General features: G+C 39.5%; 1 protein-coding gene across 2 annotated transcripts; it reads right to left on the reverse strand.

Annotated features, from left to right (window-relative positions):
• Nucleotides 1-18,971: 18,971 nt before the first annotated feature.
• On the reverse strand, nucleotides 18,972-89,943 carry npy2rl (neuropeptide Y receptor Y2, like). Of its 2 annotated transcripts, none has more exons than XM_039605253.1 (6): nucleotides 89,279-89,943; nucleotides 51,342-51,584; nucleotides 50,302-50,434; nucleotides 29,090-29,255; nucleotides 24,146-24,299; nucleotides 18,972-23,394 (listed from the first exon to the last, which is right to left on the reverse strand). In XM_039605253.1, the coding sequence occupies exons 2-6, from the start codon at nucleotides 51,519-51,521 to the stop codon at nucleotides 22,810-22,812; spliced, it is 1,218 nt and encodes a 405-aa protein (XP_039461187.1). In that variant the 5' UTR covers nucleotides 51,522-51,584; nucleotides 89,279-89,943; the 3' UTR covers nucleotides 18,972-22,809. The 2 variants fall into 2 exon arrangements, with proteins under 2 accessions (XP_039461187.1, XP_039461189.1); XM_039605255.1 differs by lacking the exon at nucleotides 89,279-89,943 and adding an exon at nucleotides 75,030-75,086.
• Nucleotides 89,944-144,179: the final 54,236 nt, after the last annotated feature.

Raw genomic sequence — 144,179 nt, forward strand, 5'->3', positions numbered from 1 at the left:
TCTATAACAAAAAAACTAAACTTTGTGTATCTGCAGTTTGCTCATACAGGTGAAGCCTCTCAAACACACATGAGATACAGCTGAGGACAAATCAGGTGATACCCTGTATAAGTGATTTATTTCTCTGGGCAGTAGGTTTTGAATGTTTTATGACTTGTTATTCTTTGTGCAGCATTTTGTGATTCTCTGTCTAGAAAGGTACTATATAAAAAAAAATACTTTACTTATGTAACCTATCTCGAGAAACAAGATAAAATAAGATAAGCTTTATAAGGTATTTGTCTAGTTTCTGAATCATTCTTTTATTTGTTTATTTTATTGTCACAAGAAGTGATAATGTGAAAAAATTTGTTTTATTTCCACACTTCCTGCTGTGCCTAGCATGAGCTTTTATCTTGAAGGTTCACCGGAAGTTGCGCGTTAACATGGCGAATTGTTACCAGCCGTTCGAGGAAAAAAGAAAACTATGACGCTGTCTTGATTAGGTGCAGAAACTGCCTCGCTTTTGTAAAAGTTATCGGCTAACATCTCAGTATTGAGGTGAATGTTAGGCAGAAGTGTATTGTAACTATGTTGGTTAGACAGAAGTTCTAACACGAGTTACAATTTAATCTGCTAACTGAAGAGTACCATATTTTTTCAGAGTGTAAGTAATTGTAAATAGCAGTTATTGTTGTTGAATTTATGATTAATTTGAATGCTGAAAGAAGTGATAGATGAGAGACTATAAACCTGTTTCTAAATACAGGTCAGGTCTTTTCGTGAGCTATGAGCTCCATGAGGAAGGACCAGTGATTCCAGTTGATGGCGAGCCTCCCAGTGTGATTTCCAGGATCCAGATCTGCACAACCAGTCAGACAGCCAATGGTTTATTAGATTTCTGGTAGGATTCCACCAGTCAGCCCGAATGGCAACAGTGAACAGACAAAAAGAGTGCACTCCAGACTATAGATACACCAAGCGTGAAACTTCACTAGACTTGTTGCTGACTGACAGATCATTACAGATCATTCCCTCATCTGATCTGTGCTTAGACTTGACTGACCCTCTACTCTATAAACTCTGAGGAACAAACTGAACTATAAGTTTGCAACCTAACAAATACTCTCAAAGGGACAATTTCAACAATTAAGCACAATGCGTTTTATTTTCATTTTATTTTGTAAAGGGCCCAGGTTGTTATTTTTGTTGTGAAACTGTCACCTTTTTTTTAAACTAAAGTCACAGTTAACTGAAATTTCTGTCTGTTATGATTATTTGCACTCATGTCCAGCTCCTCCCCCAACCTAGAGTGAGGTGTACACTTACTTCATCTGAAGTTTCAATCAATACATCTAATAGCTGTTGATGTATTTAAATGTTAATATTTTGTTCTCTACCATGCTTGGTTCTCTACCTCTGACAGATAGATAGATGTGAGTGAGTCACTCACAGAGTTACTAGTTTAAATGTGTGGATTTAAACACATGACACAATTTTGTTGCCTAAACCTCTGATTTTAATCAGTGTGTGAAAGTGAAAGAAAACACTGACAAATAAAAACAAACAAACATGGTGATATTTTTTCCAGTGTCATTTTGGTGGAAGTAAAATAAGGCTGCAGAGATGTGAAGGTCACAGCGTAAAATCACACATTTGTCTGCGGCAGAATCGATGCGTGTGTAGCTGTGGGAGACAGGCGTCACGTGTTCCAGTGTGCTGATGGATAGCAGGAAACAGACAGATGACAGCTGATGGCAAAAATAATGCAAAAGTCCTGAATTGCTGTAGGGGACAGGTTATTGTGGATTTTTACTGGATCTGTGCCATGGTGGAAGGACAGCTAAAAGTCAGGAGCAGTGAATGACTGACCTACATGTTAATGCGTCATTAACAAAGTCAATTTCTCTTTAGCCAGTATGAATTATGTGTATTTAATATATTTATAACTCATTCCAGCAGAGGACGTTAACAGAGGACTACTAAAGGCTCCAAACAGAAAATGCTTGATTTTTCAAACAAGCTATGAATACTGGGTCACATGGAAAGCTTGTTGGCAAAACGAGGGATATTTACACATGAAACATAACTAGTGACATTATGATTTCTTTTCGAGTCCACTTTCTGGCCTAATGAGGTACACTGCATTCATAAAATCCATAAAAAAAGAGATTGCAATGGAGATATCAGTAGAAATAACATGTATTCAGTAAATGTTCACTTCACAATTTTCCAGTATTTAAACACAATCCAGGCTTTCATTTTGAAAAATTTTCAGTCAAAGAGGCATTTGAGACCTATGTGTTCTATAAGAAAAGGTGACATTCATTATTTAAGCACAGCTGTTTTTTAGTGTCATTAACCTTCATTTTGTCCACAACATTTTTGAGTAATTACCCTGATATTAACAAATTGATGCGCATAAAACTTAATAAAAACAAATGGATAATTACCAAATAAGTTAGGCAGTTTAGTTGGCAATTAAATTGACTTCATTACCAATTTTAGGACTATTCATGTAACAATGTCTCATAAATTAGAAAAAAAATATTTAGAGTTAAATTAGAGCACAGACTGCAAGCCAGTCCTTCTCGTCCGGTCCAAGCTCACAGATGAGCTTCTGGAAGAACGGTCAAAAATTCCCATAAATACACTGCTAAACCTTGTGAAAAGCTTTCCCAGAAGAGCTGAAGCTATTATAGCTGCAAAGGCTGGGACAACATTGTATTTAACTCTATGGATTAAAAATGGGATGCCATGTGAAGGCAGATGAGAGGACAGTTTTGGGAGTGTGGTACATATGCCTTTTGAGCGTATAAACTCAACACAACAATCTGGTCTTGTACAACCATGTTTTACAGCAATCAATAAACAGAGTGGCTATAAAATTACATTTAAATGTCACAACTACAATGTTACAATGCTCAATACAATAAAAAAAAAATACACATGTTACAGTAAGTGCAAGACTAAACCAGTGAGAAGAGGCTTTCCTCACAGTTTAACAGAGCAATTAGAGGTTTCCCACTGAGAGAAGAGATGCAAAGATTGCATCAGCAATCAGACGTCCCACTGGGTGAGCTGGGGCGAGCAGATAAACAGACGCAGTGACATGTTTTCTGTTTGCAATGGCAGCAAGCTGAGCATCTTAACCAGGTGTATCATTCACAGGGAATGAGCTTCACCTCCTTATTTCCATTCATCGTCTTATTGATTTTAGCCTTTCCAGCTGTTTTGTTGCCACTCTTTCTGTTTACTTTACTGCCTCTGCGTTTGTACTCGGCTATGTGTCAGTCAGCCAACGGATGTCGTTTTTCTGTTTGCTCTCAGCTAACACCGTGTCATCGTTCAGTCATGCAAACTGCTCAGCTAAAGTGTGACCAGTTATTTGGGGTTTTATGTGTATTCCTCTATCTCGGTAAGGAGCTTTCTGATATTTTTGAGTTGGAAAGAAAATTAGACAGCTTTAGAAAGTAGGGACGACTCTGACTCTGAATCTGGACCATTTTAGGGGAAAATGAACAGATTTGGGAAGAATAATATTGTAAAAAAATGAAAGCTTTAGTTGTAAAATTGTAACATTTTGGGTAGAGGTTTGGCAATTTAAAAGAAAACAGGGAAAATGTGGAAAGTAAAATTCCTTTGGAAAGTTAGATGTGGACTGTGGACCTTCAGAAATTCCTTCAGAAATTGTGGCATTGTGGGAAATTTGAGTAATTTAGTTCATGCTGCAAACTGTTAATGTAATTGAGCATTTGTATCACATTCTGCTCACAGAAACACACATTTTTTCACAAATTTGGCATTATTGTGTGTATCAGTGACAGCAGGCATGATTCCAGATCCCATCACTGTAATTACAGATGGGCCAACACATTGCTTTTTTGGCAGACTTAATTTTCTTTCTCTGTCTCTAGAAGACAAACTTGAGTTGATGAGTGGCAGCTGCACACAGAGACACTGAAGTCGATCTGTCAAAGAGACCTCATTGATGCTAGCGATGAGTGAAATTTGCTGGAAATGTTCAGAATTAATTACCTTTGCAAAGCTGTTGGAACATTTTACACCTGACTTGAGGAAAAATGAAAATATTCAGTCTTTATAATCAGGGTAAGGGTTTAAGTGTCCTTAAATAATGTATTTCCACTTCAACTGTGCTGTAGCTGAGGTCAGCATATAAGTGCAAGGATTTTTAACAAGCTACATTCACGGAGTAAAGAATAAGAAATTCAATACCACAAAAAATGCACATGATTTCCTGAGACTGTCCTCTCAAGGAGAATCAGTTGTTCCAAAACATTTGTGTACATTTTCAGCACCATATTTATTAGTTCTGGACTCTGAGAAAGTTTTACATGACTAGCAGTTCAAAAGTATGACACATCGACAGCTCTTAAGAGGCTCCACAGGGAGGATGACGGGGTGGGTGGTGGGTGGGTATACCATGAAGCAGGTGACAAAACCTAGAATTCTAATCAGAGATAAGCGACATCACAATGGTATTAAACTTTATCTATTAAACCTTGGCTTCCGCTTCTGGTTCTGAGTGTGCTCACATAAAAGGGGATATCTGACAAGTCATTTGAGCCAAGTAAGTGCTACTTTGAGAAGTTCATATGGGTTCTTCATAGTTCTTCACAGCATGTAGGAAAGTAAAGCTGCTAATATGACAGCTGCCCTCAAGAGGTCTGAATACTTAAACTAGAATCATTTAAAAACCAGAGGTGTACTTATGGTTGACACACATGGCAATATAAAGGTCATAAAGACCTAGACTTGAGAGGATTAAATGGAGGAAACTTAAATTATCTGGGCTGGCACAGACAGCTGATCTGCCAGGAACTCTGCTTCATGGCCTGGCTGAACAAGCCCCATCCACAATGTTTCTGGAACACACAAAGAGCATGCCCAAGCCATCAGTCACCTAAAAACGTTGTTGTTATCTTAACTTCTATTGTGCTGTAAAAACTTGAAGTCCATTTTTAAAAATGTTGTTCACATTTCAGAAAGCTGGATTAACCAGTTTATGCTCAGTTAACAAGTGGTTTTTCAGTCAAGCCCACCATGACTGCCAGTTAAGCTCATTTCCACCACTTGTATTCGTGATCTTGTTCTTTTGGTCACTACCCAAAGCTCGTGACCACAGGTGAGGGTAGGGACGTAGATCGACCTGTAAATTGAAATCTTTGCTTTTACAATAAGCTCTGTCTTCACCACGACAGACCAGTGCAGTAACAATCCGTCTATCGATCTCCCACTCCCCTGAACACGACAGCATGATTCTTAAACTCTACTTGGGGCACTGCACCCTTTTTCGGTTGAAGACCATGACCTCAGATTTGGAGGTGCTGATTCTCATTTCCACTGCTTCACGTTCAGCTGCGAACCACTCCAGTGCGAGCTGGAAGCCATCACCTGATGAAGCGAAATTCTGTCCATAAAAATCATGAACAGAATCTGCAACAAAGGGCAGCCCTGGCGTAGTCCAACACCCACCAGGAATGAATCCAACTTATTGGCAGCTATGCAGGCCAAGGTCTTGCGACGGTTGTGTAAGGATTGAATGGCTCGTAGCAATAAGCCAGACACCCCATACTCCCGAAGCACCTCCCACAGAGTACTCCGAGGGACACGGTCGAATGCCTTCTCCAAGTATATAAAACACATGTAGAATGATTGGGCAAACTCCCATGCACCCTCAAATATCTTTGAGAGGGTAAAGAGCTTGAAACCTCTGTATGCACTACCAGTCAAAAGTCTGAACACACCTTCTCGTTTAATGTTTTTTTTTTGTTTGTTTGTTTTTTACTGCCTTTTACAGTTCAAGCAGTATTCAAAGCAAAGAGTGGCTATTTTTAATAATCTAAAATATAAAATGTGTTTTGAGTTATTTCAAACTTTTTTGTTTACTACATAATTCCATATGTTTATTCATAGTTTTCAGTGAGAATCTACAATGTAAATACTCATAAAAATAAAGAAAAAACATTAAATGACAAGGTGTGTCCAAACTTATTTTTTAATATATATATATATGAGAGAGAGAGAGAGACACTGAAATAAACAGAGACAATGTGTTGGAGTCATATTTTAATCTATTTAATCATATTTAATCTATTTCCTAAAGAAAATATTATCAGACAAGATAAATGTCTGAATACAGAGGGGTATTTATATTGGAGCTTTCTACTGAACATTCGAAACACAGTTCACCAAAAACTATGCGATCTACGTCATGAGCCGCCTCATGCATTATGATCATCACAGTCAGGGATAAAACAAGTAAAAGTTCATCCTGTTTTTTTTTGGTTTAAGTAGGTTGGTTGGATCATTGGTTATAAAGCTGCAATCTGTTTGTTAAACCTGACATCATTTTTCATTTCCTGATCCAAATACCCCTTCAGGCCCCAAAAGCAAACACTGAGGTTCCGCTGAGAGTTAAAAATACTCCCAACTCTTTCAGTGCCAAGAATATGATTAGTATGGTTGTTCTCCCAAGGGTTACCAAGATCCCATTTCACTTTCTATCTGAAGGTTATGTATCGTGTTCTGACGAAAATCTCTGAAAACTAAATGAAAATGGAGTGCTAAATACCAACCCTCTCTGGAGGGGCAGTGAAGTTGGGTTAGTTGATAGATAAAGATCTTGTGGCAAGCTACAGAGCTAGGGCCAAACTCAACAAATCAGTACTGGGAAAACTCAGTATGAGGGTCAAATTGTTCTCAGTCAGAGTTCATTTTGAGGCTCTCTGATGTGCAGAGACAAATGCCATCCCATGGCAGGAAGAAATTCCAAAAATGGTTTAAACTTACCTAAGAAAACAAGTGAGATGATCCATAAGCAACAGCAGATTAATTATTAACATGTTGCCTTGTAATTTGGATCACTGACTCGGATGAAGTCCTGATCCCTAAGCTTTATGTCCTCACCGAATTCTTGGAGAGTGATTCTTTTCTGAAGTGTTCAAATATTATGTGTCTTGGACTTATACCCAGATTTGTAATGTTTTGATTTTTACTTTTGGTGGATGATTTTGGATATCTGCAAATGTACACATTGTCACGGGAGCCCGGAGGCCAATACAAGGACTCTAAAGCAGATTCAAGCATGGGAGACAGCGATAAGATTTTCACTCTCTTTATTTGCTTAAAAACAGGAGTTAACAGTGATAAAAAAAAAAGAGGGAGAGTGGACAGAGGGAGAGTGTGGTTTGGGATGATGCAGGGGAAGCTAGACTGAGTGTTACTGGAGTGGAGTCTTACTTGGCAGGTGGAGCATATAAGGCTCTGAGGGAGGGCAATGTCCAGGTGAGCTTCTAGAGTGGTGAGCGAGTGAGAAGATTCCAACCTTGTTTTTCCAGAGATCCACAAGAGACGGTGATAGGAGGACAGGCAGGTGGAAGTGGTGAATGGTATGAACCTGGGAGGTGAAGCGTCCAGCAACAAAACAAGAGCCTTGCCAGCGAGGATTTTGAGCTGCAGGTGAATGGAACAGGAACAGGTGAACTGAGCAGGTGCCAAGACAATTGCTCCGCCCCAGGGTGGACACCAGGGAACCCAAGGAGGGCAGAGGAAAAACAATGGAGCTTACCATGACATACATTTTGAAAAGAGGTTGTTTAACGATTTGGAAAAACAGTTTCTATTTTCTCAGGTGTAATCTTGCACTGTAACCTCAAAAGAAGTTAGCAGAGCTTTAAAAAATTAAAGTACTGTGCTCTGATACAGTGATACAGTTGCTCTCTAAGCTGGGGAACAGTTTATAATGAATGAATGACAGAGAGCGATCATAAATTAATCAACTAATCACAAGATGATTTTATGACAAATAATCTCTCCAATTCATCATCATAATCATCATCATCAGAAAGGTGGTTTACACTAGTTGACCCGGAGGACCCTTGTGTCTTTAAGTGTCACCCTGTGTGCAGGAGTTATATTTGAAAGCTATGTATTATTGTAGTTACAACTCTGTATTTTTGTAGTTGTTTTGAGAAGAAGCTACATATAGATAAGTAAAAACAGGTGATCTGTGTTCTAGACAGTAATCAGTTTTGAGGCCACCGAACCCAAGGAGAAATAGAGGCAAGGCTGAGATGGTTTGAATATGTATAAGTATAAGTTTTTGATTTAGTGAACAAAGATAAAGATTGAGCTGAAAGGCAGGAGAAGAGAAAAAGGAAAAGAAAAAATTAAAATAAAGTGGGCAACTGCTAGAATTCAAAATTACATTTTGAGGTTCATGAAAATTTCGTCCATTGTGAATTTGTTTGTTTCTCATCAAAGTGAGTGAAGTGGGTAGCACACTTGATTTCAAGTGGTACTAGACGTTCTTGCAAGAGAATCAAACAAGAATTCTCACTTTCAAAAGGCTGATCTGCAGCAACATATTTCTCTGAACCAAAACACAAAATTAAAATAAAATACTTCATAATAAAACTATGTCTACAGTTTAAAAACTTACTAGTCTGTCTCTGCTACTACAGTAAGCTAACTAAATTTTCGAATCGGTTGCATCGAATTATTAGCTGTTAGTCTATTAATTGTTATCTAACAGTGCAACTGAATGAGATTTGCTTTGCTGACATTTCACTAAAATGGCTATATGTTTGGGAATCAAAACCTTCCAAAGATGACTGCCATATAATTTTAATAAATAAGTAAAATTAGATGAATTAGCTGAAGTTGATCAAAATAATAAGTTGAACTAATTCAAATAGAAGAAAATGTTAGTATGACTGTTTTCAAAAATTACATTTACATTACTTAATTTATTTACTCACTTTAAGTGTTTGGGTTTACAGTGGGAACATTATTGGTGCTACCAAACAAAATGTTCATAAAACTTCTGCTTCTAAATAAGGTCTAATATTGACTGCTGAACTGGTAAATTGACTGCTTTAATGCTAAATCTACATTCTTAAGGCTTAGAAATCCACTAGGATGAAAACATTAAATTAAAGTAAGTATAATGCAGTTAAACTTACTTCTTTTTCTTAATGAGAAGTTTTGAGATTATTTTTTCTTTTTTTCATTTATTTATTTATGTATTTATTTTAAAGCCTATCTTACTTTCCTTAACCTGAAAGTTTGGTTAATAATATGGTTATCATTCAACAATATCTTTGTACATCTTTATACAATATAAACATTGTTAAACCTGAACCCAGCTGACATTTAGACACAGAAACAGTATGGTTAGGTTATCACTTAGTGAGTCCAACTGATAGATAGGTCGTGGATGTAGCCACTGTGACATTTGAAACCAGAGCGCTGGATGGATCATACCTTATTATGTTGTGCTTCTTAACTTTACTTTGAACTATAATGCGCAAAACAAACATCATGTTGTATTAAATACCAACTGACACCAGTAACTGAGATTGTAAGTAAGTGTTTACTGAAGTCATAGATCAACTGAGAATGAAGTTCCTTTTTTACGACCTCCATGCATGAGAGTAAGTTAACCCCTGCTATCCAATGGAAAGAATACAGATTTAAGGCACTTTTGGACTAGCTTCTCTTTCAGACCCATGGTTTAGCTACAACTAATGAATTCGGGTTTAAACTGTGCTGTGAAACATGGAACATAGAAATGTTCGGGTTAGCTCTATATTGGCCCCTGAAGGCATGACGCTTCACTGATTTTGTTTTCCTCATTAGTTCAATTTAACAGGACACATGGCTGATTTTTGTGATTTTCAATGGACTCAACATTTATGAGATGAATTTCCTTATTTGTAATTTGAGATGAAGACAGATTCATGGTGAGATGCTCTTTTGTTTCTTGTCAGCAGCTGCCATCAGACCAGACATGCTCTGTGAACAGATAAAGGATTTAATGAGATTTTTGTTCTCCACACTCTAATGACCATTTCTCTGAATCGCCACATCGTTCTTTATCATCCTTCACTGTACGGTTAGAGAAGCACTTATGGAAAATCATTCGCATTATCATAATGTCGACCTTAATACGCCCAATCAATCCACGTCTGCAGCCTATAATTCTCTTCCATCCAGCCGCTAGCCTCAGTCATTAAGGGTCAACGCCACTGACTCTTTCCCCAGTGCCGACAATTATCCCATCATCTCAAGACAATAGGGGACATATGGGCTGAAATAAGCTATTACTCTCCGTCTCCCCTGTGCAGAGACACCGATCTCTCTCCATCCACTCTCCAATATTTTCTTGTCAGTCATTCTCCGTCTCCTCCTTCTCTCTGCTCCCCACAGTTTTCAATCAATACCTCTTCCTCTGCCTGTATTTTTCGCTCACTTTACTTTCCTTGCCTGTTCTGCTCACTTCTCTCTGTCAATAACCACAAAGAGCAAGCTTGTAGGAAAATTACACTCCTTTAGGATTTCCTAATTGTTGGACATTGTAACACAAAGCTCAAAGCGGAAGAGCAAACATATCCAGGTTGTTCTGCCAAATAATCAAGAAAAAGACTCGATTCTGACATGCATGAGAGTAAACACCATAGAAGACAAAGGTTAAAGCGCTTTTATAGTCTTAATCCACTGAAAACACATTACAGAAGAAACTACATTTCTCTCTTCACACATACATTTAGAAGAAGTCAGTAATATAGAGACGTGTAAAGATGTTTCTGTTCTGTGGTGTCCAAGCTACATGAAGGTATCTGTAGCTTAAGTGATGTTTATATCTGCCCAGAAACTGCAAATGGAAATGAGCTATTATCTAAATGTGGTACAAAGCAACTGTTCTTTGATGAAAGGAGGACATTACAACTGCTGGTGTGCTGTTTTTAAGCACAGTGCCTGCCCATGGGTCTCTGGTGCCTCAGAATCTGCGATACATGCTTCAACCTCAGGGATACACCAGGCACGGTTGACTACACCCTTTTTTGCTGTATTAGAGAAATGTTAAGTTCTGGTGTTTACTGTTAGTGTGTCTTAGTTAGGGTTTAGTTTAGTTATCATCCATGTTTCCCTGTTTATGTGTCATTCCCTGTTTCCTGTGTATGACTGTCTCTGTGCGTGTCTCTTAAGTTATTCAATTTCAATTCAATTCAATTTTATTTATATAGCACCAAATCACAACAACAGTCGCCTCAAGGCGCTTTATATTGTACAGTAGATCGTACAATAATAGTTATTCCCGTGTCTCCCTCTGTCTCGCCTCGTCTCCTTTGTGATTTACATATTCCCCTTGTGTTATTATCCGATGTCACCCCTGTCTGTATTGTGCTTCATGTACATTCTCCCCAGTCATGTCTGTCTCCTCCGAGTCTATCTAGTTTCACCGAGCGTTCTTTCCTCCCGTTCCCTGTGTCATGCTGTGTGAATTCGTTTGCATCTTAGTGTTTCCTGTTTTACTGAGTTCAGTGTGTGTAGTTTTGATGGGTCTATTTTCTTATGAAAGTCAAGTGAAGTAACAGAGGAAGTCAGGCATGCAGAACCTGTTTACATTTAAAAGTAAAAGATCCTGGGTAGACTAAATGGTGTACTGATTTGAAGTGATGAAATGGAAAACATCACAGACACAAACATGGTTTGTTTGTGGGGTAATCTGACTGAGCCAGGGTTTGAGTATGCAAGCTGGTTAATCACATGCCAACGCAGGAGTACTGACTTTGCAAAAACCTCTTCGGTTGCATCATTCACTGTTTTGACTTCTTCTTCTATTGCAGTGCCAAAGCAGTGGACTTTTCAGAGTTGCAATAACCATTATTAGAAAGAAGACGGGTTGTATCTGTGGTTTTATTGTTTCGGTCACTACCCACAGTTCGTGGCCTTAGTGACCCGTTTGCTTTCATGCTTGGCTCACACCAAACTTATGTGTCATTCCCGCTCCTATCTCAGCAGTGTCTGTCTGGTACTAAATACTTAAGCAACTAAACAGTTGCTCCCTGAAGCTAATCTTGGGGGGCTTTTAGCTTAAATTTCTTCTAATTAGCATCTATCACTGTGTTTGAACTCCCTACTTCTTCCTTTTGAAACTGCTGTTTTTCTTTCTGTATAAATATCCTATGAGACACAGTCAGATCAAATAAATGTGACTGAACATCAGTGTCACTGATATTTATGATGATCAGCTGGAGCTGCCAAATAGGATTCAGAGTTTTGTTGAATATTAAGTTTGATGTCAGCAGCTGGTGTTGAATTGAAAGTGATTATTGAAGACAGAGAAGGGAAAAAATACTCTAAAGTGTAAACAAGGGCAACAGGGTTTAAGGAGGAATTTAAGGATGAGTTAGATTTTTGATGCACTGCAGAAGAAATGTTTAATCCATCTGTAAAAAACATCAGGCAGTTAAAGTTTGGTCATATCTTATTCCATAATAAAGTAAGTTTTAGTTTTGATGATACAGTTTTGTCTCATACAATGTACTAACCCCTTAACACCTTCTTTCACTATATGATGCATCAGATTAAGATTATAATGGAAAAACATTTCCTTCATGTTTGGTGTCTTGCAAAACAAGCGGCTTCATCTGTATTCATCTCATGTTCAAGCTGGAAGACAAATGAAAGTTCTTCACACTTAGAACACCATGGAGACCCAAAATAAAACTGCTACAGTGCAAATAAACTCAGAAAAAACCTCTTTGTCACACACAACTGTGAACTCGCCATAACCACAAAGCCTAAAATATTGTAATTTACCTTTCAGGCATTGTCTTGCCAACATTTTTTTAAACTGAAATTTTAAAAAAGCAAACAAAAATATAAACAAACAAAACCAAAAAGTTTAAAAAGATTGAAGGTCATATTTTAGATAAAGTCACTGCGTTTAAAAACGTGTGTAAGAACTGTAGGATCTGTAGGAATCCTGCTGGAATGGGTAAATAATGTTTTAACAGTTGTCATTTTGCTATATGGGTAAAAAGATGGTACATGAGATAAGTTTGGAAAAACTTTTTGATACATGGTGAAAAGTGTATCTGAACGGAAGCCACATTTTTTTTCTTTTTGTCAACAACTAATTAAAAATAAATCCGCTACGTCTTTAATTTTGATTTCACGCAGCACACAAACTCCAGCTTCACTGGTTAAAGTCCTGTGTTTCATCTTTATCCACAGTTACTCGACTATAGGAAGAGCTGCACTTCAGTACCCCCACAAACTTGCAAAGCTATGGCATGGCGGTCTTAGATTAAAATTAAAGAGCGTATATGATACTTTGCCAGCACAAGGACATCAACTATGCCACATTGTTGAGCATATGGTGTAATCACTAATTGCGCCCACATCCAGTCTATGGAGAGTATGTTCATTTTATAGTAATCCAACTTTCCTTAAATTGGCCACAATTAATTTGGTGAGAAGATCTTAAAATGGAATTGTATCTACTGCCTCTCCCCCTTTCATTGAAAACATATCAAAACTTTTACCCAGTGGACTTGCATTTGTACACTTTGCCTCCAACGGGACCCATTAGCTCTGGACACCCTCCAAAGCACCTCTCTATAAACTTTGCAGTAGAAACGAATACTTTCTCAACATCAGCAACCACCAAACAGCAAGACTGAATATTTTTACATTAAATATTGGATAAGTTGCGTGTGAGCCCCCTGCCACAGAAAAAATAGCATCATGTGCTCTGTGAGAGTGCTTTTATTGTACAGTCATGTCAAGATGAAGTGAGTGAGCGTGAGTGCAACAGAGATTGAGAGACTCCATTTCACCTCGTGTTAATGGAGAGGGATCGAAGAGAAAAAGTGAAGGCCACTCAGATCTGGAAATTTAAGCTCAGTGTGCTGACGATGGGAGACGTGGTTGCGACGCACAGTTGGTCATAGTACAAAGCAACCTTACTGTGAGGACCCTCAGTACAATTTCCTGTAAGGTCTCCAGCAGAGAAAAAATGAGGCGAAGTGGCTGGCGGGTTCTTACTTTGGTTTTAGAGTGCTACTACAAATGTACAAGCCATTAACAACATCTTCTGCTGCTGTCAAATGGTGATGATGTGGTGAGAGATGCTGAGCTTTTCTCTTTTTTTTTTTGTTTGATACGTAGAATGCATACAGACCTGAAAAGTGGAAGTGCCTTAAACCAGCATTATTTTTGATATCCAGCAGAGCGCAGCCTATGTGGTTGCAGAAATAAGTTAAATCGTTTAAGGGTCCATGGTAAAACAACCTTGCTGCTCACTTGATCTATGACTTCAGTAAACATTTTGATGAAGAGTTAATTATTTCAAGTGGTAGCTTCCAGTCTCAGTGAATACAACATGATTGATTAATTTTGTAAATTATGGTCTCATTAATCAAAAAGTACAATAAAGGTGTCGAGAGTGTATGTTTTAGGGAAGGTTACTTGTAGATGTAGCTATACTGAATGATATCAATATCAGGAAGAAGGAACATGAGAAACTGAAGAAATACCAAGGGCTGAGAAAAGAACTCCAGAAGATGTGGAGGGTGAAGGTAACAGTGGTCCCAGTGGTAATTGGGAGCTGGGCGAGTGGCTCCAATAGATCCCAAGCCCCTGGTAGAGGACCTGAGCTTGAAGGATAGACCGCCCGCAGGGGCAAGAAGGGAATTTTTTTTAATGTGCTTTTTTTTTCTTTTGTATTGCTACAACATGTCAAATGTGACATGGCTTTTTTTATTAAAAGTAAAAATTCCAGCTTTTTGTCAGTTTCAATAACCGCAGTTAAATATCAGTCACTTGTCAAGATAATGTATATAAAATGACTGACAACCTTGTATTTGTGCATCTAAAGTGAAATTAACAAAATATTGTCTCATATTTTATTACTGAAGCTGCAATATTAATGCACTCTCAGAGAATATCCATAAAGTTGTTTTAGGAATAAAAAAACCTTTATTTGAACCACTAAACCCTATTTGGATGGAATTTATTTCTTTCAATAATACAGTTATTCTAATCCAGTCCAAAGCATTTGTCATTATGGTTTCACCCCCACTGTTAAGTATTACAGACAAAATTCAGCTTTTGTATGGAAATGAAGGAAAAGCTTTCTGCCAGTCTGATGGGCAAATGCCATTACTTGGAATTCATCATTTGGGAAGCTCGAGGGCCCAATTTCAATCCGCTCCTTCTACCCTTCCAATCTGTGATGAGTGTATTTCTATGAGGAATTACACTTGAGGTTGCTGAAGGGTCTAAGAGGCTAAAAAACCCTGAAAGCTTTGGGAAACCATCAGCGTCCTGTGACAGTAAAAGGAAATTATAATCAGCATCCCTGGCATTGATACTACCATCAGATGTATTCATGGATGTATCAGGATCACATCCATCATTTATTGGCAAATGTGCCTACTCCAGTCCTTTTCAGTCCTTTTATAACATTTCTGACCTTGGTTTTTAACACTGGCATATAGTAATAAAATCTTTAGAACAAAGAAATAGATGCACACAATTTTAAATAGTAATGCAGAATGTTTGTAAGTACTGCAGTTTCCTCCATATTGACTCACAAAAATGGTGCTGAACCTTGAATAATTATGATTAGTAGTAGTAACAGTAACAATTTTGGAGGGCTTTTATTGGGTACCCCTTGCTAGCACCAGGTTGGATCCCCTTTCTCTGTGGCACAGATTTCCTCCTCACACCCCCTGACCAGTCATGGCAGATGGCTGTCCCCTGAGCCTGGTTCTGCCGCTATATTAATGGAACAGAATTAAATTGAATTGAACAGATGTTTTGGAAACATTCCTGATTTTTTTTCACAATAGCATCACGCTGTACCTGCACATCAATGATGGGAATCTCCTGTTCCACCACATTCCTAAAGGTGCTATACTAAATTGAGAACTGGCGACTGTTGAGGCCATTTGAGTACCAGCAAAGTCACTATCATGTTCAAGTTCACACACCATTACACTACCACCTGTGTGAACTGTTGATACAAATCAGGATGGATCCATGCTTTCATATTGTTGGTGCCAAATTTTGACGCTGCCATGACTGTTGCAGCTGAAATTAAAACTCATTACTCCAGACATGGACTAATGAGTTGGTGAGCCTTTATAAACTGTAAAGAAGGAAAGCCTTGGATTATTCTCAGAAAATAAATGTTGTTTATGCACAAGTTTTGGTTCTCATTTGGAGGTTGCAATATAACCTTGGAAATATATAAAATTCTACTTTTGATGTATATAAGTTCCAGTTTTTAGTTATAAAAGGACACAGACACACAGAAGGAGTCCAGAGGCACGTTTGTGCTTGAGAATAGTACATCTGTTGTTGGACACTGGTAAAGGCCAACAGTTTGTGCTTGGTTACAGTCGTTCACACAGTCAATATTTACACAGAGTTATAGAATATACAACATTACAGCCATGTTACAAAACAGTTTACATTCATATTTGATAAAGGTCGAGCAGCATCTGTGGCCTTCTGTCACAAACTGGCACAATATAACCTATAAGGAGCTAAATATCTGTTCAACTCTTTTCTTATAAGACAAGCAAACAAACAAACAGAAAAGACAGCCCATTTAATCACTAGAAACATTTAAAGCAGAGGTTTGTGAAAGTATTTCATTTCAATTTGTTTAAAGTTGGCCTTTGAAACTCAGTGAAAGGGAAAAAGTCAAATAATAATTTAAAAAAAACTGTACAAAAGAAAAAAATACAGTTAACGGAACAATATTGTTTGCAAAAGAACAAAAACACACTGAAAAAATAAACCAGGATCCCCGTGGTGAATTTTGACTGAAGACATTATGTTCTAACAGAAAGCTCCCAGTTGGAAGGTTAAATCTATTTCTATCTTATTTTTGGATTAATTTGAAAGGGATTTTTAAGCTATGGTACCGTGGTATTTGCCACATCTACACTTTTTTCCACTGACGGTTTTATTGTATTTTTTCATAGAAACAGTTGTGGAGACTTTGGACCATTTGAGAAACTAATAGACAGTGTTTACAACTCATATGAGTCAAAAGACATACACCACATGAACTGAGAAATCTGGAGAAAATGGAAAGAATTGGAGACAACTGGCAAATCTCCTTTTGTATCTTGCTAGCAACTTTGATAACATGTAGGCTTACCTTTATTAAGGTACTCCGTTTAGTCTCAGTTGGTCATTTGAGGAAGATAAATCAGGGGTCCAATGCTCTAGCGGTAAACGTTTGTTAACTGAACTTTGAAGAAGAGTTTTTAGTGGACATGTAACTTTATGTGGTCTAGTCACTGTTGTGGAATAACTAAGAGTTTTAAGAAATTTCATGAAGTTGTTGCAACAGTTGTATCCTGCTACATTACCACGCTCAAGTTCTCTGAACCCTTCAGAACAACTCTTTCTTTGACAAATGTTTTTAAAGGCAGACTGCGTGGCTAGGTGCTTGCTTTATACACCTGTGAGCAATGGGATTGAATGAAATACCTAATGGTTTGACTAGCATGGGTAATGAAGTAGGGGGAAGATTTATTATTCTTCAGTTCATCTTTTAATGTTGTTTACTGGGAAATAAAGACAGATACCCCTGTTTTACTAAGGTATTGGGATAGGCTTAAGCTAGACCATGACACTGAACTGGAAATGTGTGTTTAGGTTCTCGATCATCCAGGTCATGGTAGTCTTATGAGCTTGAATAAAGAAGGCAACTTAAAGAAGTCCAACTGCCTTCATTATTCAAGACCTGAACTGGATAACCAAAAGATGAATAGACGGCTAGATGGATGAGATATAGCTACATTTTTGGACAATAAAAAATGTCTAGCCATAATTGGAAGATTTATATTGGGAGGTTGCATAAGTCCATGTAAAATCTTCACAAAGTGATGCTTATTTCATAATGGAATATACTGGTTAGCCATTTGGGGAAAAATCTTCAACATGCTGAGTAATATATTGGAATCAGAGGGAGTCCTTCAATCTCAGAACGGGCAAAAGTTAGCACTTTAAGATATTTAACATTGTGAGGGTTTATTTTAAACCAAACCTCTTAAAATGCCTCCAAAGGAGGGGTAAAGGATCCTTGAAATTTTTAATAAGAAGGATAATGTGTTAACTTCACAGTTACTGATTATATTCATTTTAAAATTTGGTAATTGTGAGTTGTAAAAAAGTGACTTATAGCTGCTTTCCTTCTTTTTTCCTTTCCTCTGGGGTTGACTGCCTTATATGTCAATGCAACTCTATAATAACAAATATGAATTCTTAATTCAGGACCCTGCTTACTCAGTGCAGTTTCATAGTGGATTGCTGTAGGGATCATTTTTTTGTGGGGAAAACTGGAATTGAGCATCACTTTGGATCTTATGATGAAATGTAGTTGCATTTAGTCATTTGTTAGCACATTTTTAGGGCATGGCAATGAAATGTTCTTACATACGTTGTTGAAAAAAAAAACTAAGGGGACATAACTGAAGATCATTTCAGGCATCTAACCAAATACCTCCTTAAAAAACCCCAGTGACACTGAGATGAGGGAGCAGTTCATCAAAACTAAGATATTTCTGGATTTTAGGAGTTATTCCTGTGGACAAAAGTGGATGGGGATGTTTACACATAGCTCATTTTGGGATTTGGGGAGTCTGAGCAAAGCATGTATCTTCAGCCTCCCCATCTGAACCTCTTTACATGTCCATGTAAGTATAATAGCAATGAAAAATTCATCCCAACGACTTTAAGTTAGAAGTATGTTGTTTAAATAAAGCACATAATGGTTACAAATGTTTAATTTTTGCAAAAATATTTCAGGTCATTTTTTAATTGAATCTGTCATTTCTAAGCTGTTCGTTTTGACACATAATTTTGCAGGCAAAATCTTTCTGTTTTTGCATCTAAGCACTCAGACTTGATGAAATGAAACTGACATTTCTCATATTCTTTTTGTCCATTTCTAGCTGCGTAATACATGCATTCATAGGAGGAGAAGAGACAGACGAGGAGCTGAAACGAGGACAGAGAGAAGCAGGTTCAGTGGGAGGGAACAGAGGGATTGTGGGATTGCTGGTCTGGTGAAGCAGTGATGCAGCTCAGAGAGAAAGGATCTGCTAATGGAAGGATTTAAAGAGGAATAGATGTCAAGAACACCAAAGCCCCCAGCTTTTTAAAAGATGGCATTTGTCTACTTTTGATTAGTTTTCTTACACGCCTGTATCTCTGATGTGTATTCACCTTCTGCAGGTCATTTTTCAATCAGCCAATCAGTATGTTGATAAAGCTTCTGCCAGGGGAAAACTGAGAGTTGGAATTTCAATTAGGCAATTAAATTTTAGACTCTTACAGAAACAACCTTTGGTAATAACATTTGGAACAATGGAACTAATTAGTTCATAATTAACACAAAATTAAGAGCAAACATTATGTGTGGAAACACTTAGGAATATTTCCCACAAGTAACATCAATATTTCCTACCTTTCCAAAACAGTAAGTTTAGCCTTTTATTTATGTTAACTTAACACAGAAACCCACCATATTAACCAGAGAGAGGCAGACCACCCAATTTGAATGTTGTCAATATGATCGGTGGCCATTATAAGTTGTCAAATATATTGCCAGTAGTTGGTTTCCAATTGAGAATACAAAGCATGAGTGACTATGGGATGTTTTTTTATTAAATCAAACTTGTAAAGTACACCTGGTAGTTGGTTCAGATTGAGGTCAGATCACATTCACAATGAACCACTAAGGAGTTCATTTGGAACCATACTAAGTTAAATTTTTTAACTCCGCAAGTTAACCACGAAGATGTTTTTGACTAAACCTTACCTAGTAGTTTAAAGTTTTTAACTTGTTTCAAAAGGTGCAACCTTTATGGTAAAGGTGCATGGTCTACGTTTCCATAGAAACTAAGTTTCAAGCCCAGGCATGACTAGGCAAGTACTTGCTGAGTGTACACAGACAAGCTGGCATCTAATGTGCAAACCACAGAAAACCACTGTAATTTGCTGGGAACCAGTGCCAAATGAGGTTTTTGATGCAACATCAGTTTCATGTAGCAATAGCCAGCATCCACTCACCAACCCATCAGGGACCATACGTTTTTTCTGGTGTTCCCAGGGGGGTCAGGGGGCTGATCTAAAGACCTGCCTGACTGAGGCCTAAAGATATCTCTAACTACCTGCTCTTCCCAATTGTTTCAACTTACTGGAGGAACCTTCTTTCTATTCCTGTGCCATAGGCTTACCAAGGAAGGTACGCAATCAGTCGACTGAATGAAGAAAAAATACGAGCTGCAGTAAACAACGATTTTGTGGAATACGCTTTGAAATCATGATGACAATGTTTTTTTCCATGATATTTCATGTGTTTGTTTGAACAGATGTTTAGGAAAAACAATCTATTGTGGCTAGGTTCACTTAAGTTAAATTAAATTTATTTCCAAGAGTGTATAACCATAGTCTTCTAAAGATGCTAATTTTAAGCATGAAATGTTAAAGACCACCTCCAGCAGAACCAAGCAGTAGGTCTCCATTTTCCCACAGTTTCCAGGTGGCTGAATTTAGTGTTTACTTTCAAACCAATGCTTGAAATGTTCCATTTAAAAAGATGTGGATTAGGTATTCCTAGCATTTAGGAGTTCCTGGGTTTAACCCTATTTAGGGAGGCCTGAACAAAGGTTAGTGTTGTTGGAGCCTTTAGAATTACAGTGAACTCAGTCTGCTGACGGCTCTAGATGTTTTGGTTCTATGATGGGTCACAAGGAAAGCTCAGGTGCTTGTTGATAGTGTAGAGACATATCTACAGAGTTGATGCAGGATTGGGTAGGCCCTACTCTGCCTCTTGTAATGATGTTGCCCTATCCCCAGTGGTGCGGTAACATCAAACTCAAGGTGAATTTTCGCCTCACAAACAAGAGTTAGAGTGTAACAGAGCACTAGAAAGAAGTTACTGCAACATCAGTAAGTAAGATATCAAGAGGTCCTATGACTTTGCTCACTTAAAGCCCATTTTATGTTTTGTTTGCATATAAGAGAAGTTGAATCGTTTAGCTTTGGTTTGTCCTTCATCAGAGTCTATGAGGCAATCTCAGCTCTAAGGCTTTCAAATTTTTCAACTAAATTGAAAACTTTTTTAAATGTATAGATGTGGTACCTCTTGGTGTGGTTTCATGTAAACACAGGGTGAACACAGCATTACATTTAGCCTAGGCCACCATTTGGTTGAAGTTTGGAAGTTTTGTTCCAGTGTAGTTGAAATCTAAAAATACAACAATATAAGTAGATACAGGGTAAATTTGTAACGCTGGAATAAACAGGGATTATTCTTCCATCAGGCTAGAGCACAGACAGTATAAAAACATGGGCATAGCCACCATCATGTCCAACCGACCTGGATTGAGCAACTAAAAAAATCATCAGAACAGTGGTAACAGTGTTCTGATGATTTGACTGTGTTTGGAAGGGTTGATAAGATTTGTCCCAAAACATTCAGAGATTCAGTGGTGCTATAAACTCAAAAATCCTAATTATAATCAAGTATAAAAAACAAGTTAAGCTTTTTGTTTTTAAATTCTGCAGGGCAAACATCATGCCCTAAATCCATGTAAAAGTCTATGAATAAAGTATTCACTTGTGGAAGTTATTTGGAATTCAAAGCATCCATTAAAGTTATTGAAAAAGTGGCATATCTACGTAATGAGCTTTGCTTTAATGTGGCCGATCATACTTTCATGATATTTCCTCCATTCGTAATTGAGTTTCAATAAAAAGTCTTGGTAGACTGAGCACAGATGAATCAAATCAGATTAATATTAGAAGCATAAAATGATGACCTGGTCTTTGTGTCTGTATAACTGGAAAAATTGAAGTCGCGATGTAATAAATTTACGGCTTCACTAAGGTGCTAAAGTGATCAAAGAGAAGGAAGTAAATCACTCAGGTTTTCATTTTATTCAAACATTCGTGTGTTAGCTTGAAAGTAAGGATCCTTTCTCTTATGTTTCTTTCTAAATTGGATACAGTTCATTTGAAATACATTTTTGTAAATGTTGCCTCATTATCCCACATTTCACTCTTGTCTTTTCCTCCTACTGATCCCTTTATCACAGTTACAGCTTCCGCCCTTGTCTCTGATTCCCTTGCTCTCTATCCTCCGTCAATTAAAAAAAAGGACAACAAAGCATCTCCCTTCTAATATGAATCATTTGACCACATCTACTTCTTGACCACCTCCATGTTTTCTGTTTTTCCCTCCTCCAATCTGGCTTTTTTGTCAGATAATCCACAGTAAACGCACAATTTCACAACAGTGTCTGAGATTTCTCAAAGGTTGCATCATGCATTCAAATTGTATTTTTCCCCCGGCTTTTCTTCTAATTTTCGATTTAACAGTGGCCTAAAATTTCATAAGCTTTCTGTAAGAGAGCCCGTTTGTAAGCCACTGTGGATTATATTTTTGAGTTAACGTTTCATCTGTGGAATGAAGATGGAGACAAAGCCCTGTTCTGACTAGATTTTAAAGTCCATTTCTTTTGGTCATTTTTTTCTGTCCACAAAAAATTGGCATCTTAATCTGTTCTCCATACAGACTTTCCCACTTTTTTTTAAGTGTCACAGATCCTTCAAACATAATTTCATCCTCGAAGCACGTCTTTACAGTGTGGGAAATTTCCATCACAGCAAGGTCATGTCCTCAGAAAGATGCCGTTTCAGTTGTTTGAGAAGACTTTGAGTTATTCAGCAGCTCTTCATCTCTTCTCCTGTCATTCTTCTTCCTCTCCTAATCCCCAATCATCCCCGCCTTCTCCTCTATTTTTGGGCTTTTTAATCCCCCCGCTGGCTCCCTCTCACTCGTGCCGTTTCTATTTTCTCACACATCTTTAGGTCTTCTTTTCTTCCATCTCCATGTGCAATCTTTTGTCTCCCAGAAGACAAAAGAGTTTTATTTTCCTTCCTTTCTCTTCCATCTCTTCCTCTCCTCCATCCCTCCTCAGGATCTCACACATCAGTGGCGTTCAGGCGTGTAGACACCACATCCTGCGTTTCAAGGACTATCTTCTTCGCCCTTCCGCCTCCTCCTCCTGCCCCTCCCCCAGCGGGGTGAATGCTGTCCAGTCGGCCACCCCTCCCCCTCTCGCCGCCACTGCGACATTTAAAGACAGCGAGAAAGGCAGCGCGGTAGTTGCGGTTCATCCAGCCGTAAAGCAGCGGGTTTGCAAAGGTGGAGCACATGGCAATCACGTGGAAGACGGTGTAGAGCAGGCGGAAGTCCCGCATGTCCAGCACCGTGCTGTCGATATCGGTGGCCAGCTGGAAGGCATGGAAGGGAAGCCAGCTCACGGCAAACACCACTACCATAGTCACCAGCATTTTGGTGGTTTTGCGGCGCCGGCGGTGACGTTCGGAGGCGGCGCTGCTGTTGCCACCACTCTCTGCTGGACTGACGTGACCACGCAATTTGGACCAGATGCGGGCGTAGGCAAAGGAGATGATGGACAGGGGGAGAAAATACTGCAGGATAAGCATGGAGATGCTGTAGATGGTGCCATCTGTGTTTGTCCCAGGCCATTTCTCCATACACGCCTATGACAGAGGACAGAATGGGATGTTTGGTTGAGTTTAGACTGTGTTACATGAAGGTACACTTTAAATACTGTGGTTAATTGTTTATAATGGAGCACTGTAACGAAAAATAATTTCCCCTAGGGATCAATAAAGTATTCTGATTCTGATTCTGATTCTGATTAAGTTACCCTGTTAATATCCCCCAGGTCACTGGCAACCCAGGGGTGGGTTTAATTTTAGCCACATGGTAAAACGGGCAAATCTTCAGAAACTAGAAGATGTTACACTAACGATGAAGTCTCATTTTGCCATTACAGTTTCTCTGCTCAGTGTGGGGTTTTTTTTCTTTTCCATTTGGGTCTTCCCAACAGATTAAAAGGCCATAAAAAAAGAACCCCACCCCAAAACCTGCATGAGTTGCCAGTCGTCCGTGGATATTGAGAGGTAAAACTTTAAAATTTTATGCAAATGCAGAATCCTGTTCACAAGATTTTCAGAAAACCTGACCTCTGACTATGACCTTGAGGTCAATGTCACAAAGATTGGAATCCATGTGGGGTATGCACCTGTTTATTTCTGTTGACTTAGTTTACATTTGATTGGAGTGACTGAAGAGGCTCGGATTATGAACAGAAGGCATAAGAAGGGAGATAACAGTTTGGAGAGGAATGGAAGTAAGTAAGGAAAGAAACGAAGGAAAGAAGGATGAGATGAAAGAGTTGGGATTTGATTCAGAAACATGGTGTTATAGGGGTGTGAATGCATATACCTGTATGGTATGTCCAGGCTCCAGTGTGAAAGAGCCATACTCTCTGAAGATAGCCAGAGGGCTAGCCAGGATGGCGCTCAGCACCCATGTCAACGCTATCACTGCAAAACACACGTCCTTACGCATCCTGGTCTCCAGGTGGTACACGATACACCTGAAATGCAAAACATTGGATACCAAATGGATGTAGAAACTTGAAATGTTCACATGAGGTGCACTTTATAGTTTCGTTTTCAACAGGCCAGGACATAGAAAACCACTGATATTATGTCAGTTTTCTGATTTTTAGATTGTATTAGTTATTACCAAGAAGTTTTGTCACACTTCATTCAAAAAATCTTCATTTTCAGGGGGAAAATTTGTAGCTATTTTTACAAGTTTTCAAAATCTGACAGTACCCTTCTGCATTCACAAGTTTATAAATTCTCATGATATCCCCAACAGAGCAGCCAAAACCACGACGCAGTCTCTACTGTGTATTACAGATGGCTGTAGACACTCACTGCTGTTCCTGACCTCCTCTGTTCAGAAAGACCATGATTTGAAACAAAAAATTCAAATTCAGAATCATCATTCCATGAGACCTGTTGCCAGTAATTTTCAGTCCATTTCTTGTGTAATTTGGCATACCTTAGCTTTGTTCTTTCCATGTTTCCCTTCCTTACAGTAGATGAACAGTAGATGGATCAACTGAAAGGCCAAATGGATCCCATTTCTGAATGAATCAGTGCATTTATACAAACCTTTCATGGATTGAATGACCATGAAAAGAGGCCACGATAAATGGATTAAACAAAAGATGGATTTAATGTCACCATAATGTCACCCATTAGTTAGTAAAGTCTCATTCTGAAACCTCGAAATGAGTCTTTGTGCTGTAAACATGTTCACTGACTGAGTCCATAAACTCATCAAGAAAGTGTTCACTGAGATCAAGTCTGATTGCCCATATATATTTGACATATTCAACATTAGCTTCACTTTTCAGACCTGGAAGTGATTTTCATCTTTTGTACTAAATGACCAGGAGGTTCAATGATAGCAAAAGTTTAAGACCCATTACCACAAAATTACGCAGAGACACTGCTCAGATAGAAGAACATCATCATATAACAATTAACACCTTTTTGTGCGGTTGACACTACCTTCGAGGAAACTTAAAAGAAACCCCACAAAAGTAAGCATATATGTGAGTTTCAAAGTGATGCTGACTGTAATGCAAACAAAGACGACAAAACAATTCTCACTCGAAAAATTTGTGCTATGACAGCAGGCTCATCTACCATGTAGCTAAAAAGTCAACACCAACCCTAAACTGGATGCATGATGGCATTGTTGGTGCAGATCTTTTGCTGGCCATGATCAAGTCCTTTACAGCCAGAATCAACACTGCAAATCGTTCCCTTTGTGCTCACAGCCACACTCATGAACATAAAAAACACCCAACAAGCCAGCACTCAAGGCCATTCACCAATTACTGTAAGCTGCATTGCCTTTTAAGTGTTGAAGTTTTGATGAAATTGCAAAAAACTCATAATTCCAACTGTTTTTGTTTTGCTGGTTACAACTGAGGCTCCTTTCTAATCTACGGAATATTGAAGTCATGAGACACTCTTCCCTTAAGGAGAAAAATATGGAACTCATTACTCCATCTCTCTAGTTTCTTGATCAAGCCTCCACTGAGCATCAAAGCTACAGAGCTGCATTTGGAGGATCAGCTCAATAAGCTTTGGTTTCACATACTCAACACGCCTGGTGGGTCACTGTGGTGTTTTTGGCAGCCATCTGTTTATTGCTATGCAGATTAAATTTTTTTTTTAAAACTGGCAAAACTTCTTTTAGCTTTTACAATCCTTGCTGATAGAGAAAGCAAAAAAGGGTGTATCATGAAATCATTATGGATGAAGTTTACAGCTGAGACATCCTGACACTGAGGTTTTGTTTGGGCTTCGTGCTTTGGCACATTCAGCATGAAACATAATGATGAAAGTTACATTAAAGTCACAGCTTTAATTTGCGTAGGTAGAAGAAAGAACTCTGTGTGCACATTACATTTAATTAAGTTTAATTAAATACTGCTGAAGCACAGAGGATGAACTCAGAAATTTCTTTTTGAACAATGCCACATTAATTTGCATGGTGAGTCAGTTTTATCTAAAGGAGGATGCCAGACACATTTGTACTTTTAGCATATTTACTACAATAATTATGGTCATCATCCACCATGTAGAGGAAAAGTTTTCTTTAACGTAGCTATTTCCTGACATATGAATACACATTATTACTGTGGTGGAGGCTCATAGTCAGCATTTGAAATAATGAGGTCAGAGTATGTACGAGTACTCCCTTATATGGTCATCTTAAGTGCACAAGGGGCAGCCCATCACAGGTAAACTGGCTTAAAGCAAAATTGTGTTGTTTCGGACAGAAGATGAACTGAGGAGCTGCTAGCTGCCAGGCCAAGTATTTGGTAAATCATGGAAAGCTACTCTTGCAGCTTGAATCTTTGTTAACAGGACCGTAGGGTCGTAGCAGTAGAGCAAAATTTTAAAGCAATATCGTCTTCAAATCAGAAGACTGGAAACTAAAGTGCATGAAACAAGTCTGTAGACCGACTAAATGAGACTGATTTGACTCTCTTGATGTTTTCTTAAAAAAAACGCAACAAGAGCACAGATGGCCTGATCGTGAAAAGTGATCTTTTGTAAGTTTGTTTGTCAGGAACCATCTGCCCAAATATAACCAAACAAATAAAAAATCTGCTTTAAATGCAGAGAAGAGATTTGTTTGTCTGTTTGCAATCTTTGGACAGGTGGTGGAGAGAAAATAAGCATAATGGCAAGAGCCTGTAGATACTGACGACAGCCACAGGAACATCCCGACATGTGTATATATACACAACCATGCACTGCAAGATTACTTTACTTAATTACCAAGTGCTGGTAATTACCAAAAAAAAAAAAAAAATATATATATATATATATATATATATATATATATATATATATGTATTATTTCTATTTATAAATAAAATTACTTTTAAGTATCTGTAATGGTTTATCCATGAGTGCAAGCAACATTTCAGTGCTTAAGCCTTTAAAGTATAACATATTTCATATAAGAGTTTTTGTGAGTTTTGTAGACTTCTACATCATCAGTGTGATTTTTTTCCAACAAAAAATAAATTGGATGATACATTTTAAAGAATAAATTGAAAAACAAAATGCCAGATGTAGCAAACTCAATATAAATTTAAACTCCCATATTTAAAATAACATTTTTTTTTTTCAAAATATTGATCAGAAATTTCAAAACATGAGAATGATTTCATGGTTCAGGCTTTAAAGGTTTAAAAGCCAGTCTGCAGGCTCACACAGGTTAAAACGGATAATCTGTTGTTCATTCTAAACTAACTGCATCACTTCTCTTAACACCTACACTCCAACTGCCAAAACAGCAGGCAACCGAAGTCTAATTGTGCCGTTAGAGTGCAGTGGCGGTATGACAGAGAGTCAGAGAATCTTCACTGTAATCCTCTTCTCCCAGTGCCAGCTGTATTACGGTGGAAATGGATTTTAGATTTTACATGTGTGTCATTAATATGACGTCAGCTCACAGCAAGAAGGTGAAAACCTGCTGGGGAGCACAAACTGGTTGCACTTTCACAGAAGGTGAAAACGTCTGAGTAAACTGGATAGATGTGAAAATGTGAAGCTGGCCATCAGAGCATGGTAATCTAGCGATATCCTGTACCTGAGAATAAGGGGCAGTCAAAGCACAATAATCATCTCCAGCTACATACATCTGTATTTATAGAGGATTGGTGGGGTTACTCCATTTCCACCCCATTAACCTCTGAACAAATGAGGTGCATCGCACTGTGGATGTTCTAACTTTTCATTCCCTGGGATCATACTGCACACTGTTTCAACCATTTGGAATGTAGTTCAGAGTGATTAAAAACAACAGCCTAAGATTTTCTAACTGGCAACTAGTTCAACTAGAGCTGAAGACAGTGTCATTAATTTTGAGGATACTTAGTCATGAAGTACTCTAAAGTTCTTCGTTAAGTTTGATAAGTTTTATTTCAGTCTGCAGTATTTTATGAGGATTTAAATTCTTTTTGTGCTTGAAAACATTTGTTGGCAAAAGTTTCCAAATTTCTCCTCTGCAAATATTTCATTTGAAAAGAACCTTTTGACAGACATAACAAAGCAACAAAAGAGCTGCTTTTGTAATGGTGAGGAAGAACTCCAACTCTTTGTTCTGCACTGCAGTTATGGTGAGTTCAGCGTAGGATTACACGAACCAGTTCTCATCTTTCAGGGTCTTGTTGGAGTGACCCTTCAGTTCACAGCAGATCTCCGTAAGAGAACAAAGACCGCCTTCGCAGCTGCAGTCCAGGACGGTGGAGCTGAAGTTCATCTGAACTTGGGAAGCAGGTGAAGAAAACTGGATCACCAAGATTAAGCAGTAAACGGGACAATGGGGAAAACAGGAAACAGGAAGTTTGGGAGTTCACAGGTTAGCACCTGGATAATATAGTGCAGTGCAACAAATGAAGACTGGACTCAAAAATAAAACAGCCAGTTGAAAATCAGTGAAGGATGATGCCATTCTTACATGTGAAAAAAAAGAAAAAAGAAATGAAACCTGCTTGTGTAGGGTGTGGAGGTGGATCTACTAACCAACGTAGGGATCCATAAAGTCAAACAAGGCTTTTCTAAGTATTTGTTGTAAATCTGTTTACTGTCACGTCGAACCATACAACGTAGAAAACAACTCTCTTTGACTTCTTCTGTTTGTTTGTGTTTCCAACATTATGTGTGGAAACACAAAGTGTCATCAATCATCCACTCTACCCAAACCACAGATGATGGTTGGGAAGCTTGTAATACAGGAAGATCATAAACACAGATTACATGTTCTTTAAGTGTGACCCACCTGTGGCGGTCCAGGGCGATGACGTTGAGCGTCACCGTGGAAACATGCACGGTGAGCCCCTGGGCGTAGGGCAGCAGGAAGCAGAGGGTGCTACCGAATTTCCACTCACCCTGCAGGGTGTAGACGAGGGTGAACGGGAGGCACAGAGTGTTGACCAGCAGGTCGGCTGGAGACAGACAAGAAGAAACATGTTTGGTTTTACATTCCTCACTTAAAACTCAAAAAGTTCTCATGAATGCACAGATAAGTTGCACTAAACTAAGTTATACAAACCCAACTTGTGTTGTTGTCTGAGTGGTTAAGTAAGTGTGTGCATTTTGCCTTCCTTGGACTTCCCTCTTGATATAGTTTGATAGTTTAGCATTGCTTTTTCCCAACTTAAGACATCGAATGCTGCTGGATCTGAAAATAGCATTTAGTGCCTTAAGTTGTGGGATGTCACTATTGGACATATGGAGTCTTTTTTCCTGATCACTATTGCAGGGCTATGTTATATAAGTAGAAAAGTTTCTGTTAACCAAATGCTCACCATAAAAATTTAATGCAGTGTTACCAGTGAAGCCATAAAGGCATAAATATAGTAAGATTATGTGCCCTACTACTTTGTCATTTTATTTTTGTGTTTTTATGCATATAAAGAAGTACGATGCTTTCCTCTTTCGTCTGGTTCTCATCACAAACACATTAAACTCCTTCTATTTCTGAGGTTAATTTTCACTGAATTTGCTGCAGAAATTCTACACCACCCACTAGACTCTCTCCCTGGGATCTAAATCTTCTCCACCATCATAGATAATTAACCGGGCATCCGGCCATGACTGCCTCAGCTGTTTTTTTTTGAGTTTTTTTGTGGTGTTTAGTGAAGTCACTCTTCCCCTGTAACAAGCAGGCAAAGGATAGATGAAAAGAAAAGGGAAACTATGTATGTACATGCTCCATTTAAAGAAAATGCTGGCAGTTTATGAACTTAGCTGCCTTCCAGTAGAACAGAACAAAATCTAACACATTTCAAAAAAGGTTCAGGCCAAGGTTTTGCATTTCTTCCCTGCTTTCTTCTCATTAGCAATCTGTGGGAAACCCCATGAATACCAATGAAAATACTTCAGTTAATGAAATCTCCTTTAAACAGTGTTTAGTTGTCAGATAGTTTTTAAGTTATTTTACTGCTATGGGAACATTAACTGCAGAGTGTAGACTGAATCGGCATTGATGTGAGCCCAGCTGTTGCCTATGATAACGAAGTGTCAGATGTATATAATTTATAGATGCTTTCCTTATTATACAGTATTCTACTGTAGCTGTAGCCTCTTTTCAGTTCAGTAACTTTCTGAAGCCTGCTCCCTGCCTGTGACTCCATATCAGTGCTGGTGTGTGGACTCAAACGTCAAAATGAAACACTTTGAAAAGAGTGTCTCCTGGTAAATGCACCTCTGTTTATGCTCAGTAAAGCAGTTTCCAATCTTCCCCACAGCTGAAATCGTCTCCATCGGCTCTGCTTTTTGGTGCATTTGGCATGCTGTGGAGGTGTCTGTTTATTTTACTGTTTTTCATGATGTAAACTGAGAAACAGGCTGGATGAAAATTTGCAAAGTGCCAGATTTATTACTTTGAGCTTTACATATGTGTGCTAGAGGAGGGACAGGCGGGTTAAAGCACAAAGAGAGATTTCTTAGTTTATTTGTAAATTGAGGAACACTCACCAACTCTTTTAAAGTCTCCACTTGTGTGGACACAGCCTGTGTTTGCTTTAATTATGAAAAATTAAGTAATGAGCTAATTTACCTACCATGCTTTTTGTACCCTTCATTCTCAGACCTTTATTTTCTGACAAGCCCTCCCTCAAAGGAAAGTACACATGCAGAAGCCCACAGCCTTTCATTTTCAGTTCCTATCATCAAAATGTTGACAGCTGAATTTCAGAGGAATAAACCAGTAAAACAGCATCAACAGTTTTTTTGTTTTTTTTGGTTTTTTTTGGCTTTGGCTTTGGGTTTGTTTGGTTGTTTGTTTCCCCTACAAATATCACAATTACTGAATGGAAAATTGGTCCCTATATTTCCTCTGCTTGTCCAAACCCCATGTGTAGAGGTCCTATGCTCCAAAGATACCTATTATGGTTTTATCTATTTATGGTCTCCAAAACCTGGTTTGATTATTTTCTTTGGTTTCTAAACAGGTTTGTGAATATTTATTCTGAAGCTGTATAAGTGTAATATATGTATGATTCCCGTGTGTTTAGATTTGAAGCTAAAGCTGACTTTTTAAGACATGTTCATGCATTTTTACCTGATGTATCTTTGCCTCTCATTTATCCCTGTGGGTCTCTCTTTACGGTTTGGATCTACCACAGTTTTTCTGCACTGACGGCACCAAAAGTAAGTCAAATTGATTAAACAAGGTTCATGTTTTTTCAGAGTAATTAAAGGAAAAAAGGCAGCCACAGTCAAAACCCTGCTGCCAATTCCTGTCCCATCTTGTGTTTTTCTTTAATGTCTACTGTTCTTATATAACCACTTTATGATATAATCATCTTTTTTCCTCCTTTATTCTCAATGTTCCTTTATAATTGAATTTTTACATGTCATTTATGAGAGGGGATGAAGCTGCGGGAGCACTGAGCTTTCCAGGATTGGCTGAGTCATGTGAGGATACACACGAGTCAAAACGACTTGTGAGCATCTGAGCCGCCGTCCCCCGAACGTCAGAGATGGAGAGACGCCATCTGCCCCGGAGAGCTGCAGACGGACAGCTTGTCACATGATCGGTACAATCAGATTCAGTTCTCTATGCGTGAGCATCAGCGGCGGCAGCAGCCGCTGATGCTCACACAGTGCCGAGGGTCAGTCAGCATCTGTAGGTACATGTGTGTCACACGCTCATGTTCTGCACACGCTTCAATTTTAATGGTGATACAAATGAAACGCTGCAAAGAATAAAAAGGAACAAACTGAAAGATTGCTTTACTAATCCATGTTTAAAATAATCCAGAAGCACTTTAAAGAGCCAAAGTCAAATCAGAATCTAGCTTTAACCTCAAAGCAACTTTTCCTCCACAGGCTGCAAGTTATATTGTTCCCCAAATCCATTTCTACCCTGAAGCAAATCCTCTGGTTTAAAGAGCTCGGTGATAATGCTGGTGGAAGCCTTAATACCTCTTTTCTACCACCATCAAACCAGTTCTGCCTTGGCACCCTTTGACAACTATTTCACATTTTGATGGACTTCAAACAACAAGTTAAACAAAAGATGGATTCTGGCCTTGCTTTCTAAGCTCAGTGCATTTTTGGCCAACACCATGTTACTGACCTGATGGTGATACTGTTAAGCTGCATCCATAAACTATATGTGTGCAATGAAAGGACACAGAATTAATCAACACAAATTTGGTTCACAGGTCCAGTTTAGGTAAATGGTAAATAGACTGGTTTTCATGTAATGCTTTTCTACTCTAACTGAACACTCAAAGCACTTTTCACGACTTGCCTAATTCACCCATTCACACAAGAACATTTTTCTACACTTTTTCTGTGTAAGTGCTTTTATCTTCATTGATGGACACACTGAGAGCAACTTGCAGTTAGTATCTTGCACAAGGATATTTGGCATGCAGACTCAAGCAGAATCACTAACCTTCTGATTTGTAGTTGACCTGCTCTAGAACCTGAGCTACAGCCACCCAATGGTGAAGCCTACCAGACAGCTGGCGGCTACAGACACCAGTGTCATGACATCAGATCAGATGTGCCCATAACTCCGGTATCCAGAGAAAAACCACCTCCTATACAGTTTTTATGAAGGAAGAAATTAGCTACAGAAATTAATTTTGTACCTAGCTGTAAATATGCTTATTTCTGCTATAAAGCTGGACATTTTAATATAGAAATCTTTGGCGATTCATTCATTTTTTTTTAGCCAAGTGAACATTTGAGGAACTGCAGTTTTCAGCACGTGCACATTGGCTTAATTTTACAGCCATGTGTTGGTGCTAGTCTTTGACACCTGCCGATGTGCATTAGAGTAGAGAGATATTCAGTCATCACAACATATTATCTATACATATAATATTTGCAGGGTATGATGAGTTTGCAGCCTAGAAGCCAAACTTGAACAATTTCGTTCTGCTGGAATAAATCAGACTTCAAAAGGTTTGTGATCCCCTACAGAACTAAGGTTTCTTTGAATTCAGTACATCCTGCTGTAATCCAAACAATCAAATCTTGACTGAATGCTTTTTTTAATTCCTCATCTGAAGGACTAACAGATAATCGACTCTGCACTGTTATTCTTGTTCCGACTGGACCACCTGCTCTCCTGACTGATTCTCTACCGGTGTCAGAGAGAGCATAAACAACAGCTGCAGCTGTTTCAATCGAACCCTGTATTAGATATCTAATTAGATGTGACTGTTTTTTCTGGTACATGAAGCCCCCGCAGGGACTGAACTGGTGTCCCCGGAAGGGGGCCAGGGCTATTCTGCAAATCTCTGAACCATGTCAGTTTTTGATGATTAAATTTGTGATAAGGGCATTGTGCCAGATTATGTTAGGACAAAAAAGCCATTTGGGGTTGAGCTGATTCTGATGTTTGTCCAATGCTTTCCTTTGGTTTTGTAAATTTTGGCCTTCTGCTTCCTGTGATGCTTCAGGGCAAAGACAGAAAGAAACGAAAAGAGACAGAAAGAGAAAAGACAGCCAGACGCACAGTGAAACATGAATCAGCCACATAAAATAAGTAAGACATCAAATAATTGTAAGAGAATTTTAGATGAAAAGGAGCAGTCATACTGAAAATCTGTTTATTTGAAACCCTGAGCTCTGATGCACATGGAAGAAAGAATCCCATCAATATTTATAATAACCTTTGTAAAGTAGAATAAAATTGTTTATCTGTGTACCTACAATGGGCATGTTACGAAGATGAAAGGGCGGTGAGACCATAATTTATGTCCTAGTTTGTGCTTTGTTTTATTTTTGATCACAGTCACTGATTTCTTTAATTTGTATTTGTTTTTACTTTCACTTTAACTTGTTCATCAGGTTTAGGCAGAAAGAACTACTCAATAACTACAGTTGTTTTTAGGTACTAAGAGCTACTTGGTTAGTTTTCAGTAAGAAGAAGTACTTGGATAGGTTGCACACCTATGACCAATTAAGTACAACTAATCAGCGTAATGAGCATATATTTGGACTAGCATCCTTTTCAGGGTTTCCCCTGCCTTTTACCCAATCACACCTTTAATAAACACCAAACCTTTGTGACCCACAATTGCATAAGGGGATTAGAAAATGGACACACTGATGGAGTTGGGGTGTTAATACTAATTTGTCAATGCCCTGGAATGAGATAGGGCTGGTGATTAAGCATATTCAAGGATAACAACGAGGAGGCCACACTAGATCATCTCTTTGTGCCAGCCACAAAAACTTTGTCTGCTCCATCACAGCTAAAGAGCTAAAGTAATAGTAGATGAAAACTCAAGTTTCATTCACATTAGCTGCAAGGGTCAGTAAATGTTTTCCTCATTATGTTAATGCTGGAGGCGTAGCTGCACTAAAATCAGACCCAGTTTATATTTTTCTGTTCTGACGTGTCGGGGTAACAATCACACTTCAGGAGCTAGTTAGTCCGCTCAAAGTCATCCTGTGTCCAATAATGAGACAGCAGCCGCTGCTCCCATCAAGACAACAAGACAAAACTCTCACAGCAGAGAGCCTGAGAGAAATAATGAACGAGAGGCAGCAGATGAGCCTGTGGGCGAGAAAGTGCAGCGCTTGCTTTGTTTATCACACACTGCCTGACTGCTCCTGTTTTCATTCAGGGGAATTGAACCGACAACTTTTTAGCTGCTATCTTTGTACCTTTCTGCACATTTCACAGTACATCAATCACATCTCTCGCTCTCTGTCTCATTCTGCATTTGATTTTTCTTTCACAGCATTCCTCGGCTGCTTCTCAAAGTCTTTTAATTCAAAGAGAGCTTTTTCAGACATCAACACATTGAAAGAGCCTCAAATATGAAAGAAATATGCCCATTAAATGTTTCAAAGCACCCTACATTTACATAAGCAAACTTCTCTGGTTCTATTTTGAATAACATGCCTCTAACAAAACCTTTAAATCTAATTAAAGTGGAACAGAACAGTGTAACTTTTAATTTCTCCATACATTCCTAGACAGACAAGCTGACAGACTCTTGTTACAGTCAGAGGACAAATTTATGGGCTGCACCAGTCCAGCGTATAAGTGAATAAGGATTATTTTGAACTGTGAATTGGGAAAAGCCTCTGCAGAGTCCAAGAAGAAAAATATGAAGCTGAAAATCAGCAGAACACATCTCTTGTAAGCAACTATAAATTATGACAAATCCTGATATGAAGACATGCTTCTGAGTGCACTATAACAGAGAAGCACTTAGAGACCACGTCTTCCATCAGTGTTAATGTTCTGTTTTGCAGTTTAAAGATTGGACCGAATCTGCACCCAAATTTTAGTGGGTCTGTTCTTTGCAGAGGGTCCGCCTCTCTAGCAAGTTAATACAATTTGGTGGGGTAATTTCATTGAATAAAAAATCTCCCACTTTGGGAAACCATTGGAGTGTGTGTTGACTTAGTGTCTTGTGATACAGCCAATATCTGGACCAAGATTTTAATAACCAGCAAATTTAAGGATATCTTCCTCCTTTTGCCTCTACATGGACCATCTAGTTACATGGAACCAAACTGGTCAAATGTGATTGATCATTTAACCTCAGGCAACAAACAGAAAACAGCAAGGTTTCACTACCAACAGTCTTGTCCCCTGCCTGGAGATTCATATGCATATATTTGTCTACAGAGATTACATAACACCATCCTAACTTCAGCTTGGAGGAGGAATAAAATTAATCCTCAACAGAACTAAATGTCAGGGGGCATAATAAACATTAGTGAAGATTAGAAACCAATCTAACAAAAAAAGAATTGATAAAAGGTAGATTATAAGTGATCTGACTAAAACCTTGACCAGTACCAAAGAAGATTTAAAATGAGGTCACAAAGACAACCAGTATTATAGAAACCAGCAAACATCACATGTGAGATGTTAGGAACCCTTTTTGTCATTGCTCTAATGTCACAGGTTTTACCCTACGATCCTCTTAAAGCCTTAGATCCTTCCAGTAAAGGTTCATGGATTCAAGAATTCAAGTTAGTGCATTAATCTAATGCTGCTCTTAATCTAAAGCCATATTCTATAAGAACACTAGCCATTATGGTTCTCCATATTTCAATAACTGCAGTTTCAAAATAAGCAAAATGCTGAAAAAATGCAATGCTGGATATAGTGATGTCTATAACAGTTGTACTTATACATCATAGATTTGTTCCTGTGAACAGAAATAAATGATTGATCAACAATATTCACATGGAAACAACAAACGAAAAGCTTCTGGCATATCAGTTTGCCCAGTTCTAGTCCCTGTAAACAAGAGATGACCATTAAAATGACAGATATTTCAATTCCATTGGCTCATAGTCAAAGTAGCTTCCAGAGATAATAACCAGCTGTAGCCACCCAGTGAATTTTTAGATTTTATTGGGCAAGTACCGTCGTCCTTGCTTGCCCTGATGCAATGCCCCCAAAAAACACTCCACAGAACCAAATACATGAACACTGAAATAAAAATAATCAGGCAAATGTTACCACCATTTATCTTTGTTTTTAGCTGATATCCATCCAGTTGCATTTCTGAAATACAGTAATAACAACAACTATGATTATTATTGTTATTAGTGCTGTTAGCGTTAATCTCGTTAAAATGACATTAATGCCATAACTGCATTAACGCGGCAAATCTCCGTTACCCTCGTGCGTGGGGCTGCATGGCGCTAATGCGTTAAAGAGCTAACCACGCTAACACGTTGACGAGCTAACCGCGCTAACACATTAGCACAATGCAGCCCCACCCACGCGGTGATCCGCGGTAACTCGCTAACAGAGATTTAACGCGTTAATGCGGTTATGGCGTTAACATCATTTTAACGAGATTAACTCTGACAGCACTAATTATTATTATTATTATTATTATTATTTAGTAGGTGGAGTAGTAGTAGTAAAAAAACTGGAAAGTTGATCCCTACTATTTAAAATATTCAAATAACAGTCAGGCAAAACTGAGCCAAGATGCAAGGCATTTTCAAAAATTCAGCAATGGTGCTATATGTTGCTAACAGGTTCACATTTTCGCCCTGTATGTTTGTCTCGCCCTAGCAGCACCTGTCCCTGTCCTCCTCCTTCAGTTCGCCTCATCATAAACTCATCATCATATTACGTGCAATGATGTATTTTTGTTCATGTTTGGCGAGGTTTGTGGCCTTGCCACATGTGTCTCAAACAGTGTCTTGGCTATTTCTGTGGCTGAAATAACTCATGAACAACACATCACGGATCAGTTGGCTGTGGTCGTGAGGTCTCAGAATCTGCTCTGTGAGCAAAAGAGTGACAAGACCACGGAATCGACGGCTAATAACATCATGGAGAAACTCGCAGCTATCCAACGGGAGATTGAGAGACCAGTGTCGGAGTGTTGAAAACAGCTCGAAATTCTCATGAGTTGTTTGCAAAAAGAAAAATCACCATCATAATGCGGCTACCCGTTCGGCGCCAGCTGTGGGCTCAAGGCTGGAGCTGAACAAAAACTCCCTGATAACGACTGTGTTGAGTCTGTTCCTTCCCATTCCATACAAGGCCACCTGGGTTGGCTGGAAGACTGTTTACTTAGCCTGGCAGGGCGAAGGACACTGTCTCAGCTGAACTATGGACACGCACACACATACATATACTGATACTGATAAGCATTCACTGACGCATCACCCTCCCTACCCAACGCCACCTCCAACGCTTACCTCCCCTCTGATGTGGACATCGGGTCAGTTGGAGGCGCAGTCGAAGATTGCAGCGGTCCCAGATCAGATGTACACACTGGAACACTCTCCCATGTTGCTTGTCTGTGTTTATTGTGTTATGGTGTGTTGATATCTGTGCATTCCTGTATTATCCTTTTGTGTTACATATTTCGATGTTATTTTTCCTCGCTACCTGGCCTGACCTGTCTCCCCAATGTGATGTTTGTATTGTATGTACGGTCGGCAAGGTCTGTCATCTCGGTTGTGGGCAAAAGACTTGCAACTGACAAATAAAGGCTATCTCATCATCATCATCATCTCATCTCATGACTATTATCAACTGAATGAGCGAGCACAGCTGTGATATGTTTATACAGCCATATTATGTCTATCACTATGACAGGCAGAAGAAGTAGTTTCTACCAATTTTTTAGAATACCCTATAATATATTTACTTCCCACTGTTATACACAATGGGAAAACATTTTTTAATGTCTTTTGATGTCCTGTATAATATTAAGTTAACTTATTTAAATGACGTTGTGTAATAAAAATGGAGCAACAGTTTGTTTTATTTAAAGTTAATACATTTTACCATCAGTCACTTTTAGTTCAGCTTCTCTTTTCTTTTCTTTGTTTCCACTTCCGTTTAAATGTTGGCCCTCTGGCAGGCTATTAATTTTTTCCTCTTCCATTTTCCCTCTCTGTAACAGAGAGACTACATGACTACATGAAAGTAAATGCTTTGTCTCCAGTGCTTTCCATTTTAAGCCGTAGGTCTTTTTTAAGACACTGCAACAGTGTTTGTAACCTTTAAACCTCTCCTCATGAGCAGTCCCAATTCTAATTAATAGCTCAGTTTTTAAAATTTGACCTAGTGAAAAGGCTAAAATGGAAAGTCTGTTTAGGACTAATGTTACTGTTTCATTTCTTTTTTGTTTTCAAATCTCACTCTGACCAGCTGGAGACAGCAAGATGCTGTATTTCCAAAATCCTGTAAGTGTTATTTATCTATTGAGTCCAAGGCTGCTTAGTTTGGATGCACAGTTTTAAGAGATTTTTTTTGTTTTTTTGTTTTTAAAGCAGCCTCTGGCACCATGAAAGACTCTCAGCAGCACTCTCATTCAGATTATCATTAATTATACTCACTTTCATTTGGTCACATTCTCTTTTGTTATGACACAATGTGCTGAAAAAGAAAGAAACTGACATCTATCACTTCACGTCTCCATTAGTGAAGGTGTGTTCAGCTGGAAAACAAACACATCTAACTTCTTCAGATGATATAAGCAAACAGTGAAGATGCCAGAAAAAGATTTCAAAGGCATGAATGCTGTGCTCTTGTCCTGCCAGACGGATGGGGTACTGAGAAATAAACTGAGCATGACTGTTTATGCAGACTGTCATATTCGCTTGTGTCATGTCTCAGTTTTATGTAATGTCTTTATGCGCTCAATGTACTACACGCATCCCTGAAACCAACCATTTGCCTGGATCAGAGCAGAATATACTGCTCTCAGTCTTAGCATACTACAAAAGAAAACAAAACCTCGCAATATGTATGTTACACTATACCCACATAGCAGACAGGTCTGGCCCGGATCTGGTGTCAAGCCGGCACTGCTGGCCGACTTCTGGCATGGTAAGTGGTATGTCATGCAGATATGGGCCAGGCCTGGTGTAGATGGCACTGTTCATGTGATGGCATGCCACCACTGGCCCGATTGTGCTTTGGTGTATGTGGCCCAGGCTCATAGAAAACAGGTCTGGCCCGGATCCGGCATCAAGCTGGCACTTCTGACTGACTGGTGTCATGGCAGGGTGTATGTCAACCAGATGTGGGCCAGGTCTGGCAATGATGGCACTATTTATGTTCCTATTTTCCTATTTTAGTTAGAAGACCCAAATGCCACGTTGCAATACTATACTGCCATGGTAGCCAACATTTCAAATGCAGGTTTGACAAGTTTGTGAGTTTACACTTTATCCAAAACCTAGTGAGGGTTTACTCATGTTTACCACTGGGTGGCTGTAGCTCAGGAGGTAGAACAGGGCACCTACTGATTGGAAGGTTAGTAGTTCGATCCCTGGCTCCTCCAGTCTGTATGTCAAGAGTATGAATGTAGTTAGGAAGCATTCAGTTTAGAGAAAGTGGGTGAATGTTGTATAGAGCATTTTGAGTAATCTTGGAGAGTAGAAAAAAGGGCTATATAAGAATCAGTCTGAACAGAGTTTCGGCATGTTGCTTTTGCACTGTTATGTTCCGGCACATGTTGTTATTACATGGCTTGATTAAGGTGCACATTAGGCTGACATCTTGGGCCAGAGCTGAAGCTGTTCTGGGCCAGCACAGGGCCAACAGTGTGTCTGTATGGGCCACCTCTGGCAAACCAGATCTGGGCCGCCAAAGGGCCAGCATTTTTTGCAGTATGTGGGCCATGTGTAAGCACATTGTGTGGGCCAGGTCCGGGCCATACCAATTTTGCTATGTGGGTATGAGCATTTTATCTCTAAACTTATTACATCCACTCAAGGGGGACTGGTGAACCATCTGTAATAATGTGGATGCAGTATGGAGCTATTGTGGTGAGAGAGAGCTAAGAGTGAAAGAAATGCTGTGAGCTCACTAGAATATCTACCGTACCCCCTCACCTATGGTTAACAGCTCAGATACATGTAGAATCTGCTCCTCTACATTGAAAGGAGAAAGCTGAGGTAGTTCGGGCATTAGATCAGGATACAACCTCAGGACGCTTTCTTGGAAAGGTGTTTCATGCATGTCCTACCAGGAGGAGAGCCTGGCCAGACCCCAGGGTGTGGAGAGATTATGTCTCTTAGCTGGATTGGGATCGCCTCAGCTTATATGTGTGCAAGCTGGAGCATGCACATATATAAAACCTATCAAACCCATTTTTACCAAATCACTGTATCTTACACATATATCAAGTATGCTCAAATAGACAAATGCGCCAAAATAATGTTCCTGTACGAGAAGGGAATGTATTAACCCCCAACTGATCGAGGTAGGTAGCTAACCGTCCCCAGCCTATTTTAAATGAGGTCCCTTTCTGTAATTCCTTCAAGCTTTTACCCAGTGCGAGTCATAAAGGATTGCCTGACTGCTGTGATGTTCACTCTAACATTGTAGGGAATTTGTCTTACAATATAAAACACCTTACTGTGAACTGGATCAATGTTATTAAAACTGAACTGACATATATAGTGCCACTGATATTATGTCTAAGCCTAGCTGGGTTACAAACCACAGTGCATTAATTAAGGGAAGCAAGGAAGTACTGATGAAAAAAAATCAACTGAGTTTTAACTGAGGATTTAATTTGCAAAACTTGCAAAAGGCAAAAATAAGTTAATAGTGTTTTTCCAGGACATGAACAGTAAGTGTGTGTGAGCATTTATTAATGATGGCCAACGGTCGATTTTATTTTGCATCCAATTTTCTCTACTCCTCTCGGAACAAGCGAGTCTCGGGGCTATATAAAGATGTTACTGCACACGACACACACCCGCAGAGTTAAGCACACACACGAGTAAGCAAATGGCGCTTCATCTAATTATTTATTTTCTTTTTCTTCATTTGCTCATTTCGTACTTTGTGACAGATGGAGAGGGGATGCCAGGGACCTCACAAAGCTGATTGCAGCGCCTCAAAAAACTAAAACCAAAAGGCATGTAGGTCATCGAGTCATGGTTAAAGAGATTTTAACAATACAGCACGTGTTTGTTTCTGCCTTCATCTTACTGCTTCATAACGTATTCTTATGTTTCATTTAGAAACGGTGAAGTATTTAGCCAAACTGTACAGCAGTTGTACAACGAGCTGTGACTGCATGCAAAGCCATCTTGTTTAGCATTTATTATACATAATAAAACTAGAACTACCCATTACCACATTATTTTGTCAGCATTTGAAGGGTTTAAGGAAATTCCTCACACAACACTGTATGATAGCAAGAAGTTACTGAACTAGGCCATCCTGTTCAAATCCTAAGATCGATTTAGCTGGTTTGGATTTAGCATCACTTTTCACAATCACATCCATTTCTATTAAATGCCTTGAGGCAACTGAACAGAATTGAAAAAATTAGCTCCGAAGACAACACATGAAAGATTTATGGACATAAAATACTTATTTTATTGTTGTGAATTTTTTTAAAGATGCATCATAATATTATTCACAAAATTAATCACACACATTATCTTTTAGGAGTAAGTAAGCTACTTGTCTTTGTGCAACATAATTTGTGTTTACGTCAAACATTCTTGGCTTGTGGGGCTTTTTTCATTGGCATTTATAGTGATGTTTGTGTTTTTATTCTTGATTGGTAAATTTAGTTGCCGCTTATTGATTTTTGATACTTTCTGCGGTGGTGGTTAGGTTTTTCTGTTTTGTTTGTTGGGTTTTGGTGGTGTTCTTGTCTTTGTATTGCTTTTTTTAATTGTTGGTATATATTGGATGATAATTGCTGTTTTTGTGGGTTGTTGATGATTGTTAATAGTTGCTGTCATGTTGGGTTTTTCACTTTTGGGTTTTGGATTCTGTTGGTTGTTTATTATCTGTTGTGATGATTTTGGTTTTGGTAAATCCTGATGTTAATTTTGGTTGTTAGTTTAAATTATTTTTCAGTTATTGGTTTGTGTTAGAAGATAATGGGGTTTTTCTACGTTGTTGGTTCTTGGGCTCTTTTGTTGTTGTTTTGGTTGATGTTGGCTGGTAAAAATTTCTGTTGTGGTTGGGTTTTTTGTTCTTTTTTAGTTTTTGGATTGTAGTCTTCAGATTTGTGTTTACTGTTGGTTATTGTTGCGAGTTTTGTTTTGGTTGTTCCTCTTTGTGTGCTGATTGTTGTTTGTTGTTTTTGTTCGTTTCCAGTTGCTGGCATCTTTTATGGTTGTTTTTTGTGAGCTTTTTTGTGGTTCTCTAATTTTGGTCTTTGCCGCCTCTTGAGGAAAACTGCCACCAAATATAAAGCAAAAAGCACATAATTTCATTCTGTTATTAAGAAACAACATCAACAACAAAAGTTGTTTCTAACTAAAGGAGCTAAACTATTTAGCATACATGCTAATCTCATACAAGCAGCATGAAGTGATATCTCATCATCATTTACCAAACACATTGCAATACTATAGGACAGCGGTCCCCAACCTTTTTTGCGCCACGGACCGGTTTATGCCCGACAATATTTTCACGGACCGGCAATAAGGTGTCGCGGATAAATACAACAAAATAAAACTAGTGCGGTTCGAAAAAAGAGATTTATTCATAGCACACGTGAAAAGACCCAGGAAAACCGAGTTAACGATAAAAACGATAACAAAATAACGCTGAAAACCGATAAAAACCCTGAAAACCATACATTTCACACATGAGCCTCAACTCTCGCGGCCCGGTACCAAACGACTCACGGACCGGTACCGGTCCGAGGCCCGGGGGTTGGGGACCGCTGCTATAGGAGGATTCACTCACACAATATGTAACTTTTAGACAACAGTGGAAGTCTGTAACACAGAGGTCTATGATAGTTCAACAACTTTTTAAACATCAACAAAAATAGGAGGAGGCATTTGTGTGTGTTTGTAAGAATTATCGACAATAACAAACGGTCTCTTAGCAGAGAGTCTTTGTCTGTGCACTCTTAGCTCAACACGCCTTGTAGTACTGATACTTCTCTCTATATGAAGGAACACTTACCTGTCCATCAGTGCTTGTTGTCTTGTTTACTGCTACATCAATGCTCCCTAAAGTGTATGCTCTGAATAAAATATATTATTGTGCTTCTTCAGGCCTGACAAGCTCTGACAGCAAAGGCAATTTCCCTTCCACGTCACACTCCATCACTTCTCAGTTTTTATATTCATTAGCATATAAATTCACCTGTTTGGTTGAAGAATAAATTTACTAAGATTTATTGGGCTGTTTCGTATGTCTTAATTAATAGCTTTCATTTTGTGCATTTAATGGTTAGTTCATGAATGTCTCGTTCATGTTAATTTATGGCAAAACTGTCTCAGTTGTATTGGTATTTCTGAGAAAAACCTAAAAAACAGATTTGCAACCCATCTTTCAGTTTGAACATGAATAGTTGCTGTAAAACAAAGTACAGTGAATCATGCAGCAAAGTGAAGTTTCACAAGTAAGCATCACAGCCAGGGGACATGTGAGACTGTGTACCCTTGTCTCATTAGACATAAATAAAACTGAGGTGAGATTGCCTGTCACGTATCAAAGCAGGTGATTAAGAGCTGGTCTCGGCTTCTGTTGCTGTTCAGTCGTGTTTGATGTTTCAGGTTGACACCAACAGTCTCCAAACTCATTAAAAAGGTAAAACTGGTGCAAAGGCAGTTGAGTCCATTACAGTGAGAAAACAAAACTTCAGTAACGTGATACCAGTCTTCTGTTGCTCCACTCATTGCTGCTTAGTTTTGACTCTAACTCTATGAATAGTGAAAGACCTCATTTGATTAATCATATACAATCAAGACCAACACATTTTCTAAAAAAAAAAAAAAGCATCTTAATAGAACTGAAATTGAAATAAATCTAGATTTACATCTCATTAACAAATGCAGATGACTTAATCTGACATTTATTTTAGATGCGTTTGAGTTTCCCATCTATTTATTCATAGATTACATATTCTTCCCCAATGTCTAAATTATGGTATGAATTTTTCCGGGGAAGTTATTTAAATTTTTTATTTAGTGCACATCACATTATTTTACTGAAAACAATGAGAAAAATCTTGAATTCTCACTTAAGAACAACTGTGCTTGACAAATGAATACCTGGGGGGGAGGGGGGGGGGGGTTGCAGGTATGTTTTAAACAAATTATTTAAATTTCATTAAAAAAAGACAGAATTCAACATGTTTTATCTGCAGATTCATTCCATTTCCCATTAAACACATGTTGAAACTGTGCAATCATTTTCTGCTTTGCTTTTTCTTCAAATACTCGGGTACAGAGATGGCTTTAAAGGCTTTAAAGACTTACTTAGGAATGTTTATCCGTGTACTGTAGCATCAGAATTATGGACGGGCCCTCGAAGTCCAGATCCATTCAAAAAGGTGTCTGTGCTTCTCAGATGAATTCTACCAACATATCTTTGCAGTTAAGTCATACAATTTGGGAAAGAAACCACATACATGAGTTACTGTAGTAATAACTAAGCTCATGTTAATGATTTGGTTATGAGTAGTTCAGTGCTGGAGGACAATGACTATAGAGCATTTGGGTCTGTGCAAGTTAGACATTGGGGAGTGCACTCATGAGCTTGTTCAGATAGTTTTAAAGGCATGATCTCAGTGGAACATCACAAAAGAAATGGAAACATTTGCACTCACAGCCGGTGACCCCAAATGCTGCAGTGTGTGATCGATTCATAATTTTTCCATTAGAAAATGTGTCTCCCGTTTTGTGCACAGTGTCATCTAAGATGTTGATTTTTGAAATAAATATTAATGTACTCCTTTCCTGTCTTTTTAAAAAAATAAATGGATTGAGAAATTTGGTCACCTGTCCATGTTTTATGGTTTAAAAAGGGGTAAAATAATATTAAAATATTAATAAAAATGTAAATATTTAAACATCTTTTTAATCAAAAACTATCTCAATGGTAAATGTTTATTTCCACTATGCTTAGTGAGGTCAAACAAGATTGTAGCTATTCTTTATTATCAGATTTGAGTGATCTTATCCAAACTGCCTATATTAACCTCTGACATACATAATACATTTAAAATATGTTAACAGTCAAGAGAAATAACAAAACAAAAATAAATGCTTGATCATACAGTCATTATGACCAATAAAGCGCTCTTTTAAACAAACATTAAAATTTAAGACTTTATTTCTTAGAAACACCTGATTATTGTCATTTTAAATCACATCACAAGTCTAACTCTCTTTTGATTTTTGCCTTTTGTACCTCTTTTGTCTCCTTCTCTAACATTAAAAGTATATTGTGCTAAAAAAAATGGATCATCATACTTGATATAAAATGAAAATGGAAAAATTGGGTTTGTGCGTCTCTTGGAATTCTAATGAACTCTTTAGATGTCACTTTTCTATCCTCCGTATAAAATCCTTATTTATGTGCTCACACATTTTCACATATTGGTAAAGAAAACTCTGATTCCTCCTTTTAAAATGTCTACGTGTCACAAAAACAACAAATGTCTCAGTTCATCTCAGCATCTGCTGACCTCTCCCACGCAAACCAGCCAACAAATTCGAGACATCACTAAGATCTAGCACACAGCGTCTGACAGATGTTTGAGTCATCATTGCCGACAGCTTACACATAGCAGTACACACATATACAGACGGGTTAGAAATTAAAGGAAAAAATTGAACTTTCGACCCCTACGTTGAAGAAATGGTGACTCTGTTATGCTGCAGGCGGCATTTTGGTGCTGTCGTTTGGGTTCACTGGCCCCAGAAATCTGTTCAGTGAGCTCACCTTAATCTCATGATGAAAGATTTCTATGGTAATGGGAGTGGTCTCTACCAGGATGACGCTACCCCCATCCACAGGGCATGAGTGACTAGGATGATGAGTATGATGATGTGAATCACATCTAGGCTGGGGGTACTTTTTATAAACAGATATGTGCATACAACAAGGAGTTTTCTGTCCCCTTCTGGTGTTGACTGTCATGAATTTTTTGATGTTTTATTATTTGGAGATTTTAAAAAGTATAGTCTCTGTGCAGCTTTTTGGGAAAAGATTATCTTATTTTGTACTGATTTGCAACAGATGCTTTGGCTCTTTATCCTTTTAAAGCATGAAGCATGAAATAATTACCAGAAAATTCTAACTTTTTGGAAAGTTGGAGTGTATAGTGAACCTCAGAGTGAATTTGTTTTTTTTAAAAAGGCGGGAGGGTTTACTGATCATGTAGAAGTCTCGAAAACTCACAATAACTCACATATCAAATATGATACGCTTGGCTTTAAAGGGCTACATTGCGTTTTCCACTTACATACAAAGAAGTCTTTTAAACTTGGTGCAAGATTAGAACATCAGCATTAGAAGACCATGTCTGTTTACCTGTTACGCTTGACATCAAGTTGACGGACCATTCTCAGCGCTTGAATTTCAGTTTGGGACTCATTTAATTGATTCCCATAAATCCAACACTCATAATGCAATTTCAGTGATCTAATAATGATGAACCCAGTATTAGCACTAGTGTAGAATGACTGGATAGTGTTTCAGAGGTGGACAAACCGCTCCTGGATATCATCTTGTGAACTCTTTTTACATCTTTCTACCACTCTCACTCTGTCGTTTCTCTTGCTAGCAAAAACTGTCAGGCTTCAAACATGTGAGCTTGCAGCATGCAAACATTGATCACTATCTAAAAATGACAATCCACAAAATCACCAGGCATTAAAAAGAATATTACCAAGGGCAGTCTCCATTAAGTTAACGTGAACTTTTATCATTGGGATCACCAGAAGGGTAACACTAACATTATTAACATGAAGAAACAACCCAAAAGGAAGTTTTCAGGCGAAATGACTCATAATGTTTGTGGCACAACCTTTTAACAGTGGAACGAGCATCTGGATGTGCTAAATTTACAGTGCTGAGGAAATGGGGAAAGAACATTGCATGCCATGGAAATGACAGATAATTCTCCGAAGTAGTTTCCTCTCAGAATCATATAAATCCCTCCTATGAGAAGCATTAAGTTGGGAAATCCCTGGAGTTTAAAGCCCTCCCATCTCCATTTCATAATATATACTGGCTTTCTATTTTTTCTACGTGGAGCCAAACCTGGTCCTATCCTACCCTTAGAATTCACTTTAAACCTCCAGAAGAACCAGGCTCAGGGAGGGGCAGCCATCTGCCTCAACTCTTTAGAAGTGAATGGAAAGAGAAAAAAGCAGAGAGACACAGGAAAAAAGACTCACCATGGGAGCGAGAACCAGAGTTTAATAACTGCTAATGATTTAGCAATGATAAAGTTCACTAACTACAACCTTCATCAAAAAGAAAGTTTTAAACCTAGTGTCAAGAGTAGAGAGGATGGCAGTATCTTAAATCCAAATTGTGAGATGGTTCCATATTAGAGATGCCTGAATGCTCTATCTCCAATTCTACTCTTAATGTGCACACTGAAGGACATGTTCTGTTAAAAATGACTCCAACTTGATGCTACACAGTAAGTAAGTATCTGCTTACTGCTATCTAAATTTAGAAGTAGGAACTTTGAGGTCATCCAGGTCTTGATGTCTGCATAGCAATAAAAATGAATTCAGTGCTTCCTAATAATACAGGGAGTGCAGAATTATTAGGCAAGTTGTATTTTTGAGGAATAATTTTATTATTGAACAACAACCATGTTCTCAATGAACCCAAAAAACTCATTAATATCAAAGCTGAATGTTTTTGGAAGTAGTTTTAGTTTGTTTTAGTTTTAGCTATTTTAGGGGATATCTGTGTGTGCAGGTGACTATTACTGTGCATAATTATTAGGCAACTTAACAAAAACAAATATATACCCATTTCAATTATTTATTTTTACCAGTGAAACCAATATAACATCTCCACATTCACAAATATACATTTCTGACATTCAAAAACAAACAAAAAACAAATCAGCGACCAATATAGCCACCTTTCTTTGCAAGGACACTCAAAAGCCTGCCATCCATGGATTCTGTCAGTGTTTTGATCTGTTCACCATCAACATTGCGTGCAGCAGCAACCACAGCCTCCCAGACACTGTTCAGAGAGGTGTACTGTTTTCCTCCTTGTAAATCTCACATTTGATGATGGACCACAGGTTCTCAATGGGGTTCAGATCAGGTGAACAAGGAGGCCATGTCATTAGTTTTTCTTCTTTTATACCCTTTCTTGCCAGCCACGCTGTGGAGTACTTGGACGCTGCGTGTGATGGAGCATTGTCCTGCATGAAAATCATGTTTTTCTTGAAGGATGCAGACTTCTTCCTGTACCACTGCTTGAAGAAGGTGTCTTCCAGAAACTGGCAGTAGGACTGGGAGTTGAGCTTGACTCCATCCTCAACCCGAAAAGGCCCCACAAGCTCATCTTTGATGATACCAGCCCAAACCAGTACTCCACCTCCACCTTGCTGGCGTCTGAGTGGGACTGGAGCTCTCTGCCCTTTACCAATCCAGCCACGGGCCCATCCATCTGGCCCATCAAGACTCACTCTCATTTCATCAGTCCATAAAACCTTAGAAAAATCAGTCTTGAGATATTTCTTGGCCCAGTCTTGACGTTTCAGCTTGTGTGTCTTGTTCAGTGGTGGTCGTCTTTCAGCCTTTCTTACCTTGGCCATGTCTCTGAGTATTGCACACCTTGTGCTTTTGGGCACTCAGTGATGTTGCAGCTCTGAAATATGGCCAAACTGGTGGCAAGTGGCATCTTGGCAGCTGCACGCTTGACTTTTCTCAGTTCATGGGCAGTTATTTTGCGCCTTGGTTTTCCACACGCTTCTTGCGACCCTGTTGACTATTTTGAATGAAACGCTTGATTGTTCGATGATCACGCTTCAGAAGCTTTGCAATTTTAAGACTGCTGCATCCCTCTGCAAGATATCTCACTATTTTTGACTTTTCTGAGCCTGTCAAGTCCTTCTTTTGACCCATTTTGCCAAAGGAAAGGAAGTTGCCTAATAATTATGCACACCTGATATAGGGTGTTGATGTCATTAGACCACACCCCTTCTCATTACAGAGATGCACATCACCTAATATGCTTAATTGGTAGTAGGCTTTCGAGCCTATACAGCTTGGAGTAAGACAACATGCATGAAGAGGATGATGTGGACAAAATACTCATTTGCCTAATAATTCTGCACTCCCTGTATTGCAAATAATTTGCAAAGGAATAGTGTATTTGATGAGTGCATCAAAGCACCAAAGCAGCACTAATGAAGGTCAGGAAAGATGATGATCTTCTTAGGCCTCTGAAAATGGACTCCTCTCTGTGCTTGGCCTACTGTTTTGCATAAATTGTATTGTATAAATGCACATTTCTTGAAGACATGTAATCCTGAGGAATCCTTAACATGAACCTGTCCTTAATTTAGCAATAGCGCAAACCAACCAAATCCAAACTTTAACCTCACTCTCATCTTAAATTCATCATCTTAAATTTGAATAATTTCTGTTATGGGCTTATGTTCCCAAACAGATTAAGCTCCCCACAACCTTAGGAAGACACAAACACCACTTTCACATGTCAGAAAGTGTTTTATTGCTCTGAGCACAGTGACAGTATTATATTAGTAGCAACAAAAAGCTGCTGCCGTGTGTGTGTATGTATAAACTTACCAACAGCCAAATTAGCAATGAAGAAGTTGGTGACAGTGCGCAGCGTCTTGAAGCGGTAGATGACATAGATGACAAGAGAATTACCCAGAACTCCCAGCACAATAATGGTGCTGTAGGCCAGGATCAACACCACCTGTAACACAAAACAAGCTGTAAACATCTCTCAGAGGCAAGTTGTTGCAGCAGAAGAAACTAATTTAGAAAAAACAGAGATGTGAACCCTTTGTATTCCTCAACTGAAGAATGAAGCAATATTATACTCTTCTTTCAGATTGTTTTATGTTTAATTTCCTACTTTCACCAAATTAATTTAATTATAACGTGTTTTGTTTATACAAATAGCAAAACAGTGTGTCATAATATAAAAACCGAAACTGAAACATAAAAGATATTTGGGGCATCTGAACCTATGGGCACTTGTCAACTGGCTGTATTGCAGACTGAGGTAAGGCTGCTTGATAATGGGAAAAATTGCAATTATTTTAGATTCATGAATTGAATTAATTGAAAATAAAATTTTATTTGCACTGACCCAGGTGAAGGGCCTTCTCTCATGCAGCTATATACTGTATATTCATTTTTTTTATTCATATAAATTAGTAGTAGTTTCATTAGGGAACTTTGAGGTCAGCTTCCTAATAACAAGTTAATACCTGTGTTGCAAACTCCATCATACATCAACACTTTAAACCATTTTTATTGCACTTTAAAAATATATGTTATATATTTATATATTATATTATAAAAGTGTCTCATTATTAACTTGTTAAGATAAAGCAAAATCAAAATGTCCATCTTGGGTTTGCTTTTCATCATGCATGAAGTACTATAGTTATATGTATAGCAGGATCGAAACATCATTTAGGCAAATTCATTCAAGTATATGAAAATAAATGCAATATTTTTTTTATTGTGATAGCCGTCATTTCCAATGAATTATTATACTATTGGTCTGCCAGGCAGATTTGAGGTACTAGAAGTGGATAAATTATTCATGTTTTTCCTCAAAATGGAAAAATTAATGGAAGTGAGACCGATACCTGTACACTCGGTAGGCTGATGGGGTCCTCTAGGTAATTCACTCCCTCAAATGCCAATGTGGGCAGAGCCGGGGAAGCGACACCAGTGTTAGGGTCGTATTCGAGGAAAGCAGCGTTAAGGGCGTCATCGTCGGGTGGGAGCTCGTCCTGTGTGGAGTTGGCTGGAATGACGGCCTCCATGTCCAATCATACGTGCTTAGCTGGCAGCGCCATTTTACAGACACACAGTTACACTCACAGGACCTGTGGGAAAACAAAGAAATACACCAATGGACAAATATTAAATTAACATGCTGAGAAGGGAGAGTAAATGGAGGTTTATTTGAGCTGTAGTGTATCTTACGTAACTTACACTGACTGACTGATTGTCATATTGTGTCATATTATTGAGCAGCATGACCATCCTACTATCTGAATCCAATATTTAATCTTCTTTAAGCCTCATTTTAACCTCAATCAAATGCTCAGATAAAGGTCTGACTCTTAAAATCCTACATATTCCTCTTCTTTTAACCAGCCAGTCAACCAGCCTGGTTATTCAAGAATTAATTATTTAAAAAAAAAAAAAACTATGCAACATCTACAGTTACATGACTGAAACTTCAGTTTTCTGAATCCAAAAACCCTTCAGCTGTAACTGCTGTTAGTGTTAACTTGTTTAACACGAAAGTGACGTAATAGTTTAAAAACGAATCAAAAGACTAAAGTAAGTTCATCACATTTTGCAAATGATAGAAGTATTTTTGAGGGAGGAGCCTTTCTGATAAATAACAGAATGATTGATAGAGAAAGTTCAAGAAATACTGTGTTCGACACCATAATTGCAATGGGATCATCTGCGAGCCATATCAATAAACTTTGAGACTTTGTTTTCATTCATTTCATACTCAACAGATTACAACAAGGAATCAGGTTAAAGTAGGAAAACCATGTTATGTGAGGCTGATTACTCTAAAGCCCCAGTTTAAATCAGCCAGTGTTGTTTGCCCATAATAACTAACCATGGTGCTGTGAACACAGACAGATTACTACAATGCCCCACTAGACACAGGATTAAATCAGGGACACATCGTCCTGCAATAATATGAAATGTTATTGCAGAGTCTTTACCTTACAATATAAAGCACCTTGAGGTGGATGTTTCATTATTTTATTTGGTGCCATATAAATAAAATAAAATTGAATTAAACCCTAAACATTGTTGTTTTGAAGTTGGGAAGGTGAGGTTTGCGAAACTACTTTCTTACTCAATGACTGCAATGCCTTCATTTCGTTGAAAATCACTTTACCCATTTCCACACACACACCAAAAACTAATCAGGTCACTGTCAAATCAACCTGTTGTCACAGTGTTATCCTTAATCCCCATTCCTGGAAAGCAGCATAGAGTATAAATGAGATCAGATTACTGCTGAAAGTAGAGCCTCATATAATCTGCAGAACAGTCAAATACACCAAATACTTAAATATATGACAGTTCATTATATTTACAACAACAACAACAACAATAATAATAATAATAATAATAATAATAATAATAATAATAAATATAAATCTGAATAGAAATAAATAAATAAATAAATAAAAACAGAGTTAAAAAATGCTAACTTATTTTTAAGATACTGACAAAATACTATTAGTAATTCTCTGGTTTTGATTAAAAATGCTGTTACTTGTCTTGCTTTTGAGTATCAAACTTTTTGCATCAAAAATCTCCTCAAAAGACTGAATGCTGAGTGCCGAGGTTCCCTGTGGCAGGCAGAATCTTCTGGCCTGGGTAGTAGAGCAGCAGATGGTGGCAGTACTGGGCAGCTCTCAGGGGACTTACACCCTCAGGTTGTTAATATTGCTGCTCATTCAGCCCTTGTGGACAAAGTACAAGTCTGAGAATCTACAAAGTTTTGGCATTTTTAAAAAAGTGCTGGATTTTGAATTTCTAATCACAATGATCTGATAAGACCAGAAAACCCTGACAATCAAAAAGCAACTTTAGGTTAAGTATAAAAATCCTAATAAAATATGGTTTCAGAAGCTTTATAAAATTCAATATTCATAATCTTTAGCAAGGTAATTTTAAAAACTTTAGCAGTTACACCATACACACAAATGTATAGTCCTTGTCTTGCTTGCCCAATTTTTAAAATTGGTCTGCCAAAAAGATATAAAAGGTGAGACATCTGAAGTTGTGGAATATGCCCTTAAATACAAGTCCACAAAAAACAGGGTCCCCACAGTCAATAAAATCAGGACTATACATTTGTGGGTGATATCTTACTTTATATCTCCAATAGCAATCTGTCACAAAGCTCAATAAATTACTGCCATTTTATAGCCATAGTAGGACTATTGATTCTGGACTCTGGTTCCATTGGAATTGGTAGCATCAGTTGTACAAATGGGGATGCTTATTTCTCATTAACAAAGGCTGCAGCTGAGCAAGCTGAGTGGACACTATAGCTCGACTCAACTTTATTGTACTCTACTCAGTTTTGGTCATTTTCCATTACAATTGAGTACCACCTTGATGTGCTTGGGGTGATCAGAGCAACATGTGAGAAAGACTCTCCCATCATTTATATGTGACACAAACACAACACAAGAATGGAGGACATTGGGACAATGCTATATGTGCTGCGTGGTCTATGATTTTTTGTCAGACTTAGGGACCATGATGTTGATGTATAGTAATGTTCCTTCTTGCTGGGTTTAAAAAAAAGCAGTTTTGATATTTGTGAAGGAAAGGGTCTTATTACTCATCAAAGGTTGCCACTCATTGGCCAATTGGTGGGATCCAGTCTCCTGGTGACACATTTTCGACTCTGACCTAGCAGGTACTATCACCTAATGGGAAATCCTAAAATCCAAGTTGAGTTGAGTCGAACCAAGTAGGTGCTAGTGGAAAAGAGTTACATCTTATCCTGGTTGCTATGTACTTTAGTCTTTGATGGGCAGCTGATGGGAGAGTAGTGTGCTAGAGAAGCTGTTTCTGGAGTTCAGTTACAATCTGCACATTGTGTAAAAACCCCCAAGAGTATAAAAGATGGGTGTAGCTACCATATTGTGGAGTCCAATTTACAGTTTTATTTTTAGTGAAGAGTTTGCATTATGTGGCATTGCTACTTTTTACCAAAACACAAGTTCTAAAAAAAAATCCTTGATGATGTCAAACACCCTGATGTTAATTAAGTTAATTATGAAATGCATCTCTTTCTGTAAAAATTAGCACAATTCGCAGGTATAAACAAATGTAAATTCATCATGCATGTTTGGATGTTGGGACATACGCACTTATTTAATGTGTGTTGTCATCCAAACTTTGAAGAGCTTAGTAATTCTGTAGTACTCAAAATAAATAATTATTTTTATTGTTATTTTGTTGTATTATTATTGCTGGATGTCCACCTATTGCAAGAACTTAAATTGAAATGGATAGGTGCCATCTTGGAAGAAAGTTTCTAGTTTGTGTATAATGGTGCACAAAGTTAGACTGTGTGGTTCACAGGTGGGAAGATGTCACACCAGCTGTGTCATAGCTTCTGAACACTACCATGCACATGCAGCTGTGACCTCTCCATTTCACAGCTCTGTGATGTAGGTCAGTTAAACAAGCCTCAAAGGACATTTCATCAGACAGACAGACAGACACGCACACACCAACACAAGAATGGTAACACAAACACACACCAATGTGAATCTGAATGCACTTACAAGCAAACCCGGCCTAACTGAAACTGCACTCACACAAATCCATGTGGGAATAAACACACACAAAGAAACACATCCACACACAAATACACACACACACACACCCCAGCGAGCTGATTCACTGAGCAAGTTGCTAGAGGGCATTCAGCTCCCTCCTGCTCTCTCTCTCGGCTGACAGGATCAGTGACTGTGCCGAATCACACTCGCCACAAGAAACACAACACTGCGAGACAGTGCTCAGCAAACTGAACTCACAAAAGGACTCAACAAAGCATCTTTTTCATGTTTATATGTCTACAAATAGAGACAGGTGAGGGGTGAGGTGTTAGTTTAGTCGGTCGTATTCACTGGTCATCAGAGGACTGAAAGATCTGCAAAGAACTGCCAGAGTTAGCTGAAACGGTTAATATTCATCTGTTATGTATTAACTGGCCTCTGGGCACAGACATGTGAAAGGCCCCCTGCTCCTTGTACTGGGAGCAAAACATCCAGACTGCAGTCCAAGTCATTGTCATGCACTGAATCTGAGGGTATGCTTGTTTGAGTCATAGCTTAAAAAATACTGAATGGTTACTTTTTGAAATAAAGGAAGGAATGAATGAATAAATAATTTTAACCAAAGAATCTATTGTTAAAAAGTAGATGTACCGTGTTTTCCGCACTATAAGGCGCACTTAAAATCCTTTAATTTTCTCAAAAATTGACAGTGCGTCTTTTAATCCGGTGCGCCTTATGTATGAATTCTGGTTGTGCTTACTGACCTCGAACCGATTTTATGTGGTACACGGCTTTAGAAAATCTTTCAAAAATGTTTTAGTAAGACTTTGGTAAGCTAAGAAGCCACATCGATTGATGGATTGTCGGAGCATTACAGCTACCGTAGTCAGGGCCTCGCAGAGTAATCTGGGTCCAAAACTCTGTCTGCTTCAGGTCCCAAAGTCAAACGAGCACTGCAGCATCACTGAGAGTTAAAAACTGTCTAAATTCTTTCATCTTTAATAAAATGATCAGCATTGCTGCTTTACCAGGTGTAACAATTAAGTTTAACGTCCAGGCATCCATGAAAACAGAATTTATTAAATTTAACAGAGTTAGAAGTTAGCAGGAAGTTAGCTCGCTAGTTTCCACCTAAACATGATATAGCATGTTCTGACCTGACAGAGAGATTTCTGAAAAAATTAAAACATACAAATCTGCTATCACTTCCAACATAAATGAAGACAGAAAACTAAACAGCAGTGACGTTTCTAGGGTTATTGAAGTTGGACTAGCTGGTATATAACGATGTGCTATGTAATCGCTAGCAACACAGCTACGTTAGCATAACAAACAGTGAACTTTTTTCCACTCGATAAAAGTTAACGTGAGGGTTCCCGATGGTTAGGGACAAATGCGATCGCATGGCAGGATGCTGTAAACAGACCAACCTTCAGTCAGGAGAACAACTGAGATAATCCATCCACAATACGAGGTTAGTTATTCATATACTGCAACAACATGGGAATAGAGCAGCTGCGAGAGAATTCAACATTAATGAATGTTTTACAAAAACAATGATTTGAGTAAAAGTTTGACTTATCTGATTTTGTTTCGCTTAATGCGCCTTGTAATCTGGTGCGCCTTATGGTCCGAAAAATATGGTAGATGTCAGCCATGAACTTTGACATTTCGAAGCTTCAAGGTTAGTGGTTTGGGTGTTTTTTTAGCCAGAAGGGACCGTACTGGGATGAGAGGGAGGAGTTCAAAGTTAACATGACAACATCAGCTAGCCAACAATCATGGTTTTCTCTGTGTTATTGAAGGATCTTTACCTTACCTATTTAGCACTATATAAATAAAACTGAAATGAACTGAACAGAACTGAATTGACTAATGGTGGATTAACCATTACAGAAACATAAAAAATGATTTTGGTAATTGCCAATACTGTTACTTTGGGCTGCTGCGGTATAAACCTTACATTGGACAATATATTAAGGACTCTAGTATTGAGAGATTTCGCAAGCAGTGAGGATAACTGACAGATAATAATATTAGACAGTAAGACAGATTGTTGTTCTTGACTGAACCTTTGCTTGGCTGTTATTTAGAATAGCTGGGATTCTTTGGCCAGTTTTTGTGTTGTGTCAAAATTTCAGGAAGAAGCCCTAAAACCCTAAAATATCCTAAAATGAAACTGAATTCGGACTTCTATAATTCATATCCGATGTCAACCACCGAATAAATAATATCACATCCTGATACAGATTTTAAAAAGATGCTAAGTAAAATAAGAGCAAAGGCCAAACCTGTTAGTTTCTAGTTATTTTATAGCTTTCTTCTCATTTAGTCACATCACAGCTAATTTTGGTTGTAACACAGAACTTCAACAGCACAACATAAAGGTCAGCCTTTAAAATGTAAATTAAAGCTTTCCGGTGCCAAACCTCCTGTGTAAGGTTTAAAATTAAAAAGAGCTGATGTGGAAAAAAATGGATCAAAGCACAGGCTTAAAAGACTAATAAGTGAAGTGTAGCTTCAACTGATGCCGGACCTCTGGCTTCTCTCGGTAAATGTGATGCATTCACTTCCAAAAATATCATATTTAAAGCCTCATGCCTGGTGACCAAAGTTTACATGACTGCTTTAATTAATGCCTCTCTCAAAGCCACATATAGTCCTAAAATACTTTGTTTGTTACTGAACACAGACAGAAGAGAAGCCTTCTCTATGCATCGCATGCCTGCTGAGATTTGCCTCCAGAAGCAAGAAACTAATTTGTTTCAGTTTAGACTCTTCACCTCTGGAGCCACGTTACAGTCAGAGTACAAACACTATCAAGACGCGTCTGTTTCTGCCTTTTCTCTGTGACTGCAGACATAAATCTTGCATCTGCACAAGGGGATGATTTCAAAAGGCTGCTTCTCATGAAACATGTCAACTTTAAACTTCTTTATTGTTGTGACAAACCATCCATGTTTTCCTGATTCCCAGACCTCAGTCCAATGTCTTTTAAGGTTGTTTGAAGGCTTTCCAAGAGTGGAACAGTAAAGCGCGGCATATTTCTGAATATTAGTGATTTTAAAGAGCATTTCTAAGAAGCAGGGGGAGTTTTTTTCCTTAGAAATTACTCTTTGTATTCTTTGGGGATGCCAAAGCAAAGATAATAATGTTAGCTAGTTCTACAGGATCATGATCGAGGAGCTGCTGATCTTGAGGAAACTGAGGCTGACCTGAAATCTGAAGAGTAATAAATTTTATTTAAAAAATTAAGAAATCATGGCTTTCATTGTGCACTTTAAGAATATCACAACATCAAAATCATGATAAAAATTAAGAAACAACAAATGGATATCAGGCTCTAATAATCACTTTTTTTGCCACATAATTTTCAATTGTTAAAAGGACTCACTAATATTGATTCACAATTAACTTTTATAAATAAAAGCTGCACTGAAAGCTTAAGACTAAGAGAAATGTTATGAATATACTAGCTGACCTCACACAGCGCAGACTTTCAGTACAAGTCCAGATCACAGGACCTACAGAAATACTCTGACAGTTCTGCAGTGGTTATGGTTGGAGGTACTAGTGATGGGCAGGAGTACAAAACAATATAACGCTTCTTGAGGCTTCTGTTGCTGTGATTTGGCAGTCTACAAATAAAACTGAATTGAACTGAATATAAATACAAAATCATTTTTAAAAAACTGCAATCTGTGCAACAAAACGATGGAGATTTTTATCACTCTGCTGCATCGGAGCAGGTGACACCAAAAGACTGGTGAAAAGACTCATAAAGTATTAACTTCCATAAATAGCATTCAACCTCTTCATACTGCCACATTTTCAAAACTAAAGTCTTTGTTCTAAATATATTTAGCAAATACATTTCCAATCCATAAAAATATCAAACTTTAAAATTATTAACACCCACTCTGGCTACAGATTGCAGTTAAGCACAACTCTTTTAGAGTATTTCAAATCCTGAACAAAACCGTGGCGTCTGAGCTTTTGTTGCCATTTGCGTCTTGGAAAGAAATGTCTCAAAGAGTGTTTATGGCTTAAGGACAGGTTCCATTTATTTTAAATGACAGGCTGTAAATGCACTCCTTCAAACACTTAAATGCCAGTGTCCGCGTTTTCGCTAAGCAAGGTGCCTTTAATATAATCTAAATAGTTTGACGGCTGCACGCCTCTTCTCACTGTAATTTGTCCTTTGTTTTCTTGCCAGCTCTGACAGAAACAGAGCAAATCCCCTTAATGTGTTTCTCCTCCTAATCTTCTCCTTACACCTTGTACAGCTGTTTACATTGTGAATCTATCACTCCTGACTAAACTCCAAATTTAACACTCTCTCTGTCTCTATCATTCTATATTGGCTGCACGTAGTCAAACACTTTGATTTCATTTAATTTTTGTCAAACTGCTTCATTGACATTCAACAGATGCTTCAGATCTTCTGAATCTCTCTGCGGATGACTGCCCCTCATTTATTTGTACAAGCTGGGTCAAATCAAAGAAAGGGAAAACTTCAAGTGGATGCATCTGTTCCAGAAGCAACGTATGCTGTAAACCAACCAGTTCATTCATACAGGGGTTCTTGGGGGTGTTTACATAAAACTCAGTGACCCAAAGAGAAACAAGGGTTAATAAAGCTCTCCTGACTCTGTCTGTCTGAGCACCATAAGCCTGGATTCCTGGGATAAGGCAGTATTGCAGTTTGAATGTTTTACAGAGCAAAGCAGCCGAGTGGAGCTGAGCGTGAAGGTGATAGGAGCAAATCCTTTGGTACTCTGGATAATCATGCAGTTTTTAAATAATGCCAATGTTACTCACTCATCCCTGCAAGTAACTTCTAAAGTTCTTATATATCAGAGATGTCAAACAGTCCAGGAGCCAGACCCGGCTGGCCAAAGGATGCATAAAGGATATCACTATATTTTGGAGCCCGAGGCTTGGTGTTGTAAGTCTTTATAATGTCATGGGACTCTGAGGTGATTTGGGAAATCTGACCAAGATACCTCTGCTGTCTGGGCTTTTCTGTGCATTTTGCCCTTTTGTCTACATGTAAATGGCATTATAGGTCACAGAAAATTGACCTTTTGAAAAAATGTGTTTTTGCATTTATATGTCAAAGGTGTGTGTCTTTAGCTCTGTTTTTGGTATAAGACTGTGTGCCCTGTTACTGTTTGCAGACTTCAGATTGTCCGACAGTTATATATGGTTTTAACTATGGGAACTACCACTGCCACATATGAGGCTGTCAGCCAGAAAAGGGTGGAATACTCGCTCCAAATTGGCGAGGGGTTTCTGCCCCAAGTGAAAGAGTTAAAGTATCTTGTGCATGACTATAACTATGTCTTATTTTGTTCTATAGCAATTTATTTGTAATGATTACTTTATTTATATAGCACATTTAATAACAACAAGATAAAGATAAAAAATAAAAAATTACACAGTAACAAATAACATCAGCAGATGTCATATCTCCCAGAGGTAACAGTGAATACAAAATAACATTTATCTGCATTGTTACCTGTGAATAAGCTGTAAATTTGAGAATTGGAGTTTTCTTTTCTTTTCTTTTTCTTTTTTAATGCAAAATACTTTTTTTTTTAACCTTCACTGCTGTTGTCTGAACCTCTGGCCTTTTGGTAATGGGCGCAAATCAATGAGCCAAACTGCAGTAACTCCCTTTCTGTCACTTTTACCTCTCTGTTTAACTAGCCCACAGTTCCCTCCGGGAGATATATTTCACCATTAGTAATCTGCTGTTCCTAAATAGTGGGACAGCTCTAGCTGAACTTGACAACTCTTTGGCTTAATGACTAATTACCTGGGTGACTGAACTTCTCATTCAGTTGTTAATCAATCCCCTAAATAACAGCCCCATTATCCCTACATACAGCCCTCATGTCAGTGGTTAAAAACAGGGTATAATGCCAAATGACTAAGCATTATGCCTCATACATATTCAGATCAAATAAGCACAGATCATATCGATGATTTAAATGCTGATGACTAAATGCGATAAAGCAAAAAAACTAAGGTTTCTATTGATTTCTAGAACAAGATAGTTTTAATTTACTGCATCTGAGCTGGTTATGACTCAATCATTTCAGCACTTTTCAACCAGGGGAGTTAATAATAAGCTAATTTATAACAACAGGCAGTAGACTTGCCAGATACCTCATAAGGACTAATTATTAAGAAATAAAGCATGCACCACTGCACACCAGCAGAGCAACAAAAATATTAAAATCCCGTTAATATGAAATGGAAGCTCTTTTGATTCAGTGGCTTTATTTAAACATAATATCAATATTGCACAGGAAAGAGATTTAACCTATATATACTGAACTATATTTAATTTCCTTACTATTGTGATAGCCTATGTCATTTGACCACGATGCTAGGCTTGAGCTGAAGAAAAAATTAAACTTCACATAGTTCTGAGATAACTGACAATAGTATATAAATAGTATATAAAGAGTTTTAACACCTATCTATTTTTTGCATTTGGTAGAAGGTGCTGTGAGTGCTGAGTATCTACTTTTTGTGATGAGCTGAGCGTACGCTCAGCACCCTTACTTTCCTCTACCTTGATATTATATGCTCTTTTCCTTACCGTAAAAAACACCTTGAGGGTATTGCAAATAGCCTCAACGGCAGACAGAGCAAAACATGGGGGAAATATGGCTGAATATTGGACATAGACTAGACGACTGTCTAATAAAGTCTACCTGCAAAAAAAGGAACTGTAAATATGAAATGGGTTTGAACTCATAGTTGGAGTTAAAGGGTTAATTGCTTATGTGACAGAAGGTTTGTGCATCTTCAAAAATGTTGAAATTCATGGGATGCATTAACAATATATTGAAGTTGAAAAATGCTGGTGTGATTTGTCATCAGGTGCCAGCATAGAAACTCCTCCACCAAAAAAGGTTTTCAATGCAAAATAGTCCATACAGAGGCAGAAGTCGTCACCACCTTTTAAGAACTCCTAAAAGTGCCAGGGTTTTTTTGGACTAACATACTAAGTCAAAACTCTTGTTAAAAGTGAGGGAGTTTCCTTGTGGGTGTTTCTGCTTTCCTTTTTTTTCAAAAGCATCCCTTTCTGCTGTGACATAGCTTTAAAAAACTGCAATAAAAACAAAAGTTACAAGAGTCACAACAAGCTCACAACTCCCATCAAATGAAAAGAGAAAAGATTTAGACAAAGGAGACACCCTGAAGCCTGTGACACTTTAACACAGGAAGTCACACCATTTCTCTTTGCTGCCGAGCAGGAAATGACACGGTCTGAGTCACAGCTAAGGTCAGAGAAAAAGATGGCAAGGAGCGTCCCAGTTATGTGGTCAGAAAACAGAAACAGAGCACAAGGGAGTGTTTCTAATTCCCCTTTTTCCCCACCCCAGTTTCAACTGAGAATCAATCACTGAGCCTTTAGAGTGCTGCTCATTAGGGAGGATTTGATGGGATCGCATCACTGTGAAGTCACAATCAGGCCGCTGGACATAAGGCCAGATGTCCACTTCAATCCACATCAGTCCAGCAAAGCAGTCTGACGACAGAGATGAAAGAGATTGAAGATCTAAGACAAGAAACACAGACTCTTTTCTTTAATGTTGGACTAAAACATAAAAAGTATGAAGTACTTTTAAATATTAAATCCTATTTAAACAAAATGTCAAGCACTCAGACACAACAATCACCGAAAATAAGTGGACAGGTTGCCAGTACACCTGTCTCTGTCTCTGTTGTAAAGATTTGAGGAATGTCATCCATCAAAGGAGTCCACTTAACGTCAGTGTTTCAGTAAACTTAAATTAGGACCCAAAAATAAACACTGCTAACTGCATTGGGGAATGAGGATTACATTTTGAGCCCAAGTACGTGAGTCAAACCTTTGACCTCACAGCAGCACTATAGAGAGACTGTAAGTGTTATACAGGTTAACAGAATTCATGGAAACCATGAATTTCTGATCTAAATACTGCTGACCACCCATCTGGTAGATGTTTCAGAAAAAAACAAGAATATCGACCACTATAGAAAATAATGGACAACCAATGCCAATGAGGTTAGTAGTCTAGGAATCATGAATGTCTGGACTATGTTACAATACATCAAGTAATAAAGTCAACACTTGAGAACAGGCAAAGTTCTTACAATTAATGCATATGTTACAACATGTTTCTGAACCAAAGACCAAAGATCTTAGTGACTCCTAGAAACCTGATGGGGAAACAAAGTTTAGAATACATGTCCTGGGACATGTAAAGGATCTCTGCACTTTACATTTGTAAACTAAATTAAACTACATTTAATCTGACAGTTAAAACTAAATTTAACTGTCGGGCTAAGCACAAAATGCCAGCCTCAGAGTGGTGAAACATACGGAGTAGCAGTATCATTAGGATGCTTCCCCTGGACACCATGAATTTGTTCCAGTGGTTTTGAGTGACCAGTCAGAATTTTGATCTAGCTGTAGGAGTCAGAGAATTACAAAACTTGTGAAATTGAATCCTCTGGGTACAATGAATGCCTGATCCAGATTTCACAACGGTCCATTCAATAGTAGTGTTGTTTCAATAAAAACAAAAATCATGACCACAACAGGAAACCTACAGCGGCTTGCAAAAGTATTCGGCTCCCTTGAACTTTCCCACATTTTGTCACATTACAGCCACAAACATGAATCAATTTTATTGATTGAGAATGGTTAATCTTCTGGAAACTATGAATATAAAGAACCAAAGTCAGAACAATTGATCAAGACAACTATCAATATCAGCGCTAAGCTTTCAATCCTCTGGAAACAAAATCAGAACTAAATTTCATCACAGGCAGTCCAGCAGTTGTTTTACTGTCACTTCATGCATACAGACATATTGGAGCACTACAGTCATTAGTGTGCTTCTTCTGTAAAACCATGAATGCTGGGACTATGCATGTGTCAGTCCATCGAATCAACAGTTCAAAAATGTGGTCTTCCTATTTGACCAAAGCAGGAATATTTTAGAAACCATGAACCCTTCTAATAAACATGATTTGTCCTCAGAGAACAATTAGTTATGAGGAACACATTTCAGCTAAATGCTGTTTTATCATCATATAAATGTAAATGAAATATTCCTATTACTAGAAAAACTTTCAGAAAGCTCAGTCTTCTAGTAGTTAGGCTTAAGCCGAAAGAGAAAATTAACCTCATCGTCTTGGTACCTTTTCAAGAATCGGTAAATTTAAATGTTTTAAAGACAAATATCTGGCGGTATGCTTTCTGTAGATTTCTATAGATGTTAAAAATGGTCAGCAGTGTGCACTGTCGAATGTCACCCTGAGGAAGAAGGTGATCTCTCTGACCCTTAAGAATGGCAAAAATCAAAAGGTAGAATATTAAACACGACATCCGCTCTGTACTAAAAGTTGGTAAATTCGAATCTGCATTGATCTTTGGTGACCTACATAAGAAATGCATCAGGGAAAGAGCTGAGCTGCACAAGGTTCTGTAAATTTAATCAGAAAGGAGACCCTGAAGACAGCATGCCAGGAGAACCATGAATTACATTTCAGCTAAAATAACAAGAGCAGGAAGTGCTGATGACAGGGAAACAGGCCAAAAACCCCAAACTGTGAACAAACTCATGAAACACACTGTCAGAAAGTCACTTGATGTTTTATGTTTCTGGTATACAACAACAAAACTGGCGAACATAACCTAAAAACATTCCACCCGAGCCTTTCCAAAGCTGCTCCCACACCTTCAGCATTTAAATTATTAAGACAAATCAGAGAATAAAGACAATGCAAAAGATAAAATATTTAAAACACTGCTCGGAGTTCATCCTCTGGGGCATTATGAGCCGCCATGAAGCCACCTAATCTAATCAACCAGCTGTCAGTCAAAATGCCAGGTATTGTATGTCCTTGTGATATAATCTTCCAGCTGGCAGTGCTTAAAATGGGAAATATGTGCTCTGAAATAACAGAAATAATCACAAACGTTCTCCGCCTTAACACATACAACCCCCATTAAATACAAATGTATGTTTTTCCTTTGCAATACAGCTTGGAAATCCTTGGGATTTTAGAGATTGGCAGCTTTTTCAAGCTTGCATCTACTTACTGAGCTGGTAATGCTCCCGTTTTAAAGAGCTGTGTTTTTTAAAGTGTTCATCAGAAGGCTGTAGAAATGCACTTTCAGATATTTGTCAGGAAACTAGGAAACTGGTAGGAATCCTGTTGAAATCTTTGAGTTTTGCACTTTGGTTCACTTCGTTTTCGCTCAGAAAATGTACTCAGAAACTGCTTTTCATTTGGTATGTTAAGGACAATATGGTGGTTTGGATTAAATGTGATTCCAGCTTTTGTGTAATTTGAGGAAGGAGGGAGTGCTGACACACATGTTCACCTGATAATTCAAGCATCCAATCAGTCAGCAATGTGGGACCACATTTTTCACTCTTCACAACACACCACAAGTGCGTCGAGTTGATTGGGCAACACCAACACAAATACTTTAGTTCCTCTGCTGTCAGCTGAGAACAGAGATATGGGTTGCAATGGGCATGAAAGAAAAACACCAAAACAGTTAAAGATGAAAAAAATTAAGCCAGGTCTGATAATTTTGCACATCTGTGGACGGTGTAGACATTGGCCAGAATCAGCAGCCAATATCTGGTCCCAGCCTGACTGGTATCAATAATCCAGGCTTACTGCTTTTGGTGTAATGGTGTGGGGGATGGCTTTGTGGCCCACTTTGTAATTGCAATCAGTAATCACTTTGAATGCCACAACCTATCTGGGTCTTGCTGCTGCTACACATGTACATCCATGTATTTCCTGGCTTCTTCTAGCAAAGATAATGGGCCGTGGCACAAAGTCAAACTGCAGCAATGTTGTGACTTATCATGTTGACATGGAGTAGAATTTTAAAGAAAGCCTTTCAATGGCCAATAGTAACTGAAGTCGGGCAAAGAAAGTCATGACCATGATGTGAATGCTAATCAGAAATTCCTGAAGTGAGTATGCAATTACTAAAACTGCTGAGTCATTTCTATGTTGAAAAGAGCCTGAAACCTGAAAGAATGATTTAAAACAGAGAGAAATGGGCAACACACAAAAATAAGCTAAGTAGGGGAATTAAACCAACAAGACAAAGAAATATATTCCCAAATTGGTGAAAACTGAAACAGCAGCCGGCAGCTTTTGTACAAAATCCCAGCACTTCATTAAACTTTGATATATAACATTAAGAACTGCAGAGATATCACTGTGTGGCTGGAAATCTGTCAGTAACATAATGTTTGGATATGGAAAACACTACGTAGCTAATAATTACAATTTTTTCTAATTTTCATTTGTAACTGAAATGTTTTCCTCACAAACTGAAGAACAGCTTAGCTTGAATATAATTAACATTTCAGTCACCCACTCAGTATCAGTGAATCCAAATGCCACCATTGTCTAAATGTCAGAATAAAGCTGCAGGTGAAATTAAAGAAATTATCTGTGACATTTACATGTCACTGAATAAATAACCTTCTTTCATAGATCTTATAGTTTGTTAGATATTTGTGATGTTCACTGAATGCCAGCTATCCTGCAGGAAAAAAGGGTGGCGGGATTATTATTATTATTTTTTAACAGTCATTTGTTTGGAATCAATTAAGGAAAGAACACGTGGGAAATTTGTTAGAACATGGTTGCAGAGTCTAATTACTAATACGTTAGTTATAAAAAATTACGAGAAGAAAAAGATAAGAAAGAAAGAAACTCAGAATGAGCAGAGCTGCTGTAACAGGCTGCCGCACACGGGGGGTGCTGGAAGTTGTGAGTTGCTGTAGTTATAAGTTATAACAATTATTGTAAAATCTATCCCGTTTTTAATTATAGATTTTTGGGCATGCAGTCTTCCAAAAAAAAAAAAAAAAGGGAATTAGGAAAGGAAATAATGTACATTTGTATTTGAAGAGATAATTTTCAATTTAAAAAAAGAAAACCTTTGTTTTTTTTTTAAGATTTGATTTGGTCTCCACCATTCACGCTTCATCTTTCTTCGCCAAACCTATAACTGCAACTTTAACCTGACAAAAACAATTAGTTTTAACCCAACCCATGGCCTTTAATGATTTACTTTTCTTAGAGGCTAAAAACATAAAAAATGTCTTGGCTTAGCAGGATGTGACGATTGGTGAAAAGTTTTGGTTTCTGCAGAGAGAAGAAATATTTGAAGATGTGAAATCAAACATGAAATTTCTCATTATTTGTTTTCCTAGTATTTGCCCACAAAAGATAGGACTAAAAAAATGCAACCTGCTGATGGCATCAGATGAAGTCAAAGCATCAGTTTTTGACAACTGTTGCTCGGAAGACAGATACAAATCTGCACAAAGTTAGTATGCAGAAGTGTCAAACAGAACAAACACTTCCAAGCAAATCCACTAGTAATTCTGGAGCAACAAGGGTGGTAAATCACAGGGCTGCGAGGGAAACAAACCACAGATTTATCAAGTCATGAAAATCAATAGTAAAACTTTTAGTTGTGTATTTGTTTCTGGTTTTGTGCCATTATTTGTTTGTTTTAATTGTTGTTGTTGTTTGTTATTGGTGACAGCTTATATGACAGAAAAAAAAAACAATGAATAATGTATATATAAGCAATGCCCACCACCCACACTGACTGACAATGCAAAAATGAGAGCCGAGTTACAAAAACACAAACAGAAATGAAATAAACCACACGTTGCTTAATACCCTAAGAAGCAATCACCTGAACATCATCTTCAGTTCAGCTGTGGTCCAGTCTTATTCATGTATAAATCACTGCCTGATTGGATGGGCCAAATGAGAGCCCGTGGCTCATATTCTTCAGTTTTTGGGACTGAGATTCTCTGCTCGACACACAGTGTGAGGATTAGTGTCACACTGATGATTACAGATGGAGAGACAAGCTGCTCTCTGGCACACACTAGCCTCTTATATCTTTCTCACCCAAGCACCAAAACCCATTTCAGCAAAAATCAACTGTTGAAAATGAGCCTGACTGTTAAAAATATACTTTGCCTGTGTGGTTAGTGAGATTCAAGCAGCTGTTTATCATTAGCACCTCCTGCTTCTGTTGTTCTGTGTGAAGAACATAGACAGATTTCTATAGCTGGAGCCAAAACCTTTTCAAGCCTAGTTCTCCTGATTAACGCTAGTAGGAAAATGGGTATCACAGTGCCACAGTGTTTTTCCCAAATATTAGTCAAAGAACACTTGAAAAACCACACATTTATTCCCATCACAGCAAGTATTTCAAACTTTTCTTCTGAAAGAATTTACAATGAAAATACAGAGACTACATGTTGCGCAGTAACAAATGGGGTCTCGTCCAGGATTCTGGAGGTTTCAGAGAGGGTAATGCACCAAAGCCCTCCTTGTGATTGCTCCAGAAGAGAAGACCTTTTGCCTTCGAAGTAAAAGTTATGCCTTGCTACTCCTTGTTTCTAAAGGTGCAACAAACTACTATTTGTAGTTTGTTGCACTTTAAGTTTTGCTGAGTATTTTCAGATTGTTGACATCTTCCATGAAAATTGTGTCTGACAGGGATCAAAGCAGCCACAGGGAGGTTTTCACTACAGCACTGCATAACTGTTTGAAACCTATTACATCTACCCACAGCTGGCAACATTCAACAACCACTCACCAGCCACCAGCCTGGGAATACACATGTATGCACCTAGTGACCAGTGGTTACCAAGTCCGTGCGTCAGTGCAGTCTTAAAGAAAGATGAACTGTGTTAAAGTTTAGCATTGATTTACTCCAAATTCCTCTGAGTCCCATTCAAAATGCAGCTGAAGATGATAATCATGTATAATTTGAGGGGAAAACACTTAATTTCATTAAGAAACTAAAGCCTTCCAGTGATTGATTGTGAATTACGTGAAGCATCTGAAGGCTTGTTACTGCCAAACACTCAGTACAGTGATGCGCATTTATACTTTATGCTTTTTCTGCTCACGCTCTCTGGGACGAGGACAAAAATAGAGGTGCTGCATGTGACAGAGAATCTTAAAAAAAGAGAGATGAATAAATCAGCGAATGGTGATGTGCAGCTAAATGGAGACAGAGAGAGAGAGAAAGCATCAGAGTGAGCCTCAGACTGAGAGGCTGAGTATCTATGTACGAGTGGAGGCCAGAAAATACAAAAGCATGTTTAACATTTGGGGGATTTTGTCAACACTGAGCAGAACTGACAGAACAACTCTGAGGCTTTTTTTTGGCTAAATGTAAGCAGCACAAATACTCAACCTTTTAAAGTACAGCTATCCTCTCAGTCTGAATCAGTTATCTGTTCAGTATTTATTGTATACTCTTATCCAAACAGAGTGAGAGACCGAGCCCTCTGGGACGAAGTTGTAGTTATGCACAGTATAGTATAACTTTCACAGCCTTTCTCGGAGACTCTTCAACACTTTCAGATAAACAGCGGACAAAAATAATTGGAGTCAAACTGAAGGTCTGACGGCCAAAAAAAAGCTGTCCCTATTATTTTCAGCACACAACAATCTCACAGGCAATAGTTAGGCACACCAACACTTCGGGCCACTGCCCTGTTTCCAGTCTGGCAGCCTCTGCTTCTTGTTCAGCTCATGTTCCTCATTTGCTTTCCTGCTGCTCATGAGTGGGGAACAGTAGATGAGGACTGGCTAATCGGTGAGGTCGAAGATTATCCTGACCCCAGCTACGCGTCCCAAGATGTGCAGTTACTAATGAAAGACCAAAGAAAAAAAGATCTGTCCTGGTGAGACAAAGGAAGTTTAAAATGTGGGTATAATTCAACCATTTAGATAATATTGGTGCTTAAAGTTAGGGGTATGGTTAAAGATGGTCACTTCTGGCTCCAAGAAACCAGCATGGCAACCTAGGGGGGTGTCTGATTAATGGGGTTTTAATTTAATTTTTCTTATTTATGAATTTTCTTGGTGTGATCATTGATCATAAGGCCTTTTGGAAATCACACATCACGCAAGTGAGGGGAAAGTTAGCACGGGGCATTGCTGTCTTAAGGAAAGCAAAACAATTTCTGGATAGGAAAACATTGTATATGCTATACTGTGCTTTACTGTTACCACACATGAGTTATTGTGTAGAGGTTTGGGGAAATACATATAAAAGTAATATTCAGACTATAATCATAATGCAGAAAAGGGCTATTAGATTAATAAATCAGGAGGGGTGTAGGGCTCACACAAACGTGCTCTTTATTAAGACACAAGCTATAAAATTCCAGGATCTGGTGAAGTTTAAAACAGTGCAAATAATATATAAGGCAAAGAAGGGAATGCTCCCAATCCAAATAAGTAAATGGTTCTTAGAGAGAGAAGGGAGGTATAATTTTAGAGGGAAGTGGAATTTAAAATTACAAAGAGTAAGAACATCTTTGAAAAGGATGTCTATTTCAATAGCAGGAGTTAAATTCTGGAATGAGTTAAAAGAAGAAATAAAGGTCAGTAGTGATATAAACCAGTTTAAAATAAAAGTAAAAAAAAGAAATATTAAATAAGTATAAGAATAAAGAAAATGCAATTAACCCAAGACAGCAGTCAAAGTGATGTTTATTTTCTTTTGCAAATGAGTAAATCTAAATATAGTTTTTGTTGAATATGAGAAAATATTTTTTGTAATGTTATGTTTTAAGCTGAAACCATTGTATAAGTTTTTGTTGTTCAAATTTAGATGATGGGGAAATGATTAAGATGTAAACCTAAGGGGGTAAGGCTAAATAAGTATACACTTCTGCCTACTCCTTTTCAAACAACTGCAAGGAATGATATTGTGAGATGTTGGTGAATGTATATGTTTGAAATAAAAATGAACTGAACTGAAATAAAGTTGGAGCTGAACTGGAGAAGGACCATTTCGGTCTTTGTGGTATTAAATTGCTAAATGTAACATTTTATTGTATATTTTTTTTAGTGCTGACAGCGTTAATCTCGTTAAAATGACATTAACACCATAACATTAACACAGAAAATCTCCGTTAGCGCGGATCGCCCTGTGCTTGGGGCTAGATGGCATCAACGCGTTAGTGCGGTTAGCTCGTTAATGCATTAGTACCGTGCAGCACCGTGCAGCCCCATGCAGGGGGCGATCTGCCAGAGATTTGCCGGGTAATGCGGTTATGGCGTTAACGTCATTTTAACGAGATTAATGCTGACAGCACTAATTTTTTTGCATTGTTGGTTTGGCATAGGTTTGCAAATAAAATACTGAGTGAAATACTAAGTGAACAGATATTTTTCAGCTATACAAAGCAGAAGATTGAAAAGAAAATTTTAGTACGGCTACAATCTTGGTTAATCTCTGTTATATAAACATGGCTGCCCCTGGTGCTGATGGAAATCACGACAATTTTATTTTGTATCATCTAAAGCTGAAACTAAACTTCAAAAGAAAAAAAACACAAAAGAAAACATTATCAGTATCAATTCAATTTTATTTATTTATCAAATTAATTTTATATATATTATTAATAATAGTTCTAACAGTTGCTCCATTGTGATAATACTGCTGTGAAAGTCATCTTCTACTTCTACTTGTGTTCTTATTTGTGATTTTATTTCTTTGGAGGGGAGAGGCTTCAGAAGTGCGACAAATCAGATGTGGCAGTCAGAAGGTCTGCATACACCCACACAAACCTGGTAAGAACTCTTATCAGGTAAGAGGTTTTGAAACAGGAGATACATGTGGGAAGAGAAGAATCAGAAGAAGTCAGGGAGAAACAAAGGAGGGAAAAAATGAGACAAACCTTAATAGAAGATGACAAGAAAGAAAGGAGAGGAATGAAATGACAAGAGGAAAGAGAGAATGAAAGGAGGTAAAGACAAAACACAACAGAGAGGAGTATGAGAAACAAAGAAAAGGACTGAAGTGTGAATAATACAAAGCGACTGGAGATGGCGTGTACGAGCAGATTTGAAGCTATGCTGCTGGATTTGTGCAGCTGCTCACATGCTCCTCACCTGCAGGCCACCTGTCTGACAGTCTGGGATTTATCAAGGCAATAAAGCTGAGATGGACTGAAGTGAAATTAAACAAGGGAAGGAGGGAGGGGAGGGAAAAGTCTAGCTGCAGGATGTAAATGTCAGCTCTACCCACTGGGAAAAATCCTTCGAACTCAGCTGAGACGGGAGATAAAAAGGAAAAGACGTCTATTTACTTTTACGCTAACAACTATTTTGGTGCTTTGTGTATTTTTCTGTTGAATTAAAGTGTTTAAGATTTATGATTTTTATAACATCTGCACAGCTGCTGTTTACACAGAAAAGTACATTTCTGCTGGGGACTTAATCCTCCTCTGTACCCAGAGGGACCTTATCTGTTGGTCTAATAAAAGGCGATTCACAACCCTCCAACAGTACCTTGGGGGTGATTTCGCCTTCAGAAGGTATAAGGAATTATTATGTTAAATAAAATACATTTTAAAACCTTGCAGTTTAATTCAAGAGGTTTATTGAGGTAGAAAGTGGATACAAATACTAATTTTTCAATTTAAGAAGTAATGACAACCTAGGAATAATGGGTAATGTTAATCTATTAACATTACTCAGGTCACCATCTATCATCCTATGTTAGGGTCTTAGTTATGTTAACATCCAGCTCTTTCAATAGAATTTTCTCCTATTTAGAGAAAATGGAAATGCTTCTAACACAAATCCAAAACAACAAAGTTAAGCAATTAGACTAGGATTGTGACATATCAGACACATATCAGATTTATTCATGGTGTTCCCCAAGGCTCTACCTTTGGTCCCCTGTCTTTCTCTATATAATGCCTTCTATGATAATTCCTTCCAGATTCTCAGTTAAAATATGTACATTTTGCTGGCATTTGGTCAAAGTAAGAAGACCTCTAAAGTTCTAGATGGTTATCATATCATTTTATATATCATTTCTCATCAAATTTTCTTTCTCTGTCTTGTTTTCCATCTTTCTGCTTGTTTGATATCTCCATTTTTTAATGTCTTTATGATCATATGGGATTTCAAATTATGTTTAGGTGGTTTTATTTCTCAATTTGGTGATTTGTGCTTCCTTGACATCTAGTTTTGTCTCATTTTCTTATTATTTTATGGCAATTTTGTAATTCTATGCCTGTTATTTGTAATTTGTGAGGTTTATGTCTGATTTTGTTCTCATTTTTCCCATTATACTAATTTTCTCTAATTTTCCTCTAATTTCTCTAAATCTCCCATTTTGCCAAATTGCATGTGTTTGTGCTCATTATGCTCAGTTAAGATCAATATTTTGTCATTTTGGCTGCTCTTTATGGAGTTATTCTGCTTCAGTCTCACAATTATATTAATTGTTTAATGTTATTTTTTTCATTTTTTTGTATGTCTTTTGCCAATTTTAACTCAGTTTTGAAATTTGCAAAATGTGGGGTAATTTCATGTTTGATTGCACCCATTTTATAACTGATTTTAGTCATTTTTGATCTCCTGTTGCCCATTTCGGTCATTTTGCCTTTAACCTTTCAGTTCAACTCAATTATTTATTTATATAAAATTATATATATACATATGTATATAAAATTCATGGTTCGGTTCGGTTCCATACTTTGGTGTCACGGTTCAATATTTTTTCGATACAAAAAAAATGTTCATGCCTTTTTAATTTGTCATTTATTAAAATTATAAATATATATTTTAACTCAAAAGTACAGTTTTTAAATTTAATGTTGCTGAAATAACAAAATAATAATAAAAAAATAAATCTATCTGATCGAGAAATCGCTCATCTTTGAAAAAGAGAGTTTATTACAGAGAAATGGCTCTTTCCAAAATAAAAGCTATACTATACGCTTCTTCTGGGCTATATTCTCAGCAGCATATTAAACATATCAGGTCCCCATAAGGAGAATCATGTGCTAACGGCTGTCTAAATTGTAGCATGCGTGCTTGTTGTTTTTGTCTGCTTCCACTTGTCTTTGCACTAGGATGATGTCGGTGTAAATGTACAGTCATATTCGTTGTGTTCCCACTAGTGCTGTCAGCGTTAATCTTGTTAAAATGACATTAATGCCATAACGCGGCAAATCTCCGTTAATGACTTACTGCGGATCGCCCCGTGCGTGGGGCTGGACGGCGTCAACACGTTAACAAGCTAACTGTGCTAACGCACTAGTTCCCACCAATTGAGCATTGCATGGCACATCTGACATACTGTTTTACTTTTGTCCATGACGCGCTTACCATCAGGGTCATGCTTCACATGAAAACCAAGATAGTTCCAAACGCCAGATCTGAATGAGGGTGGGGGAGGTTCAATTTTGGGTAGCATTGAGGCAGTTGCCATGTTACAACGAGCTTAGCTGCTAGCTTGCGCTGCGCTCAGTGGATCTGCACTCGACAGTGCAGCCTAGGCGGAGTAGTCGAACGCAGATCCACTGAGCGCTCAACACAGACAGCATCGTCAGAAGAAAAGTTGATAAAATAAATAAAAAATTTTGTATTGCTCAATACATATGCGTACCGAACCGAAAGCACTGTATCGAACGGTTCAATATCGATACGAATATTGTTGCACCCCTAATATATATATAGATAGATAAATAGATAGATCTCTCTCTCTCTCTACATATATATTCACTGAGATTCTGTTTAACGATTCGATTCTTTATCGATTCTCTTATCGATTCTTTTTTTTTTTAAAAGGAGAACACTAAGGTCGATTAGCTTAGAACTTTGTTTTATATCTTCTCTTTGAACAAGATATAAATTTAGGAGTAACATGGCCTTACAAACCCAACAGTGAGATCTTAAGAGATCCAGCCTATGGCTCTTCAATGGGGTGTCACAGGGTCCCCGGGGGAAAAAAAATTGTAAATGTAAAATAATAAAATAAATATTCTTCTGTAGCAATAACAAAGTATAACATAAATTATTCTGTAGCAATTACACAAGAATATCCAGTAATGTCCCTGCCTACAATTAAACACATTCACTTACCGAAAATCGGTGCAAGCCTTTTACCACAAACTTAGTCACTGCTCGGTGACATTCATCTATCCTGGCCTGAAAGGAGACACTACCGGTAGACTGCAGCGAGAACTGCCAGCGAGCGCCAGCCAGACTCTGTCTGTCTCTCTCATCATGGTCACCTAAATGCACAGTAATGGCAGGTTTTGTAATAAGGCAGATCACGCTAACATAATATGCACTGTTAGTTGATTATTTACCTGCCGCATTAACGGGAGAGGACGTGCAAACCGCTGCTGCTGGGTTGAGATTCACGAGTCCGGAGCGAAATTAAAAACACGACATTCATTTGGGGTTATCATGTGTTTTGTGAGCAAATGCTTTTGCATATTCGTAGTGTTTCCTCCCTTAAATGAAATATCTACTTTGCAAGTATTGCAAGTTGCCCTGTTGTCATCCGTTCTCGTAAAGTATGACCAAACTTTTTAGCGTTGTTTCCTGCCAGGTAAATGATGCTCCGCAACGCGGTGACGTCATTCGGGGCGACTGGAATCGATAAGGGAATCGATTGCAAAAATGGCAAACAATTCCAAGGAATTGAAACAGTGGGAACCGGTTCTCAACAAGAACCGGTTTTCGATACCCATCCCTAGTCAGGTGTCAGGTCATTTTGCTCTTTTTAGGTCTCATTTTGGTCATTTTGGATCTGGAATGGCTTTGTCTCATTTTGGCAGTATTTGTCTCATTTTTGTGTCAATTTTGGGGGTGTTTTCTGTTGTTTCTATTATACTTTCATTTTGTATGTGTTTTGATGCTGTGTCTTCTTTAATAACCACTTTGTAAGACAGCTTTGGAATGTAAAAAAAGTTCAAATGATTCACCTAATTTGCAATTGACCTTTCACTTGTATTGTTAAGGTAGGAGCTAAGCAGTTAACAGGGACTACACAGATATAATAAAAATGCACCAAATAACATCTGCATAAAAAGACAGTCAGGAAGAAAACATACAGGGAAAGACTGAAAGAAACGGGTCAGGTAAAGTCATAAACCTCATGGAATCAGTGAGTGATTTTAAAGGTAATAAAAATGAGATGCAAAGTTCAAAGCCATGTTTACAACATATTTACAAACCATAAACATATAATCACACAAAAGCAAACACACATAAACTGAGTGAATATATGTGGACTTATTAAAAGAGTGAAGTCGTTGGTTGTACGACTAATGGAGCACTAACAGCCCCTGTGAGTGTGGGTGGTAATAGTTTGTTGATAAGGAGATAAACATGCGGTTTTATGGTTGAATGTTGCAACCAAGTCAGCCGTAAGCTCAGTAATAATGTCAGCTTTAATGAACTCCTCTGAAAAAGAGGAAGACGAGTATACAGTATAGAAAGAGGATTAACATAAATCAGAAAAGGGACAAGATAAGGGTGGCCAATGCAGGGAAACAAGCTGGAGGAAATGTGGTGGAGTGGATCGGGCAGGTTGTTCTGCTACACAAACAATTTTACAACTTTGACACAATGATAAAGCAATGTGATATGTATGGTATGATATGGTATCATGTGCAATGTTGTAAAAACAATAGTTTAATTAACTCCATCCCGGGTTGAAAATTCTCCAATGTAAATGGCTTGCTGCTCTTTTTATTCTCTTTTCGCATACTTTGAGCTGTGTGTTGCATAAAGAAGAATAAAAAAAGAAAGGAAGAGATGAGGAAGAAAGGGTATTAGAGAAATGAACAAATGAAGCCATGTGCAACCATGCTCTTCGATTATCTGATTGCTGACATGTACAAATTTAAATGAGACCTCTTAATTAACCTGCCTAGCTCATTTTGTTTTCTCTCCTCATTCAGACTGACAAGACGCTCCGACGGGCACGAGGACATCATCACGAAATAATGTCTGAGAGAACAAATCAAATTGAACGTTCTGTAATAATGCAAATGAGATGCAAATGATCAGCACTGCATATCAAGCAGCGTATTAAACACAGAGAATGATGAAAAACTCATCCCAGAACTGATTCACGTGCACATATATGATAACATTCATGGTTAACACTTTGCAAAAGCCAAGAATAATAATTTAACAAAGAGTCTTAAATTCATTTCACACCTATCTCATACTAAATTAAGACTTTCAGATTAAAAAGATTAATTTTATTTAACCCAAAAGTTCATGTAAATTCAGCAATTACTAACCGTTTAAAAACAAATGGATTACTTATAGACACTCACCAGTCTTAGGTACACCAGTTGAACTGCTGATATATGCAAATATCTAATCACATCACATGGCATTAAATCTGTACATCCAGCCATGTAGATGTGGTCAACATCATGTGCTGCAGTTTAAAACTGAGCATGAGAATGAGGAAGAAAGGTGATGTAAGTGACTTTGAACACAGCATGGTTGTTGATGCCAGACAGGCTGATCTGTATATTTACTGGGATCTTCCCACAAAGCCATCTCTCGGGTTTACTGAGAATGTTCCAAATAAATAGAAGATATCCAGTGAAAATGCCTTGTTGATGCTAGAGGACAGATGAGAATGGCCAGACTGCTTCATGCTGATGGGAAGACAACAGTAACTCGAATAAGCACTTGTTACAACCAAGGTGTGCAGAAGAGCATCTCTGAATGCAAAATACATCAAACCTTGAAGCAGAACAGAAGATTAGACAAAGATTAGACATTATCAGTTTGCATGAAGACATGCTGTTTTGTGGAGCACTACCAACACAACCCACCACTAATGAATGACAACTACTTCACTGAGATCGACCTGGACTGGCAGAACTGGGTTGCGCAGTGATGGTGCAGCTTCAATGACTGGCATTCATCACGGCATCATTAGGCAGATTCTTGATCGTGCACCAGAAGCTAAATGGACCCAGTTTTCTCCACCGTGAAAGCCTTGCAGCAAAATAGATGTCACCAGAGTTCCACGAGGTGATGGATGTAAGTGTGAACACTAGCAACTTAACTAAAAATAATGCTGTGAACTCCAGATGTTTCGCCAAGCTTTGTGAGGACATGGAAGCAGATCATGTCCAGCTGCTCTACCACAGTGAGGTGGGATGGCTTTCAAGACGACAGGTCCTCAAGTGTTTGTTTAAACTGAGAACTGAGGTATTCTCTGTTCTCACAGAGAAAAAAAATCTCTTGCACATTATTATGCCAACTCAAAGCTCACAGCTAAGCTTGCCTACCTCTGTGACATTTTTTCACTGGTGAACCAGTTGAACATCTCACTTCAAGGGAGAAACAGCAACAAGTTTTTCGTTGCAGACAAAGTTCAAGCTTTCAATGGAAACTTGCTTTGTGGACTAAGAGGGCCCAGGAAAAGAGGATGAACATGTTTCCACTTTTGTCTCACATCTTGGATAACTTCTCTCAGGTGAAGATCAGTGGCTCTGTCTGTCCCTGAGGATCCAAGAGAAGGACACATGTGGAATTTGGACCCATTTTCTATGGATCCCACTGAAAATGATGTTGCTTTGCCCACACATCTGGAATTCCAGCTTCTGGAAGTTTCCACTGACAGCACTTTAAAGTTGCAGTGGGGCAAACTGGACCTGGGTTTCTTCTGGATGGCTGTCTCAAAGGAGTATCCATATCTGCCACTGAGAGCTTTGAAACCCCTTCTCCCATTCACAACTACATATCTGTGTGAATCGTGATTTTCCATCGTGGCCAGAATCAAGACCAAAGCCTGAAACAGACTGAGAGCAATGCTGGAAGCTACTCTGACAGTGAGCCTTTCCCCCATCCCACCCACACTGGACCTGATTGTGTCTCAGACAGACTCAAATGTCCCAATAAGAGGTGAACATAAAAGAGGAGTTGCAACTTGCCAAAAAAAAGGACTGTTTTGACTGTTTGTTATTATTCATTTGTCCCAAATATTAAGAGTAACTTCTGGTTCTGCCAATGAAAGTGGTTTACTGCTGAAGCAACTTTCAACAGTTTAATTATTTATTCATTCATTTAATTAGAACAATTATTAAATAACAATTATTACACCACTCACACCAGGAACCTCAGCTTGAGGCATACAGGTCTCTGTTGCAGTTTTCCATTGACAGAATAAGTTACATGAAAAGACAATGAATCAATCAACTTTTTGGATTTTTGACCTTGACTTTTAGGACAGAAGTCACTTCTGTCTCTGGTAGACAAGAAAGAAAATATATTTGAGGAGGTGATGGGAGGTTATGACCTTCAGGATAGGAGGCAGGCCATCAAAATGATTGAAAGGTGATACAGTGCGATGGAGGGCGGGGCTAAAACAGAACGTTTGCTGCCTCAGGGTGAAAAGCTGCAAAGCTGCGTGTTGAAGCTCAGCTGCCAGCAGCCATTAGATCACCCTCCCTCTGTGTGTGTGTGTGTGTGTGTGTGTGTGTGTGTGTGTGTGTGTGTGTGGCTGTTGATAATCTCTCACACAGCTTCCTGTAACTTTAATTGCCCAACATCTGTAGCCATGGTGCGCTCGTTAGAGAGGAGAGACAGTGAAACAATGGGGAAAACACACTGAGGGAATAGTATCACCTCGACATCCTCAGTCCTGATGTGTGTTATGTGTGTGCACTGAAATCAGACAAAACACACAAGCAGCGGGGTGATTGGCGGTGAGGCCTGAGCGCAGCAGGCGAGCGTGGGGCTTTTTGTGATTATGTAACCATGAGAACAGACACACTGAGAGAAGCGCCGGTCTTACATGCTGGGATGATTCCCATTTTCTGTTGGTTACATTTGTGAGTGCACTGTGGTGGCACATGGTGGGTTCCTATTAGATGCCAGCACCATGGTAACACTGCTAAAGGAGAGTCATTTAGGACCCCTTTTTCTTTAATGGTATGGACGCAGTCACCCGCAGAAAAGATAGTAGCTTTTAGTGCAGAGAATTGTTGTATCTGAGTAGTCAATGAAACCTATTCATTCAGGTTAAGCATTGTAGTGGCACATATTCAGCTCAGATTATGGTGCTGACACCATGGAAACAGTGTTGAAGGTGAGTTAGCTAGGCCTTTTTTTCTTTAAGTACAAGAACAATCACAAAAAAGTTGGGCTGTTGTGCAAAATGTAAATAAAAATGGAATGCAGAGATTTAGAATCTCATAAATACCTTTTTTTATATTCACAACAGAAAACTTATCAAATATATATATAAGAAAACTATTAACTCAGTTTGAGTTTGATGGCAGGAAGACATCTCAAAAATGTTGTGACTGACGAAACAACGGGCTGGAAAAGTAACTGATACTAAAAGAAACAGCTGGTTATAAAAAGAGAATCTTAAAGAGACGGTTTCTCAGAAGTAAACACAAGCAGTGGTTCAGCAAAAAAAAAAAAAAGAAAGAAAGAAAAAAAGTGGAGCATTTTCAGAATAATGTTCCTCAGGGTAAAATTCTGAGGACTTTGAATATCACCTCCAGCATGTGATAAAAATCAACAGATTCTGAGAATCTGGAGAAATCTCTGTGCGCAAGGGACAAGGACAAAAATCAATACTGGATGCTCATCTGGAGATCTTCAGACACTCAGGTGGCTCTACATTAAAAATAGGCCATTTTCTGCCATTGAAATCACTGAACAGGCTCAGGAACACGTCCAGAAATCATTGTCAGTTTATCATACCATCCAAGAAATTCAGGTTAAAGCTCTATCATGCAAAGAAGTAGTCATATGTGACCATGATCCAGACACACTGCTGTCTCCTCTGGACCAAAGTTCATTTAAAGTGGATTGAAGTAAAATGGAAACCACAGATGCCATGTCCCTGCACTAAAGAGGCGAGGGACCATGAAAAAACTGCATCACTGATGGGATGGAAGTGCATCAATGCCTTTGGAATCAGCAGCTTGCCCATCTGGAAAGGCATCATCAATTCTGAAAGGTATGTACAGGTTTTAGAACAATGTTTGCTCCCATTCAGAAGATGCTCTTTTCAGTAATGGGTTGCCTTTTTCAGCAGGACAATGTTAAACTGCAAACCGCATCTATTACAGCAGCATGGCTTCTTGGTAGAAGAATCTATGTTCTAAACCGGCTTGCCTGCGGTGCAGACCTTTCACGATAAAAATGGGGAAAAAAATTCATCTCCCTTAAAAATAAGAATGCTGAAGCTAAATATCCTCAACAAGAGATCTGAAAACCCAACAGTTTTATTTCACAGAAACTGATTTAGACCCTACAAGCAAAAGCAGACAAAACTTCAACTCCACAGTTTGACAGATTTAGAGAGCTATATCATTAATCCGTGAATCAATTTCCATTCAGTATTCATGTTTTGATTTTTCTGATATGTCCATTAGCACTCTTTCAAAACATATTTCAGTCTCAGTTTATAACGATCAATCCAAGCAGACGCCGTTACTTCTTGACAAGCCTCGATGAGATTAAATGAGCCTGAGAAAGCACAAGCAGCTGGAGGAAACTAGCAGTATGAGTGATGCCACTGTCAGAACGAGCTTGGTGAGTGACAGTGACTGATCGATTGACCGGTCATACTGACACATCAAAGTCTGATTTGCTGTAATCAATCAAAAGCGGCATATCCAACAGAGGGGGAGATTAAAGAGCCTGAAACATCGAGTGACTGTGAAACAGCTCAGTCAGTCACAATCTGCTACTGTAGTCAAGATGAAGTGAGTGTGCGTTCCCCTTGTTAATACACTGTAAAATTTAATATTGTGTTTAATTAAAAATATTAAATAGGCTGAACTAAATTTTTATCAATTTGTTATTAGAACTCAATTTAAATAAGTTACCAGTACTTTTTATGCAAAAACACTGATCAACTCAATTTATTTGAGTTGTCTTAACTTAGAAAAACTCAGTAAGCTGGAAGTTTTGCTTCTCAGTGCGGAAGGATGAAAGATGTGTTTTGAAAATGCCACGTGACTACCGTCCTCCTCCCTCTGGGATCAGTCCGCATGTTCACGGTGCATTTTTTCTGGACTATGTTGAGCAAACCTGGAGAAGCCTCAGCTCAAGATATTATTGTTGTCATTGCTGTGGATCTTTACCTGATACACTGACTTGATGAGTAAATGTTTACTCTTATTCAAACTGATTTTGTGGCTTCTCTTAGTTTAACACCAAGTTTATAATCTTGCTAGCTAGTTAGTGTTAGCCTAGCGTTGCTGCTGCCGCTGGGCTCATGTTACTTAAAAATTAACACCACAGCCTTAAAAACCTTACATAAAACTATGTGGTGAAGTTTTCTGTTGATTGTTTGAAGTAAAAAAGTGAGATAAGAGCCCAGACAAAATTTTTTGGGAGGTGCAGCCGTTAGGGGTGGGGTGTGGGGGATATTTTGAATCCATAGCCATAACTAACTAACTATATATATCATGTTTAACCTGAGTAGCAAAAGACTGCAGGGGGGTTGAAAATGATACGCCAGGAGTTAGCTGTGCTCGCCGGCTCTATCGAGCCTTGGCATCCCGGTCAGCTATCGCGCTGGTGGATAACAGAGCTCTCTGAAAACGTTGAAGCACTTTTGCAAATATGTGATATTTTGATAAATTAAGTAGATATTTGAGCATTACACAGCTACAGTCTGGCCTGAAAATATCTTAAAAGTTTATTTTGTGATCCAGAAGGGGTCATCTGGGGAAAAGGAGGATCGCATTTGTCGGCTGCAGTTGTCTGAGCCTGTGTATGCGTACTTGTGTGTACTTGTGGTCTCTTGGACTTGTGATACGTCGGGGACCAAGTACTGCTCCAATTCAAAGTACACATGAAGCCGAGAATGCGAAAAATTCCGGGATGTGTTTTTGCTCCTCCCGTTTTATCGAGCATGTATCGGTGGTGACTTGTGTGGACTTGGAGCGACTTGGTACAGCTAAATATCCCAGAATGCATTTCGTCCAAAACTCAAACGCGGCAATGGCGGAGGAGCGGCTAAAAAACTTTTAAATATTACTTTTTCTGGGTCACAAAATAAACTTTTAAGATATTTTCAGGCGAGAATGTAGCTGTGAAAAGTTCAAATATCTGCTCGATTTATCAAGACATCACATATTTGCAAAAATGCTCCGACGTTTCCGGAGATGTCTATTTTTTTTTTAATGCTTTGTGGCAGCTTTTGAACATCTGTGGCATCTATTAATGTCAAATCTAGCCTTTCTTTAACAACATAAGCAAGCTGCTGTTATATTTAACCGACTTTTCTGTTTAATTACATTTTAAATAACAATAATAATAATTACAATAGTATTTGTTTTGTTAAAAATGTGTTTAAAAACAAGTTTTGTTGTGAAAGCTATAATCCAGATTAGTGGCCTGTTAAATGGTTAAAGTCTAGGTTGGCTTTTTAATTGAGAATAATGTAATATAGCTTGTCCTTTAAAGAATTAAGTTAAATTCCACAGTTGAATCATAAGAAACATTATGTTACATATAGACCCTGCCACGTGTTAGATCTGGTCACTTTGCATATTAGAAACTTTATATATTGAAAGTTAACTTTTAACAAGCATGTAATGATTATATTTAAATTAGGTGGTCTTTTTTTAAACACATATCTCTTTAGGCCTAAACTGACAGTGCCAATACCACACATTCAGACACAGTAGTAGATGGTGTTTTTATTACTATATGTGTTACTCTAATTTGGTTGTATGGGGTCTACATTGACCTTCTGTGTTGTAAGTTACAATGATTGCACAGCCTTTAAGGATCAAATCAGTTTCTGAAAAATGTTCTGTTTTTTCTCCCTCTGCTGGCTTCTTACTGTCTTTGAGGCTCGGGACCAGCACTCCTGCTGTTGGACAGAAAGACATCAGTAAGTATTTTGGTTTTCCAATATATTAGCAACTGTCAGTGACATTTATATTAATCAGGCTGAACTTTAATCATACTTTAGATCAGCCTGTTTTACTTATTGTTTTGTTTGTGCTTTGGTTTGGGGAAGTTGTTTCTTTACTGATCTTTTCCTGTCTTCTGTTATTAGACTTGAGATATGACTGCACTGTGCTGTTGCTGGTGACCACAGTTAATTCTACAAGACATGCTGTGTAAGTAAACAAACAACAACAGTTTGGTCTGCATTTCTTGAAAGATCACATCCCCCAAACTTAGTTTAGAGGGTCTACACTGTATATAGTGAAGTCTGCAAGTTTTCTAACAGCAAAATCTGTTTTGTGCCCAAAATCATTTTGCACATCATTAGAATGAAAGTTATTGGCCATGTTTGCATAGCCCTTTTTAAAATGATGCTTTCATGACATTATTGTGTGTTGGGTGGTGGTCACTATGCAGACTGACAATTGGGACATTGAATGTCACCTCTCCGGTGGGGAGGGGGCCTGAGATTGTCTAAATTGGAGTCTGTTTTATACCAAATGCAGAAAAAAAAATGTTTTAAGAAAGCAATTAAGTTCATGTTCCAAAAAATATGATTGTTTGCTTGCAGGACACCAGGAGAGATGAGTCCTCCGTCACAGATGGTGTGGTCAGTGAAGATGGTCACCTGCAGGTTCAAGCTCATTGCATCTCCAACCCACATCCACTGCCACTGTACTTAAGGGAAGTTAAAGACTTTCTTCTGCACCTACATTTGGATCACCTCGATCCATGACAGTCATTCAGGCAGTAATGCCTGGACTGGAAACAAGCATCCTTAAAATAATACAACATTCCAGCTCCTGTGTTGGAATGGAAAACAAATGTGTTGTTTAAATTAGAGACTGCACTTGTGACAGAACAATAAATATTTTATTTTGATTATACAAGTAATGTAAGTACAAAACAAACTGTGGTAGGCCTAAACTTATTTTCAGAATAATTACATCTGAGACTTCGTTTCATTGTAAGATTAAAACAGTGATGGCAATATAATTGTTTGTTGTTCAGCAGAACAGTGTCCAGTATGTTGGCTGTTATACTTTGTTGTGTTTGAAAATAAAAGTTGGGCTGATTTTAACATCATTACAAAAATTGTTGTTAATTATTTTTAATCATTCAGGTTACCACAAATTGTTTTTTCATTTAGTTGAACTTAACATGTTTGTCAGTAGGTAAACAATTAGTATTGTACAGTCAGAAATACCAAGTTATTCTTAACACTGCAGACTTGCAATGTATAAGTTGTCCTAACAGTCATCTTAAGTAAGCTTTACTTAGTTTTTTTGAGTTCTGGAAACTAAATAGGTTTTTACACTGTACTCAAAGTGAATAAGTTGCCTTAACTTAGTCATCTTAAGTAAACTTTACTCAATTTTTTTGAGGCAACGGGTTTGCATAGTTTTTTTGAGTTCTGGGAACTAACGAGGTTGTACAGTGTACTCAAAATGAGTAAGTTTGCCTACCTTAATTATTTTAAGTAAACTTTACTCATTTTTTTGAGTTCTGGGAACTAATGAGGCTGTACAGTGTAAATAGGAACTCCTTTCCACTGGACCTAAGGTATCAATACTATTGATACCTTTAAAAAGAAACCTCAAGACCCACCTTTACCTTTTTTACCTTTATTTAGTTTTATATCTTTATACCATTTCAGTTGTTGCATCTTATTCTGAATTGTAAATCACTTTATGAATTTCATTCTGAAAAAGAACCTTGAGTTGGTGAAATCAGCTGATTTATGTTCATGGCTCAGGCTACGTCCACATGTATTTTTGTAAACGGAGATTTTCTGTTCTCGTGTAAAAAAAAAAAAAAAATCCCGTCAATACATGCAGTTTTGAAAAAATATCTCCGTCCACGTGTAAATGCAACAAACAAAGTCAAACGCTGTCAAGAACATGCCAAAGCAACAGGTGGCGATATAATCCTAACCATGTAGAAATGTTGGCCAATCGGCCAGTCTGGAAGCCTGGGAGGGAAAGAGTAAACAAAGATGGCGCATAAAAGCAGTCTTTCTAAATGGAGGGACAGTAACTGCGTGTATATGTACAAGTGTAAAAGCTGCAGATAGTCAGATTAACAGCAACAGTATTTTGTCTATATCTGCCATTGTAGAAATTCATCTCATGTAAAAAATAACGTGGCGCACAGGGTGACGTCAAAAAAAGCGCAAACCTTTCACGTTGCGTGACTAAATCTGTTTTCCTCGTCCACATGTAAACGCAAAAACATGAAAATCTCCACCCTTGCAGGAGTTTTTTAAAAAAATCTCAGTTTTCAGCGTTCCAAAACACAGCAGACAAAAGGCCCAAATGCATAGAAAAAGCTCAGTTTTCAAAAATACCCATGTACGTGTCGACGTAGCCTCAGTCAAGAGTAAAAACTAGACTAAATATAGTACAGCAACCTGTACTAATTGAATATTTGTTGGGGTTTTTTTTGCAAATACTTGCGGAGACCAACTCGTCGCCCGGATGTTGAAGGTGTTGCATGTTCAACCTCACAAGGTCATTGCATGGGTCTTCTTGTGGGTGGCAGTTTGTCTCCAAACAATCATAACCCAACTCGAACTGGTTGCAATCACTGCTAGACAGATCAGTGAACGTCTAACTTAATTGCTGTATTATCACAAACAGATAATTATGTAGGAGTGGCATGGTAAAATGGTGGTTAGCACCATCGCCTCACAGAAAGAAAGCCCTTGATTTGAATCCACTGTCCGGCTAGCACCTTTCTAGGTGGACTTTGCTTATTCTCCCCAATGTCTATGTGGGTTCTCTCAGGTACACAGGACTCCTCCCACAGCCTAAAAGCGTGTACGCTAGGTTAATTGGTGATTTGATTTTAAATTGGTTGTGAATAGTTAACTCTCTTTTTGCAATAGATAGGCTACTTGTCCAAAGTGTACCCTGCACCTCACCCTGCGGGAGCTGAGATGGACTCCAGCTCTGTAACCCTGAAAAGCAAGAGAAAAAAGATGGATGGAGATTGCATGTAATTGCTAACCTGACCCCATTCATTAGCAGAATGATTCTATCTTATTGCTGTTTTATTGCAGACTTGATGAACCAAAGTTGCAACTCACTGCGAGTGGTCATAGACCAGGTCCCCGTGATAAAAGCTATTCTAAATGCATGAAGGTTGCAAGTTTATTGCACACATTTGCAATAACTTTTGCCATACCAGCCACTGTTTTCCTAATGTGAGTGTAGCACTACGCACTGAAAGCTACTTGGTTAAGCTTTGGCAATAAAACCTCGGCTCCAAACCTGTTTGGCACGAGACCGGATTGAAAAAGTACATGTATCTAAAGAACTCTATGAAAAATTTACCCTTCATAAACTTAATTTACGACCTCAGTAAACACTTCCCTCATAAGTTTATGGCCTTAGCCGCTAAAGTTTCACTGAAGTCAGACTGATATTTATTTTGTGTCAGAAGTGTTATCTTATTGGCACTTTGGTGAAAATGAACCTTGAAGTACTGACGAAGCAGTGCACACAATAGAACAGCTGCTCCTCTGCTGTCTGTGCTTGCTAACAAGGTGCTTGATGCACTAATGCTTCCATTTAAACTGTCACACTTTTTCAGAAAACAGGACAAAACTGACCAACCACAAAGTAAAAATGAGTCTGCCGTGGTTACAAACATCAATGCACACCTGCATATATTAGACACCCAGGCGTTCTTTTAACTAGATATATTGGAGTCAACAAGCAGCTGTAGCATGGATACAGTAAAGCTAAACAGGAGCTCTTCCAGGAGCACCAAGGTGCTGGTGAACTCACCTGTGCAGCACAAACCCTCCCTGATCGCTCATCCTCCGGCCCACTGAGAGCTTTCAGAGAGCTGTTGCTGCTCTGCAGACTCACAAATGGCAAACAGGAAGGAGCTGCACACGATTCAGGATCCAGCGTGTGTCTGTGAACCAGGCGGCAGCGTGGGTGTGTTTGATTAAGGCCACTGGACACACATGTCGAGCAGAGGACCAATTTTGTCATCCATGGCTAATAATGAATGTCCCACAGCTGATATTTTGATATTGTGAGCTGATCTCAGGTCGCATGTTAATGGGACTAAATGTTGTCACATAGGACTTTAATAGTAATTTGCTGACTTCTGAATCCAATGGTACACACACACGAAAAGCTTGTTTTCATTGAGCTGGATTTACCAACAATTCATCTGATAAACAACATCTCAGTTAGAATTTCAACATCCAGGAACAGTGTGTACCATTTAAAAGGTGACCACATTAAAATGTGGTCAGACGGATGAATTATTGGAAGCAGGTCACCAGCTGTCAGCTCAGAGAGGAAACCTCACTAAGCCTCTGATTCTTTTTAAGACCTCAGACAGAATCCACCAACATTAGGACTTTCAACATTTCTTAAGCCTGCACCTTTCTGTCATCTCAGAAGCCACACTGACGCTCAAACGCACACATTAAAGCGAGTGTTTGTGGGCGACTCATCGGAGGAGAAGTGTGGAGGACAGATTTCTGCTGGAAATTATGGTTTAATATTTAAACAGCTGTGCTCCTTATCGCAGGGAGGATAACATGAGCAGTGAACATGTGCAATCACTGCGCTGTTGTTTCTCTCTCATTTAACAGCATATCAGCACTGCGTGTGAAACCAACATTTGCTTTTCAAGGACACATTTTCAACTTGGAGACCAAAATAACACTAAAACTGAAGCTTGTAGAAGAACTTTCAGAGCCAAATCTTTATGAACACAGTACCAGCTACTTCTGGTGTGTAGATTCACAGTTACAGTATAAAGAAGACAGATTTTTGTGTAGCTTCCTTATAATCACCAAAGTTATAAGAAAAATGTTAAAGACTAGTGAGACACACAAATACATATACTGTATACATAACAACTAAATAATGTTAAATTAAATTAATAAATTTAAATAAAATAATGTAATGAAGTGAAAAAGCACATAAAATGTAAACTAATAAAATTAAATTAATAAAATTAAAAATAAGAAAAATATTAGTAAAATAAAATGCATTAAATGGATTAAGATGAACTGAAATAAAATATATTACAAATAACATTTTATTAAATTACTTTTATTTTTTTAACGGGAAATTAAATAAAATTAAATAACAACATGAAATTGTATTAACTGAAATGAAACATGAAAAGAAAACGAGACCATTCTATTATTAAAAATAAAAGCGTGAAAAGTTTTAATTAACCCCATTTGAAGGCTCGCGCTTTTCGCTCGTGCGCGCAGTTTGAATTCACTTTAAATCATCGTGAGCGTGCGCCCATCAGTGCACGTGTGGTCCCTTACAGTACAACCATCTTCCCTGTAGCACTGAGACAGCAGGTGCGTGTTCAGTGTCTCACGTTAGCGCGTGTGTGAGCGCGTGGTGCGCGTGCGTGCCTGGCACACTGACCTGCTCCGAGTCTGTCCTCTCAGGCGCTCAGCGCTTAGCTCGGGTCCCGGCACCGCTCTCTGATCTCGGCTCTCTCTTTCCCCGGCAGCCCGAGCGGAAAACCCCGGGGAGAGTCACGCGGCTCCCGGCTGCCATCAACATAAATAAATAAAATCAAAAGTGGAAATCTAATTTAAAAGAAAAAAATTAATAAATAAAAAGAAAGGAACAAAGGGGGCGGGTGTCTGACGATGGTTGAGAGTTTAAATCTCCATCCTCTGGATCCTCGGGTGTAAGTCCCGCTTACAAGTCTCTCTCCTCTCCCCGCTTCTTAATCTCTCTCCTCTGTCCTTTTGAATTAACCAAACCTGGAGCGGGAAGCCAGGTCTCGGTTGTCCTTTGCCCTATTTTAGGAAACAATCGCTCGGCTCCGCTTCTGAAGCAGCGCTGACATCCGCGCCTCTGTCACTTTGGATCAACGGAACCCGCCGGTAAATTCGGCCCCCAAACGAACCTCCAAGGAGCCGAGGACACACGAAGCTTTTAAAGACAGATTCACCTCCTGCACGTAGAGCAAAGTGTAAACGTAACAGACTCTACATCGGTGTTTAAAATATGCACCTCTGTTCTTCTCCTGCTCTCCCTGCTGCTGGTCCGTGCGCTCTGGAGACGGACTAAAGCGCTTTACGCACGGCGCGTAAAAAGGAGTGGAGGGTCAGGGGAGGAGGACTCTTCGTTTATAGGAGGGGAGGCGAGGGAAGAACGTAGGCAGGGAGGATAGACGAGGCGGGGGGGCACTGGAGGCTACGTGAGGGAGGAGTTTATTTATTTTATTCATCCATCCATCGAATTTCTGCTACTTATCTAGGATTGGGTCTTGGGTCATCAGTTTCAGGACAGGTGCCCAGGTCTCCCTCTCCCCAGCCTCCACTTCCAGTTCTTCCAACAGGAGCACAGGGGAAGGTGATCCCAAAGACATAACCACTGCACTGTGGGTTCAAGGGTTTTCTTCTTAATCTCTTCAAGGGATATTCCCAAAAGATGTCAGAGATGTCCAGGTGGCATTCTGAACCGCCTTACCTTCTTTTACTATGGAGGAGCTGTGGTCACTCTGAAGCTCTTAAGACTGAGAATGCCTCAGCTCCTTAGCATAACTGCAAAGGCTGAGCCCTCTGCAGAGGAAGCACATTTCTGGTGAGTGTAGGAATGTAGATCAACCGGTAATTTGACAACTTCACCTTCACGTACTGCATTACTTTTAAGAAAAGTACAGTAATGTGTAATACAATTAGTGTTTTCTGAGTAATGACTCCAACACTGGTAGAGTGTATCTGTTGACCTCACACACCAGCTCACGCTCCCTCCCACTAAAGAGCTAACATTTCAGTTTCAGTTCCACAATCACACCACAAAGGTATAAAGACTGCTGCCTGATTCAAGAAGCAACAGTTTTAAAAAATTCTATTTTGCCAAATCTTTTATAGCAATTTTAAAAAATTTAAAGTGATTAGTGGAATTCTGTATTTTTTTGTAAATTATTCATATATTTTAGTTAATCATTTAATAGACTTTTAATCATTTTCTTATCTTTATTTTTCATATTCTTTTATTTTACTTCATTCATAATTTCAAATAATTTGTTGTAATGATCTTGTTTTTATTTTAGTTTTAATTTTGTTTCTCTGATGAGGACAGATGAATGAGAGAGAAGCAGAAATGAGAGAAACACCAAAGAAAAGGGATGGGAGGAGGGAATGAGACTTAAAGGGAATTTAAGGGATAAGGAAGACAAAGGCGAGAGGGGAAGATGGAGGAGGGACACCAGGGAAGGAACATTAGAGAATGAGCTGAGGAAGAGGAGGAGAAATATATTTTGATAAAGGCTGCAGAGGAGGAAAAGAGAAAAAAAGACAAGACGAAGGAATAAGGAGAGTACAGAAACAGGAGCTAGAACCAATTTCAGATTTTAACCCATTAGCATTCAGGCTGCTCTTCACTCCTAATTTATTACATTGGTGAGGGATGAAAGTGTTGAAAGATGAAAACTGTATATGTGTGAGTGTGTGTTTGTGGCTTCACAGTAGGAGTTTTTCAGCTTTTACCCTCAAATGTTTTGTTTTTCAGCATGGCCACAAACAGTCCCTGAGGTCATTAGTGACCCCGACCTTTTATAAACTAGGTGTAGCTGCACGTTAAACTCACATAAGCTCTTCAGGCTACAGAGTTAGTCTAGATAGAGTTGTAGTTATTTATTTCCCACTGAAGGCAATATATTTCATGTTTCTACTGTTGTTGCTCACAACTTTTCGCAGTGCATAAAGCTAAAATGATTAAATTAGATTTAGGCATCGAGAGAACATGCAAAGTCTACATAGGAAGTCCTCAGCCAATCAGGAGGCTCAAACCAGGAACCTTTTTGCTGGGAAATGACAACCAAACACCACTGTGCTACCCAAACTCATAACTGCCACTGTCAAATGATGGGTTGTGGTTAAAATAATTTAAAAAAAAAATTGATAACCTTATTTCCTGTTATATATATCTTATGCAATGGCAGATATTCAAATTTAACATGCCCATAGGTAAAAATTATGAGGTCAGTGTCTGTACATGTAATCCCTGTGTGTCAAAGGCTGTATACGAGACAGAGTCACTTACAAATGGTGTCAAATATGTAATTAGTCTATTTTTATCAGTAAAATGCACTGAAATTCCTGCTTTGTTGATACCAACGCTGCACGTATTGACTGTGATCCAAACATTTTTAATGTAAAAACAATGACATAAAAATAAAGTAGTGATGTGTCGGTCGCGAACGAAACGGCTCTTAGAGCCGACTCTTTGAAATGAACGATGCGAGCCGGCTCCTTATTGGGAGCCGTGGGGGTTTTTTTCTTTCTCTCACCCTCTCTCTCACTCTTTTTTTCCGCTTCACTCCGCATGCGAGCCCTGTGCTTTGCACTGGGAAGAGGGGGGAGGGTGGGTAGTTACACTTGCAGTAGCACAGGAACAGAGCGGGAGGGAGAGAGAGAGAGAAAGAGAGCCAGGGACAACAACGTCACATTAGAAAGGTAGAGTAATCATCCACAACTATTTTCAGTTGGATTCATAAGGATTCAGAAAGTTTATTCATGCAGGCCCATATGACAGAGAATATGCATCTTCTTTTTGTTTTCATATTTTAATTTATATTTAATTGTGTTGTGGTTTGCAGTGTTTTGTGTTGTTTCACTTTAAATTTGTTTACAAGGAAAGCTGAAAATTTAAATAGTTAAAAGTTGAAATATAAATAGTTGGTTTTTGTATTATATGATTTATTTATTACATTTTATGTCGAGTGAATAAATAAAAGTATATTTATGGTGGCCCCTAGAGACAAAGCACGTACAAAACACAACAGAAGTGCTCCAGGATGCGCAGTGTTGAGCTTTTGTTACCTAGTGGCTACACAAGCTGGGAAGTACCAATGTCCGGATTTGGTGTGTGGTAGTAACAGGTAAATGAACGAACTTTTGAATTATTTGAATGTATATGAATGCTTGTGTATATACACAAACAATACACATATGCTTTCAATTGTGTAATTTAAGTGATCTAGGTAGCTCTGTTTTGGAAGTTCAGTTAACGCTAGAAATGTGTTTTGGAGTTTGTGCATGCTTTGTCTCTATGGGCCACCGCATATATTTATATATAAACTTATATAAATAAAACCACTTTTTTTTAACATTAGTAATTCCTTTTGTGCATAATTTTATACTGTTGTTAATAATAAATTAATTAAAGCAACAAAACAACCTGAAAAGCCTGTTGGGAGCCGAAAGAGCCGGTTCTCTAAAAAGAGCCGGAAATCCCATCACTAACTTAAAGTCCTGAAATGAGCTTTTCTGAGTTGTGCATCTTCACGTTTTGAAATCATGTGGTAGCAACACTTGAGACTTTTTATTCAGTCAGCTGTAAAGCAGACATTGTTTTTTTCTCTGAGACCATAAGTCTATAAAATTGATACAATTTTCTTTGAATAAAACTGTAAACTAGTCATTGTTCCCATAAACCCACAGAGCAAGGGGAGTGAAGGCTAATTTTCTTATTGATTGCTATACAGCTAGACTTTTGTGTGTTCACAACTGTGTCACACCCTGCTGGACAGTAGAAAAAATGCAAGTTTAGCATTAGCTTCACTTTTAGGAATGAAATTCAGAAGAATTCCCACAGAATGTGCATCTTACTCATATAAAGTGTACACAAAAGGCAGACAGAATAAAGTTGGCTGGTGTGGTGTATTTTACAGAAAGCAAAGGCTAAAAAAACCCTGTTGTTAATGAGCTCAAAAATACTTACCTTTCCTTGATTTTTTTTTTTTTAAGAAGTCAATGTTTACTTGCTAATGCTAACTCTGTTTCCACATAAACACAGATGGTAACTGACCTCAGAGCAGTGAAAGCATAAACAGTGGAAACATTTCTTTTGTTAGTTTCCTTTCAGCTCCCTGGCCTTGGTTAATGATAAAAGGACACATCCATCAAAAAGAGATGTACTACAGATTCAAATGGAATCCAAGTTAAGTTAAAGTTGCTTCCAGAGACAACAGCCAAATGTGGCTGCAAAACTTAAGGAGGGTGCAAAAATGTTATGACAGAAAGCTAGTTAAGATAAAAAGACAGAGATCGCTTTTACTTTGGTACATTTTAAATGATGTCTATTTTTAGATTTTGTTTGGCAAACACTGCTTGCCTTGCTTGCCCTGACAGGATGCCACTGCTAAAATGGTGAGGAGCTTGTTTCAGTTGCGAAGTGAGAATCATAAAAATCTATATAGTAGAATCCAAGATTAAAAATATGGAGCTGTAAATGAGCACAAAAATGTGTACACAACACACACAAACCTTGATGTACTCATTAATCCCTGTATGTACTTCAGCAGTAGAATCACATTACAGTGCAGCCCAGTTAATTCAGCTCACTGAAACAGAATAAATGATTTTTCAGCCTGACTGGTTCCTCTGAGTGGTAAAATAGCTGCTGACCATCCAGTAAGGTAATACATCTCAATTCATCCCACAGAAATCAATGGATGAAGCCATCACACTGAACAAAGTCTTTTTACTGACAGATAGACTGAATCAAATTCATGAACAAGCTGTCAGTCACTGTGTAATAACTGTGTAATAACATGCTGTGTTGCACTGGAAATGTCTATGTCCCCATGTTATTCTAAAGAACTGCAGGCCACTTGTGCTGTTTGCAAAACAGACCTTATTTCACATTTATCTTATACTCAGAATTTGTATCTGCCAAAGACAAACATCACAGAACTCAAGTGGAGGTTAAACAATTTGTTTTATACAGAATGAGAGAGGCATCACGGCTGTCATCTCAGGGTTTTTTAGGAGATTTATTCCAGAAGCCTGGGCCCAGGTCCAGAGCAAAATAAGTTATAATGCACCAACGTGGATACCTAAAAATAATCAGTGTCCACCAAAAACTCATTACTGTTCAGGTTATATATCTCTGCAGCTGTTTTTGTCTGCATTATATATGTCTGCAGCTACAGTCCAAATCTAGAAATACCCATAAATTAGCATTCGTCCAAGGCAGTAGTAAATCTATGTTCATATGACTTTTGTGTGTCTAATATCTATGTATAATTATATTTTGAAGTAGACCATAATTAACATGACAGGTACAGAGATACATTTTATGCCAAACATTGTAGCCTCTATGATGTCACCCACTAGTTTCTGCTGAATTCATAAAGTATATAGGTGCACATATGCACACATACAGATTCCTATTAATTATTTAAATAAATTCCTAGAGGTTCAATTAGCAAAACTGAAGGACACAAGAGGACACATGCAGTCCAGTGAAACAGTCCAATGGCTCCAATTCACTGAGATGAAGCCTAGCATACAGCAGGCAATTACCGCCCCCTCTCGCCATCTGTCAGCCAGCCTCCGATGGACATAAGAGGAACTGCATCTTTTTGCACCCGCAACCATTGAACCAATCATTTAAGGTCATTTTAGGTCATTTTAATCAGATTTCTTCTCAGTTCTGATACTCAGTTTAAAATTGACTAAATGCACTCTGTTGGTGCCATGAGATTGGCTGTTTAGATCATTGCATTCAAAAGCAGTTGGATGGGTGTACCTAATATAGTGGCCACCGACAGTATGCAACACTGGGAAAAAACAACAACCCCAAAATCTTCCAAATGTTTGCATGAATTGTAATGAAGTGAAGGAAATGCTGTTCTATATTAGGTGGGAGTACAGAAAAGTTAATCAGCTTTGGGAGGACTGTTCTGAGGAAACTCTTCCATGGAAAACAGGCTACTAAATTAAACTAGAACTATAGAACTGCTATGGAAGAAAAGAAATGCACAAAACATTAGTCAATGGGCAAAACAAATGCTATGAAAATTACTTATTTTCTATGGTAAAAGTAAGAAACCTTCACATTTGGTGGTGGAACCATTTATGGACTTTTCACTGAGAACTTGAGTTTGGGACTGGGAGAGAAAGATTTTTGAATCTGGCTGTTTTTGATCTGATATTAGAGACTGACAGTCTTTATTTACGTTATATTCTATTTATGTGTTTTTGGATTAAATTTGGAGAATTCAACATTTAGTGTTTATGTTGTACTTACAGGAAAGTGGGTGAAATGTATTTCTTCACTGTCCTTTTTTCTACCTCATTCCGGCTCCTTGTCTCCTTTTTAGTTCACCGAAATATTTAATGTTACTTCCTCAGATCCCCTGGACTTCCTGGGGAATGTAACAGGCAGCAACACTCTTCAAATGCATAATACACGCTTAAATACATAATCCATAAAAGGGAGAACAGCCTCTGTAAAGGAACACTCATGTAAATTAATGAGTAAGATTGAGGTTCTCTGTGCAGCTCACTGTCACAACATCCTAGTGATTAAAGTCAAAGCGACACAAATTTGGGAAATCTGGTGTCCACCAGCTGCTGAGGGCGACAGTTTACATCAACCAGTCATGTGTGAGTGTTGCGACGAAGCCCGCTTCATATCCGCTGCTGACATGTGTGTGTGTGTGTGTAACACAGTGTGTGTGTGATCCAGAGCTTGTGCTGCGAAAGTGTGGTGTGGAGGATATCACATGTTGGCTTTCAGAGTGCTGTTCATTGATGCTGAAGAAGCGTGTGTGTGTGTGTGTGTTGTAAGGCTGTGATGTGTGAATATGTGTGTTGGCAGAGTGCAAATCTAAAGCAAAATGAAGTGTGAAGTTTGGTGTCAGCACGTCAGCATGTGTGTGACACTATCAGTTTGAAAAAGCACATTTGAAAATGGAGTCAGCTGAGCGTGCAAAATTATCACAGACCAGCATTTATGGACTTCAGATTCCCATCATGCCACAGGAGGAGATGACAGACTGCACACAGACCTCACTTGGCCTTCATTTTGTGATTTATATTTTTTATTCCCCCTCAAAAACAATTTTATCAGTGGGTTGGTGCACAAGCCCCACACTATGATTTCAAAAATTCACGCTTAGCTAGCCAACTAGTAGTGGTGGGCGGATCGATCCAAATATCGATAGTATCGATACCAATTCGGCATCAGTATCGAATTGATACTAGCCTGGTGAGATCGATTCTTTACTTTGAGTTCTGCTCGTTTGCAACGCTGTGCTTTCGGCAAAGACGAAATAGCCAGGTCGCTGGACTCGCCACTCCTGTGTCAGCGAAGAGCAGGCACACTTTGCTCCCTCTCCCCCACTCTTATGTTTCGGTGTTGCGCTGTCACATCACATGACTTAGACACTTTGGGGTTTTTTAAGTTGTTTACATATTAATTATATTTTTACCAGTTGTTTTTGTTGTTGAGAATTTTAATTGTAATTTTTGTATTATAGTTTATCAACAGTATTTGTTTTAATTTGTTTACTGGTTTGTGTGCACTTAAGATTTAGAAAAAAACAAAGAAAAAAGAAAGCCACCACGCCAGACCCGATGGCATTTTCATACTTCACAGCATCATTTAGTCTTACAATAATCACACGGTTGCCGTAACAGTACATTCAACCGCTTCAGCTCTCCCGCTGCCAGCCGTACACATCACCACCACCAAAACTGCAGCGGCATCGCAAAACACGCCCCGCCACATCCCCCCATCGCCCGCTTCAGGCCGGGGAGCCATCGGGCCGAACCTACTCCCCACTCCGCGAGCAGGCGAGGGAATCGGTCTCTCCAGACCCATGCCCCGGCCCAGCGACAGGGAAGAGTCCACTCTGGCGGTTGCCCGCGCCTCCAGCGGAAGCCCGGAAGCCCCAGCAGTGGCGTGGAAGTGAGCCGGGGCTCACAGGCAGCTGGGCAGACGGCCGGCACACAGGCCCATGCAGCATGCCGGCCTCTGTTGGAGTAGGCCGAAGCGGACAGCACGGCGCCCTCGGGGGTGGCACAACCCCCGCGCACCTCGACCTCCATCTCCAGCTTGGCAGGTCCTGCTGGCGCGCCAGCCTCCCGCTCACCCTGAGCCGCGCGCTGTCCACCCTTACAGTAATCATACGGGTGCTGTGACAGTACATTCAATGGCTGCAGCTCTCCCGCTGCCAGCCATACACATCACCACCAAAAACAACAAAAGCACAAGCAGCGCACAGGTTTTAAGCCGGCGAGGCATGATTGTAGATGCTGTGAAGGTGAGTCCATCTCACCTGCAGCGGCATTGCAGACCACGACCCGCCACAATAATAAAGCATTTTTAATTTAATTATAAATAAATTATTTCTCCTAATTATGTCCTGGGTTTTAACAAATTAATAATAAAAAAGGAAACATCACAAAAAACACTTGAAAATTTATTCGGATTTAGCAATTCAATGACGCATCCACCTTATTTATTGAAAAGTATCGGTATCTGTATTGGTATCGGCGATACTGGCCCGTATTTAATTGGTATTGGATCGATACCAAAATATGCAGTATCGCACACCACTACCAACTAGACAAGGACACTCTCATCTCCTTTTTCCTCATTAGTATTCCCACAAAATAAAAAAAAGAGAGACGATCAGTAGCATTGTGTCCTCACACCTCTGGCAGAGCTTCAACAGCATTCCGAGGGCGAGTGGGGACATTGAGTCCAAATGGACCATGTTCAGCATCTCCATTGCTGAAGCTGCTGCACTGAGCTGCGGCCGCAAGGTACCTGGTGCCTGTCATGGTGGTAACCCCCAAACCAAATGGTGGACACCAGAGGTTAAAGGAACCACCAAGCTGAAGAAGGAGTCCTATTGGGCTTGGTTAGCCTGTGGGACTTCGGAGGCAGCTGACAGGTACCGACAGGCCAAGCGGAATGCGGCTCGGGCGGTGGCTGAAGCAAAAACTCGGGTGTGGGAGGAGTTCAGAGAGGCCATGGAAAAAGACGTTCGGACTGCCTCGAAGAGATTCTGGCAAACCGTCAGGCATCTCAGGAGGGGAAAGCGGTGCTCTACCTGCACTGGGTATAGTGCGGGTGGAGTGCTGCTGACTTCAACTGAGAAAATTGTTGGGCGGTGAAAGGAATACTTCAAGGACCTCCTCAATCCCACTGGCACATCTTCCTTGGCGGAAGCAGCGTCTGGGGATGAAGGGGATGACCCGCCAATCTCTGGGGGCGAGGTCACTGAGACAGTTAAACAACTACTTGGTGGCAGAGCCCCTGGTGTTGATGAGGTCCGCCCTCAGTTCCTCAAGGCTCTGGACGTTGTAGGGCTGTCTTGGTTGACACGCCTCTACAATGTTGTGTGGAGATCAGGGGCAGTACCCCTGGACTGGCAAACTGGGGTGGTGTTCCCCATTTTAAAGAAGGGGGACCAGAGGGTGTGTTCCAACTACAGCGGGATCACACTCCTCAGCCTCCTTGGGAAAGTCTATGCCAGGGTGCTGGAAAGGAGACTTTGTCTGATAGTTGAAATTTAGATACAGGAGGAACAATGCGGTTTTCGTCCTGGTCGCGGAACACTGGACCAGCTCTTTATCCTCTCAAGGATACTTGAGGGTGCATGGGAGTTTGCCCAACCAGTCTACATGTGTTTTGTGGACTTGGAGAAGGCATTCGACTGTGTCCCTCAGGGTGTCCTGTGGGAGGTGCTGCGGGAGTATGGGGTGTCTGGCGCATTGCTACGGGTCATACGATCCCTATACAACCTTGGCAAGAGGTGGTTCGCATTGCCGGCAATAAGTTGGACTCATTCCCGGTGGGTGATGGGCTCTGCCAGGGCTGCCCTTTGTCACCGATTCTGTTCATAATTTTTATGGACAGGATTTCTAGGCGCAGCCAAGTGGTGGAGGGCTTTCGCTTAGGTGCCCTCAGAATCTCATCTCTGCTTTTCGCAGATGATGTGGTTCTGTTGGCTTCATCAGGTGATGGCCTCCAGCTCGCACTGGAGCGGTTCGCAGCTGAGTGTGAAGCAGCGGGATTGAGGATCAGCACCTACAAATCTGAGGCCATGGTTCTCAAAAGGGTGGAGTGCCCACTCCGGGTCAGGGATGAATTCCTGCCCCAAGTGGAGGAGTTCAAGTAGCTCAGGGTCTTGTTCGCGAGTGATGGGAGAAGGGAGCCGGAGATCGACAGACAGATTGATGCGCAGTGATGCGGACGCTGCACCTGTCCGTCGTGGTGAAGAGAGAGCTGAGCATAAAAGCGAAGCTCTCAATTTACCGGTTGATCTACAGCCCTACCCTCAGCTATGGCCACGAGCTGTGGGTAGTGACCAAAAAAACGAGGTCTCGGATACAAGCGGCGGAAATAAGTTTCCTCCGAAGGGTGGCTGGCCTCTCCCTTAGAGATAGGGTGAGAAATTCTGCCATCCAGGAGGGGCTCAGAGTAGAGCCGCTGCTCCTCCACATCGAAAGGAGCCAGCTGAGGTGGTTCGGGCATCTGATAAGGATGCCTCCTGGGTGAGGTTTTCAGGGCATGTCCCACAGATAGGAGGCCCCGGGGCAGACCCAGGACACGCTGGAGAGATTATATCTCTCGGCTGGCCTGGGAATGCCTTGGTGTTCCCCCGGATAAGCTAGAGGAGGTGGCTGGGGAGAAGGGAGGTCTGGGCTTCTCTGTTTAGTCTGCTGCCCCCACGACCCAGCCCGGGAAAAAGCGGAAGAAGATGGATGGATGGATGGAGTTTTATTACTTGACCAATACATTTCATTGGCCTTCATCAGGGTTTGATGAAAGCTGCATGCACCTTGGAAGTGGTTGAATCTGTGATAGAAATCTTTGTTCTGAGAAAATATGATCAGTCAACTGTTTTTCGAAGGCAAAATATATGCTGGGAGGTTAGAAAGCCCTTTGATAGTCAGTTATTACGTTTTTTTGCGGGGAGTTTAGTTGGTCTGCTGAGTGTTTTTTTTTCTCTTATCCTATTGTGTTTTCCCACCAATAAATTCCTTTGTGTTTCTGGGTTTCCTAACAAATTAATTAATTTCAATTATGGCTCTTATTAATTTCCTGTTTTATTTTGATAATTATTGTCTTTTGTGTCTTCTCCTTCTGTGTCATTGTCTAGATTTGGCTCAGCTTTGTCCCGTTAACCTCCTCTTTTGAGTTCCCTGATTACCTTGTGTATAACTAGTCCTGTCCTTCACCCCAATCTTTCTTTTAGTGTGATTAACTTTCATGTACTCCAATGTTAATTTTTTATGAACTACTTATTGTGGACTTTTTGTAGCACACTGTTTTGTTTATCCAGTCATATCCTCTGTGCGCTGGAGGGTCACTCAAAACAGAGTGTGGAGTGCCTGGCCTGGTTCATGTACTGCTACGTGTAGTTCAAGAAAGGTTAATCTACATGATGAATAAGTTAGTGAATGGCCAATTGAATGGCATCCATTTTTTATTGTCAACAAAATGTAAAACAGTATGTATCTTTAATTTATGTATTTAAGAAAGTCTAGGTGCATGCCACTGTGACTAATACAAATTAAATCTTTACAGTGGTCCCTCGCCATAACGCGGTCCACCTTTCGCGGTCTCACTGTTTCGCAGATTTTCTTGTGCAATTTTGTATGCTTCTTTTTTTTTTTTAACTGCGCATTGTGTTCTGTGTTCTCCTGTACAGTACAGAATGCGTTCAGCTTGTCAAATTTACCTAAATCTTTGATCGCTAGCAGTGCGACTCTAACGTGCTGTACTGTATGTTTGTAAGTTTTCTCCAACAAACACAAAAATGTCGATGAAACGTTTTGATCCATCAAAGGCAACTGCGGGTGCTTTTGGTTTTATTCTATAATAGAGAAAAGTGTGGAAATGTTCGAGCCTGTCGGAGAAAAGTGTATGAAGTGTGTAGTGAGGGGTTTTAAACATCTATAATAATTGTAAAAAAAAATTAAGTTAGCTACTTCACGGATTTTACCTATCGCGGGTTATTTTTAGAACGTAACTACCGTGATATACGAGGGACTACTGTACTGTGAGAAACACTGTAGACTGTAAGCACATAGCTACTGTGATGTTTCCACTGGTTAGTGTGGTCAGGTTCTGGAGCCTCAAGCTGATAACTTTTTCTGTTGTCAACTTAAAATCCTACATGAGAGGCAAAAATTTAATCCTACTGAGAAACCAAGGTCTAGTTCATGCTCATATGATGTTTTTCACCTTTTTCGCTTTAATGAAGACCATATTTTACATTGCAAATATACAAATATGATTTTACAGTTAATACGATGTTAAACTAGTGACTGAGACAGTAAATTCAGCATTAAAGTGTTCACTGAGTCTATAAATAAAGAGAGCAGAAGGATAATTAAGTCAGATTGTTGTATTGCCATTTGCAACCAGGCAAGTCACCCCTTGTTGGCCAGTACAAAGAATAAAGGTCTAAGGCTTCTAAGCATTGGTTGCTCTTTTAAAAACCAGTGGCTATATGTATTTTTAGATCAAGATTAGAATACAGACTTTAATCCAACTATGAAAGATTTCTTTTGAGCTTTTTTTTTTTAAGGTTAGGTGTTTTGTTCATAAAGTCAACACATCAAAATCAAAAACCAAAAGTGGGTTCAAAATTCAAAACTTTCTGACATTGTGAACCATTTCCTGACTGGTTTTCTAGGACTTTATTTCAAGAAAATTCTATTTCCTGCAGTTGTTCTGAGTTGCTGCCCCAGTGCTGATCAAGGTTAAATCGTTTGAGACCAATGGGAAATGGAAAGTGAAATCATTTGATTCTCACCAGTTTTAAGGTATTTGAAGTCAAGACCGCTACTTAAAAGTCTCTCTTACCACAGCATACAGTGAACAGCCAACTCATCAGCGTATCTCCACTGGGTTTATAACTGTACTCGCTCTGTCTCCATCCAACATGGTGGTACAGGCCTTTTGTCGTATTCATTGTTCTGTAATTGATTATTTAAGAGCTTGTGGGTTAACCTCATTAAAAGGCTTATTAGGTACATTTGCCCCTCTGCTTTTAGTGAGACGAGCTGTATTTAATTAATTACAAGAGTCTTGCATGTGTGCATACACGCACACATGAGTACAGTTCTCTTTTATTTGAAATTTCTATTTCATTTTCTATGTGGGCACACAAAGCCTGGACTTTCTTTTAAAATGAAGTCAACTTATTATATATTTATTATCGAGTTCACAAAAGCCACACATCTGTGCAATATAAAGTCTAGACAAAACAGTTATTGTGCTAGAAGCTCAATACAAGCCTATTTGCAAACTGTTGAGAGCTTTAGAAGTCTATGAGAAATGGCCCTCAACCCTGTCTAAAAAATTTTTCAGATGATTGCACATTCTCAGTTACTCATTTCGGATCATATTTAAAAAACCATGAAGTCCACTCTGTAAATAGTCATTTTGAGAGTCACAAAAGAGGATTACCATGGATATATTTATTGGCTTGTGACCAGTGAATCAGATAAACAGATAAAACACTCAAAAAAAGCTCATAATATCACTCATAATATTTTCAGCTTGCTTAATAGCTATTAGTGCTCCGTATTAGCAGCATGATGCCCAGCATTTTTTTTTTATAATCTTATTTGAAATATTTTCACTCTGTATTTTCTTCTTCCCATCAAGAGAATAAGTATCATAATATTTTATCATAAACTCTTTCTCAAATTTTCTCTAGGTCATATTTATTTTTATTATTTGCTTTGCTGAAGCACTAATTTGGTGATTTGCAACTGCAAATGGCAATTAAATGTCACTGACTATGTTCAGTTAAAGTTTAGAGTGTAGATTTTATTAAGATGAGGAATAAATTGACCAGATGTTAAATTAAATGATAGTAAACGAATGAAATGGCTAAAGGTTGTGAATAAAAAAGAAAAAGTATCTGTCTGGGAGCTTACTCTACAGAGTTTGCTCTCCCAGTGACTGCATAGATTTTCCCTGGGTGTCCTTAAACTCACCCACGTGACTCTGAATTGTTTAAGAAGCTGTGAAAATATTTGTTGCAACTATTGCAAATTTATAGCAAAATCAGATGTCAGATGGTGGGGAAACAGTAGAACTACATTAAAGTAGTGCATCAGTAGTTAAATGTAAAGTTATAATTAAATAGTTAAAATGAAGCTTCAAGTATGGGATAATTCTAGAAATGATCATCTAAAAGTGATGAATTATTCATGAAATAGGATAGTTTAACTAGGTTGTCATAATTAAAACTTTGAATTAATCAGATTAACTTAATGGATATAAGAATAATGTTTGGCTCCTAAGTTAATCTTATAATGTTTAAGTAGCTAAAGAATATGATGAATAAAGTAAAAGTAGCGGATAAAAGTGTAGAACATTAGCTAGGAATAAGGTCTAAATTATTTTTCAAGACATCAAAGTAGTGAATTAATGTCTTAATCTGCAGAACTATACCTACCTAAATGTACTCAATAAATTGTTAAAAGATATTTGGCTAACAGAAAATTTTACTGAAAAATAAAGGACATATGTGAATTTTAGTAGTTGGATATAGTGGTTAAAAAGTTGAAATGGAAAGGAAAAAGGCATAGCTCTCTACAAATGAACATAGTAAAGAAAATTGTACTTTTTATTGTTTTAGTGGTTATTCACAGATCTCCTAGGATGTGCAGAGATCATAGACTGAACCATTAATGAAGCCATGTCATAAATCTGTTTTTTTTAAAGTTATTTAAGCGATCGAAGATTAAGTTATTTTTTTGGGAGAGTTGCCAAAGTTTTGACGAACCTTTTACTAAATGTTGATTCTACACACAATGACTATTGCAATGAATACATTGTTTCTAAGTCGGACACAATCTTTGTGACATCCTCTATTGTTTTTAGATTTTTTGCTGAGTTTAATCTTCCGTCTAAGAGTCCTGCATTTGGGTCCTTCCTCCTGCCAGCCACACAGCAAAACATGACAAATATCAAGGAAAAACCATTAGGCCAAGGCCCCATTAAAACAAAGTTACAAAAACACTTTGTGGATACTTCAAACTTACATTCTAAAATGTTAGCTTTTGTAATGTAATATCTGCTTTACTAAAATAAATGGATGTCCATCCATCCATCCATTTTGTTCCGCTTATCCGGGACGGGGTCGTGGGGGCAGCAGCCCAAGCAGAGAAGCCCAGACCTTCTTCTCCCCAGCCACCTCCCCCAGCTTGTCCAGGGGAACACCAAGGCGTTCCCAGGCCAGCCAAGAGATATAATCTCTCCAGCATGTCCTGGGTCTGCCCCGGGGCCTCCTCCCGGTGGGACATGCCCTGAAAACCTCACCCAGGAGGCATCCTTGTCAGATGCCCGAACCACCTCAACTGGCTCCTTTCGATGTGGAGGAGCAGCAGCTCTACTCTGAGCCCCTCCCGAATGGCAGAACTTCTCACCCTATCTCTAAGGGAGAGGCCAGCTACCCTTCGGAGGAAGCCCATTTCCGCCGATTGTATTCACGTTCTCGTTCTTTCGGTCACTACCCACAGTTCATGGCCATAGCTGAGGGTAGGGCTGTAGATCAACCGGTAAATTGAGAGCTTCGCTTTTACACTCAGCTCTCTCTTCAACACAACAGACTGGTACAGTGTCCGCATCACTGTGGCCGCTGCACCAATCCGTCTGTCGATCTCCTGCTCCCTTCTCCCATCACTTGTGAACAAGACCCTGAGATACTTAAACGCCTCCACTTGGGGCAGGAACTTGTCCCTGACCTGGAGTGGGCACTCCACCCTTTTCCGGCTGAGGACCATGGCCTCAGATTTATAGGTGCTGATTCTCATTCCCACTGCTTTACACTCAGCTGCAAACCGTTCCAAGGTGAGCTGGAGGCCATCATCTGATGAAGCCAACAGAACAAAGGGCAGCCCTAGCGGAGCCCATCACCCACCAGGAATGACTCCGACTTATTGCTGGCTATGCGGACCAAGCTCTTGCAATGGTTGTATAAGGACTGAATGGCCGTAGCAATGCGCCAGATACCCCATACTCCAAGAGCACGTCCCACAGGACCCCCTGAGGGACACGGTCGAATGCCTTCTCCAAGTCCACAAAACACATGTAGACTGGTTGGGTAAACTCCCATGCAACGTCAAGTATCCTTGAGAGGATAAAGAGCTGATCCAGTGTTCCACGACCAGGACGAAATCCGCATTGTTCCTCCTGTATCCGAGGTTCGACTAACAGACGGACTCTCCTCTCCAGCACCCTGGCATAGACTTTCCCAAGGAGGCTGAGGAGTGTGATCCCCCGGTAGTTGGAACTCACCCTCCGGTCCCCTTTCTTAAAGATGGGGACCACTACCCCGGTCTGCCAGTCCAGGGGTACTGCCCCTGATCGCCACACAACATTGTTGAGACGTGTCAACCAAGACAGCCCTATAACGTCCAGAGCCTTCAGGAACTCGGGGCGGACCTCATCAACACCAGGAGCTCTGCCACCAAGTAGTTGTTTAACTGTCTCAGTGACCTCACCCCCAGAGATTGGTGGGTCATCCCCTTCATCCCCAGATTCTGCTTCCACCAAGGAAGATGTGCCAGTGGGATTGAGGAGGTCCTTGAAGTATTCCTTCCACCGCCCGACGATTTTCTCAGTTGAAGTCAGCAGCACTCCACCCGCACTATACACAGTGCAGGTAGAGCATCGCTTTCCCTTCCTGAGATGCCTGACGGTTTGCCAGAATCTCTTCGGGGCAGTCCGAAAGTCTTTTTCCATGGCCTCTCTGAACTCCTCCCACACCCGAGTTTTTGCTTCAGCCACTGCCCGAGCCGCATTCCGCTTGGCCTGTCGGTATCTATCAGCTGCCTCCAGAGTCCCACAGACTAACCAAGCCCGGTAGGACTTCTTCTTAAGCTTGGTGGCTCACCTCACCTCTGGTGTCCACCATTTGGTTCGGGGATTACCACCATGACAGGCACCAGGTACCTTGTGGCCGCAGCTCAGTGCAGCAGCTTCGGCAATGGAGGTGCTGAACATGGTCCATTCGGACTCAATGTCTCCATTCTCCCTCAGAATGCTTTTGAAGCTCTGCCAGAGGTGTGAGTTGAAGATCTTGCGGACTGGGGCCTCTGCTAGCCATTTCCAGCACACCCTCACTGTATGTTTAGGTGCCCCAGGTCTGTACAGCGTCATCCCTCGCCACCTGATCCAACTCACCACCAGGTGGTGATCAGTTGACAGCTCAGCCCCTCTCTTTACCCAAGTGTCAAAAACATATGGCCTCAGGTCTGGTGATACGATTACAAAATCGATCATCGACCTGTGGCCTAGAGTGTCCTGGTGCCTCCTGCACTTATGGACACTCTTATGTTCAAACATGGTGTTTGTTATGGCCAAACTGTGGTTTGCACAGAAGTCCAATAACAAAACACCGCTCGGGTTTAGATCCGGGAGGTCGTTCCTCCCAGTCACGCCCTGCCAGGTCTCGCTGACGTTGCTCACGTGAGTATTGAAGTCTCCCAGTAGGACAACAGAGTCTCCAGATGGAGCACCCTCCAGTACCCCACCCAGGGACTCCAAGAAGGCTAGGTACTCTGAACTGGGGCCTTCAGAATCGCTCTTTGTCTGGTCCCTCACCCAGGACCAATTTGCCAAGAGAGACCCTACCAGGGGGCAACAGCCCCCAGACAACATAGCCTCTGGGATCCCTGGGACACACAAACCGCTCCACCACGATAAGGTAGCGATTCGCGGAGGAGATAAAATGTACAATGTACCAAATACATTGTATTTACATTATTCAATAAAGTTGCAGAAAAGACTGGTTTGGTTATTTTGCAACTATACAGTAATGGTTATCATCATGAGCATCATCACTAGAACATGAACCAACAATTGTGAAGTATCTTAAGATAAAGGGTGATTCACACCAGTTTTTCTCAACTTTTGGGAGCCACGGCACATATTTCATCTTAGAAAAATTCGCCAAATAAAAATTTCACAAAAAGCATATTAATAATTTTTCCCAGCGCACCAGGCAGAGCGGAATTGGCCTGGTTTGTTCCCAGTATACCTTTTTTGCTTTCTTCTGATCACTACTCATGCTAGGGCCTTCATCTTTGTCAGAATTTTCTCCAGGACCCAGATCAGATTGACTACTTTTTCTTTTTAAACATTTATCTATTGCTATTATGCGCTGTGTTTTCTCACTCACAGCATGGCTATTATGTAATTTCTTCGTCGTCTTCTTGTGCTTCAGTGGCAGTTGGCATTCTTTTTAATTAGAGCAGGTAGTTGTACTGCCCTCTAGTGGAAGAGAATGTAATAGTTCTACCCATTACTCACACCTGTCACTTAGAGTACTAATCAGGTGGAACCTGATCATTTCTCACCGCACACCTATGTGCTGCGGCACAGTGGTTGGGAAACATTGATTTACACAGTAAGCAAAATTAGTTTTTTTTAAACACTGACAAGCACTTCAGATATTTTGCATGCAAGTCCTAGATGGCACAAATTTAAAATACTGCAAAGTTTCATTACAAGATCATTCTCAAGTTGAATGAAATTGCAACAATATGAAATTGCACTGAAGTGAACTTTAATGTTTGGCCTACTGTTCCTTGTTTTTCTCAGAAATTTGCAGGACTTTCCAGTGGCCTGAATACGTTGTGGTGCTTCATGTCCCATCAAAAGACAGATTGCTCTTGTCAGGACCACCAGCCGAGTGTGAATATCAGACTTAAGGCTTCATCGAGCCTGCACACTCATTCATACACAGTTATATAACGCAGGTCGCACAGAGTCTTACTTTCCATCAGACTGAGAGTTTTTTGTACACTCTAATATTCACCACTCAGTCCAAGGGAATGTCATTTCCCACGGTTGTCACAAATGCTGAGTATAACTCTGTCACACATTTTTAATAGGAACACATAGAAAACCTTTCCTAGTACCTCTGTTGAAAACTTTGTAATGTGTCTGGCTGTGGAGGCCTATATTTGTCACCACTCCAGCGCAGTCGATTCTTTTCCTAGTCAGCGTTTGAAGCCTTGCTGTAATGAGCGTGCCAGTCACAGTGTCTGGGATTAAAACACAGAAAAAAAGCTCCACAGATGACAGTGATGACAGCTGGAGAAAGTGAAAAGGGAAGAGCGAGAGACCAAGAGAGAAAAGGAGACACTTTCTTTTCAAGTGCCACAATTATGCACCTTTTCGCCTGCAGGAAAGGAGGTGTTTTGTAAGCAGAGTCCTTCCCCCTGCTCTGCTGTATAGACTGGAAGCATTTAGTCAGACACAATCCAGAGATCCAAAATAAAATATCTCTTTCTACTGTTTTTCCAATATACTTGAATATTTTCATTTTCTTCTGAGATTCAGCTTTCTGGGCTCAGCTGTACTTCGTCGTGCTTTAATCAAATCACATAGCTGCACGTTAAGTAGAACTAGTGTTTGTTTCTTTAACAAGAACCATGATCAAAAAAAGCCTTCGGTGACAACCCACTGTTAAAGATGAAAGCAAAAAGAAAGCAAAATCAGAGCTGTCATGAAATGTTTGTCATCACAAACCTTGAAATGGAAAAACTGACAAAAGAACCAAGTCTTACAAAATGTACACATATTCCAGTTCCTATTAAAAGTTTCCTCTGCAGTCTAAAGCTGTAATCTAGTTTTTAGGGGGAAGTAACGAACTCTAACAACAAAAATGAACAAAATGTACTGTAGGTCACATGCAGGTCAGCAGTAGATAAAACCCAAAACCTAGAAGCACAAAATAAACTGAACCTAAACTGAGAAACTGTTATAAAAAATGTACCAGCTTGGAGTATACATGAGAAAACTGGAGGGTTAAAGAAAAATCTCCTTGTGAGCATTTGGATTGCTTGTACTTTGCCACAATTGACCATAGTTTGGAAGGAGCACACTGAATGGCTGTAAAAGTGCGCTATGAAAAGTGTGACAAGGTGTGACCATGAACGGAGACCTATTACCTTCAAATTTATGCCTTCCTGCAGAAATCAACACATTTCAAAAGACACAACTTTAATTTTGTCTCACCTCCATTTTGGTGTCATTCGGTGAGCATTAGCAGCTATTTGAACACACATTAGTTTCTTCCATTCAAGCTACGATCACCTTCAGCAATTTGCTAGCAACCAAAGCAATCACACAGAGGTTTTTGCCGCAACACTGTATATGACTTGTGAGCAATTCTTGCAACTCTCAGCAACTTACAGGAACCATTCACTTTGCAGTTATGCAATATCTGTTTTTCCCTCGCGACTGGAGGTCTCCAGGGTCTCTGACTGCTTTCTAGGTCTGCATGACGGGAGGTAAAGGCAGGAAGGAAAAATATAGGACACTTGAGGAAACTAAGCTGACCTCAGTATAAACGAGGAAGTGATGAAAAATACTCATGCAGATCAATACCAAGATAGAATCAGCGGAGCAGAGAAGTAAAACAAAATGAATTAAGCCAGAGCTGATTTGGCATTATGGCAAAGTTACTCTGTAAGCCAGTTTTATGCATAATATTGGTAAACAGACGCATCCAGGAGTTCCTCATAGCTGATCCCATTTTCATTCCTGTCATTTATTCATGCATGCAGATATAAGCATGGCCCCAGTGTTTATATTCCACATCCAGCTAGGAAGTTGGGAGCTGCCATCACAAACTGCTTCAGAGAGACACTTGCCCTAAATTTAAAAAGCACTAGACTTAAACCAAATGTAGCAAGAGTGTTGGCATGTCCGTGCCTCATAAAAAAAATACAAATATACTAATGTTTTTATTTGCAGAACACTATCTAACGTATCTTTGTACTTGTTGAAGATATGTTTAAATGTCCGAACATAGTACAATTGTCCATTCGCTATTGGATGCAAACTTTCATACACACATTAGAAGAACAAGAGCAAAATAAAAATAATGGGTAATTCACAAGCAGATAATGGCAAATACATCGAGCATAAATTGACGGTGTGGTTTGGGAAAGGTGTCAGATAGGACTGGTGGCTTCCAGGCCGGGCAGATCCCAGTGTGAATGAATTGTGAGAAATGTGAGAAGTGAATGAATTGAAAAAAGGAGGGAGGGTGGAACATGAAAACAAGAGCAAACAGCTTGGTCATATACAGACAAAGAACTGGAAGGGGCGTGTACGGAGGTGTGGTCCCGCTCCCAAAATTCAGATAAATTATCTCAAAAAGAAGACGGGTTATGTGCTTCTGGAGTAGTGACATTTTTTTTCAAAATGAATGCTGTAAATGCCCTGAACCAATGATGTTTGAGTACATAGAGGTACAGATATGAATGCAGGTACACCGGGAAATTATGGAGAATTATTATGTCCAAAATTATGGACAGCGTAAAAGCCACCAATTTAAACCAATTCAGAGTGTGGATGGCAGCACTCTGAACCAACCAGCAATTTACTGGGGAACTCTGAGGAATGTGCTAAAAAACATGCACACAGGTATTCCCATTACTTTCTGTGGTGCAGGCTTGCTTTCACTGTTTATTTATAAGAGATTCTAGGCTTCATGTGCTGAGAGCTTTTGTCATATAACACTGTTCACATGGTGTTCATTGTTGTGAAGATATTTCCCCGTGAGCTGTCTCATCAGAAGTTGTATTTTTTTTATACAGAAAATAATATGTTTCAGTCAGTTCAATTTTAGCACCTACTTGCTTTTTCAGAGAGATAAGATGGATGTTATTTCCCAAATGCAACCTGCCCAATGCAGTCTGAGTTTCATTCATCCAGCCAATGAATGAGCATGTGCAGTTCCCCCCCCCCCCCTTTTTTGGTTTAACTGAGAATCAGCGGGTTTCGTAGATTTCAGAGGACTTTGACAGGATTACCAAAACATTTTTTAATGAAAAGTATTTAATGAGAAATAAATGTGACTCGATTTGTGATTTGACTCAAGAAACATAAGTGATGTAATAAATGTGTCAAGCATCTAATGTGTGAGCTATTTTAAAGGACGTCAGCTTATTTTTTTTTTTCATTTGAAGAACTTCTGTAATAAAGCAGTGCTGTCAAAAAGTCATCAGAAAACTTTCAAAGTAGGACTTTCAATAATATTATAACTGTGTGGTGGTCATTGTAAACTGACAAACGCCCCCCTGCTATCATTTACCTTCAAAGCTCTAGCCCTGAGCCTTTGAGGAGAATCTTTCCTTTTGAAATCAATGCAAGCAGAAGAGCCGCCTGTCTTGAAATGATGTTCAATCATATCTGATAAAAGACTTACATCTTATTTTCCCACAGGCAAACATGTCTTCAAATCCATTCCTCTTCTATTACATTAAAATAAGGATTTTGTTCATATTGCTTTCCATTGTGTAGGTGCACATAGCTGTGCATCAATCGAACCTACCCATCTACAATCATAATGCTCTGAAGCTGATATCTGCAAGCTAAATTCACAGTGAAGTGTTTCCATTGTAGCTAAAATGGAGCCCCTCATCTGATGACACCAAACGCCAAAGATTAGCTTGATGCTGGTGAAGCCTTCTCCCATGACAAAGCTCTTTGTAGTGCGTTTCACACTGCGTGGCATGTGTAGTGACAGTAAATCATTGTCCTGATGACAGTCACTGCAAACAGAGTTGCCTTCCTAGCAGCTTTGTCAATCAGCATTTCCCAAAGTGATTTGGCACTTTTTACTAAATATGCCAAGCCTAATAAAATTTCAAATGCCAAAGAATTTTACAAGCCAGCGCTTTATGTGTAGACTCTCATTAAATGCTGCCTTGAGGGGACAAAGTCCTAACAAGGTTACATGTTTAACTTTGACTTTAAAACATGAAGGCACCATTTAATTATTTTTTTTGACATAAAAATTGATATACATTTAATTTCTGTGTATTAAACGGTAGTTAGGTTGAAGTTAGATTAGCTTAGCATGAAGGCTAGAAATATGGGTCCAAACATTAAAAAGTGAACCCAACACAGAAGTGCCAGAAACGCAGCTCCTCTAATGGTCACTTGTGGAAGGCTTCAAAAACTGAGTCAGACATAGGCAGACATTTTGGAGCATTTTAATGCACTCATCTAATAAATAATATATCTTGTACTTTGGTTAATTGCACTAGCACTCCATTCAATAAGTTTGCTCTCCAGTTTGGTCATGTGAAATTCTACCATAGTATTAGTCTCTTACTTCACCCTGAATATGTACCTGTGTCTGTACAGTTCAGAGGTGCAACTTGAAAAACAGCCTCGGTCACACAAACCTGGTTGTAACCTCTTGGTCATAATTCGATAAAGAGTTTTATCATCCCATGTGCCCAATCATTGGGTTATAATGAGCCATCTGGAAGACATCATGCCTCGTCCCTATTCCAAAGACGCCACGTCCCAGTGGCCCCCAGGATTACAGGCCCGTGGCACTGACCTCCCACATCATGAAGACCCTGGAAAGGCTCATCCTGGACCAGCTGCGACCCATCGTCAGACCACATCTGGATCCCCTTCAATTTGCTTATCAGCCTCGTCTCGGAACTGAGGACGCCATCATCTACCTGCTCAATCATGTCTACACCCATCTGGACCAGCCGGCGAGCACTGTGAGGGTCATGTTTTTTTACTTTTCCAGTGCTTTCAACTAGAGATGGACCGATCCGATATTAGGTATCGGTATCGGTCCGATACTGACGTAAATTACTGGATCGGATATCGGCGAGAAATAAAAAATGTAATCCGATCCATTAAATATCAAAAAAACACCTCACAAAACTTGCGACATGGCGTAACTCGGCTCATAACCGTAGCACCTCGGAGCAGTGTGCCTCACGTGATTGAGCGACTGTGTGTATTTGTAGCCTCGCTAGCAAACCAGCATTTCATCTCCGAGGAAGTTATCCCAGAGAGAAGTAAAGCAAGTGTGTAAGTTCATCTCTGAATGTTTGTAAAGCGTACCTGCGTTAAGCTTAACCACCGATATATGGAGCGTCTGCCTCTCTCTCTTTCCCTCCCTCTCCTGCCGCTACTTCATGAAACTCCTTAATGATCAGCTGATCGGCTTTTCTGTCGCGAGTCCGTCTCTCTTGTTTGTTTTTGGCCCACTTTGCACCACAAGGAGGAAAACAGCAGCTGAACAACAGCAGCGCGTTTAAGCTTGATAAGCTGTTGTTAGAATTTATTTAATATTACTTTCTAGACCAGGATCCTTTTCTACGTAGCTGATGGCTGGTAACTGTGCAGGGGCGGATCTAGCAAAGTGTAGCCAGGGGGGCCGATAGGGCATTAACAGGGAAAAGGGGGCACAAAGACATACTTTTCTTTCTTATTCTCATTTAAAATGTCTAGCTTTTAATAAATAATTATCTGAATCTTACACCCAAAGTTTTAATCTGATGTAAAATGTATAGAAGTCCATTACTGTATATAGTAACTGTTAAATGTCTAATATACCCTAGTAAGCTATAGTACTTTTTCCTTTGGGAAGGTACCATCTGTGCAGTCTGCAATTCTGTAGAAGAAAGATGTTGAATCTATTTAATTATTCTTGAAAAATAATTTATTTCTGTGCATTTTTTTTTCATACTGCATCAAATTAAAGTTGATTATGTCGATTAAGCATCATGAGATGGAGGGTGGGCGGTGGTTCCTTTTTTTTTTTTTTTTTTTGCTGGGAGTTTGCAACCCTATTAGTTAGGTTGTTTAATATTTCTGCTAAGTACTCTTTAAAATACCAGAATAGGGAGGATGGAGCAGGTTTAAGTTTATTAGATTGATCAGTGTTGCTGAACTATGAAATATTTTGGGTGCAGTGTATTTTTTACATACAGGTATAACAGAATAGCTTTAGTGTTGTTGTTTATTTAAACTTGAGTATGAACTTATACAAAATGCAGCAAGATATTAAAAAAACAGTTTTATTGATTAAAAAACACACTATATCGGATTAGTATCGGTATCGGCAGATATCCAAATTTATGATATCGGTATCGGTATCGGACATAAAAAAGTGGTATCGTGCCATCTCTACTTTCAACACCATCAGGCCGACCCTGCTGGGTGATAAGTTAACAGTGATGCAGGTGGATGCTTCTCTGGTGTCCTGGATTGTTGATTACCTGACAGGAAGACCACAATATGTACGTCTCCCACAGTGTGTGTCTGACAAGGTAATCAGCAGCATAGGGGCACCACAGTGGACTGTCCTCTCTCCCTTCCTCTTCACCCTCTACACCACAGACTTCAGCCACTGCACAGAGACCTGCCATCTTCAGAAGTTTTCTGATGACTCAGCGGTGGTTGGATGCATCAGCAGGGATGATGAGACAGAGTACCGGGCTGTGGTCAACTCCTTTGTCACGTGGTGTGAGCAGAATCATCTGCAGCTCAACGTGGCAAAGACCAAGGAATTAATAGTGGACTTCAGGAAGACCAGGAAACACTTGACCCCTGTTTCAATCCAGGGGGTCAGTGTTGACATTGTGGAGGACTATAAACACCCTGGAGTATACATTGACAATAAACTGGACTGGGCTAAAAACACCACAGCACTTTACAGAAAGGGCCAGAGTCGTCTCTATTTTTTGAGGCGACTGAGGTCCTTCAACATCTGCCAGAAAATGCTCAGGATTTTCTATGAGTCTGTTGTGGCCAGTGTGATCCTCTATGCTGTTGCATGCTGGGGGAGCAGGCTGAGGGTCGCAGATGCCAACAGACTCGATAAACTGATCCGTAAGGCCAGTAGTGTTGTGGGGATGGAGCTGGACTCCCTCAAGGTGGTGTCGGAGAGGCGGATGTTGTCCAAGATAAAGACAATGTTGGATAACACCTCCCACCCACTCCATGACATGCTGGCCAGTCACAGGAGCACGTTCAGTGAGAGACTGAGATTACCGAAAAGCACCACTGAACGACACAGGAAATCATTCCTGCCTGTGGCCATCTCCCTGTACAACTCATCCACTTAACACACTGTTTACTGCAACAGCTACACCCTTCTTGCATATGTTCTTTTCAGCTATTTATTAATAAGTGACTTTTATGTATATATATGCCTGTATATATTGTGCTATTCTTAGTTGGTGTATTGTCTGTCTTTGTTAATGTTTGTTTATAATGGAGCACTGTAACAAAAAATAATTTCCCCTAGGGATCAATAAAGTATTCTGATTTCTGATTTTGATCTGGAAGATTAATTCCCAACAGCTTTTTGGCATCAACAAGTGGGTGTTTTCAGTGTGAGTGTCACAACGCTACACAATCTGTGCCTATTCATCAGAAAATGGGGGTATAACTGTGCTGTGTCTGAGCCTACCATTTGACCATCAATTTTTATTGCTTGGCAAAGCATAGCGTGTCACAAAGCTGCTCGAGTGGAAAAGCTTCTGTGGAGTCAATCATGGGAGCCGGTGGGGTCTCCTCAGCAGGCCCTGAAAGCCTGGTTCAACAGGACCAGGTTATGCGTGTAACCTGAGTCCACCATTGCCTGGTGCATACCCTCTTGGTACCCAGTGTTGGGGAGTAATTGAATACATGTTACATTATGTATTTAAAATACAAATTATGCGTAACTGTATTCCATTACAGTTACCATTTTAAAATGTGATATTCAGAATACAGTTACTTTGTTGAAATAAATGGATTACACAGCGGTGTTTTCCTGTTTCATATGTTTGGCTATCCCCTCTCTATTTTTGGTAATTCCGCGCCTGTGGAAACCCAAACAAAACACACATTAAGAGGCTCTAATGCCTGTGTCTCAATCTCGCGCCCCATGTCACCTCTACTTGCGGCCCGCATACATTACTCTCATTGAGTAACGTACTGGAATAGGTTATAAAATACATTTGGGGGCATGTATTCTGTAATCTGTAGTGGAATACATTTTAAAAGTAACCTTCCCAACACTGTTGGTACCATGCCAAACCACTGTGTGTCCTTTCTAGAGGAAGGTGTGGCAAGCCCAGCCATATGGATTACCTGCCTCACCTACATGAGTGAGCGGTCCTTTGCAGGTCCCCAGGCTGTTGGCCCTTCCAGCACTTCTGCCCCAACTGCCTCCAAGCTCACCAGCTGGTGGCATAGTACCCACTCCATCATCCTGACTGTGAACCTCAGAATCAGCTGTTCCAACACCACCAGTTCCAGCATGCACATTTCCCCTCCAGATGACCCTAGTTGCAACAAGCTGGTTGCTGGTTCCTTTAGCCTCTGTGCATAGGCAAAGAAATTGTCCCATCTTCAGAAGACACCTGCAGGAATGGCATCAGTGTTCCAGGTGATCTATTACAGCCTGTTTGATGTGTGTAAACATGCCAGTATACTCTCTATATTGGTTAGATCGCACACCTCTGCAAGTGACTTCTATTTATGTCTACCATTAAGTGAAGCAAGCCGCTGCAGTATTCTGAACAGTAGGTGTCGCTGCTCAGACAATACCACCACATAAGCACTCATATAGGAAGAGTCAAAACCAGAAGCAAAGACTTGGCTGATTGATTGATAATTTACTGGCCAGTCTCTCTTGGCAAAGCCCCCAGCTTAGCCAAACCACACCCTGCCACCACAGGCCTATCGTTAATCTTTTAAAATAAGTGATCCTTGTGGCTTTGCAAATAGGAACAGGTAAAGTAGGAGCTGGTGTTACCTTAGTGTGGTGAACGAATATTTCACACTAACTTATAAATGGTGCTTTTTCCATGCAGTTTATGCTCACTCTTGTCGTTTTGCCTTGTTATGCACCTCACAATTTTTCATTCACTGTTAAACAGGATACAAATATCTTCTTGTTGCTACGTCGCCTATGTGTTTAAAAACTAGCTAAATCAAGATAAACACATTAATAGAGCTGCTTTAGCTGTGTAAATCTACTTAAAGATGTCAGCAAACCTTTCAGACCAATCCACATTTCATATATGGACAATCAACAGCCAGCTGCCAGTAAAATTACTGCCTTCCTCCAGCAGTACCACTAAGTCGGGGTTAATGTTTCCTCAGGCAGGAGGGATCAGCTCAGTGTTCTTGGCCTCAGGCCTCCACTTGAATATTGATCATTCTTTTACATTTATTGATCGTCTTTACAGCAGCGGATTCCCAATTTGGGGGGCCTTTGGCCTTTTAAAATTCTGAATCTTATCAACAAAGTGATGGGATTCAAGAACAGCATGACGCATTTCTAGCAACATTTGAAAAGCAGATAAACTTCAAGGCAGTATTCTGTTTAAGGTAAGTTATCTTACTTTTATCCTTCTTGCTCATGAAGATAATATTAACCCACTCTATACCTATATAATTTACAATAGACTGGTGACCTGTTAATGCCCTGTGACAGCTAAGATAGCTTTTTTAAATGATGCATCTTTCATCTCCTATGGTAAATGCATTGAGGATGATTTAGCATGTAAAGAAAGGGAAATAATAGCAACCTAGACTATGCATGACTCAGACTTGATGTCCTCCCCAAGTTTATTAGATACATGTTGCACTTCTAATAGAATGACGGGATTACTGAAATCCCAGAGCCTGTAAAGACTTTAACTCCATGCTCAATATGATCCATTACTACATTCATAAAAAGGAATTTCAATTACAATTTTCACACAAATCCATCCATCATCTGTTTTCCAATTTTCAGATCTGACAAGAGACTGATACTGGTTATGATGCAAAAGAAAAGAGAAACTGATGTAAATGCAGAGAACCAATATAAATGCAGAGTACCGACACTGTTTGCTACAGCAGCAAATATTTCTTGATGTTTTTCTCATTACACAATATATTCAAAGAGAAACTACGCTCCTGACTGACGTAAATAATATGTTTTCTAGTTTTGATTCCGACAGAAGAGCAATCGGGATAAATGCATAGGGGAAAGGTGGAGGAATGCAACGAATGAGTGTGCGTCACGTCTGACGCATCCAGACGAGTGAATGCTGAAGGTTGTGCATGGCCAGAGCTGATAATGACAACAGAAGACAGCAGTGAGGAGATGTGACTTGTTTTGTAATGGAGCTGTGAAGGAATATGGTTGTGTGAGATGAATAGAGGTAAATTACGATGGATGACTAAAACAAAACAGTGTTTAATTTGGAGATCCACTGATGAATTGAAAGGCTCTCTAAGCATGAATCTTCAAGTAACTCATCAGACAGATTTAAAAGTATATCCTCAGAGTATTTAGAGTCAGTGTAAAAGAGACTATCAGAGTTAAAGTCGAGGTAAATACAGGGAATGTATGAAAAGCATTATCTATATACAGTATATATGTGGCTATAATACTGTCAGATTATTTCAATTTCTCATGTGTTTTGCCCTCAGGAGTTTTCAATTCATTCCTATCCCAAAATGTCAGGGTGTTAGCTGTAAGAGTCTTGATGCATGTTCAATTATCCATGTGAGGAAATGCTAGAAAGTTGATTACAAGTGACTTTTTCAGTCTCAGCCAATTGCAGGATTCCCCAACTTTATAAACAGTACATTTGCCATTTGCATAATGGCCAAAACCAGCAACACTGGCTAACAATGGGCCATGAGGTCAGTTTAATGATCATTAATATGCAAATTATCATTATCATTGATCAATGGCCATGAGTACCACAAAAAGATGTACACTTAGTTCCCTTCTTCATTTCAGAGATGGTCTTTCTCTTTTTACGTAGATGGCCTCCTGCTCAAATGAGCATTCCTCCCTGTTGTCTTATGGATTCCCAAAATGTTTTTGCTTCAGTAACTGTCAGAACTGCACTCAGTTGCTAACCAGGCTTGATATCTTGTGTTCTTTAGCATGACTGCTCCCTTCACCGTCAGTGTCCACAGTCCTGCTCAGGGAATAAAGGCATGTCAGGTAACAACCACCTTGTTGCCACACCTTCATTTTTCGCAATGGAAGTGAGGAACATGGTCCATTCAGACTCGTTGTCCCCACCCACCACCAGAAAGCTGTAGTTCTCCTGTAGGTTGGAACTGAAGATTTCACAGACTGAGGCCTCTACCACACACTCCCAGTCCACCCTCACTTTACATCTGGGGGCACCAGGCCTGTCCAGTATCTTTCCCTGCCACTTGATCCAACTCCAACCAAGTGGCGATCAGTTGACACTTCAGCTCCTTTGGACCTGAATGTCCAAGCCATGCGGCCAAAAATCTGATGATATGATTTCAAAATGGATCATCAAGCTGTGATCAAGGGTGCCAAGTGCAGTTTTAAATACTCTGCATGATTGAACATGGTGTTCGTTATGGACCAACTGTGGTTGGCACAGAAGTGCAATAATAGAATGACACTCAGGTTCATATCAGACAGGATGATCCTCCCAGTCACATCTCACTGTCATTACCTATGTGAGCATCTCCCAGTAGGTGGTATTGTTACGGGTTCGAAATTGAGGATGAGAGTAAAACAATGATGGTCCAGAAGAGGTCAATCAAACAATTGATTTTAATGAATGCACACAGCGTGGAGAGGTGTAAACTGCCAAACAGTTGTACATCTCTACCCAAAATACACTCTAGATTGCTTTTATAACATCAGGGTATTGTAACGCCCCTTCTTGTGTTTACAAGCACCTAATTTGCATGTACAGAACATTCATGTATTTTAAGAATTAAATGCAACATAGAGGTTCCTCCTTGTGGCATACTCTTCCGAATATGGTGATGACCTAAGGCTTTTGAGGTCACCATGGACTGGACATCCTTCCGTCACCTGTAACTAAGCAAACTCAAATACCACAAGAAGCTGAATACATTCAGGCCTTTGCTCAGCTACTATTTTACTGTAACAATATACTCAGCATATGAGTTATGATACATATATATTTAACTCAATCATTTTAAAGTAGTTATAACTGCACCTGTAATAAAAATGTTAATATTTGATTATGATAACCCCTATAATATAAATTATAACATAATGCCAGCAGCTTCAATAAACACTTCGATGAAATGATAATTAATGCAATGATAAGATGATGGTTATGTAAAATAATCCCTGTAATTCCACAGTATCCTCTCCAGAAGACTGGTTTCAGAAGGGTTAAGTAATAATCCTACTCCATTATGCTTTAGGCATTTAAAGCTACTTGGGTTAGGTTTAAGGAAGAAGAACTGATCAGTTAGGTTTAGGTAATAATAACTACTAAGGTTCGGGTATTAAAATGAGTTTCAAATGGGTTAAATTTCTGTAAAAAGGGGTGGATACTGACCAAGGATTGTAGAAACCTATAATTAGTGTCCGGTATGTTTTTTGGTGGATATGTTAAATATTAACCTCCTAGGACCTGGCGTCCACATATGTGGACATCACATTTTGGGTTATTTAGACCAAAATACTGAATTTTGCTTTACAAGGGCTTGATACCCACTTATGGGGACATTATACTGCTACTGTTCTATCAAAATTTTAAATGAATATCCTCATATGTGGCTCTTATTTTTCTTAAAAACAAAAATAAGGTAAAAAAAAAAAATTATGGTAATTCTTTGTTTTATCATTCATCAGGCCCCAATGTGACCAAATATCAAAGACAAATTAAAATTGCATGCTGTGGAAGAGTTCGGGTCTTAGGAGGTTAAATTAGTTTTTGTTTTTGCATGTACTTTCACTCACTGGTTAAGTGTAGTCAACAAAACAGCTTGCTTAAAAGAAGATTGCATTGAGTTTAAATACAACCTTCACAACTTTTCACATAGTCCTACGAGAGGAAGGATACATTTTTTGTCTAGATTAGGAAATCACACAAAATTAAAAATAAAGATCTGCCACTAAATGTGACATATGACTGTTCTTCTGGTGTGTTTCAACCAATGAACCTTTGTGGGAAGGTAATCTTTTATTGTCACTATTTTTTTGTATCGCCTTCACCTTTGTACATCAAGTTGTGAAAGAAACCTTCTTGGACTTGAGTATTATTTTAGAAGTGTCATTGATGAGTTTTCATCAGATCCCAGGAGGTCTGAGGAGAAAGAACACTAAAGCAAACCCAAACTTGGTTGGCAGCAGCAGCAGGGAGTCAAGTTTGTTCGTAAAATGTCAGCTCTGCCGACCTGCTGAGAAACAAAAATGAGTGGGAGTGAATCAGCAGAGCCAACAGCACTTCAAAATGGAAACCATATTTTGGCTGGCATTTAGGGTTTGTGTTTGTGTTGCAAGGAGTGGTTCTGTATCTAACAGCCTTGTGCCTCACATTAGGAGACGTAGGAGAGAAAAAAAGAAAAGAAACTGCGATACAACACAACAGAAGTTCACACATTTAAAACAAATGTATTTATTGTAAATGGAAAGGCATCAAAAGTAACAGTCATGGGGGAGTTTTACTTGATTGTTTTTCACTTTTTGTTGGTCTGTATTTTGAGGTGTAAAATATTCTACAACAAATCTCATACAAGTAACACCACAAAGGTTTTACACCACTAGAATAAGTCTTCTTTTTTTAGAAATCCTTTTTTTTAATAGCTTGCATACCACATGACTCCTGTTTTACCTTTTTATTGCACCACAGAAATTGACCTTTGAATTTCCCTGAATTGCATCAGCTATCTTATATTATATGTTCCAGTCACATGAATATAGGGTTCACCTTACACTGATCAAATCGAAGAGAAAAAAAAAATAAGAAAAAACAATTTAAAAAACTATGTGAAAATAAATAAAAATAAAAAACTAAAATGAATAATTTAATAAAAATAAAAATGCAAAAAGTATATGAAATAACACTGAAAAAAGAAATTAAATAAATCTTAAAGACACAAATGGGTAAAACAAAAATAAATAGCTAAAATATTTTTTTAAGTTAGAAATGAGAAAAAAGGGCATTTAAAAAACTATATAAGATATAAAGAAACGAAGGACCCCAAAATACATATGAACAGCATATAGAGATTAACATTTTGCTTTTCTACTTTGCAATTATGCTAATCAGCTGTCATAAAAAGCAGGAAAACATTTCAAAAGAGGTGCAAACAGCAGAAAGCGAAACTGATACAAAGCATTTTCTCAGGATTTCTCTGGCTTCCTTTATTGAAGTTTCTTTCAGCAGGTTTAAGAAAACCTCTTAAGAGGAATAAAGGCAGAAATGCATTGCTGCCTTTACTAGGACTCCTGGTGTGAACGTCAAATGAGATAAACTGGAAACAGAACACAACTATTTGCAGTCATTTTGCATCATAATACTAAGTAGACTAAATATACACTTCAAGGGCAGTTAAGCTAAACTCACAAGTCTCTCCAGACTGCAGCAGAGTACTAATGACCCAGCAGTTAGAGCATGTCATAGTTTGTCTGTGTAGAAAAATAAAAAAATAAGACATTGGAGCTCAATGTCCCCATCCTTGTGGTTCAGGGTTTGTTTGTTTTTTCGTCACATTTCCGGGTGTCAAATTTTATTTGCGATGTTATTCATCACAGCGGCGATATTAAACAGCTGGGTAATGGCCACATTAGGAAACAGTAAATGAAGATGACAAACTCCAACTGTTCGGCTGCTGAACAAAACTTCCACAGAAACTTCATTTGCAAATAAATACACCAAACTTTTAATGAGTGGGTGCTGAAATCACCAATTAATTTACAAAATGGTTCAATAGTGCTGTCAAGTGCCTTCAAAATCAAGATTTGTTTCTAATTATCAGCCCGTCCCACCAAAAATAAAAAATAACACTCCAAACACTTTTTGTTACCACTGCGGCTATTAATTATCCAACAAGTGTTTGTATTTAATCAGTGTCTGAATCTCATTTTCGTTTTCTTCAAGCAAGTTAACTCACAGTTCTAATGGAGCATACTCATGTGGAGCCCCTCGTTGACTGGAAGGAAAACCGATCACGTCCACAACAGCCTCACGCAAATTAAACATTCGTATGGCTTGACTGTGGTTTAAATAGATTTACATGCATCAGGAAAATCTCCACTGACTTCCCTGAGAGGTTTGTTATGTTCTAAGACAGCAGGAGAGTCGAGAAAACAAGTAATTGCGTCGCACTCACATTGTTTACAAGTCCGATTGTCACGGCATCATCCGTTTGTGACAAGAAAATAACTTAATGTGAGCGTGCCCATGTATCTGTTCTAAATCAATGCCCTGACATGACTGTCATCACTTCAAAAAAATGAGTGCACTTTAAAAAGTTGGAAGTGAGTTTACTTTTAAAATTGGTACAACTACACAGACTACATCAAAGCTGAATGAGGTTCTCTGTTTAACTTGTCTTCTTGTTCACACCGAGCAGTGACTAACACCCCATCACCATGTAGGCATTTAAATATTAATAATAATAAAATGTCAATATATTTGCATGATTGCACTGATATTTGCATGAGTGAGATTTTTATTGACAATATGTTGAATAAAACAATAACTAATCATTTTATGTGACTGTGGTTAAGGTTGTTCTTGGCACAAGGTCAACTTGTTTAGATTTTGAGAAAGGTTGATGTTTGAGTAAAAGGAAGCACTTGTGATGTTTTGTTTGCCCAGCCATTGACCCAACTCTCCTTCCTGGGAGCTCTGTTATAATGTAACCTGACCTCTACAATAAGATCAGAGGCAGTTATATTACTTTATGTGACATTAGTCAAGGCTCCATTAGTCTTGGACACAAAACCAATGTTTTGTTTTGAGAAAGGTCAAGTTGTCAGTATAACAGTATAACGGTTAAGCTTCCCACTTTGTTTGTTGTTTGCTCCAAATCTTAGACACAACCAACATCCTTTGCCATATCCAATGTTGGATTGCCTTCTTGAAGGAGTTGTTTAATCCTATTTTATTCCATCTGAAAGCTCTCTCATTTGGGGAAATGCTTCCTTTCAAGCAGTTCGCTAAGGCTCCAAAACTCTCCCCTTAACTGTGGACTGTTCTGCATATTTGGGTATGTATTTGTTTTAGATCAGATAAAAAATCAGATGAAAAAAATATGCTATAAATGAAAATATCTTATTTTAACGTAAGGCCATGAAACCAGAGTTAAACTATTAAACATACAAGCTGAAAGAACATCCTCCAAACGTGGTGATTCCATCATTTTTCCCAGGTTGTTTATGTCGTCAGAGATGTTTCTGTGTGCTGTTCATGTGGAACAGATAAGTAATGAGGACTGAAAAACTCATTTAACTTGTACAGCTTTTCTTCAGCATCTTAATAGTAACACAATCGGAAAACAAAACAAGCAGAGTACTTTAATTTATACTCTAAATGTTTTAAAGTGGCATTGTGGGAAATTAAGTAAACTGCTCAATTAAACAGAAGTGGATTAGGCATGTCTAAGGAACATGAGGGAAACAAACAAATTCCATTAATTAGGATTTTGGTTGTTTTTATTAGAGTTTCTTTTTATCCTAACCAGTGAACGACTAACTCATGATAAAGACATCCGGCTGAATGTGTGAAATTTAACTTGTACGTCGGGCAGCTGATTTCCCAGTGGGGGCATTAAAGTTTCATCTCCTCCTATCCACGGTAGCTTGTCTTTGAAGTGTCTCCAGTGTGTCACCAGAAAATTGTTACACCATCCTCCTCCTGGTTTGACTTCTATTGAGGTCTTTCACCTTTTCTTCCCTCTGAGCCTCACCACACTTCCTCCTCATTGACATTTTTTCCCTCTACTTTACAGTCGTTGCCTCTTTTGTCACTTCTGTCATTTGTCCTTCAGCTCTGTCATTTTTGATCATTTTTTTCCCAACTAGCCACTCATTAAAGCCCTTTTCGAGGAATACATCTGTCATCCAGGCATATTTTCCCCTCAGGATTTATACTATGCCTTCTATCATTATGTTGATACGCCCTGTCCTACCATCCATTTATCCACCCATTGCTCCCTTAAGGTCTGTTTGCCACTAACATAAAAGCAGAAACAGCCCCAATTATCATGCCATCACAACAGGTACATGTGTCTGGTAAGAGTATATGTACATATAGTAGACAAGTATGTTATGTTTGTGGAATTAGCTGCATCCTGGGCAATGAATCTTTGCAGGAAAAAAGCAAAGCTCTGACTCAGCAGTCATATGTCACATTCAGTCATTCAAATTATATCTATTCCCCTCAGAGATATTTAAGATTTTTTGATGACATTGAATTAATTTTAATAGCAAAGTTAAACAAAAAGCAGACTGACCAACAAAGGGAGATTTTGTTTACAAATCACAGAAATATAAGAAACCCTCAAACTCCTTGTTGTTATTTTTAATTTGTATTTTAAAGTTTATTTTAATCTAAGTTAAAGCAGTTTCTCACTTATAGACTCAAAACCTCCGCGTTTACAGAAATAAAGCTGGTATCAGGAACACTGCATTTAGCTGGCTTTACTGTTGCCTTTTAAAGCATGCCTATCAGTCAAAGCAGATAAACCTTTCATCGTCTAGTTCACATTACCTGTGGTGTACCGCAAGGTTTGATGTTAGGCCCTTTTTTATTTTTTAAATAATTTCTTTCCCTGGACCAAATTATGTCTCATTCCACTTTTACACAGACATTGACAAACTTAATTTTGAAACCTGATGACACCCTGGACAGGTCGCCAGTCTGTCGCAAGGCCAACACACAGGGACAGACAACCATTCACACTCACATTCACACCTAGTGGCAAAAAAAAAAATCCTTTAATCAAATTTATCTAAATCATAATCTGCCATCTTGCAGTGTTAGATCCTCAACTGCTGTCCTTCTGGCAATTCCAAAACCAAGGCCTGAATCCAAAGGTGAGCATTTGCCTTCAAGGCAGCTTTGCAATAACCTAACCTGAGGAGTAAATATGACTGCTGTCAAAACAAGTTTTATACTTTTTATACTTCTCTGTCATGTCTCTTTCTCCATTTTTGTACCTTGAGTTTGATTTTATTTTTAATGTCTCTTGTATTTTTCCTGCATCTTAACTTCTCTTTCATTTTATTCTGTTTTATTTTTTTTGTTATATTGTTCTGCTTTCTGACCAAATATAATAGTGTGGTGGACCACTAGAGGGCTCCACTCACACCCAGTGTTGAGGAAGTGTGTTCCTCTGTTTTGTGGCGCGATATGAGCAGTTGATGTGAGAGACGAATAAAGAAGGAGTGAGAACTGAGAGCTCTGTGTCGTTGATGCTTACCTCCACATTGGTGACCCCTGACTCGAGCATGCAACGGGCCGCAGATAACGCAGACTCCGCTATGGAGGCATCAGCGGCCGCCGGTCCTCCGCCTCCTGTTGCAGCTACGTTCGCTGTGGCGCTGAAACTGCCGGACTTTTGGCTCCATGACCCCCCGTCATGGTTCGTACACATGGAGGCTCAGTTCGCCTTTCGCGGCATCTCGGCTGACGACACGGTATCACCATGTGGTGGCCTCGCTCGACCCGCTGGCCACCCGTCGCGATGACGCTCCTCCGGGACCCACCGCCCAAGAGAAATACGCCGCCCTTAAAGAGCTGCTTCTTGACGCTATGCCCTCTCCGACGCTGAACGAGCCGAAAAGCTCCTCAACCTGTCAGACTTGGGTGGCGGTACCGCGCTCGAGCTCATGGAGAACATGCTATCGTTGCTCGGGCCGGATGACGGGGGATTCCTCTTCGCCCACCTCTTCCTCCGCCAGCTACCGCCGCCGTGAGAGCTGTCCTCGCAAACTCCCGCTTCTGCCTGCGAAGCGATTATCGCTCCCTGGCTGAAGAAGCGGATCGCATTCTCCTGGCTAGCCGCACTTTCAACGTTCACGCCCTGGCTACGGACTCACCGGCGGCGCCTTCACGCCTCCACCTGCCTCCCCGGAGCATCCGCCCCTTGCTGACGGCAGGGATTGCTACACGCCAGCGCCCGCGAAAGAACATCTGTTTCTACCATCAGCGTTTTGGCGACAGAGCGCGTCGCTGCCTGCCGCCTTGCGCTTTCACGGCCCAGGAAGCGGACCCGCCAGCGCGCCCGTAGCAGCCGCGACCGCTGGCAATACAGAAAGGCTGCTCTTCATAGAGGACTCGCGCTCCGGAGACGTTTTCTCGTGGACTCCGGCTCCCAGAAGAGCCTCCTTCTTCTACCGCTGCCGACGGACTAGCAGCGAACTGTGGGCCGCAGCTCCTGGCAGCTAATGGCTCTCCCATCAAAACGTTTGGGGAAGGTTGGTAACTGTTTGTTTTCATGGCGGGATTTCCAGTGGAACTTTGTTGTTGCCGCTAGCTCTGTACCTATTTTAGGTGCTGATTTTCTGTGTGCTCATGGACTGCTTGTCGATGTTGCTAACAGATGTTTAATTGATGCTCTCTCGTTTTCTTCGCTACCCTGTTTTACTCGGGCCGCCGAACCCCTGATTCGGGCTAATGTAGTGACCTCCGGGGATGCTTTTCAGCGTTTGCTTTCGGAGTTTCCATCGCTGTCTGTCCCTGATTTCTCTGGCACAGTAACGAAGCATGGGGTTGAGCATTATATTCCCACGGTTGGGCCCCGGTGTTCGTGTAGCCCGCCTCGACCCCGCTAAACTGTCCGTCGCTCGGGAAGAGTTTGCAGCCATGGGCGCCTTGGCATTGTACAGCGTTCGAACAGTGCATGGGCCTCTCCGCTTCACATGGTGCCCAAACCGGACGGTCGGTGGCGGCCATGCGGAGATTTCCGCCGTTTAAATAATGCCACGGAGAATGACCGTTACCCCATCCCCCACATTCAGGATTTTTCTGCCAATCTCGCCGGAACGTCGATTTTTTCTAATATTGACTTGGTGCGGGGTATCACCAAGTTCCCGTGCGCGCGAAGACGTTCCTAAGACCGCTGTCATTACCCCTTCGCTTGTTCGAGTTTTTTGCGCATGCCGTTTGGCCTGAAAGGTGCCGCCCAGACCTTTCAGCGGCTGATGGACTCAGTTTTGCGTGGGCTGCCGTTCGTTTTGTTTATCTGGACGATATATTGGTGGCCAGCTGCTCAGCGAGCCAGCACGAGTCCCATCTGCGCCAGGTTTTCCAGCGTTTGGCAGCGCACGGCCTGATCATCAATCCTTCCAAGTGCCAGTTTGGGTTGCCTGTTCTGGATTTCCTCGGGCACCGCATTTCCGCTGAAGGTGTGGTTCCGTTGCCCGACAGAGTCCAGGCCGTTTCAGCTTTTCCGCGCCCACGCCGGTTAAAGCGTTGCAGGAGTTCTTGGGGATGATAAATTTTACAACCGCTTTCTCCCAGAGCTGCCCACCTGCTACAGCCACTCTATGCTGCCTTAAAAGGTAAAACAGCCAAAGATCCGGTTGACTGGCTGCCAGAACGCGTCCATGCGTTTTCCGCAGCCAAGTCTGCGCTGGCTGACACCGCCCTGCTGGCACACCCGTTTCCGTCGGCGGAGATCGCGTTGACCACCGACGCGTCCGGCGTGGCAGTGGGTGGGGTGTTGGAACAGCGGGTTTCAGGTCTCTGGCAACCGCTCGCCTTTTTTCAGTCGTGCGCTCCGGGATGCGAACGCAAGTACAGTGTTTTTGACAGGGAGTTGCTGGCCCTGCACCTCGCTACACCGCGACATTTTCGTTTTTTCCTCGGTCGCAACTTTACTGCGTCGTTGACCACAAACCTTTGACGCTTATGCGATGTCCAAGGTCTCTGACCCATGGAGCGCACGCCAGCAGCGCCAGTTGGCGGCCATTTCAGAGTTTACCACAGACATTCAGCACGTGGCTGGTAAGTCCAATCACGTCGCTGACTGTCTGTCACGTGTGTTGGTTTCTCCGGTGTATGTTGGCATCGACTACGCTGCCATGGCCGCCGAGCAACGTGCTGACCGGACATCCTGGCCCTTCAGTCGACGCCAAAACGGGCCTCATGCTGGAGGACACCCGGTGTGGGGCGGCGGTCCGCACCTTCTTTGCGACGTTTCCACCGCCGCCCCGCCCGGTGGTTCCCCTTTCGTGGCGTCGTCGTGTTTTTGACTCGGTGCATGCCCTCTCTCATCCCGGCGTCCGGGCCTCGGTCAAGCTGGTCAGCGCCAGGTTCGTTTGGCCGGGCCTTCGCAAGACGGTGAAAGAATGGGCGGCGGCTTGTATCCCATGCCAACGCTCGAAAATCCACCGGCACACACAGGCACCCCTCGAACCTTTCCGTATCCCCGGTAGGCGTTTCGATCACGTTCATGTGGACCTGGTTGGTCCCTTGCCGCAGTCACAGGGTTTCACGCACCTTTTGACTGTGGTGGACCGCACGACCAGGTGGCCGGAGGCGGTACCCCTGGCATCCACGACAGCGGCGACGGTGGCCAGAGCATTTTTGTCGACGTGGGTTTCACGTTTCGGTCCCCCTGCTGACATTACCTCAGACAGGGGCCCCCAGTTTGTTTCTGAGCTTTGGTCTGCCATGGCTGACGGCCTGGGGGTCAAGGTCCACCGCACCACAGCATGCCACCCGCAAGCTAACGGGATGTGCGAACGGTTTCACCGGTCTCTTAAGGCTGCGCTCCGGGCTTCCTTGACAGGTGGCGACTGGGTCGACCGTCTTCCGTGGGTTTTGCTGGGATTGCGTAGCGCGGTTAAAGAAGACCTCGGGGTTTCCCCGGCTGAACTGGTCCTCGGCCAGCCCCTCCGGGTCCCCGGGGAATTCTTGCCTGAGAGCCCTCCCCCATGTTTTGATGCCTCTTTGTTGCCTTTTCGCCCCCCACGAGACTCATTTCCTGTTCCTGGTCCTGTGCACCACTGCCTGCCTGACACTTTTGTTCCGAGTTCGTTGGACTCTGCTCGTTTTGTTTTCGTCCAGGCACGATGCCCATAGGACTCCGCTCGTCCCCATATGACGGGCCATACAGGGTTCTTAAACCAGGCAACAAACATTTCATTTTGGACTTTGGCGGTCGGCAGGAGGTTGTCTCTGTTGACAGACTTAAGCCTGCACATGTTATGCATGAGGATCAGGTGGTCCTGGCCCAGGCCCCTCGCCGCGGCCGCCCATCTGCCACCGGGCTGATGGATTCTGTTTTTTCCCCCAGGAGCGACCCGCAATCAACGGAGTCCGAGTCGTCTGCAGCTTTTTCTGACCGCCAGTGCCAGCCTCGTTTCCGGGCTGGGTTGCCCTCTGTCAGTTCCCCACCCCCCCGGTTCAGCCGTTCCGGCCGTTTGCTTAAGCCCCGGGTCCTGGACTAGTTCTGCTGGGTGTTCGGGGGGGGCATGTGTGGTGGACCACTAGAGGGCTCCACTCACACCCAGTGTTGAGGAAGTGTGTTCCTCTGTTTTGTGGCGCGATATGAGCAGTTGATGTGAGAGACGAATAAAGAAGGAGTGAGAACTGAGAGCTCTGTGTCGTTGATGCTTACCTCCACAATAGTATAATTGTACTTGTACTTGTACCTGTAAATGCACTGTGTCAGTATGGATAAATTTGTCCTTCGTAACAGTGGGGTTAATTTTTTTCCTCCCATTTCACAATTAAATTTTAATTCATACATATTGCTGCTAATAGAAAATGAATAATAGACCCATAACAAAACCATACCATTCTTAATAAAGATAGTTATTTAAAAGCGTTTCAATGTACGGTCAAATATGCCTGTGGTAGGGGAGGGATTTAGGTTGTGGTTACTGTTTTTTAAAGGCAAATAGCAGGTTTGAACATATAAATTACCTTAAAAAACGGACTGAAATGGCTCATTTTATGGGGCCAGAGGTAAAGTATTGATTAGATTAGATTCAGTAATTGAACCGATGGTGAACCTCAGTAAGCCTCCTTACAGGTGTAGTTTTGCTTTCCTGTCTAAACCCTCTGCCATTTGTTTCCTTTCTTTTTTTCTTCTCTTCATGCTCTGTAACCTGCATTAACCTCAGAGCCCTTTTATCACTTCAGACCAGTGGAAAGTGAGATTTGATGCGTGGGCATCAACTCAAACACAAAAGGCGTTTTTCTGTAATCGCTGAGAAGCTGACTGTTCCTCTTGATGTGCAGTTTTCAGCTTTCACCTTTTACTTGTCACCTCTGATCTGCTAGACTACACCTCTCCATCTCTCTGCTGCTGCAAGTGTTCTGTGGACTAGATTGTATAAGTGCATGTACAAAAACACTTGTATATCTCATGTAGAATTAGAGTTTCTCAACCTGACTCACTCAATCGGAGTGATTTAAAAAAAAAAAAAAAGATGTTCAAACTGCACAAATATTGGGCTATTACAGATAAGAACTTTGGTTTCTGTTAAGTCAAATTGTTGAATGTTGTCATTGTGTTTCTTAAATTTGTAAAGTCTTAGTTCAAACTGTGTGATCAAAGACATTCCTTTGTCCCCCTCCCCAGCCTCCCGAGGTTCTGGGGGGAGGCTGTAGTGTTTTATCACAAGCACATCCCTTGTTAAGGTTTGTTTGATGTTTGTTAAGCTTCCTGCCCTTTTATGGCTTCACTGTGTTGTGTATGGTGAACCAATACAGCAGGGGTGTCCAAACTTTTTTCACTGAGGGCCACATACATAAAAATATAGGAGGGGCTGGGCCACTTACTAGAAATTAGGTATATAACATTAACTTTACTGTATTAAAGTTAGAAAAATCAATTAAAAGTAGTCGAATATGTTATATTGTTGAATATAATTAAAGACAAAACTGCCTTCATCACAGCTTCCATAAATGGATCTTTATTGATTTATTCAGAAAAAGCTTTGGTAGCTCATTCTCAGAACAGCAGCCTCAAATTTCTTCTTAGACAGAAGATTTACAGCACAGAGAAAAAAACAATAAAGGGGAAAATGGGACGGGTACATTTCAAGCTTATTATTTAAGTTATTAGGCTTAGCAACACACCTATTAACGTTCGTTTGAAACGGTTATCAACATTAACAGACTGAACTGGACTTAATAACAGGAGTGCATATAATTTTAGTCAATTATTCTGGTGAGTATCAGCTGCGCTGGGTATGTAAATCGGGCCATCCAGCTGCGGTGCTGATCGTACGCCACTCGTGCCAAAAATCCGGACAAATGTCACTTGATCAAGGAGCAGATCTGCATCAGATGAGATCAGCTGACTTTGCGTGTGCGTGCGCTGTGCACAGCGGTGTGTACTCTGTGTGTTAACAAGAAAAACGCATAAGAAAGTGGTGCGCAAAAGCAGGGTAGTGACAGAATTGATGCGCATTATTGATATCTGAAGCACGTGTACCTGCACATTAACACACGGGTACTGTGGAATATATTTTTTACTCACCTAAAGTGCTCGTGCTTCCCGCACTTCCCGCAAAAAAAAATTAGCAGCTGTGCGGCATCTGTGGCGTCAGTGCTCTCATCGCATGCGATGGAGTAAAAATCAAAAGTACAGCTTTATCAGACAGTTGCAGTTTAATGTTGGCTGACGAGTCTTCAATGCGTCGCACAACTGGATTTCTGGACATGCTGACGTTGTTGAAGTCCTGCGGTACTTTTTCCGGGCACATTATTTCGGTGACTTTAACGAGGCCGTGTTTTATGAGGTCTCCATCTGAAAAAGGCTCGCCATGTCTTGCGATGAGTTGGGCGACCTCATAGCTGCTATTGGAGCCTTTTCCTGGACAATTTGAGCATGAAAAAAATACTGTTGCTGACCCTGCAGGATAGCTACCCTTTGCTTTCATTTCTGCTCTCGCTCAGCACCAGTGTAGGATGCATAGGCCTGATGTTTGGTTTCATAATGACGTCGTACATTATACTCTTTCATAACTGCCACAGTTTCAGTTCAGATCAAACAGACACACTTCCCCTTGAATTCTTTGAAGAAATATTCACTCTCCCACCTTGTCTGAAATTTTCTGCACTCACTTTGCCTGTGAGACAACTTTCTTGTGATTGGCTACCCTTAACAAACAGCAGATTTTTATAATGTTGGTGGGGCTTCTGTGCTTACAGACTATAAGATCATTAGGCATATCTCCTCTCTATGACCACTCATACAAAGCCAAGAGTTTAAAAAACACTATGAAACTGAGTGTTTAGAGTAACCCGAACCTTGAGTTATTTGTGTACACACTGACCACATCATTGAACACATGTTTAATAGGGCCTTAAACCAGTGTAACTGTATTAGTGCTGTCAGCGTTAATCTCATTAAAATGACATTAACACCATAACCGCATTAACGCGACAAATCTTCTTTAGCGAGTTAGCGCGGATCACTCCGTGCATGGGGCTGCATGGCGTCAACGAATTAGCGCGGTTAGCTCATTAGCGCATTAGCGCCGTGCAGTTAATGAGCTAACCGCGCTAACGCGTTGACGCCCTGCAGCCCCATGCACGGAGTGATCCGCGCTAACTCGCTAAAGGAGTTTTGCTGTGTTAATGCGGTTATGGTGTTAAGGTCATTTTAATAGGGTTTTTTTTTAACGAGATTAACACTGACAGCACTAAACTGTATATATATGGCACAAAACACGGAAATGAGTCATTGCTGCCAGCAAAACGAAAAGTAAAACAGTGTTTAGCATATTATCATATGATTAATGCTACTGAAGGTAGAGCTGCTTTGCCAAGGCTATACAAAACATGGATAAATTATGAATTCATGTGTACTGTATATGCAGCCAGCTCAGATTTTGTTTTCCCCTCCTGCACGTAAAACACAAGATCAGTGCACAGGCTCTCACCTGAGGTGACTTAGAACTGCATGCTGCTGCTTGTCAGGTTATGCTTCAGCGAGCTGGCTGCTTAGTCAGATCATCTGCAGATTGATGATTGTACGGATGGATGAGTGTGTAGCTCAGAGCCTCGTCATCTTAAGATTTAGTAGATGCGTACTGCTCAGGGCTTTGTGGTCATCAATCTGAAGGTGACATGATGGAAATAAGTGATATCAGTGCTGTGTCTCATACCTGGCATCTTTTTGGCCATGCAGGTTGTCTCATTTCTCTTTTGTACAGCTGTGACATCTCAGCGAGGTCACGCTTCTCTGTGTTACCGATTATGCTAAATCTATCAAATGTGATTAAAGCTGTCACAGATACGGAGTAATGGTAATGCTCTTGACAAAGGAGTTTAAGCTAATTTTTCTTATGAGGGAGTGGATCGGCAGAAAACGTAGATTAGATTAGTGAATGTATGGCTGAATGGATGAATAGCTTTACGTCCAGATGAGAGGAAGTAATGCAGCTTTGTTAAACATACAGTGATGGATGACAGCTTGCTTGGATTAGAAATTTCGTTGGAGTGTACCAGGGAAGATACGATACAAAAAGGAACAGGGAATGACAGAAATATTTTTCATCTTGGAGTATTTGTATTTAAAAATAATTAACAATATGTAGGTGAAGCGAGTCAAAAAAGCAAGATGGGGAAAAAATGATATTTATGTTTATAATGCATAACCACAATAACAAGTTTAGGGTTGTAAATTAGCACAAAACTCAAACTTTAATTGAGGCTAGTTGGAGTCAGAGGCAGGGCTTTTATGTATGTGTTGAGGATTGTACCTGATGTTTGTGTGCTTCTATTAAAATAAATGCAGAATAATTTACCTGTAGCCCTAAAATATAAATTATGTGGAGTAACATTATTCTTATAAGACTGTTGTTTCATTATGTTTTGAATAGAAGAAGTCAGACTGTAGATGTCAGTCCCAGTTTTCGATTTTTTAAGGATTTTGACTGTAGAAAAATGTCTTTCTGTGATTATCAGGGACTTTATAGCACCATGGAGAATTCCTAACAGACCAATCAGCACACATTAGCAGAATGCTAACTGTTTATGGTCATTATCTGCTTTCTTGTAAAAAAAAAAAAAAAGAAAGAAAAAAAAAAGAAAAAGAAAAAAAAGAATATAGTATAATAAAATAATTGAATGGTTTTAATTTAGTTTTTGCAAATACCATATGAGATGGTTTACATTTCAAAAAAAAAAAAAAAAAAAATCAAATTCCCAAAATTTAATAACTACCTAACAAACATCCATCCAAATAGTCAATTGTTCACTACAGCTTTAAACACCTTGCAAAAATGAGACCTTTATTAAAATCTGAAAAATGAAAACTCTGAATTTGGTTGAAAAGTCCATACTTTAGAAACTCATCACTCAACAGATGACCAACAGATAACAACACAGAACCATCAAAAATGAAGCGAAAATGCTACCATGAAGCCTAAGTAATACTAAACATTTCCCATCTAATGTTCAGCAAATAGTAGATGGACTTTATTGAAGGCCAAGAGAGAGAAAAGACTTAGAAATACCAAATGACACAAGAATTAGACTGAGAATAAGTACCAAAAAGAAAAAATCTGTATAACACAGCAGAGGCTCTGTCATGGTTGAGACTGCATTTCAGCCAGTTGTGTTAAGGATTTTATCAAAAGTGATGGCCTTATGGACACAAAAATGGAAAAAAGAAAGTGTCTTATTGACAAAGGCTTCATTTTTCATCATGACAGTGATACCAAACACACTGACACTGAAGTAGCGTTGGATCATCTTGACAGAGATCAGAACAAAAGACAGCCAACATCCAAAAAAGAGCGCTAAAAGTCCTTTAAGAAGCCCAGAGAACTATTCCTGAAGACTGCTTAAAGAAATGACAAGAAAGCTTGCCTCAGGCTGTGCTGAAGAATAGAGTCGGTCATACCAAACAGTGACTCTTAGATATAAAAGGACATCCTTTACACGTGAAGAATGGCAAACCATAGTGGTTTGGGGCTTGGTCGGTAAGGATTGCACCTCAGAAGTGATCAGCTCTTTCTTCTGCTTTGTGCTGCTGTTTGGACAGCAGAGCTTTTTAATGCAAAGCGCATGAAATGTGTATTCAAGTCTTCAGTGAGGCAGGTCTTTATCATAACCAAACTGGTGACGGTATATGTAGTGAGTTTTTTAAAAAGGAGGAAATCTGTTAACAGACTCAAAACTGAAGGCTGTTTTAACATAAGTAAAATGTACAAAGTTGCTAGGAAGCCGGTTAGGGTAAAGCAACATCACTGTTTTGTTATTCTTTTAGAAAAACTTGTTCAAAGACTCCGATTCAAATGCTCCCCGCTGGCTTTCTTTTTTTATTGCCAACCGAAAGATCACAGGGAACACTGTTTGTCTTTCTTTTTGATTCAGTTTCAAAAACAGTCTGCTGGGGTTACAGGAGTGTAGTAATAGTTCTACTTATCTGAGCATTATAAACATCATAACATTTTTACATTCCACATAAAGGGTGTTGATATACTCCTGATACATCTGTTTCTCCCAGCCAATAACAAATAACAATAACAAATAGTATAAAAAATAAATAAACTTGAAGGGTATTCATTTAATCAAACCTTTTTTCAACTAAAAATAAGTGTTTCAATGGGAGGGACTATTTCACCTTTACCATCTTTTAATAAAGTTTGAATTAAAACTTTTAATTAAAAGTTTTTAAAATAAAGTTACAGTTTGGACTACATATTTAATTTTCTATACAAGTTGGAGAACCATTGCTAATGACACCTCCAGTCATCTCAAGCTCTGTTATACTGTCTACATGCTGTATACATGAGTATCATTATAATGACACTAAAGCTGAATGTTAATGTTGAATGTTGCTTGGTCTCAATACAAAGTTTATCAATGGCTAAATTAGAAACTGTTCGAGGTTATATATATAAAAGTTAGTACCTTGACTCAAGTTGGCTTGTAAAGTAATTCGTCCAGCCAACCAAATAGCATTTCCACCATCTTGATGCATACTCTATCATCCTGGTAAGGAAATCCAAGAAAGGAAAACACAACATCTGGATGTTGTGTTTTCAGTAGGAGAAATATTTCGCTACTCATCCTAGTGACTTCATCAGACTGAAGAAATCACTTCAGTTAGATTGATCCCAAAAACCAAACAGTTTCTGTGACTTGAATCCTCAGTGACCACCAAATTCCAACCTGATAAGATGCTAGCAAACATTGTTAAATACTCTCTCAAACTTTGTCACTTCTTGTATCGCCTCTTCATGTGGAGTTTACAATTTAGTCTGTGTTGCACATTATCAATTAAGGGTCATGGGGGGACTGCACCCCATTAGAGCACTTCGCTCTCGCTCTGCAGGCCTACTTGTTGTTCCTAGAGTATTTAAAAGTAGAATGGGAGGCAGAGCCTTCAGTTTTCAGGCTCCTCTTCTGTGGAACCAGCTTCCAGTTTGGATTCGAGAGACAGACACTATCTCTACTTTCAAGATTAGGCTTAAAACTTTCCTTTTTGCTAAAGCATATAGTTAGGGCTGGACCAGGTGACCCTGAATCCTCCCTTAGTTATGCTGCAATAAGCTTAGGCTGCCGGGGATTCCCATGATGCATTTTTGTTTCTCCCTCACACTATGTGTTTATACACCTATCTGCATTTAATTGTGAGTTATTATTAATCTCTGGCTCTCTTCCACAGTGCTGTTCTGTCTTCATCCGGTCACCCCAACAGTTCATGGCAGTTGGCTACCACAGCCTTTTTTCTTTTATTAATTAATTAATGAAAGAAAGAAAGAAACATATTACAGGAAGATTATTGCTGTTGTTTTTTTGTTTTGTTTTTTTACTTAAGGAGTTAAGCATTTGTTCAAGACAGTCTCTGTCTTTTCTTTTAGATTATTTAGGGATTCACTAGATGGGACTGCATTGTTTAGTCAGCTGATATAACCTCTGGTGCAAATGGCCAGTTTTTCAGGACTTCAAATACATTCTGAGTTGAGACTGTTCGCCAAACAACACTGAAATTTGATTAGTTAATACAAGTCAGTCTACACACAAAAACCAGAACGCTTCAGATGCCAAACTAGCTTTCCTTTCCTGCAAAATCTGTGAATTCATATGGAGTCTTTTTTTTTAAAGATCTCTTGGGCAGCAGTGTTTATCAAAGGCTCAAATCCATTAGTTGTAGTTCCACAGCTGGGATTACTCTCTGACCATAGAAAAGCTACTAATGGGTCTCTCAGGGCAAGAGTTGTATCAGCAATGACAAATAGGCTCAGCATATGGTTAATCTGCTTTGCAAATGTTGAACTTTAAAATTGTGAGCACTAATAAGTTTACACTTAGTTTAGCAGCTGTGTGAATGACTAACACACTTAAAAAGTAAGAAATAAACACATCAATGTACTATAAAGTTGTTCATGTGAATAATGTTGGTTTGGCACTAACCTCTACAGGAGCTCGAGTGACTGCTGGGCTAATCAATGTGGAATGAAAATGGAAAATTGATTGCGCTTCAAAAAACTAGGAAAAACTGTTTCACTTTGACTGACAGTTTTTTCCCCTAATCTTCCATCTTGCTTTATGTAGCTGTAGGTCATCAATTCAATCAGGCTCCAACATGCTGATGTTAGGATTAAAGTAATGAGTTTAAAGACTAAAGACAAGCTTTTTCACGCTGCACCATCTCTCTCACAAGTAGGCAAAACTTTAAGAAAGCGAACAATGGGGTAAGGGGCATGGATGAAGAGGGGAGTGCTTTCTTTATTCGGTAAATGAGAATGAAGAGAAACATAAAGAAAGGATGCAAAGAAAGAGGAAGAGATCGTGCATAAATAGAAATGACTAGTTGAGCCATAGGCAGAACAGAGCATCACTGCTCCACCTTCCATCGCTGAGAAACAAGTGCATTTTTACTTGCAAAGAGAAGCACAGGACCGGGAACACATTTATATAATGCAGTATTGCACATTCATATTTCTTCATCTCTCTGGATGCATCAACCACTTGTGGGCAAGTTTCCGTGATTTTAATAAGCAAGCTGGTAAAAGGCCAGCAGCTTCTTTTTTTATGCTGCCTATGCCGTTTGTTTTCTATGCTGGCGTGTGTGTGTGTGGAGATGTGCGGGTTTTGATTTCCATTTGAAAGTGTTGTGTGTCCTACTTGTACGTATTGGCACACTTTGGCTTGCTTACATAACGGCCTTGCAATCCACCCTTGAGCTTTGGTAAAAACAAAGTAGCTGTATCTGTAAATGAATCTTTTTTTACAAGGTAAATGTATCAAAACATATCTACAAAATGTAGCCTGACTGATATGACCAATGCAAAATTATAGTTTTTGAAGTTTTTGAAGAATAAGCCAATGATAAATCAGCACTACTGAGAAGAACAAAGGTACCCAGAGGGCCTACAAGACAGTGGAGTACAGAGAAATCTAAAATAAATTAGTATTTTAGTTATTTACAGTAGTTTACTGTACCCCTTAATGAAAGTAGGGTAGACTAAATGAAATATTAGTTAATGATAAAATATAATAATACCAAAAATGAAAACATGAAAATATACTAATTTTATAAATAAGAAAACAGTAATAATGTTGTAAATGAAATATAGTAATGATACTATCAAAAAATAGAATAAGTTTGTAAAATTACTTTATATACAAATACATTTTAAATGTAGATTCTGTAAAAAACACAGCAATAATTCTGTTTTTGTTAATAAAGTAATTGGGGGGAAACATATCTGAGACTACTTTTGTTTTGGTTTAATTGAAGAAATTTTGTTACTGATTTTATCAGTGCACCTTTCTTGCAATTTTATTGCCAAGAATAGTTATGCTGGCATTAGATATTTTCTGTCCTGCAGTTTGCACTCTAGTGGTTGTTTTTGTGTATTTTTTACTCTGCAAGATCTAGCCAGAGGCAGTTTCACCTCTGTTAATCTGTTGTCATCCATGCCTTCACAAGTTGATAAACGGCATCATCTGTGAGTAATATTGTTTATTATCACTGAGACGACTTGTGTGCATTATTATTTGTTGTGAAGGTGTGATATAGTTTGTAGTTTGAATTTAATTTGAATGCATGTATAACCTAAGCTAGTAAGGTTAAGCTAGCTCATATGCCATGAGGTTTCTTTAACATTTTGATCATGAGCGTGATTTCATTTGATGTTTTATTCGGGCACTCACTAAACAGATAAATATTGTGCTCATATTTTTTGAATATGTGGTGTTATATTTTATATTGATGCAACATTTTTATTGGTTTATTTCTGGTTTTATCAACAGTTTCACACTTTTTCCTTATTAAATCATCCAACTCAACACATCGGCCTGTTCCTTGGATTTTGATTAGGAGAGTGCTTAGCTGTCTGTATAGCTGAGTCTACGTTCAAACTATATCACGCCTTCACAACAAATAATAATGCACACAAGTCGTCTCAGTGATAATAAACAATATTACTCACAGATGATGCCGTTTATCAACTTGTGAAGGCATGGATGACAACAGATTAACAGAGGTGAAACTGCCTCTGGCTAGATCTTGCAGAGTAAAAAATACACAAAAACAACCACTAGAGTGCAAACTGCAGGACAGAAAATACCTAATGCCAGCATAATAGTCAAGTCAGCTTTGTTTATATAGCACATTTAAAAAAAAAACATCAAGTGTCGGCCAAAGTGCTGAACAGAAGGATAATATAATCAAATAATAAATCATTAAAATATGTAAGATAAAAAGCATTGTAAAAAAAATATTATAAGGCAAACAGGCAGACTCTTATATACACTTGTTTGTAGAAATATATATGTACACGCACATATACAAGTGTACACATACACACACTTTCACACACAAGCACACATACGTGAACACAAAATATGTGTATATGTATACACATGCATACATTATCCATTGAGATAAAAGACCAGAATAGCTAAAACAGCATAAAAGTGGTGTCAAGGAGATCCCAAAGCTTTTACAAATAGGTATGTCTTCAAATTTTAACATTTCCAAAGAGGAAGAGGATTTTATACAAGAGGGAAGACTGCTCGAGAGTCTCGGAGCAGCAACGGAGAAAGCCCTGTCACCTCTAGATTTTAACTGGGAGTGTGGAACCAGTAAAAGCATCTGGCTGGAGGAACGCAGAGTGAGTTCGAGTGGGTAGGTGCAGGCTAATGAGATCTGAAATGTAACCTGGAGCCAAACCATGGAGGGCTTTAAAAACAAATGATAAAACCTTGAAATCAATTCTATATTTAACTGGCAGCCAATGTAGAGATGCGAGTATCGGAGTAATGCTCTCTCTCTTTCTAGCTACCCAGAATTCCTTTCTGCATCCCACAGGACCTTGACCTTGGATTTCTCTGTAAGTTATGAATGTGGGCGAAGGGAGTGATGGTGCAGGTGATAGCAGGAACTTTCAGCTCTTTCAACTGAACTTTCAGGCCTCGTGTTCATCATACAGATGGGGAGCTGTGCCCGATATCAGGATTAAAGTTTGAACAGTTATACTGGGTGTGTGTGTGGGCTACAAGATAAGAAACTGTATTGCAATGGGGCTAATATCATCAAGTTTTTTGCATGTATGCTAATAGAAGGGAAGATAAAAGTTCTTATCCTATTAGATTCGCCCTTTGGTGAAAAACACTAAGAGCTGGCAATGTGTAATAGGCACAAAGTACATTTTAAACAATGCATGGGGTGTGTTTCACTCTGGATGAAGCATCTGTCCACCTCAGAGGAAGGTGTGTTTCTGTTTGTTTATGGATGCTGTCAGAAGCAGCTCGTCTTCAGCGGGATGCTTAAATCCAACGTTCCCCCGGAACATTTTCGTGACCCACATTTACTTACTTATCTGCAAAAAAAAGATAATCTCTTAAAACACTCTGACTCTCGCTCACTGTGTGTTCATGGAGTGTGTAGAGCTAGTGTTTCATGCAGAAGGCAACCAAACAATATACAAGCAAAGCTGACAAGGTCCAAACCACCTGCAGGCTGAAGACTCGGTATAAATGGAAGATGATCAGACGATAAAAGCATGCAAGCTACACATATGTTAGTTTATGGGAAGAAAAATAAAACAGCCTTTGTTTGCTTCTCTACTTAGTTGGGAGAGACTAAAAAGGGAGTAAATACTGCTCTTTCATCAGACAGACATAAACACACCTACAATTTTCAAAATATTGCTCTGAAAATATTTTTATAGAAGTTTTATAGTCCTAAGAGTCTAGAATTGATTTGCCTCTCATTTTTTTTAGAGAGTTATAATTACAAAAAAAAAGTCCCTTCTAAGGATTCGAAAATAATTTCAGGGAACAGGAATCGATTTAAGATCCTTTTATTATTCTCAATGTTTCCCCACATGATGACCCATTGATGGATTTCTTGGATGCATTTTGAATATTATGGATATCACAAAGCACTACAGCTGATTGAGGGGGGAAAGATTCTAACTAATAGCTATCACCACTGCATTTCTCCAACTGATTCTTTATATTACGATAAATACTTTTATATTTTATATTTGCTTTTCAGGTTTTATGTTAAATGTGCAAATGAGGTAAAATTTATTTAAATATACGTGCACAGAAATCGGAACTTTAGAAGCCAAGTCCAATTCTCTTATTTCATTTTGTTCATCGCTCCAAAAGTAAAAGAAGAAAGAAAATCAATGCTTACTATGTTTATCAGGAATGAAATGTTCAATAAATCGGGCTCTAAATGATAGATGAACAAACCCTTCTATAAGAACCTTCAGAATATGGAAAGAAATCAGACTGGAACGTTTGGTGGATGTAAGTGTCCTGATGTCGGGATTTCTGGCAAAGTAAGAAAGTGGAAACTAGTATTTGAAGGCAAAAACGAAGTAACTGAAAGTTACCATAAAAGATGCACTAAAATAAATATCTGTATTTTGAATTTTTCTCCACTAGTCTGAAAGGATGTCATTCACTTTTGTCAGCTTTTTCCTGTTTCAGAATCAGATTCAGAGACTTTATTTATCCCCAAGAGGCAATTAGGATACAACAGAGCAGCATGATGTTAAAGATAAGGACAGGGCATAAACAGGCAATAAGAATGACACAATAAATACACAGAATATACAGTATATACACAGTTTCAAAATAAAGTGACAGAGTAAGTGAATAAGTAACTGTAAGTGAATAAAGTGTCGGCAGTATTGAAAAAAAAGGGTAGAGTAGTTTATGTTTATGGGTGTGGGAAATGGTCTTATCAATTTTATCGTTTTTACAGGGATTATCTCTGAATGAATGCAGACACTTAATAACAGTGATTGATGAAAAACTGTCACAGGATTCAAATGTGTCACTTAGAAAAAGACAGAACCTAACTTTCTCTTTTATTGCTTGGATTTTTCACTGCCTGTAGTTAATAAAAACAAACTCAACAAGACAAGTGTTGATGACCTGCACTTTCCCTGCACATATTCACATAGGATTAAAATGCTGTGAGTGTCAAGTGGTGTGATATACAGTTATTCATCACGCTCTCTTTCAATTCAATTCAATTTTATTTATATAGCGCCAAATCACAACAGCAGTCGCCTCAAGGCACTTTATATTGTTCAGTAGATCGTACAATAAGAAATACAGAGAAAAACCCAACAATCATATGACCCCCTATGAGCAAGCACTTTGGCGACAGTGGGAAGGAAAAACTCCCTTTTAACAGGAAGAAACCTCCGGCAGAACCAGGCTCAGGGAGGGGCGGGGCCATCTGTTATTTGGGGTGAGAGAAAGAAGACAGGATGAAAGACATGCTGTGGAAGAGAGACAGAGATAAATAAGAAGTAATGATTCAGTGCAGAGAGGTCTATTAACACATGTTGAGTGAGAAAGATGAAAAAGAAAAACTCAATGCATCATGGGAATCCCCCAGCAGTCTATGTCTATTGCAGCATAACTAAGGGAGGATTCAGGGTCACCTGGTCCAGCCCTAACTATATGCTTTAGCAAAAAGGAAAGTTTTAAGCCTAATCTTGAAAGTAGAGATAGTGTCTGTCTCCCGAATCCAAACTGGAAGTTGG

This window comes from Oreochromis aureus, linkage group 3, assembly GCF_013358895.1.
Source record: "Oreochromis aureus strain Israel breed Guangdong linkage group 3, ZZ_aureus, whole genome shotgun sequence".
NCBI classification, from domain to species: Eukaryota; Metazoa; Chordata; class Actinopteri; order Cichliformes; family Cichlidae; genus Oreochromis; species Oreochromis aureus.

Excerpts from the sequence above, each read along its gene's own strand:
- npy2rl (XM_039605253.1), bottom strand. The coding sequence starts at position 51,521 with ATGGAGGCCGTCATTCCAGCCAACTCCACACAGGACGAGCTCCCACCC. Across the intron at positions 50,435-51,341 it reads TCAGCCTACCGAGTGTACAG|GTGGTGTTGATCCTGGCCTA; the intron begins GTATCGGTCTCA and ends TTTGTGTTACAG. Across the intron at positions 24,300-29,089 it reads ATCGCCCTGGACCGCCACAG|GTGTATCGTGTACCACCTGG; the intron begins GTGGGTCACACT and ends TTTGCATTTCAG.